The 144,179-nt window shown below is 40.3% G+C and overlaps 3 protein-coding genes across 3 annotated transcripts in view; 1 reads left to right on the forward strand and 2 right to left on the reverse strand.

The window, feature by feature from the left end:
- Window positions 1–9,524, forward strand: part of LOC306774466 (axin-2-like) — a 14,478-nt gene extending 4,954 nt beyond the window's left edge. The window contains exons 4-11 of the mRNA XM_079264506.1: window positions 2,181–2,283; window positions 4,096–4,236; window positions 4,805–5,223; window positions 5,310–5,459; window positions 5,544–5,777; window positions 5,909–6,013; window positions 6,459–6,584; window positions 9,043–9,524. Coding sequence (XP_079120632.1) covers window positions 2,181–2,283; window positions 4,096–4,236; window positions 4,805–5,223; window positions 5,310–5,459; window positions 5,544–5,777; window positions 5,909–6,013; window positions 6,459–6,584; window positions 9,043–9,169 — 1,405 coding nt within the window. The 3' untranslated portion in view covers window positions 9,170–9,524. The remainder of the gene's footprint in view (window positions 1–2,180; window positions 2,284–4,095; window positions 4,237–4,804; window positions 5,224–5,309; window positions 5,460–5,543; window positions 5,778–5,908; window positions 6,014–6,458; window positions 6,585–9,042) is intronic.
- Window positions 9,525–25,512: 15,988 nt separating this feature from the next.
- On the reverse strand, window positions 25,513–109,127 carry LOC306772668 (uncharacterized protein; the record flags this gene model as incomplete). Its single annotated transcript, XM_079262268.1, has 10 exons — window positions 25,513–25,601; window positions 31,183–31,428; window positions 31,550–31,709; window positions 32,930–33,105; window positions 92,118–92,259; window positions 93,621–93,812; window positions 97,488–98,583; window positions 98,716–99,251; window positions 107,301–108,450; window positions 108,601–109,127. The coding sequence occupies 10 exons, from the start codon at window positions 109,125–109,127 to the stop codon at window positions 25,513–25,515; spliced, it is 4,314 nt and encodes a 1,437-aa protein (XP_079118394.1).
- A 6,239-nt stretch (window positions 109,128–115,366) lies between these two features.
- LOC306772678 (perforin-1-like) lies at window positions 115,367–117,683 on the reverse strand (the record flags this gene model as incomplete). Its single annotated transcript, XM_079262280.1, has 2 exons — window positions 115,367–116,561; window positions 117,148–117,683. The coding sequence occupies 2 exons, from the start codon at window positions 117,681–117,683 to the stop codon at window positions 115,367–115,369; spliced, it is 1,731 nt and encodes a 576-aa protein (XP_079118406.1).
- Window positions 117,684–144,179: the final 26,496 nt, after the last annotated feature.

Here is a 144,179-nt window from a genome sequence, read left to right on the forward strand (position 1 = left end):
CAGAATAAGAACGTCTTGATGTGGGTGGGGGCGTTGCCTCATTTTCCTCAAAGTTGATATGTATCCATCCCACCCACCCTTCTGCCACAACAGACTTGTTTTTTTCATATTATCTAATCGCTTTTTCCCTTTGAAGAACTGGAGGAATGGTGATGGGGAAGGGGGGGGGGGTAGAGTTGGGGGAGGGAAATGGCCATTCGGGCCTCAAGACAAACTCATTGAAAAAATGTTGGCACTAAATGAAAGAAAGCTTACTCACATGGTGGGTCGGTTTCCTGCCACTGGCCTCTGCGGTGTGCTGAGATCATGTGTCTGCAAGGCTTTCACAGGGGTTACTCATTTCTAGACCCTGGGACAAGGCATAAGGAACACCTCCCTCCCAAAGCACTCACCAAACCAAAGAGAAGAAAAAAAAACCTAAAAATCACCTCCACAGCTTCTCTTCTTCACCTTCCAGAAGCAGAAGCAATGAGGCTCCAAGTGCAAGAGAGTGAGAAAATAAAGTGCATGGAGTATAAAGGGCTTAACTGAATCGCTTTCAGCCTATTGTTAGGTGAGGGGAGCTTAGCGGGATAAGAGGGTGGCTGGCTGCTTTGAAAATGACTTGCACTACTGAATAGGAGATCCCCATAAAGTAAGGGTCCATGAAACCATGAAAGAGTCCACGGCTGTTTTCTGTTCCCCAACCTGGACAAAGCGCCTAGCCTAGCCATCAGTCACGTGGTCCGCCTGGGCGGGGGGACAGTTCACATTGATAAAAACATGGTAAGTGAGGCGGAAGTTGGGGAGCTTTGTTTGAAGCTAAACTTTGGAGGTTCTTGTTAGAGCAGAAGTTCCTCTGGGCTGTGGAGTTTTACTTTTGAAGAGTTTCTTGTGTGTCTTCCTGTGCCTTAAGGGATGATGGCTTGTAGTCTCAAGGGTGCAGTTTGTGAAGCATTGATTTTTGGTAGTAGGCTCCTCTTACAAGAAGCTTACTACTACACAGGTGAGACTGTCTGGGCTCCATTATCGGATTTTTCCCGACAATGTGGTTCAGATGTGACTCGCTGAACACGTATAAAATAAGGCAGACTAATTGCTGAGCGGCATTGTATGTCAAAGTTATATTCTTTTCAACATTTCTAACAAGGTCTTTGACACTGAGAGCGTTCTTGTCCTTGTCCCTAGCTGCCGTCTGTCTCCAGCTCCTTTAACCCCCCCATTCGAGGGAACAATTTCATTAGTGTCTTTTTATCGTGGTTTAAAGAGACACTGCAAATTTGAATCTCATTTCCCAGATAAAGAACAAGAAGAGAAGGATTTGGGAAGGGGGATGTATTGAAGAAGGGTTGGGGGGGGGGGGATTTTTTTTCTCTTTTTGCTTATATCTTATTTATGGATTTACTTGGACGCTGGGGAATGCTGCTGCACCAACTTCAAACATTACCTTATCTTACAAACCAGCCTTTTGATGTAGCTGAGATCAGAGGCTCACTGCAGAGCGCTTGCCAAACGAAGATGGCAGCGGGTGCATATGTGCATGAGTGTGAGATTTCAAAGAGGCAGCAGAAAAAGTAGCGTTTGGGCTAGGTCAGACACTTCTGAGCAGCCAAAACGGCCATGATAATTGCGCAAGCTTAAGTGGCAACTGACTGGAAAAGCTAGCAGACAGAGAGAAAAAAACGGAAAACGAGATTCCCAGAATAAATGCATAATTGTCTGGAGACATTTTAGTGTTCTTTGCTATATCTCTCTTTTTATTAGCTTCAAAACCAGAAGGACCTTTCGCACCATTTGCTAGCTTCTTTTAGCCTTTGTGGGTTCTGACTCTTATTGAAGTTTGTGTTGATTCTTCTGTCTCTTAAATAAACACAGTCAAGAGTTGATGTAATCGTGATTGTAGGGCCCTTCTTTTGAAACCCAAATGTTTCGCGACTCTCTGCTGTTGTGTTTTGCCATGGGTTGTTTTATTGCTATTGTTGCCATTTAGCAGTAATGCAGCGAGTGTGATTACGCTAAACTGAGTCAGTCACTTCCATGATGAGCCGTCTCCTATAATACCTACAGTTGTTGCGGAGGTGCAGCAAATGACCCAAAACCATACACAATGATGGTACTTATGTGTCAATAAGGTCACTTTTTCATTGATGTCTTCTTGTTTTTAAATAAAATTAAATGTGTCATGTCCTCCTTTCTTGCAGAGATGGAATCCCTCCATACAAGCTAGGTACCAAGAAGCAGCTTCAGAGAGAGATGCATCGCAGTGTTAAGATCAATGGCCAGGTTACGCTACCCCACTTTCCCGTAAGTCCTCCTTCCTAAGTCCTCCTGCTTGCTGTTTCAGGGTTTCGTGACAAAATCCCATCTTTTGCACGCTGTCACAGTTGGGCTCTGATTCCCCTCAGGGAGGCATGCTTTACTTTTGCAAGAGTACTTAGTTTGACTCTTCCACTGGTTTCATACAGAAGTTTTAGTTCAGTGAAAGGGAGTATCTCCATAGTAGTGCTGCTTCTTTGTGTTTCAGTCCCTTGTGTAAGGCTGTAAATATGAAAATGAATTTCCTTCTTTCTTTTCCATCTCAGTAACTCTGTCATAAAGGTGTCAGAATATGGAGCAGTGATCCTCGTAGGATTCATAAAAGATATCACAACATTGCTAATAGTTGTTACTCTTACAGTTTGGTGAATAATTAAGTAATTACCAAAATTATTTTTTATTACAAGCAGATGCTTTGTTTCTTAGGTCGCTAAGCTTCGATTTTACTTTCCTCCTTTCCTCCAGTGCTTATGTCTGGACCTTTTGGCACAGGGATTATGTTCTTTGAACCAGGATTGTTTAAAACCTGCTGAAGTTGTTGTGAAAAGGTAAAAAAAATAAAAAGAACTAGGTGAGAACAGATTGACAAAGGTTAGACGTCAAAATCATAAATGTTAAATTCTTTTGTCTTCATATACAAACACAGGTATGTGTTTGTGGAGGGGATGCGTGTATGTGTGTGTTTGTACATTGTGTTTGGCAGTGTTGTCTATTCCCCCAGTTTTCTTCTTTTCTTTTTTTTCCCTCCCGATCTCCCTTTCTCTCTTTTCCTTTCCCACTTGCACTCCTTTAATGTCTCCCTCCTGATTTGGAGATGGCTCTGTCTCCCATGATGCACCAGCCCCAGGCAGCGGGGGCCCCGTGCAGGGCTGGCGCTCCTTTGCCAGCAGCTCTGCTTGCCTTTCTTCTTCTTCCCTTCATCGTGTCTACAAAGACATGAGAGGAACAACAACAGAAAAAAAGAGTCAAAATCAAGAAAGCCAGTGTGCCAAATAACAAAAAAAAAAAAAAAGTAAGAAAGGGAGACAGAGAAGCCAGCGCATATAGTTAAAGAAAAAGGAGGATAATGTGACTAGAGTACCTCTGAGCTGCCCTGCATGCAGCCTGGAAATAAATTACTACTTCCCTTCAGATCTTCCCAGTGTTTGACTCCTCTATCCTCTCCCTCCCTTTCCTCCTTCCTTCTCTGCCTCTGCTATCATCGCCACTCCACAAACACATCTCAATCCTCTTCCTCTTTTTTTTTTTTCATGCTGTTAATTTTGTCACCCTCTCCCTTTTTATTCCCCTCTCCTTTCCTGACTCTCTTTTCTCTGTCAATATCTAGCTTTTATTCAGAGATTTAAAGCTGCATGTCCCTCCCACCCCTAGTGTGCGTTTGATGTTTGACAAGGGCCCTTTGAAGTATGCTGACTTCAGAGGCTGCCTTGCTGATGGCTTGGTCGGGCTACAGAGGGTGCAGGCAGGGGGCCTCCCCTCCGAGCAAGACCAACTGCTACCCCGCTATTGCTACCCCCATCTCTTCCCCTCGCCCAGCAGCTTGGCACTGCCAAGGGCACTGGGCATGAGAAGATCTTTGGAGGGATGGGCGGCTATGACGGTTCAGGTTAGCTCGAGGACAAGGGCGTGTGGATTAGGCCATTTTTTTTTTTTTTTTTTGGGAATAGTAGCAGATAGGATTGATAGGATTAGGGCAAGGGCAGTGGATTAATTCACCATATTGCATCCATCAGAAACACTAAGTAGTTACACTTGCACACATATTAAAGTAGGCTTCTTTCTGTGTTGTTTGCCCTGCAGAGGACACACCGACTGCCTAAGGAGATGACCCCCGTTGAGCCCTCGGCTTTTGCTGCCCAGCTCATTGCCAAACTGGAGAAAGTGAAGCGAGAGCAGGACACGATGAGCTCGCTGGAGGAGAGGCTACAGCAGATCCAGGAGGTACTGATGTGCCACATCTACTCAGTTTAAGCACCACCAGTACTTGGGAATTTTCCCAAGTTAGTTCAAGACATCGGTTCTGTACATCTTTAAAAGCCTTGACAGGAGGTTTTGGCGTGTCCAGGAACGGGGTGAAGGGCTAGGGGTTGAAAGTGTCTGGGTTTTAGCTCCTTCCATACTCTTTTCTTTCTGTTCTCCCATGTCATATGGAGGAGGAACTTTCAAACTTATATTTCTAGACATACTTTTAGTTCCTTCAAATAGCACTTAGTTACTCTCCAGTGGCACGTTTGCTGAATATGTGTAGTGCCAGTCTCTTTGTGAAGCACAGGCATATTCTGCATTATAGATGAAGCCCACCCAAAGCCTGTTAGCGAAGATAACAGCACGGCAAAAAGGAAACTCACATCAAGTTATCCAGGCGTTTGCTCTCACTTACTTTAGAGAACGATAGATACAAGTTGGTGTAAGATGACAGGAATTCCTTTGCAGGCTGCGTTTTCCTCATGTGACTGTTCATGTTATTTTTTTCTATTTTACTTAACTTTTTTTTTCTTTGCCTGTGCAGGAGGATGAAAGAGAGGAGAGCAATGACCTTAGCAGCACCTCCCTCCATCACCCTCTGCTGCCATCTGCTAGCCACTGTGAGGAGGACCCCCAAGCTATCCTAGACGAGCACCTTTCACGTGTACTAAAGACTCCTGGCTGCCAGTCACCTGGCGTGGTTAGGCACTCGCCACGTGCACGCTCCCCCGATCGAACAGGTGCTTTGGTGTCCTCTGGCCACGGGCCCTTCTTTGGGGCTTATCACGGAGCCACCAAGGTTCTGATGACGGGCAGGCAATCCACCAAGCACATCCACCACCACTACATCCACCATCACCACGCTGGGCCAAAAACCAAGGAGCAGATCGAGGCTGAGGCGGCTCAGCGCATGCAGTGCCTCTGCCCTCAAGGGGGCGCCAGTTATTCCGACTTCACACCTGCGTGAGTGTAAACGCTGAACTTCAGGTTTGGCTGTGATTAAAAAAAGTTCTCCATTTCTGACATGCCTGTTCTGCTCTTTCTTCCAGTCGCTGCAGCACTTTGTCCAGACGGCCATTAAAGGCCTGCGATGAGGGTTTGTCTCCGCCATGCCTTCCTCTTGTGTCCACTGACCGCTCTCAGAATGTTTGGCAGTGGATCCTAGAGAGTGAGAGGCAGGGCAAGCACAAACTACACAGGTAAATGTGGTTCAGGAGTTCCCACATCACCGTCTGAAACAGACAAATTCCTTTACAAACCTTTTTTTTTTTTTTTTTAAACAGCTCTCAAGGCCTGAAGAAGTCCAGCCCGCTTGACTCCAAAATCCTGCCTACTCGGACCGGCACCCCTTGGGGCGGAGGTGGAATCGGGAATGGGGCTCACCTCCGTGGCCATCACCCAGGCCACCCTTTCATCCAGGATCCCGCCATGCCACCCTTACCTCCACCCAACACCCTGGCACAGCTAGAGGAGGCCTGCCGCCGACTAGAAGAGGTTTCCAAGCCACCAAAGCAAAGGTATGAAGAAGAGTGTGTTGGCCTGCGCACACCTAACCAACAAATAGCTGGCAGGATACTTTATGTAAATGATGTTTTTTTATATTTTGTTCGGAGTATTGATGGTGATTGATGGGCGTCTGATTTAACAGGCATTCAGCAGCAGCCAGCAGCCTTCAGAGGGACAGGAGCCATCCAGCTGCTGCCTTCCCCACTGGAGGCAGCTCTCTCGCCAACTCTGGTCTCCAAACAGACGAGTAAGAGTCCTCTCTCTTTTTTTACTTCTGCTTTTCAGTTTGTCTTCTTGGCTCAGCTTTTCCTATTTCCTCCTTGATTACTTTCTAGTTCCCCCAAACTTATGTCCTCACTTTAAATGCTTTCTTGAGAACTGTCTCATTCTCCAAGTTGTGTTTTCACCCATTTCCTCCCAGATTTTCTTTCTTCCCTTCAAACAGGGATTCAGTGAGTCAGCAGAGCTTTCTCTTTGAACTCCTCTTGCTTTTTAATCATTTAAGATTTAAACATGTTTTAATTTAGGATCTTCATTTTCCATCCATGTACTAACACACTGTTGCCACCAGAGCGATAGGAAGCAGTTTCTCAGTTTCAGTTGAACGTTTCTGATCTCTCTTCAAGCCTTTTTCTTACTGAACGGATTTTCAACGACTCCTCCTCTCAGCCATGCGTGTTTATATGTTTTAGGTCTAAGGAGCTGGTGGTCACCTACTTTTTCTGCGGTGAAGAAATTCCGTATCGCAGCATGATGAAGACCCACTGCCTCACCCTGGGTCACTTCAAAGAACAGCTTAGCAAGAAAGGCAACTACCGGTAAATATTTACCTCCCAACCAGCACAAGCATCACATAGAAATGATGTACATAGATGTTTAATGGTAGCTGATTGGCTGCAGTTGTGATCTTCAGTAAGCATTTATATTGTTGTCTGCTAAGTAGGAGTGTGAAGTACTGGATCCCGATAGCTGAGAAAAAGAGGAAAAAAAAGGGTATTCTGAGCTTTCAGAGGAGGGGCGGGGGGCTCTGGAGCAATTTCTTTTCTCACATCTGGTACTGATTTCCATGCTAAGGCAGCCTTAATAAATATGGCTTTGAAGCTTTGGCCATTTTACTTTGTGTGCAAAGACCATTGCAAGGCCTTAAAATTCCTCCTCCACACTATTGCATCAGATGCTGCAATCAAATGCTGCCAGCACCTTGTTCTGTTAATGGAAGTTGAAGCAGCAAAAAGTACCTCCTGTCAGACCCAGATGAAGATGGCAAATCCTTCTTGTAAAGACTTGTAAGCTAAAAAAAAAAAATTACATATTTAACATTTAAAGTAGCCACTAGTCAAAGATTAGATTTATAAAATAGTTCGTTCAGTTCCGAGTTGATTTCATGCCACTTGCAGCACAAAAAGCCCATGCATGCCTATGACATCAACATGAGGCTCCAGCCACATCTGCTTGTTAGGCAACAGAGGGAAGAGGGCCTGCAAACAAGTCAATGAGCCTGTGCTATCCCATAATTCTTCAGCCAGCAAGTGAGAAAGAAGGGGGGTGGGAATGAAGCGTCTGGCTTCAATGGCAGCAGAATGTGTGGAGTTGGTTCATTTGGACATGGCAGCGGTACAGCAGAGAACAGTACTCCAGCGCTCTGCCAGATGATATTGGTGCCAGATGTTGTGAAGAGCGAAAAAATCCTGCCACATAAAACATGTTCCAGTGGAAAGACTCCTTCTGTCTCTGCCTCACTCCCTGCAGCAAAGTGATGACTTTGAATTATTTGTGAGTTAAAATTTAGGAGAAAAAGTATGACAACAACAAAATAAAAGGACCAATTAGACTGAGGGATTGTATAGTATTCATTTAGAAAGGGTTTGGGACAAAATTAAACTACCAAGGCTTTTAATTACATCCAGCAGAGCTTGATTAAATAGAGAAATTAGCTGAAATGCTGCAGATGAAGCTGCTCGTTTCGTAGCTCTTGTAAAGCAAACTTCCTTCGCCTTTGTTTGTGATCACAATGAGCAGAAAATAAAGCTGGATGTGTGCATTTTTTACATCCCTCTGTACACGTGTTTGAATGACTCTAAGCTGAGCTCATAAAACATTGAGCTGTACCCACTCCTTTTTTTTTCCTTCCTTTTTATATTCTGAACGCCGGCACACATGGGCAGAATGAGGCATTTTTCCATTACAAAGCTTATCATTAAATCCCCTCCTGCTGATCTTTTGCTGGGTTTAAAGTAGAGAGTAGAAATCATTAGGAGCTCCTGGAGACTTCAGTCATCGGGACCAAGCTAACCCTGGGAGTTATCTCTGTAGAATAACAAAAGTGGGCTAGCGAGGTGACCTGTGACCTCCAGAAGGCTGTCTGATCAGTCGCCCCACTCGCTGCCAGGGTAAAGCCCCTTCAAACTCGGCCGACGTCCAACCTGTCGCACCCACAAGCCGGACAGCTTTGCCGTTCTCTCACTTTTTTTTTTTTTTTCGTCTTCTTCTGTTCTCTGCTGGTGATCGGAAAGCTGCCCTAAGTGTGTGTATGTGTGTAAGAGAGGCCACAGTTTGGGTATGTTTATGTGCAAGCAGCAGAGTGTGGTATCGTAGGCACAGGCAGACTTTCAGGCACCTGAAATGTCAACCTGTGTGACAGAAAGGCCCTTCATTTGACAGCCAGCTCAATTAGAAGCCATGGAGACGTAGAGAGGGGGGCGGGGGGGGCAGCAGAGGAGAAAAAAAAAAAGAAGAGGGGGGGGTGCTTAAAACAGCCTCTAATTAACCCTTCAACTTTAATAAGACCTTGCAGGATAGATAGGTATCCGCAGAAAGGCCGTGAACAAGTGGACGAGGAGACAGGCACACATGGATGAACACACACACACACTCGAACAGACTGTTTCTAGCGGCTTGAATTATCAGAGGGAGTGTTTAAACGTCGGGTTCAGCTCTGTTTGCGCAGCGGTGTGATGTGGAGTCAGGCTCTACCTTTGAAGTGTGCAGGGATGGCATTGAAGGCTATGACTAAGTTGTTTTGTACAGGATCCATTTCTGGCTCTCAGAGTGTGTGTGTCTGTGTTTGATTTGGACTAAAGGGAGTTGTGCACGAGCATGTATATGTAAGTAGTCGTGTAGGAGCCTCAAAGCTGTTTAGAACCCGATGAAATATATCAGATGCACTACTGCTGCCACCCTGTCATATCATTTCAGTTCAAGTTTTTTTTTTTCCTCCTTCACCTACGCTCAACGTTTTCTAATCACAGACCTCTCGCTTTGTGTTTTTCTCCTCAGGTACTACTTCAAGAAGGCAAGTGATGAGTTTGAGTGTGGCGCAGTGTTTGAGGAGGTGTGGGAGGATAGCGCTGTGTTGCCCATGTACGAGGGCAAGGTCTTGGGCAAAGTGGAGAGGATGGACTAAAAGCCACAAGCAACGGCCCATCCCCACCCAACCAAAAGCAGTCACTTAAAACCCGAGTGACAGACTCTGTAAAAACACTCTGGACTTCTTTTTTTTTTTTTCTATTTCTTAATATTAAGCTAAACAGAGTTAATATATCCAGCACAAGAGGAGCGATTGAAGGAAGACGAGCCAATGAAGTATGCCGAACTCAGAGGAGGTGCCACCCCCTCCCTGACTCTCTCAACCAATCAGCCTTAGAAACTCAAGGGAATGACACATGAGACTGAAGACCACAAGAGATGATGATGATGACTGGAGGCCAGTGGAGGGGAGGCCCCGCCTCCTTTTGAATATAACCACTGAAGATGTAGATGACTGTTGTGTTGTGATGTGATGATGGACTGATGGTGCGCTCATCCCAACGTTGGGGTCAAGCGCGGAGGAGACAGCGCCACCAACCTGCTCTTAACATTACACTCCAACATCCAAACAAAAACGTCCATACATGTGCATATACATACATGCATATATGTATATATACATGTATTATATATATATATAATATCTTTTGTCTTGAGTTGAAAGTTTTATTTAGTATTTATTGATAAATACCCATTCCCTCATTCTCCCCACATAGTCTTTTTAAACCTGTGACACCCCACTCCAACCCACCATCCCTTTTTCCAGCCAATGGGCAAGCTGCTTTGAATGTTGGGAGAATACTGTGGTGATACTGTTTTGTATTTTTTTGTTTGTTTTTGTTGGTTTTTTTTCACTAAGTTTGTGACACTAGCCACTTGTTGCCACGTCTGACTCAAACTAACAAACTTAGCATGGGTCTCGCTCGTCCAAGGTGCGTCCCTCCACTAATCTAATGGTCAGTCCCAGTCTTATATGCTGCTGATAGTTTGTATTAAGACGTTTGTCACACTAGCACTTCTGGCGCTCGTTGTCCAAGCCACCCCTTTTCCTCCCTCTCTTTTCCTGTTTGGCCACAGAGCTTCAAACTTTTTTGTTGTGCCTTTGTTTGTAAACCAGGCATTGCGCGGGGATTTGGGGGGGGGGGGGGGGGATACACACAGAGAAGAGACCTAATAATGGCAGTGTTTACTGCCCGCACACCAAAATAACTCGTGCTAACAAGAATCAGTTTGGGTCTACTTGAGGACACGGGCTAGCGTGTCGGGAAAAACAAAAAAAAAAACAAAAAAAAAACAAAAAAAAAGCAAAAACAGTGAAGAATATTGCCTCCGATATCTTTTGAATGTTGTTACAGTAACACCGTAGATAGCAGAGCTCCTGCGTACATTGTAATTATGCATTCTGAAGTATGGATACTGACTCATGTGATGCACACACACACACACACGCGCGCACACACACACACAATATGTATTGACATACTATTGCTGGTGTTTTATGAGTACAGCACCTGTGCCTACATGGATGCCATACCATGTGCTACCCTGTTTCAGGGTTTTAATATATATCCCTTGGTTTTCAGAAGGGTTTTATGTTTAAAAGATATTTTTATGCTTTTAATAATGTAATCATGTGTTTTTGTTTTTGGTTTTACACCATGGCCTGTTTTTTGTTTTGTTTTTTTTTGGTTGTTTTGTTTTGGTTCATTCTATCTAAACTGTAAATTATACATTATATACAGAGTTTCATTTAAAGATTTACTTGGACCTATAATTATTGTAATTATTGAGAGATGTAGCCTTTATTAAAGTTTTATATTTTTCAAATGAAAGATTGTGTGCTGGGGACTTTTTCATGACTGTATGATTCCATTCCTCCATCATAATGTGTTTTTAATCTGATCATTTATAATTTTCAGATCTAGAGTGCAGGAATTTAAAGATAGTAGACTTTTAGGAGGTTTTGAACTAATTCTGTACAAGAAAGCAGGGATCCCCAACCCTGGTCCTCGAGGACCGGCGTCCTGCTGGAACACATCTGACACTCAGACAGGCTCTGCACATGTCTGCTAAATACACACTGACTTGAATAAGGTGTGTTGTAGGGGACCAGGATTGGGGACCCCTGCAATCAGCAAACAACATCCAAAGATGCTTTTAGGTTTCTTTTTTTAGTTTTTTGTGGTCTCTGTTGGTTTAGGGTAAGAAGGCTTTCCACGTGGCTGCATTTTGCACATCTCTTAATGCTACTTGATACTACAAACTGAACCGTCTGAAGAAACATTAGATGCTAAAATGGAGTTGACACTCCTGGAAGTGCACAGGTAGATGATGAGTCGAGGTTTTTCAAGGTTTCAATAAAGGAAATAATTGGACTTTCTAATGACATTTGTATTTGTTTTTCATTTATTCATTACTCTGAGGCATAAGGTTCACAAATATTTTGATTTTGCTATTTCTTTTAAAAACTGAGACCACCTTCGAGGCCTTCATATCGGTTGTACTTCGCCACTTAGTGTGGCTGTTATGATTATTATTAACATTTACATCTGCTGCCTGATGTTGAGAAAGTTATAATGCCTCCAAAAGACTCCTGACTTGTCATAGTGTGTGGAACTGGTAGTTTAACAAAGCATCTGAGGACCGTTTGGGATGTGGAATCAGGTCTTAGTGGATGTGGATTCTTCAGTAGATGTCGTCAGACCTCATTGGGGGGAGTATAGGGAAAGTACATGTGCTGTGTGTGTGTGTGTATGTATCATTATCAGCTAAAGAAAGCTTTTTAATATGTATAAATAGTTTTTAATAATACGAAGCACTTTTTGTTGCCCTGTGCATGAAAAGCACTGTAAAAATGTCTTTTATTTGATTTGATTTATTCAGGGTGAAATCTTGAAATCTTTACAGTGTTTCTTCCAAAGCAATTCCCAGTTGCTTCTTGCTGTAGGGTAAATGCTGTTGCCATGCTTGGGGGTCAGTAGAGAGCAAAAATGTTTGTGCGTGGCAAGTGCCGTAGAATCATCCACGTGAGAGTGGGATGTGGATTTCTAGTCACATTTTTGCTCATATTTTATGTCTTTCATTAGGGGCTACATACAATCCCAAACCTAAAGGTTTTCTATTAGATATATTGTGCCAGAGGTAGCCTCAGGCTAATTTACATCCACAATCATTTTGTTTTTAAAGTGAGGAAGCTCTGAAAGCCTCAGGCATGTTGACATCAACCCTCAGGGTGTAAGATTCACATATCAGCTGGTGTTCCTGCAGCAGCTCTGGTCAGAGACCCTTGTTGTGAGTCATGCCCCTCTTTTCAGTTGTGTGTGCTTCAGCTATATTCCTTCTGATTCTTCCTCTTAAACTATTCATAGCTGTTTAAAATAGATAAAAAGATAAGATGACAAATTACACTCATGATTACAATTAACAAGTCAGCCTACAATAATTGATCATGAGTTCTCTGCCTTCTCTGCTGAATTTGAACTAAATAAAAGTAAAACATTAACTTAATAATTAACCTATCCTTTATTTGGTCATTACTGTCGGGGTTTAAATAAAACAAATATGTATTGACAGATTGATTTCAATCCAACAGTAAACAGAAATCCATGGATGCAGCTCTTTGGTTAGACGAGCAGCTTCATTCCCAGCACTTAAACTGAAGGCATTAAGCATGGAAATGAGGCCATGGCCTAATTGGTGCTATTAAAGAGCCATGAGGACCAGCATAGATCTCTGAAAGTTAAGGTAAATTGCTACCCCCTATCAGTGGGCTTTACCATGTTTGTTTCAATTATCTAGCTTTACATCGGCATTTGGGAAAATTAATTTAGCAGAGTGTTATGCTGTCTCCCCCGTTTGTACAATTCAGTTCAAACTGTTAACCTAAAAATAGTTACTGAAAAGCTTTCACCTCTCACTTATTTCTTTTTCCCCCAAGTAAGAAAAAAAGAAAAGCTGCCAATGCTCATTTCGTTTATTTTATGGTTTTCCTCCACATTTCTACATTTCTGCAGATGAACAGTTTGTATTTTTAACGCCACAAATATCAGATTAATTTTCCCGACTAGTGAAAGGCTCAGAGCAGCAACACTTTGGCACATCATCACTGTATTACACACTCCGCAAACCCGAAAATCAATTCCTCAGAGGATCTAACTTAACACTGGAGAGGGCTCAATCGCGCTGAACCAGCTAGTTTCTGCCAAAGTGTCTGGAAGAAGGCAGGTGTAACCCTCAACCCTACCACCTCCTCCACCCTCCCTGACTTCCCTAACTCTATTTTTACAGCCTCTTGGGGCTCCGGCTTTGAAGGGAAACCTATCCAAGAAAATTGCTTGCGTTTTTTCCCCTCGCTGAAACGTTGATAGATGGACATTGACTGTCACATTCCCTCTCTTGCCCATCAGCTCGGGCTTCTTCCTTTGCCTCCTCCCTCTGCTGTCTTCTCCCAGTCTTTCCATGGCATTCCAGTCTGTCCTAACAGAGGTTTTGTTGAGGAGGAGGTCACATCCAGGCTCTGAAGTTCCTCACTGTCACAGAAACTTGACTTCCATTTGATTCTTCTGACCCCTTGAACATATTCATTTCAAGCACGCATGTCTTTACCAGGGCCTAATCAGTGTTGGATATTTCTATGGTGTAACTTTGATTTCCTTTGTGGTACATAGTTTTCATTGTTGCCCCCGTCTACTTGGACCACTACCTTCATCACTCTTTTCTCTAAAAGGTGGCTTTTGCAAGAGGGATCTCTTGCAATGTAATAATTGGCATAGCATGGTTGGGGCTATTGTAAACATGGCTGTGTGTGACTGGTATAAAAAGACACCAGTCGCTCCCCAGGCTAAGCTAGTGTGCGAAGCAGGCAGGGGCTGCAGCCTATTGTGGCATCAGAGCCTTTGTAGATTTGCAGTACCCCCCCCTTTAATCGCCTTTTCGTACGCCGCCTGTCGCTTCACTTTGCATATTTAATTGCCAGGTAAAATCATTTTGTCGACAATCCGTTTAATTATTTGATTGTACAGTAACCGTAAAGAGTGAGCGGAGGGAAGTAGAAGGGATAAAGGGGGATAGAAGGAGAGCGGCTGAGAGAGAGCAGCAGGCAGCAGAAAAAGAAAGGAGTCTGTTGCCAGAATAGACATCAAAGCTGTGCCTTGATGTTGATGTTGAATGGGCATTAATGGTTTCTGAAGGCAAGAGATTGCACAGGAAAAAAAAGAGAGAGAGAGAGAGAGAAGAAAAAAATAAACCCTCCTTTTACTCTGACAATCCCGCCAGCCATCTCAGTAAATGTATAAACATTGGAAGTCGGTGCCAGATAGAGCAGCGAACACAGAGAAAGAAAGTGAGCCTGAGCGAGGCAGCTTAGATTGCTCACTTTCATTTCCCGTAATGACCGAAGGGTGAGTAATGGAGCGGAGATGGGTCAAATGGACAGATTGGCGGTACTTAGCAGGCGATCGTGATGCTAAATCTTCAGGTTAAAAGACTGCTGAATTTAAATAAGTGTGTGTCTGCTGATCAAAAGCCAAACAGGGGCTCAAAGGCCATAGAAGGAAAGGCCAAGCTTGTTTTTCGTCCATGTGGAGCGAATCTGTCAACATTTTGAACCTCATTAAACATTCAAAATGTTAAGAAGCATCCAAATAAATGCTATTCCCTTTCTAGAAAACTTCTCATGTGTATAATTTCAGTGTTTCTTAGCCAAAAATCCCACTGTTACAAATCCACATAGTGAGCACTTTGTGAGGAGAGTGAATTTCCTGCCAAACCACAATCTTTCCTTCAAGTCTCACCAAAAAGATTTGGTGCTCAAACTTCGCCAACGTGTATTTGTGTTTCACTGATGTCTTTTGTGCACATTTTAAAGCTGTGCATTTTAAAAGTTTGATGGAAATGGTTAGGTTTGAGGGGAGAGAGAAACAGCTTTTGTGCATTAGTATAATCCTCTGCTACTCTGGACTGATTCTTGGTTTATATGTTCATTTCTTGGCCTCTACAAAAACATAATGAAAAAAGCAAATATCTTCTCTAGCACCTCAGTTGTAGATGCTTGATAAGATCGGTGGAACTCCTGGGGGAATTCATTCTGCTCTCCATCAAGATAGTTGCAGATTGTTCTTGTTTTAATATGACTGTTCATCAAATCTGCAGGAACTATAAAATAAAGTTGTAAAAAGTAGCCATATTTACAGATTGTGAAGTGTGAAACCAAAACATTGCACTTTATAAGAGGCTAAAAAAAATTCCAACTGAGCTCAGGGAGCTGTAGGATCCACATCAACCTCAGTATTTCAACAAGGAGAGATCAAATTAAAGGTATGAAAAAAAATATTGGCTTAAAATATTGAGAATAAGGTTGGCAGTTTGACTGATGCTGCATTTCTGATGAGGCTCCATCTTGGGAAAATACAAATGGTGGAATTGGGGAGGAAGTGGGACACTTTCCAGTCTGGAAAGAGAGTGACAGTAGAACTGAGATTTTGGGTGGCTGTACCTAAGGTGGAAGAGCAGAAATCTACCAACCAGAAGGTCGGTGCATCCTAAATTGTATTGGCCAAGACACTGAATCCCATGTTCCCAGCAATGTGTCTCTCAGGGTATAAATGTATGTGCTAGTGAAAAAGCCTTTAGTATAATAACAATAGAAGTGCTGAATGAAGGTGTGTGTGTGTGTGAATGTGCGTCTCAGTAGTATGATTTAATTTGAAAAGCATGTAAAATGTATGTAAAATACCTTATTCACCATTTGAAAAGTATACAAAACAGACTGACTGGATGAGTAAGGGAGGAAGTAGGAGCAGTGATGTTATCAATAATGTGGAAGGTTTGAAAACATGAAAGCAGAGGGAAAATGCCCAAAAACAAGAGAGACAAGGGAGTAAATCAGGGGTCCTGTCGAGGGCCACAATCCTGCAGGTTTTCCATGCATCCCAGCTCCACACACCTGATTCAAATTAATCAGCCATTGTGTGGAAATTCATGGGCTTTTGGATCCATTTAATGTAAGCCAGGTGTGTAGGAACAGGGATACATAAAACACTTACAGGACACCAGATTTCAAGGACCAAGTTTGGAGACCCCTGGAGTAAATGCTTGAGCCTTATCAAACCAAAGACAAACATTTGGGTCTTTGTTGGTTTGCTAAGTTTGGTTTAAAAATGTAGCTGCTTAGAATAAGCATGTTTTCAATGTTACGAGGAGAAATGCCGTTCAGGTCTTACTGATGCTGATGTGGATTCTTTGGATTCTGTGGACCTAATGGCCTTTTTCCATTTGTATAAGCTTGTCCCAACTTAACTCCCAACTTAATTCGGCTCGGCTCGGTTTGTAGGGTTTTCCATTCCGCTTTTGTACCCATTTACCGGTACTTATTTTGTTTGGTCAGGGATGTGGCCAATAAGAGGTCAGGGAGTGATATCACTGGAAGAACGACTCCAACTCGCAAGTTGTTTACATTACGTGACAAGCAATGGCGCAACAAAAGTCTGTTCCGTGGTCCAACATTGCGGTGGAGATATTTCTTTGTTGTTGCTGAGGAAAGGATACAGAAGGGAACTAGATGGAGCAACACGAAATGAAAAAAATCTATCAAGAGCTTTCCGACTGAATGGCTACGGCTAGCAGCGGAGTTTTCAGCAGTGTCTGCCAACGGTCACTCAAAAGTGACCATTGGCAGGTCAAGGACCACAATAGTTGGAGTGGATCAAACAGATGAGACTGGAAGTGGTTCCAACGAATGGATACAATTTATGGTCAGAAACCAGCGAGCCGCAGACCAAGTAGCAGATTGCCTCTAAGTCATGTGTTGTTATATAGCTTGTCATGCACAACACTGATGTCACAGTGATTTCACACAAACCCCGCCCATTTTAGACATGGTACTAAATTGTAATGGAAAAGAAACTGGACCAAGCTGAGACGAGTTAAGTTGAGACAAGCTGATACTAATGGAAAAGTGTCACAAGAGAGGATTGCAACATTCTGTAAACTTTATGCAGATTGTGTAGCGCACTCTGCTGAATTCTCTCTGCAGTGCAATGGATGAAGGAACTTGTATATCTGAAATAACTAGCTTGGGCATCAGTTATTATGACTGGTAGATTTCCCAAAGTTACCAGAAAATCATAATTTCCAAAGTCCTTTTGTTGTTTTAGGGAGAACCCAGGTCAGATTACCAGATACTGAATGTAATTAACTGTTCATGTTTCTTTTTTTTAAAGCTGATGTTTACTAACATCACTTAGATGTTTTAAATGGTCTCACCTCATCTTCTGTCATCAGCATTCTGCCCTGCCTTCTGGGTTTTATTGAAACCAGTCTTGTTTTTTCCATCTTGTATTCTGTCTCTTCTCTGAGATCTATTAAGTCACAAAAAGACAGTTTAGTCTCATCTCTTCATCTGTCAAATAATTTCCTCTTGGGTATCCTTGCTGAACTAGCTATGGTGAAAGTTCAAACTAGCCAGTGTTTTGACATCCACTTGCTGATTGGTGAAGCAGTGTCATGAAACAGAAGTCAGCTGTAACATGATGCAGCAGACTGGAAAAAAGTTAAGAGTTGATTTTAAGCCTCAAAATGCTGCAGGGAAAATACTAAGGTTTCCAACATTGAAAACTTAGTGTTCCTGTAATGCATAATGTCCTACATATATATAATCATTTTAAGGTGCAGGATGCATCATGCATTTTTGTGAAGACTTTACATTTATAGTCAAAATACTGTATTTATCTCTGAGGAGAGATGAGGAAGCCACAGACAACCATGCACTAAAGGAAATCAGAACATCACACAATCAGTTAAAGGGCAGAAAAAGTTTATAGTTAGGTACCATGGTTTTGATTAATATTCACATTTTGACATCTAAAACATCACATAAGGAATTATGCAGTCATTGATATGGTTCTCATATGGTTGTTACACCTGGTTGCTGTTTAAGACATCTACTGTATTTCCCCATGCTGACAGGGAAGTCCTAACAAAATGCCTGCATGAGCAAATCGGCTGCTTCAGGCAGGATAATCGCTGAGGTTGGGTTTAAAAAAATCTGGCCAAAGAAGCTGATGGCATTCAAACATCTGGGATTAACAAATGGGTGGTTTTCATGATGAGGCTGATCTGTGCATTTCACATTGCAGACTGATGTTTTCTCTTCTCTGAGTTAATATGCTAAGAATTATTGTTTTTATATTATTCATAAATTATCCACTTAAAAATATGAAGATGCTTTGAAGTCTCAGATTTGGGATCTGGTCCAGAAGGTGTCCTGTGCTGAAACCTTTCAGTGGAGTTGTCTATAAGTTTAGTAAGGACTCAGAAAATGTTCAGTATTCTCAGAAATGATTTGGAGCCATCCTAATAGGGTTTTAAGTAAAATAAAAAATTTAAAATCAGTTATGTTTTTTTTTTCAGTTTTCTAATTCAAAAGCAACAAAACAAGCAGGAATTCCTTCCGTACATAGTAAAGGAAAAAAGTATGAGAACATTTCCTCTGCAGGATGTCGTGATACTACATTTGTATTCTTGAAACACCCACACAACAGCGTATGCTGTTCTCTCTCCTGTCACCGAACACCTGAGTGTGTTGTGGTGGCTTTTGCGTGTGAACGGTCCAAGCTGGAAGCTTAAACTGCAGCTTACCTCTGAAATTCATCCAAAACCACCTTGATCCTCTTTCGGTTGGCACTGTTGGAGATGTCTCCCTCTCTCTGTCTCTCTCTTCCAGTCTGGCCGTCTGTCTATCTCCTTCTCCTGTGTTGTCAGCTTACTTATCTTTCCCTGAACTATCTTGTTTCTCTGTCACTCTCTTCTGACAGCGGTGTGTATGTGGGTGTGAGGGTGTATCTGCTATCTGGAGGGAATATCTAGAATTAACATAACCTTGGCTACCACTCGTGTCTGTTGCAAGCACATAACTCTGATCTCTGACTTTACCTGGAAAAAGAAACAACACTGGTATTCTTTAGATGATGCTAAAAACAGAGATAGAAATCAGCTTTTTTTTCCCACTGATGATAAAAATCTGTATTTTTCATGGAAACCTGCTTATTTGGGATGACATATGCATGGTGAAATGAAAGCCAGGATGCTGAGTTACTATCCATCACGCTCCCACATTTCCAGGGAAATATGAGGTTTTAAAGCAATCTGTCAGCAAGGAGGAGATGTCAGATCCCAGTATCCCCGCGCCGATCTGCTGCATCACTGCAACCATCTCTGAATTATAGGTCTGAGGAGACAAAACTTTAACAGCCGCATGTTGTTCACAAAATACAAATTGTGTAACCCCAAATCAGAAAAAGTGGAGATACAGTAATTTTCCATTTTCTTTGACTTTCACAGATTTTAAAATATCTTATGTCATATGTTATCATCTTAGTTTAGTTAGATAAGAATGAGTTAGTATAAAAGACTATATATATATATATATATATATATATATATATATATATATATATATATATATATATATATATATATATATATATATATCCTGCGATGGTCCTGCGATGGACTGGCGAGCTGTCCAGGGTGTACCCTGCCTGTCGCCCAAAGCCAGCTGGGATAGGCTCCAGCTTCCCCGCGATCCTGAATTGGATTAAGCGGTTTAGAAAATGATTGAATGAATGAATATATATATATATATATATATATATATATATATATATATATATATATATATATATGTATATATATATATATATATATACATATATATATATATATATATATATATATATATATATATATATTCATTCATTCAATCATTTTCTAAACCGCTTAATCCAATTCAGGATCGCGGGGAAGCTGGAGCCTATCCCAGCCGGCTTTGGGCGACAGACAGGGTATATATATATATATATATATATATATATATATATATATATATATATATATATATATATATATATATATATATATATATATATATATATATATATATATGTGTGTACTCCAGGAGCTGCGTGCTGATCGCTCTTATTGGTGGACGCCCTGCGTCAAAATTTCCGATTTTCCATCTCCGCCTTTTGACGTGCGTTCCGCGCATAACGCATATCAACCTTAAAAATATTTTTACATTTTCGGCGCGGAACGCTGATGTTCAAAACGCAACTATTTTAGCTCGACGCCTCCTTGACGCGCCTCCACATGGACTTTACATGTAAGCCTGCCACTTTTGACGCTCGCATTTGGTCTCAACACACTTTTACACTCTTGTGGCGTCTGCGTCTGGTTGGTTACGCTGTAAACTCTGTTTGTTCTGTGTGGGTCCGCAGACGCTCGATGCACACCTCTTCAAACCTGACATGCATCCAGACAGCGCAAACGCAGCTATGTGGAAGTACACCCTTGTAACTGGTCAGAGAGTGATAGTGTTTCCAGATGTTTTGGTTTTGTAGCTGAATTCATAACATATATATGTATATATGTACGTATGTAGGCTTATATGAGTCTCTGGCTGAATGAATGGCATTAGTCTCTGTTTGTTGCTATAAAACATGAAATACTTGTTAAAACTGAAGTGAACCATGAAACAACTTTTCCCAGTGGAGTTTACCGGCCAATACTACTGCCATCTGCAGGCCCTATGCTCGAGTATAAAGACACACTCCATCTGTCAGCTACGCGGGTCTGGTCTCACTCAGAGACTATGAATCCAGCTTTAGGCTCAGGACTGCAGTCCTTGCAGGCCGGAGTTGCCCACCCTTTACCTAACATTTAGAAGGCTTCAGTGCAAATCTTTGAACGTATTTACTCAGACATTATCGTATATACGATATGCATGCCCACCACTGTCCTAAGGTGTATTAAAGCATCAAGACATCCTCAATAAGGTTTTTATGCAACAAAGATCTATCATGAGTATTTTCTACTGGCTGAAGGTCAGGATAGCACAAGGTCTCCTTTTTGAAGAGCAAAATTTCTTACAGTCATCTTTTATCCACGTTGTCATGGTTTGTGGGATTTATCTCAGTTTTATATACAGTCCTCCGTTTCTGCTGTCTTTGAGTCTTGTGCTTTGGTTTCTTGTCATATTAGACTTATGCTCTTGTATGATCTGTTCTCTTTACTTCCTGTTTAGTGTACACATGGTTTTAATTTACTGTTTGTTCCCCCTGCTCCTCATTTAGTTACTTTTCCTCCTCAGTGTACATGACATTTCTGATGCCATCATCTGACTTCCTCCTGTCTGATCCTGCATTTGGGTTCCATATTCAAAGCCACATCTCATGTGGTTCTATCTTTTCTTAATGAATGGTCTTGATGTAGTCCAGATTAGGAATGTAACCTTGCTGTTCATGTGCTTTTATTTCTCCCAGTTCCTGGAATCATTTAATGACATTTTTCCCCGCAAAGGCCAAAATATTCATTGCTTTGAAACCCCTATTTTCTCACAAGTTGATTGTCAATCTGAAGATTATCTGCCTTTAATGTTTGAAATAATGTTTTGTTGTTGTTTTAATGCGATTTCTGACCCTAAATTGATCAGTTCCTAACTTCTCTGGACATGCATTGCAGGCCAGGAACTGCAGGATTTAATGCACATGCAGGAATGAATGTAAAATAAAATAAAGTTGACCAGTAAAGCCATTAAAACCATGGTTTATGTTGTCTGCCAATAAACAAAAGAAACCTAAATATAGGACTAATTGTGTTTAACATTGTAGTTGTAACATGATTCCCATTTATTTATGTATTAGCTGGTCAAAGTACTGACTTTAAGGTCAGCGACTGACTTGGCCACTGGAATTTTGTGCAGATAACTTGAGAGATGGTAGATGACATAGTTTATCCCAGAAATACTTGCTCTGTGTTTCCAGGAATCACAAACTCAGAGGAGCATGGAGCAGCTTTCTGGCCATCTCAGCTCTCATTTAAAAGCATTCTTTTTGGACATTTGCTCATTTATTTTGGGTGCATCCATCCGTCTCTTTCCTGTCCTCTCTACTTCTGCCAACTCTGTGTCAGCTGTGGATAAGCATTGTCCATTTTGTCTAACTACCCCCTGTTGGGTTGCAAACCACCCCCAAGGGAAGCTTGTGTTCTTTGTGCAAGACGCAACTTTGGGCTAAAACCACTGTCAACAAGAGGAACAATTTGGCTGGCAACAGCCATATTTACAGATTGGTGAACCACAGCTCCATTTAGAAGTGTTCTTTCGTCAGTAAACACCGCAGGTCGGTGAGTTTCTCAGATCTCAAAAGGAGAAACAGAGATAGAATTATGCCATGTGGTCCACAGTCGGTCTGTACAGACCGCGGCTCGGACCACCATTGTTCAGAAGTTCAGTACAGCAAAATGATTTGATAATACAAGTTTGTCATGGCACAAAGCTTTGTCAACATTCCTCTGTAACCAACTGGAATGTAGTCCCTTGATAGGCTTCGCCTGTGGCCTCAGTCTGGAGAGAGTGGTGTATTTTCAATCTGGCCTTTTCTTGTACAATCTTAAAAATTGGGAGGGTCACTTCGAAAAATACAGTAATTTAGACATTGTGTTTGTTTGTTTTTTTTGTTTTGTTTTTTTACATGGACGATTGAATTAAACTATCTTTAGACCATTTTACACACGCAAAGTATGCTGATGTGTCAAGATATGGCAACTTTGAGTGTTGTTGATACACTGGCCCACATCATTGTGGACAGCTTGGTATGCAAACTGAGAACTGGTTTAGAGTTCGGGATCAGAAAAGACTTTGAACCTAAACATACTCCTGGCATAAAGTTATATCAGGGGCAGATGAGACCAATAAACCATCAGCTTTTGTTTTAAATATCTGTTCATGGCATAGACATGCAATGAAATCGCTAATAAATCTTCTGAAATTCTGATTGCATTTCTGCAACCAAGTGGCTGCTTTTAACAAGATTCTTTGCTGTATGTGGTGCAGAAGCTAGTAATGATACATATACGCTGCATACCCTTGCTCAATGGCAGGGGCTTCTAGCTGGGGTCTTTGTGCAGGTTTTTGATGCGTCCTTTCTCCAACACACTTGACTTAAATAAATGCGTCATTGTGCAGAACTTCAGATGGCAAACCGGGCTGTTCGATCCGTTACATTTGAGTCAGGTGTGCTGAAACAGGAAACGCTGAAAACCTGCAGGACAGCAGCCCTCAAGGACCGACTTGGATACCCCGCAATATGGTCAACAGCACAGGCTCCAACAGTCTATACAGGCTTCTCCTCTTTGGGAGGTTCACCATAAAGAAACCCTGAGTTTCTTCCTGTCTGGGTTGTCATGGGTTGTTTGCACCAACACAGTTCCATAGATTTTTAAGATTAATTAATGCAGAATGATTTAGTAGGGAGACATGTTATCATTTCTAGATCAATATTTCATAAAGCGGTCTCGAGACGAGACGAGAGGTATCATTTTGTAGTCCCTCAAATTCTCCGATCGTACGAATTTATCGTGACACTCTAGAAATACAAGAAAATATTACATTTTACCATACATTTCAGAAAGACAACATTATGCTGAGTCACAAGGACAGTTGTCACATCTATCTATCTATCTATCTATCTATCTATCTATCTATCTATCTATCTATCTATCTATCTATCTATCTATCTATCTATCTATCTATCTATCTATCTATCTATCTGTCTGTCTATTAAGCTTCTACCAAACATGTCAAATTGGGAAACGAGCAGTGATAAACACACTTTTCTATTCCCAGCCATTGATTTAATGGTTCGTGTCTTCAGGGAATAAAAAGAAAGAAGCTGGGGCAGTGACCTAACATTGTTGTCTGTACATGTGTCTTGCTTGGGTGGGGCTGCTACAGACAGTATTGAACCAAGCTTGTTTTTAGGAGCTGGGGAATTTCTCTGTTCTTTTATCCTGCGACAACCATAGTTCTTCTGTGTTTTGCCTCACACATACCTTCAGGTCCGCAGTCCATTCCCCAGACAGCTGTGGGAAATGTGGTGAGGCCACTCTGGCTTTGGAGGGCCTCCCGGGAACCACAGGGATAAAATCTTGCCTCTGTCATGTGACACCATCATGTGACTCCAGTGGAACTTGAGCCTTGTTTTCAAAATCAGAATCATAAACAAGGTATTTTATCACACTTGTGTTAAACTTAACATAACACTTCCATTACATTTCTGCCTCAGTTATTGGTGATTTATATCATCTAAAACAAGTTCAGACCTCGCTAAGAGGTGAACATACCTAAATGAGCCTCTGAAAACCACGTGGGTTGCAAGGCTCTCAAGCCTGACTGTTTCCCATCTGAGACGCTCTGCCTGGCAAAGCTTGGGGCTTAGCCACCATTGTTTACTCTTCACGCACAGAGCCCCGCACCTGTTAGAGATTGAGCTGCACATAATCCAGCTGCAAGCCATTTTCATCTAACACCCAAGAAGATAACTACCCCTCAAGCACTAACGATTAGGTTAATTGGTCTTGATGATGGGATGGGACCAAGAAGGATGAGAAGGTAGAAAGTTGTGTGGACAAAAGGCTGGTTTGAATAAAGTCGACTGGAAACAAGGTAATGGACAAAAGCATGAGGTAGTTACATGTTAATGAGGACTGCAATGCCACTGCCCCTCCTCAGGGCAAACATTCCCCCCACCAATCTGGGCACAACAGGAAGCTGCCTTATTGAGAAGGGTTGTGTCTTTTACGTTTTTCATTGTCGCCAGATTGTCCCTCTCTCTTCTCCTTTTGCATTTCACACACAGGAAGTTAAGTCCATTCCCCAAAACCGTGACCCCCCCGCCCCCCGCCAACATCTGTGTTCTTGTTTTTTTTTTTCTGTTCTTCAGCTTTTTTCACCCTCTCTCCCCCTTTCTTGTGGGTTTGTAACTTGGGTGAGGAGGTCGAAGCGCGCGCAGATGGGGGGTGTGCTCATTTCCAGCTTTATGACTAACCACATGTGTTTCTGGATCTTAGTATTTACATGTTTCTCATGGAAAAGAGGGTGGTGGAAGAGGATGCTGGGAAAAGAAAGACAGACATATGGTTCCTGTTTGTTGAATTAAATTCTGAGCCGGACTGTTTCTTTCCTGCAATGAGCAGAAGGAAAAGCGCTCTCCTAATCATCTTCAAACCTGGCTCCTCCCCAGGCACTGTTTAGACTTTTCATTGAAATCAAGAATTTACATAAATATATAAACAAAATGCATTTTGTTTTCGTCTTGATTTTTTTTTTTTTTTTTTTGTTTAAAAGCAGACAGAAACAGGTTTATGCCCCTGAAGGGCATTTACATCATTTCAATTTTATAGTAAATATGTTTGCTAATTAAAAAGTAAAACACATTATCCTTGTTCCACATCTTTAGCTGTTTCTCTTTCTGGCTGGAAGTCAGGGGATCACACTTCCCAGTTGGAACTCTTTCACTTGCCTTGGGCACCTCAAATGCTGGCACTGGTCTTGGCATTTAAAGCTTTCATGAGAACCTGAACCTGGTACTTTGCGCCCCCCACAAATCAGCGGTGGTCGAATAGCCTTGTAGGGATGGGAGGGGGAGTGAGAGTGGAGGCATTCCATTCTACTTCGCACACCTTTGGCTTGTGATCTGCGCAGGATCACACTTTACGTACTGTACACTGTGGAAATATGCACATCTAACTGAAGCAAAAGCTTTGTACCGCAACTTTTATGTAAAGCACTTTAAAAACAACAAAACTGACGATTAAGGGCTACAACATGCTCATGCACTCTAACACACAATTAGTTTAATGTGGAACTCCACCCCTTGAATTAATAAGAAAGGTGTAAGTTTGACAGCAAATTTCCTGTCTTTCATTTTCAGGCTGTAAAATTAAGCTTCAACCTTTCAGTTCACATTTCCTTATTAAACTCCAACCTGTTTTCTGGCCATTTTCCTCGTTCCTTGTCTGGTTTAATATCTCTGTCATCTTAAACTAATTTCAAAACGTGCCATCGTTAAACATCACTAATGCCGGTCACAGCTGTTGTGGCACTTCGTTTCTCTTCTTTACCACCACTTTGGAGTCAGTCTAGCAACTTTGTATTTGAAATGTGAGTAAACCAGTTCTTCTTCTTTCTTTTAGTTTTTAATAAGAACAAAACAAGATTACACGGTCAACTAACTATGTCGCTTCTAACGTCTCTGGCTTCAGTCTGACAAATCAGCAACTTCCCAGTGACGTATGATAACTTAAGAAACAGAAAATTATGCATTTTAGCAAATATAAACTTTCAGAGCTCAAAATCCTTTTGGATATTTTTATCTTTCCTTTACATTAAATTATAATATGTGAAATAATGAATTTGATTCCAACAACGGCCCCTCATAGTATGAGGGGCCGTTTAGGACATTATTCAGAATTAGCCTCCCACAGACACATGTGAAATTTAAATTATTCACACACTATGGTGAAACCTCTCATACACTATACTGAAATATCCTCTCATACACTATACTGAAATATCCTCTCACACATTATACTGAAATATCCTCTCATACACTATACTGAAATATCCTCTCACACATTATACTGAAATATCCTCTCACACACTATACTGAACTATCCTCTCATACACTATACTGAAATATCCTCTCACACACTATACTGAACTATCCTCTCATACACTATACTGAAATATCCTCTCACACATTATACTGAAATATCCTCTCACACATTATACTGAAATATCCTCTCATACACTATACTGAAATATCCTCTCATATACTATACTGAAATATCCTCTCACACAGTATACTGAAATATCCTCTCATACACTATACTGAAATATCCTCTCACACACTATACTGAAATATCCTCTCATACACTATACTGAAATATCCTCTCATACATTATACTGAAATATCCTCTCAAATGATAAACTAAATTCACTGTGTTAATTCTTAAATCAAATTTCAGTACAATGTGTGAGAGGCATTTTACTAGTGTGTGTGAGAGGTAAATTTCACTTGAAAAGGAAGTAACTTCAATTAAAACGGAAGTCACGTAGTAGAAAAAATGAGCGCAATTTCAAAACAAACGCTTTCAGGACATGCTAAATAGCCATCTTGTGTAGCTACTTCCATCCTACCAGCGAGAGAGTTTTATTGCGGCCTCTTGAAATCCAACACAAACCATAAGTGTCTGATTGCACTGGTCACAATGTCCATTTATTTGATTCTTCTTCTTCTCCAAGTTCAGACTCCATGTTTTAAGGTGAGAGGAAATGAAGAAGATATTACAAGTTTTTTTTCTTGTGCTTTACGGTGTATCGAGTCTTTGCAAAATGAAGACATTTTTGGGCAAGAAAGGCTGTATAGATTGCTGGACGACCACACACGGACTCTGTCTACGTTTATTGCAGCCGTGTCCATGTATGACCAGGACCATGGAAATACCAGTAACCTACTAGAATCACTGTATGGATGTTTTAGAAATTTATTGCAAGAATATGATGCCAGGCAGAGATCCACTGATGTAGGTGTCAGTTTGACACCACCAACAACTCAGACTGGAGGTCCTGGTCGACCTCGTTATAGCATCACCGCGGAGCAGATACATCACTGCGTGTCTGTTGGGATGACGTGGCAGGGAATCGCAACATGCTTTGGAATAAATCGGAGAACCCTATACCGGCACAGACAAACTCTGGGACTCCGGCCTTTAACATATGCGGTACTGTCAAATGAAGACCTAGACAGTACTGTGAGTATTATCCTGGAGAACACCCCAAACGCAGGTGAAGCGTACGTTATTGGCAGCCTGAGATCATGTGGATTAAGGGTTCAACGCTGGAGGGTCAGACAGAGTCTGCAAAGAGTGGATCCGATTGGGCGATCATTCAGACGGCGACATGCTATACACAGAAGAGTGTACAGTGTTCAAGCCCCCAACCACTTATAGTAAGCGATGATATTCGAATGACTTCAAATATACATTGTTCATTAACACTAGAAGCGCCAGTGGTTCTCTTTGCATTTAAATTCTATGCGTCTAATATTTCCTGATTCTTATATATATATATATATATATAAGAATCAGGAAATATTAGACGCATAGAATTTAAATTACCATATTCTTAATCATCTAAATTTAGAGATGGTTTTTTATATAACTTAAATTAGTATTACTAATAACTAGATCTGCTGAGAAAATTTTATTGCTTCCAAGGAAAACTAACGTGCTGCTATCAGCTGTGATGTCGCAACGTCAGTGTTGCTAGGCAACCGTATTGCGGTCCTGTCCAGACCATAGACCGTACACGAAGGTTTTCCTTTTATATACAGTCTAGGTCCAGAGAAATGATACTGACAGATGCAACTTAGTGGATTTGATTCAGCTAGTGATTTTACATTGAGAAAAATCAGGAAATTGAAAAATTTAACCAAACTGATTTCGACTTCAATTTATAATGTGCTTGTGTTTGAATGTTTTTGTTTTTGTTTTTTTGTTTTTTTTTTAGCAATTTAGTGACTCATTTTGTGCAAAAATAATTTTTTGAAATATTAGCCCGAAATAATTTCAAAGTCTCAGGACTTAATTGGTGGGTTTTGGCTTTTGTATATGCCTGAGTCATAAAATGGCTGGAAAGGCAACATTTACTATTTAAATATAATTTTTATTTGTTATGCTGTATTCATGGAGTGAAAATTATTCTCTGGCAGTTAAAATGTTAGTAAAGTAAAGAAAAGCATATTAATATTATGCGCAAATTCTCAGTTTCAACAGTATTGTTAAAATGATAAATTATGAGATACATGATAATACAAACTGATTTTGATTTCTTTCTTCCAACAGGCACTTTGATGGGAACCACAAGCTCGTCAGATGGAGGATAGTTTTTCACGGTTGCATCGATGGCTTCAGTCGTACAATAATATATCTGAGGTGCCTTTCAAACAACAGAGCCACAAGTGTCTTGACATTATTTTTACAGGGAGTACAGACATTTGGTTTACCCTTAAGAGTCAGATGTGACCATGGTATGGAGAATATTCAAGTTGCTCATTTTATGTTGCAAAGAAGGGGACTGAACAGTGTTATTACCGGTGTTTCGGTACACAATCAAAGAATAGAAAGACTATGGTCAGAACTCAATAGAGTTGTGTCTAGACAATTTATAAACATTTTTAACTTCATGGAGGAAGAAGGCATTTTAGATTCCTTGAATGAACTACACCTTTTTTGTTTGCATTATGTTTATTTACCCAGAATTGAGCGTGCAGTAACAGAATTTGTAAACTCGTGGAACAACCATGGCCTGTCCACACAAGGTTGGCAGACTCCTCTGCAGCTGTGGCATACAGGTGTCATTAACAGGATCGGAATTCATCCAATCATAAACGATGTTCTTCAAGATAATAACTATGGTATTGATGAAGAAGGCCCATTACCACAACTACAAACCAATAACAATGTCATAATTCCTGACATTGACATAAACATTAATGAAACCACAATGAACATTATCCAGCAAGTTAATCCACTTGAAAATGATGGTAACTGTGGAATAGATGTATTTTTGTCACTTTTGCACTTTTGCAGTAGATAACGGATCTATGGGAAATTTCTTTCAAAGTGTGGTTTTCTCTTTTTTAACATTTAAATAAACTTATTTCTTTTCTTGTTTTTTAAAAGTAATTTTTCTTTTCAAAGAAAAGTCAAAAGTACACAAAGGATGAACAATGAAAATCACTGAGGAATGACTGGGAAATGCAGACAGTCTAATAAAAAAAAACAAAACAAAGTATACCATTGAGATTCATGACAGGGCCCCATCTTCCTAATATGTCTTAAGTATTATAGTTATAATAGTATAACTATTCAAATAACTGTAACCTTAGACAAGTAAATGCATGAAACAAAACCATAGAAGTTTTAAGTTTATGTTCCATGAACAACCAAATATGTTCATGCTCTGCCAAAGCCATATGTGTTTCCTAATGCAAAGTCAAACTTTTCCTTGAACAGCTGGTATGACACATGTAGTGGCAACTTAATGCAGTTAACACACGTGTTTGCAATCGGGAACATTGGTGTGTAGAAGAAGTCATCATCGCCACAATGAATGAACTGAACAGAAGGTGTTGGTGAAAAGCCAATAGGTGGTACCATTGATGCACCAGTTGCAAAGGCCAGTATCTTCTCCAGTTTTGACTGTCCTTCTTCATCTTGTACAAAAACAGAAAATAAACATGATTAACAGTTTGTCTACAAACTCATTTCAGTATTTCTTAAAACAAAGCTTTAAACATTCAGTGATTTGGGGTGATAAAGATATAATTTTGTGTTTAAAAATCCAACGGTGACAAGGTGACATTGTGGCAGGAGTACAGTGACAAGTTTGCCAGCAGTAGTACATTATTAATAGTAATCCACAAAAGTGTATGATATTGGCTTAATACAACATTTATTATCTTTCACATATTTTTTAACAGTTCTTTGCTAATGAAGGGGCAAAGCCAATACTTTAAGCCACTGGAATGTTTAAGATCCAGAAGTTTTTCCTGATATGCTTATACCTGGTATAGATACTGTAATAAACTGTCCAGACGCTGCCAGTTGCAGTTAAAAGCCAATTTTTTTCCAGTTTGTTTTCCTACATATCAGTAAACAAACTGCATTCTGCGTGTTGACAGCATGTACCAAGCAAAGCAGTCAAAATGGAATGTTTCTTCTGGCCTAACCCACACCTGTGATCCCACACACAATTTCCTGTTATACATAGACTTGCATCACATGACCCTTACAGCTAAATTAATCAGCCTGTAAAATACAACTCACACTCCATACTTTTAAAATTAGATTATAATTAAAAATGTAATACTTGTTTTCAGCACCAAGAGGATTTTATAATACAGCCTGCATTTCACTTGTTGATGTCAAGACAGTCAATTAAAAAAAATGTGAGCATTCTCACAATAAAAAAGTGCAAAGTTAGATTTAAAGATTGTATTTAGGGAGTGACTCTAAAAGGAAACCTAACAAGCCCCAAATGAATACTTTAATTTAATGCCTGGTTATTAGATGGCCAACCCAATAGGATATTTTAAGGTATTTAACATTGCTGATTGGTTGTCCAATGGTTATATTTTCCAACATACCAAATTCAGGACCAACAAAGTAAAAGAAACACATTAAGTCATTTATTACAGAACTGTTTAATACCTTGTGCATCCTGGAGATAGTCTCTCCAGAATGTAACAACTAGCTCCTCAGCAGCTCTCTTGTTGCTACCTTCTGGAGACAGAAGAATGCTGAAAAGGTCATCAATCTGGTCAGCAGTCAGAGTGTTGGGTTCATAGCAGAACAAGGGGCGAAAGCTGTCTGGATGGCTTCGGAGTTTCTCCAATATCCCAAGTGTTTTCAGTCCTTCACAGAATCCGTTGCAATAATGTGTAATTAGAGGTATTACTGCGGCAATAAGGAAAAAAAGGTTATATGTCTTTAAGATAATGTAAATAACCATGAACCAGGTACAATTCTGATCACTATTCTGAGTAACCTGACAGTACTGAATACCTCAGAAATGGACCTTGAACCCTGTGGATGACCTGAAACATGACTATGTCATGTACCAGCAGATCCCTGTCTCTTATTGAATGCATAGGTCTTAGGCATCCTGCATTGGCCAAGTAGTCAAACAGAGGTGCCCTTGACTTCTCAAGTTCTTCAAGAGTTGCACTTTCAGACACCTGGCATCACAAGGAGTAGGGACTTGTTATATAGGCTATTTGTTAGTGAGATGCCATGTACTGCAGCCACATACAAAATCTGTTATACACAAATTAACCCCAAACATATAAATATTTTTAACGTTTAAAAATGCAATTTAAAAAATGGAAAAATGTGTTTTTCTGACACCACTACAACACAATGGCATCGAAGAACTGCAAGAAACAATTTTTAATTCCCACTTAATAAGTTACGCCTGTAGAATAAAATGTTAGGATACTGAATGAAATCAGAATCAGAATCTGATTTAATGTCATTAAGCCAGCTTCCCAGCACAACAAAATTGTTCCTGTACAGCAGACTGAGGTAGCAGCCCCAGAATGGTGGACCTTTTTCCAGGGAGCATTGTACCATTTTTATATTACTCAGTTGCATTTTTGTTGTTGTTGTCTTAGTCTCACCTAGGGAGGATATACATGACAAGGACAGCATGCACAGTAACCATCACTGGGAGACTGTATTGTGTTTATAAAATTTGTTTAAAGAATATGTGTACAATTCAAATGTTTCTACAATTAAAATAGCATCATCTTTATTTAAATATTCAGTATTTTTCTGATTTTATATGAATAAAATGACTATGCAATTCAATTTCTAAATCGTGTCGGAAAAAAACAAATAAAAAAGTCGTTCTACAGCAACATAATTAACTAAACAGAGTACACTGGGTATCCTTAATGTAATGTCCATTTCAAAAATGTAGTTCTGCCAAGAATTTTGCTTTCACCGTGTTATATCTGCAAATTTTAATAAAGGTAACAATATTGTGTTTTCATTGCAGATGCTACAGTACGTGGCTGGGACAATCTAAAGAGCTGTGTAAAGAGGTGGCTCTACTGCTGTTGATGCTCCATTTAAAATGAATGGGCAAAACAGCATCTAAATGTTGCATATATTATACATCTCCCAGTATTGTATATCTACTCACATATGGTAGAATTATTATCCTTATGATAATTTTTCAAGAAACTTTAACATTGTAAAATATAAATTACAGCACAGCAATTACAAAAAAAGATATGAGGTAGCCAATTAATGTAAGTCATTTTTCAATAGTAATTCTGGATTCAACTAATAGTCCATTTAAATAAAGAGAGAGAGGGAGAAAATGGTAGCATGCCTTGCAGTGTATTAACCAATAATCAATGTAATTTAACAGAAGAAAGCAACCAAAACTGACCTTTTGAACTTTTTCCAAGAGTTCATTGTCAGCTATATCTTCTAGGACAGGCTTTGCAGTGCCATTAGCCAGAAGAGAAAACATCACTGGTGAGAGGAAGTTGGGTGCTGGACCGCCATGTACCAAGCTCACTGAAATGGCTCTGCCAGCAATATAGTACCAATCCTCTCTGAGAGCTGCAAAACAATGTAATAATATTGATAAAGACACAACAACTGACAACTATATTAATACTGCAATTTCAATGTGTTATCAAATGTTAGTAAAATCTTTTCAACAGTCAAGAACAGTAAAAACAAAAACAAAAACAAAAAAAAACCCAACAAAAACCATACATTACCTGTGCTACAAAGAGCCAAATTTTTGCTGGTTTCCTTTCCCTCAAACATGGGTGATTTTGAAATGGTCTCCATCAGTAGTCTCAAGAATTCTCTCCTTGGCCCTCCTAAATCAACTCCCTCCTCACTTTTTCCCATGTCATCTGAGAATTTTACATAGATCATCGATTGAGGGTCATAAGATACCCGGCGGAAGCCCCGTACAGCTTCTTCCCAGACAGCAGAACGATTTATATTAAACCTGCACTGCTGATTTGGCTTTATGTTGCTGGAAAGTTCCATAAGTATCTCTTGAACTGGAATCTTTTCTGCACTGCATTTGTTTAAAAAGAATTGAAGAGGGAAAAAAAAGAACAAAATAAGAAAGAGGATTCAGAAAAATGGCGCAAAAAAATACTTTTAAAAAAACCAAAAAAAAACTCTTGAATTTTTGCAATGATTATTATCTGTTAACCCAAATTGTGTCATGTTAACAAAAAGATCAGGAGTCAGTATAGTGATGAAAGTTAGACAAATTCTGGCTCTTTTAGGATTACCTGCTTGAATCAGCATCCAAGTCATGAAATTACCCTGTGAAACATGAGCCTTCTTATCTTTCTATCAGCAGTTTGTTAAGGGAGTTGTGGAGTTTAATATGAAAAGCAACATAAGTAAACTTTGAACAACAAATATAACAGAATGATATGAAGCAGTCAGGTATTAAGGTAAATCTGGTTTGAGTGCAAAACAATAACCAATTAAGTAAAGAACATATGTGACATAACCACGAAAATTATACCAAGCAAAAAGATGCAGAGATGAATAGGTAATACTTTTTGGTTGACCAATTGGAAATGTGAAACAGTAAAACAACTGAACGGCTATCAATAATAAATTTAAAATAAAAATATATGTCTGTGGTCATATCCTGTATGACAAATTACACAGTATAATTGGTAATCTTATTAGTCATTATTTGCCTGGAAAAATATTGTCATTTGATCCTCTAAGCATGACCACTGTTGAGCAGGTTACATCTGTGTGCCACCATAATGATCATTCTCAGCTGAAAAAATACTAGTCTGGTAATACTGGGAAACTTCAGCTAGATTCAGTCTGTTTTTACAGAGCAATAATAGCAATGTGATTACACAGAGAAAAAAAATTGTCATCAAGAATTTTCTATTCATGTACCTTACATTTTATGAAAGGGTTACTCACTTTTGACTCTCCAAACTGGTGATAATAGCTAGATTGAGGTCTTCATCCTCAGAAAAGTCATCGGAAAGAGTAGCTGTAAGTGTTAAATATGAAGAATAGTCTACATCAGCTCTCTGAGTGCCTGGGACTGCACCGCCATTAGTTTTTGCATGGTTCCTTTCACTGTGGCTACTTGTGCTGGCAATGTCATCTTTACTTGCATGGTTACCTCCATCATCAGGAACACTTGTGCCTGCACTGTGGCCATGGTTGTTTATGTCATTGCCACAACTGTCAGAGTTTTCATCATTTAACTCCATTACTTTTTGTCTTTTAACAGCAGTGGGGTCAGTTCCATACTCATCATTATAGCTGTTTGTGATGCCAGGATTACCATCTTCACTTTGACTTCTTAACCGTGCAACAGCTCTTGTGGTTATGCGGCTCGTTGTGCCCGTGTGGTTCTGTGGAGCATCCACTTCAAAAAGGTCATCATTACTATCATTAGCAGTTGTGCCAAAACTTGAGTTTGAATCAGGAGGAATATGAGAAGACTCTTCTTCTTCAGTTGTAGTCTTTTAAAGAGAAATAAAGAATATAAAAAATGTATAACAACCAAAATTACTCTAAACAAACATGTGAAAAGAAATACTTATTGATGAAAGGAGTAAATTGTCAATCATCTTTGCTCTGACTGCAATGAAAACTTCAATTCAAAATCATTCCTATTACTTAATTTTTGCGTTGTACTGCTACATCACTGTACAAGAATTCTTACTGTGTAATAGGTGTGTTGTACTGTCACATAGCAGTACAAAACACATATTAAAAAACAGGAATGATCTTTGTCTTCCGAATTGTCCTATAGTCATTAAAAGTATGTTAATATGCTCATCAAATGTACACTGGATACACAATATGAAGATAATTTCTAGAAAGTACAATGTTTTAAGCATAATTATTTAGTAAAGAGAATAAAGTTGCTTACTAGAAGTGTTTTTGATGGTCTCACATACAGGGCTTTTGTTTTATAAACTTTATGTAATAAAGTTCAGTTCCTGGTTCTCCTGGATCTTAGGGGACACCAGTTTATTTCCACAAGCCATAAGAAACTGGAGGCTACAAAGAATGGATATGAATCAGCAATGTTGTTATGAATTGTAAAGAAGCCAACATGCTTCGATTTCTTTAAAGTGGTTTTCGGGGTGAACTGTACATTTGATCAAAAAATACACCAGTATGTTGCAGTACGTTTGATTTTGTCAGAGAAAAATAGACCATTAGCCTACCTAACATCTTCTGGAATGTGGTCTCCAAAGCCTTCCCTGATGCATTTTAATACAGTTTGGTGGTCCCAAGCTTTACTGAATTCAAAAGCACTAAGAATGTGCCCGTGTGTGTGCAACCATTGTTTTGGACCTTGTTTGCAAACAATGTCCCATGTTGGATTTGGCAGTAGTATGATGTCCTTGTTATAGTGATTATGCTGCTGATCCCTGGCTCTGAAACACATGAAAACAACCCATTCATGTTAAGTCAAGGACAACATTAACAGAATGTCAAACAAAACTCACAACATTTAGGGTGCAACCCGATAGTTAAAAACTTTTACTGCATGGCCATGAACAAAGCTTAGACACAAGGCAAGTTACTGAAAAAACTGTACGGTTTTACATATGTAATTATATATATTTTGGGTAACAATACTATTCCTAATATTATAATGTGTCTAAGTACTAACAATAACGCACCAAAAGCAACACCACAGTTCTATTTAAATGGGGTGGTTTATAGTTTCCCTGTCTAGATGTTAAAATTAATATTTACCTTTTTCTCCTCATGCCTGATGACCATTTAGTGAAGCACTGCTGAGCTTGATACCGAGGTGCACATTCTCTCCTCAATGGAACTGGACCTGAAGAGGCGGCTATTAAACTGCTTTGTTGGCGGGATGGAAACAGCGACGTTAGATGGCTAGTTAGCGTGTCCTCATTCCGAGTTGCTGTCGGTTGTCCGGCTGCTGTGGCGTTAGACAGAGTTCTGATACTCTCTGCTGAAGCCAGTAAAGTATTCAGTAAGGCCGCTGCCTCACTAAGATTGTTGGCAGGTTGCTGAACAGACATCTGACGAGCATTTGCGTTTTCTCTACTTACTCGCTTACCACTTCTTCTTCGACGGTTTGTTTTGAAATTGCGCTAATTTTTCTACTACGTGACTTCCGTTTCAACTGAAATAACTTCCTTTTCAAGTGAAATTTACCTCTCACACACACTAGTAAAATGCCTCTCACACATTGTACTGAAATTTGATTTAAGAATTAACACAGTGAATTTAGTTTATCATATGAGAGGATATTTCAGTATAGTGTGTGAGAGGATTATTCAGTATAGTGTGTGTGAGAGGATATTTCAGTATAATGTGTATGAGAGGATATTTCAGTATAATGTGTGTGAGAGGATATTTCAGTATAGTGTATGAGAGGATATTTCAGTATAGTGTGTGTGAGAGGATATTTCAGTATAATGTGTGTGAGAGGATATTTCAGTATAATGTGTGTGAGAGGATATTTCAGTATAGTGTATGAGAGGATATTTCAGTATAATGTGTGTGAGAGGATATTTCAGTATAGTGTATGAGAGGTTTCACCATAGTGTGTGAATGATTTAAATTTCACATGTGTCTGTGGGAGGCTAATTCTGAATAATGTCCTAAACGGCCCCTCATACATTTTTGACAACCAACTTAACTTGTGAGTCAAAACCTGTTGAAAACGTTGAAAACGGCATCCTCCAAACTTTTCTTTTCCTGAAGTTCTGGCTGAGGACACAAATATTGTTAGCGCTGCTCTCTGCCATTTCCTATTACAATCTAAGCCCCAGCACTTGGAGCACGACTGGTCCGGTGTCTTCACGATCTCGTTGAAGCAAATTAAAAAAAACTTTGAGTGGCAGTGACTGCTTTGTAAACTCCTCCATCGTCCAGAAGAACAGACTAGAAGCTTGGTCCTAACGCAGCATTCAGCTTTAAGCTGCAGTCAGAGCAGGAGGTGATCACTCCTGTCCCATGGCCAGTCTGGTCCTGCACTGGTTTACTCCGAATGAAGACTGTGGACGAAAGCATGTGAAAAGTTATAAGTACTGTAACATGTTGTAATTGGAGAACAGCTGGAGCTGTTAGTTTATAAAATAACATTTAGGTCTGTTCAGTTTTAAATATTTTCTATTTCTTTTTTTTTTTAACTGTTTTAAATTAAATGCATTTTTCCAGATATTCATTGATATTCATTGATACAATATTACTGCCTATGTCAATTGTTTTAGTCATCCATTAATATTCATTAAAAAACAAATAATTGCCTCATGGGGCAAATTTTGTCATGCAATGAAAATGCGATGAATCATGATTAATTAAATAGAAAACCTGTAATTATTTATCTTATTTTTAATCGAGTCACAACCTGGTTTAGACAGATTATTATTTACTCCCGAACTCAGAAAGCAGCCTGCTGTCTGGTCACATGATCATGTTTGGCTGCACATGCAAAGTAGTGTATAGGCTAAAGAGGAAAGTGGAACACCATGAATTTTAATCTCTTCTTTAATATTATACCTTCTAGTTATTAAACCAAACTGCCATCTGCAGTGTCATTTTTTAAGATGGTGTGCACTGAAAGATAAAGTGGTTTATATGATGAAATAAAGCCTTCAGGTGTCTCAGTTAGATCTTATTAACTAGGAGGTCAGGTCATATCTTCCATCTCCTGATAAAACTTAATCATTATAATAAAAACCAATCTTGATTATTAAATTTCACATTCAACATGTGGATCTGGAGTTACAGGTGACTTGGACATGTATGGAGTGATGCTCTTGCAGTTGAGGAAAGGGCTCTGGCGTGATGGTTTTCTATCCTACCTGAACTGCAACTTGGTTTGTTTTTATACACCTTTGTAAACATAAATTGTGCTCCCATGTTTTTTCTACAGAGAAGAGCCTTTTTCCTGCAACACTTTAGTATTTTTCTAAATGTACTGTCATGAACTTTAACATTCAATTTGCTAAGTGAGGTCTCCAGATTCTGAAGTGTAGCTCTTGGGTTTTTTCCAGTTTTTCTGAATATTGCACGGTCTGACCTTGGGCTGAACCTGCTAGGACATCCACTCCTGGGAGTTTGGCAGCTGTTTTGAATGTTTTCCTCTTTGTGAATAATTTTTCTCTCAGCAGAATGATGGATGACCTTATAACCCTTCTCCGTTTGATGAGCAGTTTTAGTACCATCTCTAAGATGGGTGCTGATGTCTTTCCTCCTCGACGTTATGCCGACACAAATCTGAAAACAGCACACTGATAAATTGACACAAATTCCGCTTTTATCAAAGTTAACAGTCTTGACAATAAATCAGGGCATTTGATCAGCTGCACCTGGCTGCTGCTTTTCTTCATTCCTACCAAAGCAGTTTTTCACAGCAGTTTTTAGTTTTTCACACTATGCTTTCGCAAGTGTAGTCTTGTTTTGTTTCGTAATAACACAAAGTAACTTTTCAACTCCCTTGTGATGTAAAGAATCTGCAAAATGTCACACAAACTAATTATTACAATATGCGTTATTTAGGTTGCTCAAGATGTTGCCTGATTTAAGTCTTTAGAAAATGACTGTATTAAACAATAGGGCTATAAAGGCATGTCAAAACTCAACCAAACATCAAAGAGACGTGTTCATTCAAAACAGTTGAGCACCAAATGAGTCACAGACATCTTACAGGAGGGAAAGCCTGTCATTTGTTGAAATAGGGCACTGAAAAGGCAAACAGATTATTTATTCATGTGTTGATTTGATGGTTGTTTTCGTCCCTCTTGTCACACTTCCTTTGCAAATGTCAAAGGATCTCATTTGGGCTGTGCTATAATGTGACACATGGAGACACAGTAATCTGCTGTTCACATGAAAAAAAAAGGCATTTTCAGAAAATCCGAGTTCAGCCTTGGCTGTAAACTCTCCCTAAAGCTGAGGACGTAGGTGGAGGATCAGGTCTCCTGATCACATCTCCCATTCGGAAGAGTTTCCTCAATCAGAGCAAGTGCAGCGAGTGGAGGTGCAAGGTCATGTGTGACAAAAGATGAGTGCAACCAGGAATGTAAAAGAGGAGGATATTTAGTATTGCTTTATTTGCCAGGGTGTAGGCTGATGTAAACAAACACAGAGCTTATGCAAGCTTTTGATCTTCTGAACCGTGAAATCTTCTCGGAAAAAATGGGAAAATTAGGCCTCACTGTAGGGAAGAAGGAGGGGCACAGTAGGCAAAGGCTCATGGGGAAAGATATTTAGTGTGAGATCTGGAATTGGAAGCCATTAAACGAACGTCCCTCTTCTGACTTAATTTGATACAGCTTAACGCTGTTTTCCCCAAATGTTTAACCCTGAGGATCTCATAAGGATTGGTATTGGTGGAATTATTGTTCCCTCATCAAAGCGCTAGAGTTGTAATCGAGCCCTTTGTAGTTTAATTGTCTTTATTCAATGGTGGCTCCTGATGGCAAAAGACCATTCAGCATGGGTATACTGAGGATAACAAGGCACCGATAACTAGACGATTCGTTCAGTTTTGCTATAGATGGAGTTCACAATGATAGGCGCAGAAATCTGAGCTGAGGCATGCTTTCTTTTTATATGTGGATCTCATTGAGCAAAGCTGATTTTCATCAGACGGCCACATTCTCAGACTCAATTTTGTTGACACTGCAACAGCGGCTGAAGGGGATGGGGGTGGTGATGGGTGATAAAAGGGATGGGGGGCTACTTGAAAGACAGAAAACAGGGAATCAGTTTCTTTGCCCAAGAGCTGCACTTTAAAAAAATTTTCCCCTCTCGTAGCTCCCTGGTAGGATGTGTGAGCTTGGTACAGAGGTGAACCCCCCCATCCCCCTCCCCTACCTCCAACCCTCACCCCTGGAACGCTTGTGCCCAAGAGCTATCCATTTGAACTTCAGTGAGAGGCAGCCTTCTTGTGAGGACTTGAAACAGGCATCTTTGGGAGGCTGTTAGAAGTGCCCAGGCATGCCTTCTTTATCTAATGCGATGTGAAGCTCACTTTTGTTTGATGAATCCATACATAGATACAAACTAGTATCCTTGGCTGGAAAAGAGTAAGATCAGGAGCAGAGAGGGGAAGGGATGATGGAAAGATGACAGGGCTGACATTACACCTGAACCACACCTGTTACAGAGCGTCACTGAGCCAAGAGACAAAGGCAAACAAGGCTGAAAGAAAAGATTCTTCCTTAAAAACAAAACGTGGTTTCACTGTAGTCACATCTCATCTCTACAGCCTTTTATTTGGATTGAGTATCTTCATTATCACTCACGTTATTACAGTAAAGAAACTATCAGAAGGTAGCCTTCAACACTAGTAAGCATGAAAACAACCTATCAGACATCTGTTACGCATTAGAAATAGTCAGACACCGTTTAGACACAAACCAGTTCAGATATGAGTGGAAGCTTGGGAAGGGCGATGCTGCAAATTTTGGTATCAATCTAAAACCGAGCGAATCCAAGGCAAGTATCGCTGATACCGATACAGATACTTGTACTTATACTTTAGCTTGAAATTCATGTAATGATTTTGCCTTTAATTATTAACCATAATTATGGTCATAATTTTTGTTAAATAAAACTTTTCTTATTGACAAATTAAATGGTAGAACTGATTAATTCAAAGTAAATTTCTTAAAATCATATAACAATATAAAATAAACATAAACAATGTAAAAAAAATGAACTGTTATTTGCTTTCATCACACAGACTTGTTTTAGAAGAATAAAGGCAATGTTGAAAATTAGCTAAACTAAAGCAAAAGTGACTGCTGGTTAGCTCTTATTCATGTATGTTTTACAGGTAAACTTACCTCATTAATCCTGAAATAAATTAAATGGTTTGTCAGCCGACTTGCAAAGAGCTTGATGAGGAAGTTTATTAATCTGAACGAGGTGTTTTTGGAAAAGGAACATGTTGCATCTTATTACAACTTTTGGGCACTTTTGATGTCGGCTACTCTGGCATTTGTTGGTGCTACTGTGGCTTATCTAACTTGGCTCTACCTCACAAACTTTGTCATGACATAAATATAAAACATTGTATTTCGAGTTTTACTTCGATCTTTCATTTATTCAGTCATTTTCAATATTTTTAATATTAAATGAGGTGTGGTTGTTTAGAGTGTAAAATGTAATTATATTTAGTGTCTAAAATGAGATACATTTTTATAACTTACTTATAATAACAAGGTTTAACAGTGTGACTTAATTGTAGTCATACACCGCGCAGGTTTTTGATAGTTTTCTCTTCAAATTCAACAAAGACATTGTGTTTGTTAGAAGAAAAATAAATATATAATGTATTCTTCCTTAAAGGTGTGCAGCATAATGCTGTGGGTCTACATACAGTGCAGGTGACATATTTGTTCCAACATTTTTACTAGAGTGTTCCTGTGTTAAGTTAGAAACATCTGAGCTTTAAAACTGAAGTACCTGCTTTGTTTAATCTGCTCTCACCTTTTGGGATAAGTATCACCTTGCAAAGCAGAAAGACACTGCTGTACACATGGACACAATTTTAAAGCACCACACACACCACAAGTGCCTGTTCATTCCCATCTGTATTTAACATTTAATGAATTTTCCATGCATATCTTTACAAATACTATAATAAAACAAAAACAAAAAAAAACATTTATACAACACTATTCCAAACAGGTATTACAGCAGCAACTGAACAAAATAAATAAAATAAAATAAAATAAAATAAAATAAAATAAAATAAAATAAAATAAAATAAAATAAAATAAAATAAAATAACAACTGAAATGAAAAGTTGAAAAATAACAAGTAGAAATAAATTGTTGAATATTAATTCACTCAAAATATAATCACTGGTGTCAAATAAAATCAAGAAACGCTCTCTGATGAAAACATCCCTGACAAAGAAATTTAAAATGTGACAAAAACCCTGCTGAGCATATTTCCTGAGGTCATTCCAGAGTTGCGTGCCTTTGACTGTAAATACTATCTCACCTCTGGTCTTCAATTGCGTCTCTAGGATCATTAAAATTCCTCTGCTGGAGGATCTCAAACTTCTAACAGACTCATAAGGTCATAAAAAGTCTGATAAATAGGAGGGTGAAAGGCAACAAAGAGCTTCAAAGGTCAACAATAAAATCTTAAAATCAATTCTAAAACACATAGTGAGCCAGTGGGAAGAGGCAAAATCAGGTGTAATGTTTTCTCTTTTCTTGGTTTCAATTTAAGGATATTGGTATTTATTACAAGCAAGTCCTACAAATTATTACTCTGTCAATTTTTGCTCCAAATTTTAAATTGGAATCTATGCTATCAGATCATTAACACTGTGACCATTTCAATCTCTGCAATCACAAGGCCTATTTGAATCCTTTTATTACAAAGCTAAATTTGTTATGATGTGTGTTATCCGTATATGTGTTACCAGGGAAGAATAAATGAAAATGACACAGATTAGCTTTATTTTCTTGTAGAGAAGTTTGTCTCAGATATTAGTGCTATGCAGGAATGATGCAGTTTTAGCATTAAATCCCGAATCACTGACAAAATAATCTCTGCAAACTGAAAAGTACAGTTTAAAGGGTCATTTTGCAACACTTTGGCCCTGTTTCCAAGGTCTTCCAAATGAATGACTTCTTAATAATAATTCAGAATATTAATTGGTGTATCAACGTAGAATGCTGTATTGTTACACCCCTAGTATTAAAGCAAAAAGATGGAAATGTACGTGCTGCTACAGATTGCACATTAGAGATAGATATGATGCAGGTACGGTTCAGTTTTCAGAACGTTTAAAGCTCAATGTGCTCTTCCCACTTGTGGTATTCATGTTCATACTAAGACAGATTTTCTAGCAAATCTCTAGCAGATGCCTCAGCACTCAAACATGAATTCTCTAAGTTTCACTGCACTTTTGGAGTTTTTATGCTCTTTTTCTGCATTGGTTGCTATTCAGCTTTGTGTGATAATATATCAAAGGTCTCCCAATCTAAGTTTGTTTTCCTCTTGAAATGCCTTTTGTGTTTGTTCACTTTGAAAACTTTCTTTTTTTGTGCACAGACAAAAGGAGCCCTGGGATGACAGGCATCGTGTTAAAATGGCCAAGTAGCAAATATGTCACCAAAAAGCAGATTCTGCATTACTTTTGATGGAGATCCGCCTTTTAACAAGTTCTTCTTTTAAGATCTTTTCATATCGTAAAGAAAAAGAAAGGGCAGAAGACAGCAAACAAAGGAACCCAAATGCAGAGACTTCACTTCTCCCTTGAAGATGTTAAAATTAGTGTCTTAAAAAAAATCAAAGGTTCAACATTAAACGGTGAAAAGATGCTTGAAATGTCGACACTGCAGTGTTTTAGAAAAAAGGACATCAGATGAGAGATACTTGCAACAGACTTTGGTGTCACTTCAAAGCCTTGACTTTAAGAAAGTGGGCTAATATAATACTGATGGGAGAATCTTTACCTGGCTCCGTTGACCTTGTCTGAAGCTTCTGACGGTCCAGCCACACATCTCAGGACAATGCTTTCCCACCAGGAGGTGAGGTGTGGGCTGCCGGGTCTGTGGGTCGAGAGGGGCTAGGTTTGACGTGTAACCCTGGAGGTCGTCTTTGGTCTCCGGCTCTCTGATGGCTTCTTTCTTTTCTTGTTATGCTTCTAAAAAGATGGCCGTCTTTGAAGTCCACAGCAGCCATCGAAACGGCTGGAGTTCCTCCACTTTAGTGCTTTGCTGTCAGTGCCTGACTGGGCTGTCGTGATGGGCCAGCATCATTAGAGGCTGCCGAACGCAGGGCACATCGACAAATTTGCTAACATAGAGTATACAAACAAGGCCCAGTGCAAGTATGTTTGTTTTTTTTGGGGTAGGGGGGTCATTTTAATTGGCTTGGCCTATGAACTTCGGAGCATCAAAAAACCTACGAGCAATAGAGGCCTAATGTTTGGACTTGTTAAGGCTCACTTTCTCAAGTTGTAAATTTTAGTCTTTGCCAACAAAACAAAACTTTCACATATCTTGTTAGGGTCGAATCGCACCGAATCAGAGGCTCAACTCATGGCAGTGAAGCAAAAAACCTCAAACGGTTCACCAGAATGTCGATGCCGCCACAGGTAAAAGATTAAAGGTAGCCATCTATTTTGTAACGCAATTATAACAACAAGATAAAGAAATTAATTTCCACAAAAACAGCTTTCGTACTTGACATTTTCATCCTTGTGTTCTCTTGCAAGCCCAGTGAGTCATAAAACCTTTCTCATCCTCTAATTTTCTGTAAAGACTTTAATTTTCCAGTTTCTGGAACTTCAAAGAACTGACGATTCACAAGTGCACATCCCTGCAAGCGCTCCGTGAATCTCCATTCTTTCATTTCGACGGCCCCTTCAGTAAATATGTGCAATCGCCCCGCTTCTCAAACAGATTCGTTTCTCATGTATTTATTTTAAATGAATATTATTAGCTGGCCAGGCAAGAAAAGGTTCTTATGCTAATCCGCAGGAATCGCAGGCATTTCCATTTAATGCCTACTTATAGGCCATTCTTTAACGACTATTTGCCTCACAGTCTTAGCAAATGAGCTCTGCACCCCAGACTCCTCTGTGCTCATAATTTCATTGGAAAGAAGACGAACACTCCTCATCCCCCCACCCCCCCCCCATTCCCTTTTCACTTTGATCCCAGAATGTGTTTTTGAATCTGCTGGTTGTGTATTCGAACATCAATGGAGCCACAGTTGCAAGTGCTTGCTTTCATTATTTTTCAAAGAGATAAAACGAAACAACAGAGGGATGGGAGGAGACTGGGTGAGGGGTGGAGGGGGCTTACAGGGCATGATGGGAGGAAATGAAGGAGAGTAGGTGACTGTCCAGGATGAGTCTTGCATTGCTGGAGAGACAATGTGTGTCAATGGGGAGTCATGCACTTTTTAGGTTTTGTGTGTCCTTCTTATTAAAAGTGCTGACCTCCTGCTTACCAAGCCATCCCTGTGACTTCCTGCGTTACCTTATCTCTCTGTGTAAGGGCATAAGACATTTGCGTCCCAGTCTGAATATGAGTGGCATGTCCTACAACAGCCTCACCACCGCCACCAGTCTGATTAGGTTTTTAGTTTCAGCCACTTTTGGAAAATACTGTTTTTTTGTTTTGTTTTGGTTTTTTTTGCATCCAAGCAGCCATAATTCTTTTTTTTTTTTTTTTTTTTTTTTTTTTTAAATAATCTTTTAAAATGGTCCTGAGCAAAAGTTTACCTGACTTTCTATAAGTCTTTCAAAATATTTCTTTATTTCAGATCTTACATCTGACTTTCGACACAAAAATGTGCAAGGGAGAAATAAGTCAGACAATTGTGCACGAGTGCACCGTGCTTACCATAAGAAGTCATTTCATGGAAAATCATTTAATTTTTTAAGTTATACTTCACATCTTGAACTCTAAAAGAATAAAAATGTAAGCACAAAAACAAATGTAGAATTTAATGCATCAACAGAATGCCAAAATGGTAGTGAAACCTTTGGGTTTATTTTTCTTTTAAAATAAACTTTGTTGTGTTGTTTCTCATGTCTGTTTTGATGACTGAGCAGTCTCAGACAGGTTTGATAATTAGTTTCCTATGTGGGTTTGATTAAAGCCTTTCCACATTGTCAAGCAAGTCCCAGTTTACACCAAAGTGGAAAAAAGAAGAATTTTCTGCAAATTAAAACCATCAAATAGTGCAATAGTGAAAGGAATAAAAACATTGGAGATTTCATCCACAGTTAAGTCAGACTATCAAACTTAAAAAAAAGTATCATTATTAAGTCTGTCAGACAAATGTGCATAATAAGAAAAAAAGCTGTTAAAAAGGCACTGAAGAGCAGCAAGGAGGTATTGAAATTTGCTGGTAGTATCTGCAGAATCTCAAGAACCCCTCATGCAGGACTCCCCAAAGGCTGCAGTCATGCATAAAACTGGATTGTAAATAAAGCTAATTGTAAACAATGCTCACGGAGAGAAATGTGCAATGAGCTCAGAGCTACATCAATACTAATTTGTGGTGTTATTCATTGAGTATATAAATGACCGCTCATCTATTGATTTTATTTGCGAACCGCTGACGTCACTGACGTTACGCGCCCCGGAAGTGATAGACATGCATATTTTTCCGTCCGTTGGTCTCGGCGGCAGAAAAGTCTTCATCTACTTTCCATTATCGTGAGTTAATCAGAAATAGTTACAATCTGATCGTACATGCACGTTGAAACTATGAGGTTAAATTAAGTCGTTCCTTAATCTGCTGTTGTTTTCATTCGTTTCAAAGCTGTCTACCTTCCATTATATCCGACGTGTGTATGTGCTAAACACGTTAGCAGCGCCTTGTGTGAAGGTGGGCTAAAGCAAATGGCTATGATTCAACTTGCGCCCCTTGGCAAGCGGAGCGAGGTATGCTGTTGATGTGTATGTAATGTAAATTGTGTATTGAAGTATTAAGCCTTTGAATATAATTTTCCTGAAATATTTTGTTTGGATGTTGTACATGAAGACACCAGATTACTGATTTATGATTTAACTTGTAATAATGAAGTTCATACATTTCATTTTCTGTGTCAGGAACTGAATTTCATATCTCCGTTTGTTTATTATTTTAATTTACAAACAATAAGCAAATGTATTTTCCCTTGTTTTATTGTGCCATATAGTTTTCATGGTGCTTGTGATGCAATGCTGGCGGTGTCCGGAAAGTCCCAGAATCCTCAGATGTGAACAATAAAACGCTGCACCCGTCAGAAACTCTCTTCTTCCTTTATTGATGTCAAGGGCTGCAACAGAGTATATCATTCATCTGGACTACGACTCTGCGTCGTCCAGATGGATGGAGTTGGTTGATGGAGCGCCACTATGCTCCAACAAGGCTATAACACCAACAAGGTTGTGTTATAGAAACCTTTCAAGATGGAAATCACAAAATGTTTTTCAAAAGAGGTCACTGAATCCATGGGTGTCAGGCTCAGAGAAAGGTCATGGAGTGTTGTTTGGGCAGGAATAATGGAGACTGAGATATGCTGGTGTCAAAATGACCTAAATGTGTGCATACATATATGTGCAGTAAATAACTATTTTGTATCCTGGTATAAAAGATAGTACCCTGCCTACTGCCTTCTACTAAAAATACCATTGAATCTTTGGCTTCTATTTGAATAAAAGGAGAAAAATCCATTGTGTTGCCATCATCATCCCCTGACCTTAATACTACTGAGAACCTGTGGAGAATCATTCAAAAGAAGATATGATGGTGGGAGCAGTATCCCTTACAACAAGCAACTTTAGGAAGTAATTCTCATCTCTTCACATGAAATCCAGCAAGATTTCAACATGGAGACCCAAGTTCAAAATGAATGAGATAACGGTTTATGTAACATCAATAAAGTGCTTCTATGTCAACATGTAACTGGATCCTTAAACGTATTTTCTTTTCTTTGTTCTTTTGTTTTAAATTATCTACGTAATGCAGAAAATTATGACAAGTGTTCATTTTCATTTCTTTCATATTTTGAAACTGTTATGCAGATAACAAGGTAACACTAGATTTTGAGTGATTGGGGGGAAATGACTTTATAAGTAGTTTTGTTAAATGAAATCCTGATTATTATACACCCTGGTATCATTTTGACAATAAAAATAATCAAATTCAATGTTATTCACAATGATTATTGAGGAAAATTTTACATAAACCAGGTGTGAATGACCTTTCCCTGAGCTGCTACCTGCATGGTGGAGGGGTTTGTGCACCCCGAAGATCCTAAGATCTGTGTTTTAGGGTCACCCATGCCAGCAGGTCTCTAGGGTAGGTCCCAGCCCAAGCACAGTAAAGTGACCCTAATAATGCAGAACAACATTGGTCCGAAGTTTCCCTTGCCTGGATGCGTGTCATCAGGTATGTAAACTATACCACTAACATGGTCAGTGTCTGTTGCAGCAGGAATCTCCAAACTTAGTGGTTGACAATAGCGGTGAGGGTTGCTGTCCGGATCAAGACGATGTTTTTTGGGGCATTTTTGGCATGTGGGACTCTGGAGATAGCCCAAAGGTATCAACAGGTTAAGTGGAAGAAGACTTTGGTGGTCACAGAGGGAAAACCTTGTTCAGGGAAAATTTGAAGGCCATGGAGAATGACTTTCCGACTGCTCTGAGCAGGTTCTGGTCCAGCCTCCAGTGGTTCAGGAAAGGGAAGCAGCGCACCATCAGCGCTGTTTACAGTGGGGATTCAGCATTGGACATTGAAGCCAGTGCCTCTGGACTGGCAGACTGGGGTGGCAGTCCCCCTCCTTCAGAATGGAGACCAAAGCGTGAGCCCCAATTTCAAGGGGGTTGCACTCGTCATCATCGCTGGTTCAGTTGATCGATTGCACCTGGGTCATGGGGAGGTGGGGCTGTCTCATGTCAAACATGAGACTGAGGAAGAGCAGTGTGGTTTTTGTCCAGGTCGTGAAACAATGGACCTCTTCAGGGTCTTGGAGAGGGCATGGTAATTCACCCAACCAGTCTATATGTGCTTTGTTAAGGCTGCCCTGTGTCACCGATTCTATTCATGAATTTTGTGGAAATAAGGTACTGCTGAGGTGTTGAGGCATCTGGTTTGGCAGCCTCAAGATTTACATTGGTGCAATTTAAAACCTTTAATTGAGAGAAAAAAGCATATTCAAGCAAAGACAATTTACCTAATGGAAATAAGTTCCTTGCATGATTATAGGGAATTTTGTAATATTGTGTCTATGAAACATTTTATATTTGAAAATATGGCATAATCTTGATAATATTATAGAAAAATGTGAACGGAGTTGTTTTATTTAGAAGATTCAGAATGAAAACAAATTACTAAAGTGAACTTTTTTTTTCTTTTACACACAAGCTCCACCTAAAATCCACCTTATGGGATTGTTAAAATCTCTATTTTCAGAATAAAAAACTTATCAGATTTGGGTCTAAAATTTTGAAATACCTAAAATAGGAACAATCCTGCACCAAAGGAAAGAGGAAATAAATTTACAAATTTGGTTTTAAATCTTCATAATTAAATCTTGTTAGAAATATCTAATTCCTGATTTGATTGTGACAAAATCCAATCCATCACATTATTCCTGGTGGTATACTGGGCCAGGGATATAGTGTTTCAAGAAAATTGAATTGTCTACTTTGTAGAAATCTCACAGTTCTTTGCCGCTTGTATATTACATTTCTTCTGTCTTTCTTTGTAATTTTTACACATCATTGACTGGTGTGTGGCAAAAACGGGTAAATCATGGTACATGTCTGGATGGAAAGACTGTGAGGAAGCGAGACAGGTGGCCAGGGTGGCCGTGGAGGAGGAGGACAGTTTTGTCCTTCATTTATACAGCACATTTCACAACAAAACATTACCAAAGCGTTGCAAACAAAAACAGTATATCACAGGTTAAACAAAATCATGTCATAAAATTAAATTAAATTAAATTAAATTAAATTAAATTAAATTAAATTAAATTAAATTAAATTAAATTAAAATGCACAGCTGTCTATCTCCACACAGTGTTATAAGCCATGAAAAAAGTGCATTTTAAAATGAGCGCATTAAGTGCTAAGTACTGTACCCCAAAATGATCATCAAGACCCATTTTACTTTTCAATGGATTTCTTTAAATTTGTCACTAAAATTTGGGGATGCAGATTATTAATGTAAAGATGTTTTTATGTTTGGTATCTTTTGAATGTGATTGCAGTTGTCGCAGCAGTGTAGATGAGTGTGTCTTAGAGAGAAGAAGAAAATCATTTCTTTTCTTACTAAATGTAAAATGTATATATGTAAAATGTGGCAATTCCTCTGGCCATCCTAAAAGCACGCCATTCCACTGGAAAGACTGACCCTTTGCTGGGTCCCCACTCTGACAGGTCACCAGTTGCTGATTGTAGAATTGCAAGAGAAGAAAGATGGTCAGTGAACGCCCTTACAATCACTTATTATTTTCGTAAATGATAGATTTGGGTTTTTTGTTTTTTTTTTAGGTGAATTTTAGAAAAAGTTTTAGAAAAATTCTGGAAAATGGCTTGAAATGTTATTGACTAGGACAAAATGCTGAAACTACAGTTTTCTGTTCTTTATTTGGCCGAAACTCTGATAAATGGAAACAAAAGTTCTGAAGTCAAATTCTGAAGTTAATTATTGTATGGAAAGACAGAAAAAGGGGGCCGTTTGGATTATGTGTGCTAATGTGAGTGCATGCACTTCAAACTTGAGCAATATTTAAAGCAAATTGCCTGATCCATTAAGACTGCTGTTTACAGAAAGCGGTGTGATGTTCATTCCGACATTACACGGCGCGTTCAGCTGCTGTCAGATTGACTGAAAGCAGAGCATGTTTGGATGTGAGATGAAACATGGAGAAGGGAAAACTCCATTAAATTTAAGTTTAGACCCAAAGTGCTTTCTTTCTTTTGGGCTGACTGCACTCTCCTGGTGTCCTCTTAGTTTCCATTTTAGACCATTTCTGTTCCAGTGAGGGATGAATTCTTTATATCCTTAAAAGACATACTATTTAAAATGTGCTAGCTATATGTGGCGATAAGACTGCAGTGAATCTGACCTTCACCTTGAAGCCTCTGTCCACCCATTGTGGCATCCTGTGTCTTGACTGTGGTGAATAAGGATTGAGGCTTCCCACCAAGGTATAATGAGTGACGGGGTTTCTTTGATTCTTTCAAGCTTTCATCTTCAGTCAAGACCCCCACTGGTAGACTGCACTTTCTCTTTTCCTGTTCTTCTTTGTCTCTTGCCTTGATGTCTGATGGCGAAGATGAAGAAGAAGATCTTTAATATGTTCCCCACTCGATTAGCACTCTGCTGTCTGTGATGCTTATATCGTGCGTCCCTTCTCCCTATGTTCATGGTTTCATAATTGGGATGCTATGACTGAACCACAGGACCTAATTTTGCCTGTTGTCACTGAGCGTTACAAAGATAGCAAGACAACTTTTAGATTGTGGAACAGCTCAAAATCATTACTGCCAGGGCTCATAAAAACCCTCCGAGAGAAGGTCTTTTGGAGGGCTTTAAGAACAAGTCTCTTGGAGGCAAAATACATTTTTGTGCAAGATTTGTGGTGCAAATGAAGGAAACTTGAAAGGAAAACCACAAAGAAAGCATTTGTTCTTTCTCTGCGCTTGCACCCTCGGTCTAAGGTTCTAATCTCTTATTGTTTCAGACCCAAACAGAGACAAAGGAGTCGCAGATCAAAACAAATGACTATCAAGCTATCAAACAAGCACCACCCTGCTATGATTCCAAACGCTGACTGCGGGAGAGTGAGAAGAGAGTCAGAGTCAGACGGGTCGCATATTGTTTCCAGTCACTTTGATGCAGAACTTAAAAAGCTAAGAAAAAAAAATCAAACATCTACTATGAAAGAAGGAGAAGAGGGAGAGGAGAAAGAGGGCGTGATGTGAGGCATGCATACACCGTTTGCATATGTGCACTCGCCTTTGTTTCATTAGTGGTCCGGCTGATAACCTTTATTAGGCCTGATCTGGAATTAAACTCGTGGACCAGCGACGCTTTTGAAGCTACAACTGGCTCTTTTCCTGTTTGTGCTGTAAATGCAGGTTGTGGTGTGAAGATAAAGCACTTCTGAAGGATATTAAGACTTGAAAGTCCCTTGGCTATTCTCTGGTACATATTTGATGTTGTTCTTTTGCTCTTTGGCTGAATTAGCATATCTCTTTTCAAAGCCCCCTCCCCAGCCCCCCTGCTGATAAATGTAATCGTCTACCATCATGTGTTCACTAAAAGTCATAAATGATAGAAGTACATTGTGTTCACCACTGACACATCAAAGTATGATAACACGATTAGCAATGATGACTCGGGTTTGTTTTTTTCCCCTCCCCTCTCCTCTCTTTCCTCCTCATCATTGTAATCAGCAGCCATTTGCTCCCTCCTGTTTTTTTTTTTTTTTTGTCTCTTTCATTTTAGCGCACATCATAGTTCCCCGTTTCAAAGTCACCGTACCCGATGCGTTCGGGTGAGGCAACCTTCGTCTCAGCTTCCTCACTTTCATTCAGTCTCTCAGAAAAAAAAAAAAAATCTCAGCCATCTAATTTTAGTACAGATCACATCGTCTGTGTGTGTGACAGCTCCTTCTCATCCCTCGCTTTCCTCTTCCTGAGTCGAGTCATGTGCAGCGGGTGATGGGGGCAACTGTGCCACACTACTGTAAATGAGTGGTAGTGTGTAAGTTAAACTGCAAGGCGCATTCTCCGGCTCATCACAGTACACACATCAAAACACGAGACAGTGACAGCCCCATTGTGATCTATTATTTAGCCCCTTCTGTATTTGATCACTGGCGTGTGCCGTAGTGATGATCATGCAGATTAACCCTGTTTTTTCCAGCTGCTCTGCTAAATGCCTGTGTGCTTCCTTTTTTCTTTTTTTTTTTGGCCTCTGTTGCAATTTTCATTTGCAGCCATGAAAATAAAAAATATGTACTTTTTTTGGTACAAATGAAACAAAAAAAAAAAGTTTTCTAGATACAGTGAATCAAGCAAAACATCTTCATTCATTCTCCCAACTGCTTAGTTTAAAGAAAGGGGCGCGGGAAAGCTGGAGCCTATCCCTGCAGTGTTTGGGTACTGGACAGGTCACTAGTCCATCCCAGGGCCACACAGAGACAAAGAAGTGTTCACACTCTACGAGGAACCAATTAACCTAGCATGCATGTCTTTGGACAGTGGGAGGAAGCCGGAGTACCCGGAGAGAACCCACGCATACACGGGGAGAACATGCAAACTCCACACAGAAAGGCCACTGACCAAACCTCACCCCAGCCAAGGATCAAACCATCAACCTTCTTGCTGTGAGGCCACAGTGCTAACCACTCTTCCACCGTGCAGCCCACAACACATAGACTGTATCTAAAGAGATGGACGGAGTCTCCGTGACGTCACCCGCAGGTTTCTGAAGAGCTGAATTGAAGCTCAGTGAGCGGTTGCTACCGTCGCCATCTTGGCAACGTCATGCGAGTCGTCTCGCCCGGAAAATACAAATATGGGCAAGGAGGTGGAGCTGAGAGGTATCCGTGAGCATCATGGTGGATGATTGACATCAAGCGAACTCCGAGCTTACTGAAGCTAAAAGCTAACCCCAAGATAACAGGAGCTAACCGGCTAACAGAAGTAAGCGGGCTAAAGTTAAGTCACGTTGTTAACCGGCGAAAAACCGTGGTTGTTCCACTTTCTTCTTACTTGAAGTGGGAGATTGATACCTGTCAATCAAAAGGACACGCCCCTAAATTTGCCAAACTTCAAGATTGAATTACTTTAAAATGGGCGAGTTAGAAAAAAAAATTCACTCCCCCAACAGTTGTCAAGAGGTAAACCTGACCTATTAAACCTAAAATGGATTTTTGAACCAGGCTGTAAACATGTTTATTTCTGCCGTGAAGTTGGTCTTTTTAACATGGGAGTTTATGGGGATTTGCTCTGTTTTGGAGCCCCTAGTGGATGAAGGGAGAACTGCAGTTTTATGCACTTCTGCATAGGCTTCACTTTTAAGCCCGGGGGTTGCCGCTTGCCACAAAACATTGTAAAACTGTGAAATGTGTGTCTTTGCTTACAGGACTTTCACATTGATTTTCTCAGATGATAATTATAAATGACTGATAATAAACACTGATAAATACATGAAATTCACCCCCCTTCGTGTGTGTGTGTGTGTGTGTGTGTGTGTGTGTGTGTGTGCGTGCGTGCGTATGTGCGTGCGTGCGTGTGTGTGTGGGAAAGAGGGAGTGCATGTGTGTGTGTGTTCTACATTGAAACCACAAGAGGATCTAAAGAGGTGATGTTCTGCATCCCTGGAGTCTAGAAATGATCTTAAGTGTTTTTTATATTTTTCACTCTGGGATTATTCCACTAGTTACATTTAATGTGACAATGCTTCATTTGTGTCTCTGAAATGACACATTAAAATATTAGAAGAGACTTTTATTTGCTTTATAGACAAGGATATCATTTTATGAGAACTCTCAGATCCTGATTTACTCATGAAACGAATGATGAATATGGACTGTATTTCTGTCACCTCATTTGTTCTAAAGTCTGTTTCAGACAAGATTTATGATTTATGTTCTAATGAAGCAATCGTGATGGAAATTAAATATTTTTTCTTGTTTTTATCTGAACTTGACAATAAATTTCTGAATGCACTTTTCACAACACTTTTATAGAAAATGCAAATATAGGAGCAGGCGTTGCAGAATATAATAAGCTTCTTTAAGTAGAGTATGCCCTGTTTACTTTCTGCTGGTGACTTCTGTGTCGCGGTTTAAATCTACTTTTGTTGTCCGGCTGAACTCCAAGGTACTAAACAACAATGGGATAATCTTCTCCTGCGGGTGCATCAACAATGCTTCTGCAGAAGCGTTTAATTCTGCACAAGCTGGTACACTTCTTTCCTCCTCTGTGGAAGAAATTCGTTTGGAAATCATGTCATTGTATTATATACAACCTGAATTATACCATGCAAGTAACTTTAGCTAACAGTTGATACTTATACTCCTATTTTTTAGCTCAGATCAGATTCACACACACACTACATATAAAAAAAGACCCTGTATCTTCACATGGTGATGACGAGCAGCTGATCCTGTTCATGTTGAGGTGAAAAGATAAAATGTGAATTTGTCGACAAAGCCTGACTGTTTTTTAATATCCTCAGATAGAAAAAGAAGTCCATCACGGAGCACAGCATTCCTTCACTTCTTGATATATTTTAGCAAAAGTGATTGTTGCATCACTAATAAAATAATAAAAGTGTGCTGCAGTTTGGGTGTTACAGTTACACAAACCACTCGTGAAATGACTTTAACTCCTGTCCTCACCACCAAACCTTTGTAAAGTAAACATTTCCCAGCAGTTATCAGGTGTGAAGCAGGGTACAGGCTGGACAAGTCCCCCTCCCTCCTGTAACATTTTGATAAATAAAATAAATAAATCGGATCGGATCAAGTTGACTGAAGACAGTCGGCATCTCTGGCACGTGAACGAAGCATCCAGCTGAAATTATTACTTTATAAGTCATAAATAAAGTCTGTTTCCAGTGTGTGGTTGTGGCGTCTTCATCAAGTCTTTGAAGACTACAACTTACAGGTCCAGTGTGGGTTATCTCTACCTCCAAGAGCACTGGTTCCCAACCTGGGGACCCTGCCTCCCCAATGAGCACAAGGGGTCCGGAAGCGCTGACTAATCAGAACCAGTTTGGTTAAAAAGAAGGTAATGTCCACTTTGACAGACTGAGGTGTATCCACCAAACGTTTTTTCTTTTTTTTTTTTTTTTTATATCTGGAAGTTTTATTGACATGTTATTGTTGTTTAGGGAGTCTGAAAACAGTTACTCACTTATTTCCCAAAGTGATTACATGTGTGTGTGTGTGTGTGTGGGGGGGGGGGGGGGGGGGGGGTGGCATGAAACATGTCTGAGAAATGTTGTTGCCTAAAATAAGTAGGAAGCCACCATCTTACAGGACTTACAATGTGACAATATGAAGAAACTGCTTCACAGTAAAACCATCCAGCTACATGTTTATGACAACTGCAGCATTCTGGCACAAACACGCTTATTTGCTACGTCTAAGAAAAAGAAAGTTTCCAGCAGTTTTATCACATTGACACAGTTTTTATCCTTTTATCCCCCATTTAAAACAGTTGATATGTTTTATTCATTATCCTAACCACTTAGTCTGATGAAGGGTCGCGGGGAAGCTGGAGCTTATCCCAGCAGTCGTTGGGCGAAGGGCAGGGTACACCCTGGACAGCTCGCCAGTCCATCGCAGGGCCACACAAAGACAAACAACCACTCACACTCACTCCTACGGGCAATTTAGAGTAACCAATTAAACTAACATGCATGTCTTTGGACGGTGGGAGGAAGCCGGAGTACCCGGAGAGAACCCATGCATACACAGGGAGAACATGCAAACTGCTGAGGATCAAACCAGCGATCTTCTTCCTGTGAGGCCACAGTGCTAACCACTTTACCACCGCGCAGCCTTGATATGTTTGTATTTATGTTAAAAAAAAAAATGAAAAAGTGAGCTTTGCCCATTTTTGTCATGGCAACTCAGCGTCTTCAGTGAGAATTTGAATTGATAATATTTAAAATGTTTCCACTGACGCCGAGCGAAGCTAAAGGTGATCCGAACCCACATCTACCACTGAGTCTGACTTTGGGTTCAAATTTTAGGACCAGACCATAGTTTAGTTTGTTAGCTGGAATATTTTGACCAGTGTAGAAAAAAAGGCATAGAAGATTAAATGCTTTTTGTTATAAGACATTAATGAAGCAGTTAATTAAGTCTGAACGGAGTGTTAAAAGACTTCTAAGTATGACTTGGATTAAATTTGCTGCTATGATTTCATTTCTTTTCAGCTCATTGGATCAGCTTCAAGCTGGGACTCTTTTTTTTTTTTTTTTTTTACTTCCTAATGTATATCAAAACCTTTAATCATAAGATTTGAGAGTCTGTTGCCAAACTACAACTAACATGATTAAATTAAAGTGATCATGTAACTTCCATGTCCTCTCATTTCTTGACTTTGATTTTGTGACAGCATCAGTCATGAATACTACAGTGCATCAGATAATTTGTGATTACTTGATTAAACATGTAAAACTTGTGCTCTGCTCTTCAGAAAAGAAACAGGGTTTTTCTTAAAGGCCCTTAGAACATTTCTCTGCTCACTTCTTTTGTTTCCAGTTTCTCTTTTGCCATGTTTCTCTCTTTCATTCTCACCACAGTTAACGATTTCACTCATTAATTGTACCAAACAACGACATAGGAATGAATGTGAGCCACTTAATTTGCACCAAAATGAAAATAAACCCTTTGCTTAAATGTGGGACAGAACACAAAAGATATTGTGCCTCAACATCTTAATTCTTAGCTCAAAAGTTCCCTTAATTTATTTCCCCCTTTTTCACAATGACTCCAGAACGAGACAGAGGCAGTTCAGGTACTTTATTAGCTAAAATATTCCTGAGAGGTCTGAAGGTACACACCAATCAGAGCTAATCTCGTTTGATTCCAAACATGAATGCTGCTCCCTTTAACCTTAACCACTCAGCTGTGCAATTGTTCACCCAGTAGAGAGAGCAACTCTGTGTGTAATTAGCAGAAGACCCCTTCATGAATTGAATTAGCATCATCTTTGTCCTCTCACCAGGAGTGCAGCCCTAATTATCTGTCAGCATGTTCCAAAGGAGGCCATACACAAGGAAGAGGAGGACAAATGCATTGTGGCCCTTCTGGTGGCTCCTGCTTTCTGAGTTGGAAAAAAAAAATTCAGAAAAGAAACACAGACTTTTGTCCAGCAAAACGAGGACAGATTCTCAAATGCAAATTGAAATCTGAATGCAGATGGGTTGCCTTAATTTTCCACCACCGGGTCAGACACTAACGCCTGAGCGTGGCCTCTAATGCACGTGCGCTTGTCTGTAGCCAGTTTTGAATGAGATTCATTTTAAAAGGAGAGGAGGGAGCACCGATAGATTAACAATCCAGCGCTAGGTGCGTGAACAGCGTCCAGTTTCACCACTGATTAAAAATGCTAATGCCTTTCCTTTGTGCTTTGATGTGGGTACAAACAATCGCGGCAGCGTTTGGGGGTTGTGTGTCTGAGCTGGGGCGGGGGGGAGGAATGTTACCGTGAGACAATGTAATCCTTTATTTGTCACCATGCAATGACGCCCAGCTGAGCGCTGTGACAGTCCGAATCAATCTTGTCACACGAATCCACCATGAGTCCGCTAGCTAACAATCCCCCCTACTTCTCAACTTCTAAGGCTGCGCAACTCTAATTAGCTTCCTCCTCTCAACATGGTACAGAAGGGAAGAAACCAAGAAAAACATGAAGGAAAAAAGTTCTGCACACAATGAAACACTCAGGCAAAAGACACATGAAACAAACTCCAAGTAGCGCATCAGACTATCAGAAAATTAGAAAATTCAGAACAAAAGGGAGGATCTGTAAAGCTTTGATGTGTCTGGATGTGCCAGGTCAGGCTTTTCACATGGAAAATGGCTACCTGGCATTTCTTTGTTAATTAGGTCTATTATTTTATTTTATTTTATTTTATTTTATTTTATTTTATTTTATTTTATTTTATTTTATTTTATTTTATTTTATTCAATTTCATTTTATTTAGTTTTATTTTTCTTTTAGCACATTCTCAGGAATTTAGGCTACAACTAAGTTGCAGTATGGGTGTGATGAGGGAAGTCAGCATGGGGACAAATGTCTGAAACCTGATGCCTTTGATTTTAGAATTAGTGCTGCTGCAGATTTCTCTGCTGTGATTTAAAGCTATGGTAGGTAATCTTGCTCAAAGACATTTTTTTTTCTTAAACTCTGGGTGAAGCCGTTCCTCGTCCTGATAGTAGTCTGTACATTTTGTAATCATGAACAATAAGAAATATAGTTCGACCCCTCAGTTTACTGTAAATCTGTAAAAACTCTGACCAATCCAAACATTCGGACTGACATGGAGTCATTTATTTCTTATATTTCATAAGCTTCTTCTCCTGGCTCCCCTCCTCCCCCTCCAGCACGACATACCTGAAAGCCACACCCTGCATATAAATAGCGTGTTAGGATGAAAATACAAAGTAGTGAAGAGAAACTCGGAAGGCAGACATGGCTGAGAAAACACAGGAAGGATTTCCCGACCTGTCTCGGTTTATTTACCTCCTCCTGCTAAACAGCAGAGAAAGAGAAAATCGTTGGTGGAAAAAGCTGCAAAATAAAAAAGCCTTGAATCACGCAAGGAGCACAACCAGAAGGGGAGGAGCCAAGACATGTTTCCACTTTCACATCTTGCTAGCTCCCCAACATCACCTACCCCTGCTTTAAAAATAAACCTAAAATTCCTGTTAGTTGCTCAAGTCCTGCAAGTTCAGAAGTACAGTCCAGAGTGAATTAATCTGTGGTGTCCTTTCAAACTATCGATGAACCTGTTCTTGTTCTAGCTTCTGTCAGAATCCCTCCCTTCTTTTCAATACTGAGAAGAGGCATAATAATTACAAATGATGCCGGACATTATTATCGGAAATTTTATGTAGTTAAATGTATATACACATCATGTGGTGTGTTATTCTAGCAATGTAAAAGGATGTGGAACAAAGTTTAATCGTGGAGAGTATAATGTTTGCATTACATTCAGTTATATATGACTTGTCAAGAAGGAATATCAAAAGAAGATTTAATCAAAGAAATTATTTTTTAAAAAAAACATCAAACAGTTCATCAAACAAAGAAAAGATAAAACAAAACAGAGAATAAAAATCAAACAAGCTGACTAAATAATATGAAGAATTTATGCCTTAAATGATCACAGAGTGGTTTTAGCCAACACCAATACTGATACTGAATATTTTTACCTTTGTTTTGCTTTCCATCAGTGTTTTGATTTGTAAATATCCAAACAGAAACCATCATCTGTACATGGTAGCTAGATACATCTATAACTCATCACACGGCCGTCTTCAGATCTTCTTATGTAAAAACAGATGTTTTAAAACCACAAACGGGTTTATTATAAATGGTTCCAGGTTAATATTCTGTCCTGTAATGTTTCTGTGAACTGTGGAAAATGTTAAAGTCATACTATTGAGTTAGATGAAGGAAGTCGGTCTGAAGTCCTCGAGGAGCGCTGTCCTGCAGGTTTTCCATGTATCCCTGTTCGCACACACACCTGGCTTCCATTAAATGGATCCAACAGCCAATGAAGTTCTGCACAATGATTGATTAGTTTTAGTCAGGTGTGTTGGAGCAGGGATACATGGAAAATGTGCAGGATTGTGGCCCAATTGTGCATTTCTGGAGCCGTTGCTGCCCCAGCAGCATCCCGATAAACCAAACTTTTGCTTTTGTTAAACCGAGTTTAGCTTTTGCCATGTGTCACCCTAGCAAACGGATACAAACAATGTTTTGAATGCACCTCATGGCTGATCCAGTGAAGAAACATTATGGCCCTTTTCCGACTTACAAAGCCTCGCCCAGTTCTGCCAACTTACTTAGGTTCAATTGCAAATATGAAATCAGGATTTAAAGCAAAATACAATCCGGTGGGTTGCTTTTCGGTAAAAGTATCTGATGTGTTTCCCTATTTGCAGAAAGGAAACAGAAAATTGTGTAAATGAGAGCAGATTTAATGGCAAATGAACACAATTAGTCTAAAATATTTTACTTTTTTTTTTTTTTACAATAAGATGTTAAAACTTGCAGACATCCCGGACCATTTCAGTTTTAAGCACTTTGATTTTGTATGAATTTCTGTTTGACAAACAAGCATTTTATAAATTCAGCTTTGGTCTGTTTAAAACAATAATTTTGATTTAGTGTAATGAAAACAGGGTTAAAAATCTTTTGTTTACCTACATATTGATCCCAGTGCTCTGTATGTATACATTTTCTAACTGGCATTTCTAGCACATATTCAGCCTTCTGCTCCTCAAAGACCTCGCCGCTGACAGCCGAACCATCAGACGCTTGCGACCTGCTATTGTATCGCTCACTTTCAGATTTTTTACCAAAATTTCCTGGCATGTTTACCATGTTTACTCTGCTTTCATCTCGCCGCGATCAGGATGTGACACTGCCGTGACTCTGTTTCAAGACGTCTCCTCAGCTTGAAACCATCATGGTTGTCACAACCTGGCGATCTGTCGCTCAGCTGCACGCACACAAAGCTTAAAGATATTCTCTTCAGAGAGATCTCTGCGTATGTGTGTGTGTGAGAGTGTGTGTCTGAGAGACAGAAAAGGGGGTGCTGGGATATGAAGTAGAAGAGCTTTTATCAGCTTCTGAGTTGGAAGTCTTTGAGGGCCTCCTCAGAAGCTCGGCATTTCTTCCATTGTTCTATTTCCATCCCTCGCTTCGCTCCTGTCACATGTAAAATTACAAAAGGGCTCCTATACCCCCTCCACCCATACCCCTCCCCTTCACTCATATCCCACCCATTTCCCCATGTTCCAACGTCAGAGGCATATAACCCACTTAGATTATTCTCAAAATACCTCACAACTTTACAGTGCTCCCAGCACAAATGGGAGTTTAGGCAAAGAGGTGGAAAGCTGAGGTTGTGAACTTTGTTTTGGTGTGAAGCCCTGAAATTAACCCCAGCCATCCCCTCAAACAGAAGACGCCACACTGTACTGTAGTTAAACTGTGCGTCGGTCTGTGTCTGCAGACATTACAGGATGTTTTCTCACGTCCCAACCTCGGCTTATTGTAACTACACGCCGTTATACCATGACAGATGCTCCTCCAAAACTCAGCATGTAACCTGAGGAAGGGGGTGGAGGAAGTCTACTGGGTGTCAGCACGTTTGTCCTTGGGCAAGATGGTGCATTCACTCCACACGATACGGTGAAATCCAGTCACAATTAGAGCACAAACATGCACAGACTCACACACACGGATATCTGAGACCTCAGAGAACCTGCCTGCAGGCCTGCACCCGTTACCAGATGATGCTGGAACGGCATCTCAACTACACCGACTTCCTCCTGTGCTTCTCATTGGGATTTGATCCCTTATTTTCCTCCTTTTTCCCCCCTTATTTCAGCCACATTCTTTTCTTTTGCATGTCCCCTTATTACCTTATTTTCTTTCCCTTCTGCACCTGCTGTCATCGTCCCATCCTCACCTTTCTGCCCTAAGTTGCACGCTGACTTCAGGTTTCAGTGGAAGGTGCAGGGAAAAAATAATTAGTTACCTATTTCCTTAACATTGTCTCACTGCCTCTTGTATAATATGATACATTAAAAATGTCATAGCTACAAGCGCTGAATCAATATGGTTCTAAACAATAGCTTCTGTCTGACATTACATTCAAAGGCAACTTCATTAAATCTGCCAAACTACAACCAAGTTGGACTTTTGTTTTCTGCAGAACTTTCTTAAATCTTGGTGTCATAGATTCAACAAGATGTTGGAAACGTTCCTCAGAGATTTTTCTCCATTTTGACACAAAACAGTTGAGGCTGCACATCCATCCAAAGGCTTTATGTGTCAGTTCTGTCGTAAAAGAAAGCTGAAGCATGAGGTTACCACAGAAGTTCAGAGCAAACAGAGCTGGAACACAGTAGAAACAATAAATGCTTATCTCCTTCTAAAAGAAAACAACATTGTTTTCGGTACAAAAAATCCGATGACGGCGGCCGTATTCATCTAGGAATAAGTTATGTCTGATGATGAACTGCAAAAGCAAAAGCTAAAAAGGTGAATCTGGGTAGTTTTATAGATCTTTTAATAGAGATGTTGCACAGAAAACACTGTATATCCGCGAGTCATCAGCTGATTTTGATTATGAGCATCTCTATCGATGGTCAGAGTCAGAAGAATGGAGGGATAGCCCCTGAATTCCCCTGAGGATCCAGAAAAACGTGAATCCCAGGATCGTATCGCAGAGGAAGAGTAAATACTTCACTGCAAACCCCCTCATCGCCATGGAAACTACCAGGATCTTCATGATTTACTTCAAATAAAGACAGAGTCATAGGAGAACACATTAGCAGCACATTTTGGGATATTTCTTTTTCTTTGCCAGCCTTAAGCTTTTTAAGGGCTGCATGTCATGACTGCTGCTTCCTAGATTGTGCAGAGAGGTTCGACATAAATTGCAGCAGGTGTATCAGGAAATCCCCGGCAGCAGCCATTCTGTGCAGCAGAGATCACCTTTGATTTCTGAGACAACCACCTGAGACCAGGTTGCTGCATTTCTGCTGCTGCGGCGCGCTCAACATTAACATTGCCATGGGTGGAATTCCTCCAGAGTTCAGCACACCGACACAGCTGATCCTCGGCCTGATGTAATCAAATAATACAGCAGTTTGTACAAATAGCTACTTGATCATACCCCCACTCCAACACCCCCCCCCACAAAGGTCCCTTTTCCTCCTCATTCCTTCACGTAGATCATGAGAGATGATTTCAAACCATCCGCATTCAGATGCTGCAGGAGAGCTCGTTCCTCTGCATCGTGTGTGTACGTGCGATTATGTGTGTGTGTAAGGTGAATAAAGGTATCATTGTTGGTTGCAGGTGTGTACTTGTGCCAGGCAGGCTTCAGCAGAGGCTCCCAAGAACAATAGGTCTCTGTTGGAGAACACACCTGAGTCAGAGAGGGGAGGTGAGAGGGCCCGATCGCAGGGAGATTACACAAGAGCAGACTTCATTAAACCAGAGGGGGGGGTGGGGGGGGGGGGGGGGGGGGTGCAATGGAGGGATGGAGAGGGGGATGAGAGGGTGAGATAAAAGTGTGGAGGAACGCGGAAGGAGAGGTAAAATATGGAAGAAGAGAGGAGGGGAAAGACAGAAACTGGAAATTGGAAAGAAGCTTGAAGTGAGCTGAACGCTGAAAGAAAAGTGGTGCAGGAGAAAGAGGACAGGCGAGTCAAGGTTACAGCGGGTGCACAGCAGGTGCAGGTTCACATGACAAGCATTTTGCCTCTGTTTGCTACACGGAGAAAGTTGCCTTGTGTGCCCTGTGTGCAGAGCTCAGCAGATACAGCCACGGCGACATAAAAGCTGCTCCTGAAGGCAAACCAGCACTTCCACACCAGTAACCTCATCTCACAGAGTCACAAACTAACAAAATAATAAGATGATATCATAAATAAACTTGTCCATAGTAAATGTGTTAAAGTTCAATACTCGTTCAGAATTTAAACCAATTCTCTTCAAATGGTTTATTTAATGTAATATTTTACTAGAAGCTGAAGTTAACTTTTCTGTAGATTCTTTCACATTATTTTCTGTGGAATTGCTGGAGAACACAAATATCTTACCAACCATTGCATGGCAACAATTCAGTGGATTTAGTCATGGTCAAGATGACTTGTTGAAGTTTAGACTGAGCATCAGCATGAGGAAGTAAGCGAATGATTGTCTTAGTTCATGGCATGGTTGTTGGTCAGAGTGTCTCAGAAAGTGCTGATGCGGGCTGTTACTCTGCTAGGGCACCTGAGCTGAACAAAAGAAAGATCTGTGGCGAGGTGTTCACACATGGACCAATATAGATTTATTGTTCAAAGGAGGAGATGAGATAAGAACAGACCAGAAATGGCAACATGGTAATGAATGAGTTGGGGTTAAGGATGCAACTTAAAACCACAAAAGGCCTCAAAACACTCAAACCAAAAGAAAAACAGGCATATAAAGTTTTTGGGGTTTTTTTTTCCAAACAGAAGCAGCACCTGTTTAACCTTAACAAAAAGCCTAATAGTAGTAACACTACTGGTATCACACCCACCAACGACAAAATTTCACAACTACAAATAAAGAAGCTAAACAAGGGAAAACAAAGCTGATCTACCAATATCTACTGGAAATAACAAAAGGTCAAAGTCCAAACAGCACAGCAAGCTTAGGGCAGACCACTACTGAGCCTGTGGTTTCCGCTAAGTGGAGGACTCCAGGTGTCTTTTAAGTCCCGGCCATTAGTGGAAGCAATTATCTAATGAGAAGGGAGGGGATGAGGGTGTGAGCGGTGGGACCAATCCCAGCCAGGAGGCAGCAAACAGAGAGTTGCAGGAGCGACTGATCACAGGTGAAGTCTAAATTAGCAGGCAGCCTTTCACACACAACCATCTCCAGGGTTTACAGAGAATATCCTAAAAAAAAAGAAAGAAATGAAAAAATCCAGTAAGCCACAGTTGTCCGACCAAAACATCCAGTTGATGTCAGAGGTCAGAGGAGAATGGGAAAACTGGTGGGGGATGATAGAAACAGGAGCTCAGATGATGGTTCAGCTTCACATTCAGATGGTTGCAGCGGAAATGGAGACTGCTAGTTGTGCTACATGCTCACCTCATACCAGCGTGGTTTAAACACCACAGCTTACCTTGTTTCTGACCATGTCCGTTACTTTCTGACCACAGTGTAGCATCTTCTAATGGATACTTCCAGCAGGATGATCCATCATGTCAGAGAGGTAAAATAATCGTGAACATGACAGTAACAACTGTACGCCAACGGCCTCCAGTCAGCAGATCTCAGTCCAACAGAGCAGCTTTGGAATGTGCTGGATGTGTGCAGCAACTGTGTGATGATTCATGTCAATATAAAGCAAAATCTCTGAGGAATGTTTCCAACACCGTGTTGAATCTATGACACCAGTTCTGAAGTGAACTGGGTCTAACCTGGTTCCAGTTAGGTAGACTTAATAAAGTAGCCGGTGAATGTAGCGTCACATAAAAGTTCTTGTTTAATAATCAGGTGACAGATAATCAGAACTAGATAGTTCATACTCAGGTTAATGGTTTTTTTTTTATAAACTTCAGAGGGGAATTTTGTATTTTCTGATCCATGTCTTCAATGTAACTTGACAACATGAACTATATGAAGCTTTATCAATAATAAAATAAACCTTGTTTTAATCCAAGACTGTTGAATCAGTAGTTTCTATGTTGTCCAGGTCCTGATATCATAGCTGTCAAGTCTTCCGTTTTGGCCATGAAACTACCTGTTTCCCAAAGTCCTCCCATATTTTGAAATCCAGAACTTGACATGAATGAAATAATATAAAATCTAATTATACATAAAAAGAAACTTTTTGTACGAGACATGAAACTTTTTTTAGGGCCAAGAAAATAAATTTTTTGCCCCTAAATCATAAAAACAGTGTCTAGTTGTGTCACATTTCAGATATCTGTGAGTTGTTAGTGGATTCATAACTAAATGTTTATTTTCCTTTTGAGTTTTTGTTTTCTAATCATCATTAAACTTCTCATGTTCAATAAGTGGAAATAATTTCTTCTTGCTTTCAGTAATTATGTCCTGACAGCTCAGATGTATTTTTTTGTTCTTGTGTTTTAAATGGTATAAAATGAGTTCAGCCTCTGGCCGGTTCAACACTAACAAACTGATGCTGCTTTGTTAATAAGCCTTTAATGTTACATGAAATAATGTTTTAGAAAACGGCCAAACCAGTAGTTTCGCTCGAATTTTTTTTTTCTTTTTTTGTGAAAATAATTAAAAAAAAAAAAAAAAAAAAGGTTCCCTTTGTTTGGATTAAAGGTAAATATTCTTCATTTTCCCCTGACCTGCTCTCCATCATGAAAAAGAGGAATTTAGCCATCATGACTTCATCCATGTGTTTTTTGACTTTTTAAAACTAAATGTGACTAAATAATCTGATTGAAGGCTTAAAGTCTCCACACACCTAAAGATGGCAGTTGTCTGTCAGGCACACAACTCTGCCTTAAAACACACTCAAACAAGAACCATCATTTAGATCATAAACGTAGCAGTAAGGTAACAGATCAAATGGGAATTATGGTTATTTTCTGACACTTCTTTGCTGTTGAAATGCTTTTAAAAGCAGGACTGTCCCTCGTCTCCTGTATGATCGGATTCATGTGAAATCTCATGGTGACACCTCACTCTTTCAAGACTAGCGTAATGATCGTGAACTTTATTGTATTCAAAGCTTTTATCTTCTTGTTTTAACCATTAATCTTTAGCGTAACGAGGACACTGAATTTTACAGCCTAAACAAAGATGGATGTGTAAACAGTTTCTTATGGACTTTCCAAAGTCCATCTATGGATGTTGGCTGACTTCTCTACGGTGATCCCACACTGCTTCAGTGATGTTGGGGTCTGGGATCTGGGGGGGATTCATCCTTCCACCAGACCTGTTATCACTGATTTTCAGTCTAGTTCTTGTTTCATGTGGCATACGTCAGCCTTTTCTCCCCGTTTCCTTTCCTGAAGAATGACTTTCTGACAGACGTCCTACTATGGAAACCATTTCTGGTGAAGCTTCAGCCAACAACTGAAGGCCCAGATACATCTCTCAGTACCTGTGTCAGGTTTGTGTCAGACATCATTTCCAAATCCTGTCAATCTACTATAGTTTCTTTAGGCCTAACACTTCTTTTGTCCTCCACTAGTCCAGTTCCCTCAAATAGTTTAAGGACACATTGTGACTGTACTGAGATGTGCCAATTTGCAGCCAATACCTACTTGGGAGCAAAAAAAGGGCTTTCTGTCAAACTGTGTTGATTTTTTTGTTGTTGTTTTTTTTTTTTTTTTACAAACAAGTAGTTTAAAACGTGGCATTTTTCATTTATGCAACCAAAGAAAAGGGGATAAATTATGCCTCCTTGTTCCAGGCTGCTGGCAACAAAGAGCCTGAAATTCATTGGTAATTTCTGTGTTATATAACATAACGTAGCTAAGCTATGTGTTTAACACGGGTCCATTTCCTGAGTTTGGCGACTTTTTATGCTGATATTTTACAAAATTGGCTTTATAAAGGTTTTGTAATGGTATGTGTCTCCAAAGCTTCTGTTTGAGGCCCAAAAATGGGGAAATCCTGTCACATCTCCCACTTGCTTGCTCTAATTCTTAGTGATTGTGAGCTCACACGGGTGAGTCTGCGATCTTTTTCTTTGTGACATCACGAAGGGAAATAGTCAATCCACCCAGTTTTGTGTGCAGCTTTCGACCTTCCACCCAGCTAGCTGACCCTGCCCTGTAAAATGATGAACAAGCACCAGAAAAAGCTGCATCTTCTCCCTGTGAGGATCTAGATGGGCGTAGCCTGTATATAAAAAGATGGACGTAGCCTCCGTGACATCATCCGTAGGTTTCTGAAGAGCTGAATTGAAGCTCGGTGGACGGTTCCTACCATTGCCATCTTGGCAACGTCATGCGCGTCGTCTCGCCCGGTAAATACAAATATTGGCAAAGAGGTGGAGCTGAGAGGGGACTATGAGCATCATGGTGGATGACTGACATCGAGCGAACTCTGAGCTTTCTGTAGCTAAAAGCTAACCGAGCTAACCCCGAGATAACGGGAGCTAACCAGCTAACGGAGGTAAGTGGGCTAAAGCTAAGTCACGTTGTTAACCGGCTAAAAACCACGGTTGTTCTACGTTCTTCTGATTTGAAGCAAGAGATCTGGTACCTGTCAATCAAAAGGACACGCTCCTAAATATGCCGAACTTTGAGATTAAATTACTTTAAAACAGGCGAGTTAGAAAAAAATTCACTCCCCCCACAGTTGTCATGAAGGTAAACCTGACCTATTAAACTGAAAATGGATTTTTGAACCAGGCTGTAAACATGTTTATTTCTGTTGTGAAGTTGGCCTTTTTAACATGGGAGTCTATGGGGATTCGGTCTGTTTTGGAGCCCCTAGTGGATGAAGGGAGAACTGCAGCTTTATGCACTTCCGCATCGGCTTCACTTTTAACTGCTGGAGGTTGCCGCTTGGCGTAGAAAGACGCAACTAATGAACATTTAAATGTTCAGACACAGTAGAGATCTGCAGAGACACTTTTGGAATGACTAAAACTAATGACCAAGGTTGAATTTGAAGTAATACACTTTGAAAACAATATGTGGGACCTCTGAAACTTGTATAAAATAACACTGACCTTTAAATATTTAGGTTAAGTTACCCAAAAATCAAACAAACAAAAACAATTCCTTTAAAAGGGGCTGAGTGCAAGCACTGGTCTGGAAGTCAGATAAAAACTTCCAGCATGTCTGAAGAAATATTGCTAACGGCAACATGAAAAGATAACATAAAACAGCTTGAAAGCAAAATAAAAATCAGTGTGAGGTGGTTCAAAGAGGGAGCAGTTTCACCACCTCATCTATCAAGCGAAAGCTTTCGAGACGCCGCAGCACACCCAGTCAGACGTTCGTAAGTGGGCAGACTCAGAGCTGAAGAAAACTCCTGTGCAACTGCCTGATGTCATAATCCCATCCACAAACAACCAGTTTGACAACAGAGCGCTCCGTACGGAGAACATACAACACAAGTCTCTAAGAAACAACCTTTATAGCAAAGTCATTAAATGCCAGGTTGTCGGGTACATGAAGTGTTGCTGAAGTTGACAAATAACGAACATTTTTCTCATATGAAAGAGAAACGGAGGAGATGTAGAGGTTCATAAGGAAAGAAAAAAAAGAGCTTAATTCTGCATGTTGATCTCATTTAGCAGGAATCTGGTTCTCCCTAATGTTATCTCTTACATTAGTCAGATAAAGATAACAGCTAATGTGTCTTTTGGCTTGTCAACTGAACTATGAAGCAATAGACATGAAGAATAGTCAGCTCTGTTGGAGTACAAGCAGCCATTACAGAGGAAAGACAGAAACTTCATTCAAAGGTTTTTTGTTACTTTTTTGTGACATGCTTATTCCAAAGTTTGATAAGGAGGAGTGTGACAAGATGACACGAGAAAATTACATTGAAAAACTTTGTCTCCCTCCATCCTTCATCCTTCAATCATCCTTCCCTCCTGTCCTTCTCTGCGAAAGTTCATGCAAGTCAAAACATCCCTACTTTCACGCAGGATGAACGCTGTTTCTGTCTCAACTCCTCAAACATGAAACGCAAATGGTATGTAAATGTCGTCTTTGATTCTGTTTAATGTAACCGGGGTACAAGGTGCAGCGAATGAAAGAGCCTTCTGTTCTCTGCCTATAAAGCATTACGGTACACCTTTACAGGACAGAGGACTCCCTGCTGGGAGGATAATAGGAAGAAATTGTTTTGCAATGAGATGAAGTGATAGAGAGAAAAGTATGATTTTTCAAAGACTTTTCACAAACCCTCCCTGTGCTACTTCTGGAGTGCACAAGAAGAAAAACGGTTGAGAGCTAATTGAGTGATAGCTGATTGCTGAAGTGTTCATCTTTGATGTTTCTCTCTTTTTTTTCTGTCCATGTAAATGAAACATCAAAAAGCTGCAGATGTTTTGCAAAGAATTAAGAGGAAGTTGGAGTTTGAAGGGGGATAGTTTCCATTAGTGTGTAGTGTGTTTATGTGTGTGTGTTTGAGTGCAAGTAGGGGCACACAAACACAACTGTGTTAACCCTATGAGTCCTACATGTGTTTTGGCCAGTTTTGCCTAATTCATACCCAGTTGCCACCACAACATGAAGTGTTCCCACAGTGCCATGTGTGAGCTCTTCACCACACACGGTGGCACAGATCTATGCACATAGATCACTGTGCAGCAGTTCAAACAAGTCAAATGCAAGTAGTTTAAAAGGTCATGCAGTTTACATGTTTGTTTCTGCTGCTAAAAATAAAGATGCATCTGTTTTTCTTTGACTTTATACTTTGACTTCATGTCCGAACAAAGCGGAGGGTGGTTTGCGCATTTTGAAGTATTTCCCTGCACAGCAACAAATTTTACATGTTGCCGTTATGGTTTGGATCCATGTTGTTCTAGTTCTAAGCATGAAAGATGAAGTACTGTACTGCTGATGCATTTCATTCAAACATCTCCACTGGAAAGAAACGTATTACGCATTAGTATGAATTGTTTATAGTAAACATACACATTTATTCTCACTTTAAGGCTCCCACATTCAGGTCTTTATACTATGAAGGGGAGTTCAACATGTTGGAGTACCTGAAGACGACTCACACCTGGCTTAAACCAATCCCCCTCGGCAGAAGCTCAGACTGCGGCTGTGCAGCCCAAAATTGTGTGTCTGTTCTTTAGTTTAGCTTTTATAGGTCAGGTTGGGTTTTTAATCAATAACCATTACCTGTTTGGTTTATGCAGTGAAGTGAAAAATATAAAAACTGAAGCAAGCTCAAGTACAAATAATTACTCTATCCCACAACACTGCAGAGACAATCTGCTGTATTGATACAACTGTTGGTTGTCACCTCAAAACCAGCATGTTGCAAACATCGTCCGAACACCTCAGCTACCTCAATTTGAAATAAAACTTTCAAGTGGTGTCTGTATACCTAATATTTGTATGAATGTGTTGTAAAAGTTAAGCAGTTTATTGGTGGTAAGCAGTGATGATACTTTGGTGGTACTGTGGTGGTACTGTGGTGGTACAGTGGTGGTACAGTGGTGGTACTGTGGTGGTACAGTGGTGGTACAGTGGTGGTACTGTGGTGGTACAGTGGTGGTACAGTGGTGGTACAGTGGAAGTACAGTGGTGGTACAGTGGTGGTACTGTGGTGGTACAGTGGTGGTACTGTGGTGGTACTGTGGTGGTACAGTGGTGGTACTGTGGTGGTACAGTGGTGGTACTGTGGTGGTACTGTGTTTGTACAATGTTGGTACAGTGGTGGTACTGTGGTGGTACTGTGGTGGTACAGTGGTGGTACTGTGGTGGTACTGTGGTGGTACAGTGGTGGTACTGAGGTGGTACAGTGGTGGTACTGTGGTGGTACTGTGGTGGTACAGTGGTGGTACTGTGGTGGTACTGTGGTGGTACAGTGGTGGTACTGTGGTGGTACTGTGGTGGTACTGTGTTTGTACAATGTTGGTACAGTGGTGGTACTGTGGTGGTACAGTGGTGGTACAGTGGTGGTACTGTGGTGGTACAGTGGTGGTACTGTGGTGGTACTGTGGTGGTACAGTGGTGGTACAGTGGTGGTACTGTGGTGGTACTGTGGTGGTACAGTGGTGGTACTGTGGTGGTACTGTTGTGGTACTGTGGAGGTACAGTGGAAGTACTGTGGTGGTACTGTGGAAGTACAGTGGTGGTACAGTGGTGGTACTGTGGTGGTACAGTGGTGGTACTGTGGTGGTACAGTGGTGGTACAGTGGTGGTACTGTGGTGGTACTGTGGTGGTACTGTGTTTGTACAATGTTGGTACAGTGGTGGTACTGTGGAGGTACAGTTGTGGTACTGTGGAGGTACAGTGGAAGTACCGTGGTGGTACTGTGTTTGTACAATGTTGGTACAGTGGTGGTACTGTGGAGGTACAGTGGTGGTACTGTGGAGGTACAGTGGAAGTACCGTGGTGGTACTGTGTTTGTACAATGTTGGTACAGTGGTGGTACTGTGGTGGTACTGTGGTGGTACAGTGGTGGTACTGTGGTGGTACAGTGGTGGTACTGTGGTGGTACTGTGTTTGTACAGTGGTGGTACTGTGGTGGTACAGTGGTGGTACTGTGGTGGTACTGTGTTTGTACAATGTTGGTACAGTGGTGGTACTGTGGTGGTACAGTGGTGGTACTGTGGTGGTACAGTTGTGGTACTGTGGAGGTACAGTGGAAGTACTGTGGTGGTACTGTGTTTGTACAATGTTGGTACAGTGGTGGTACTGTGGTGGTACTGTGGTGGTACAGTGGTGGTACTGTGGTGGTACTGTTGTGGTACTGTGGAGGTACAGTGGAAGTACTGTGGTGGTACTGTGGTGGTACTGTTGTGGTACTGTGGAGGTACAGTGGAAGTACTGTGGTGGTACTGTGGTGGTACTGTGATGGTACTGTTGTGGTACTGTTGTGGTACTGTGGTGGTACTGTTGTGGTACTGTGGAGGTACAGTGGTGGTACTGTGGAGGTACAGTGGAAGTACTGTGGTGGTACTGTGTTTGTACAATGTTGGTACAGTGGTGGTACTGTGGTGGTTCAGTGGTGGTACTGTGGTGGTACTGTGGAGGTACAGTGGTAGTACTGTGGTGGTACTGTGTTTGTACAATGTTGGTACAGTGGTGGTACTGTGGTGGTTCAGTGGTGGTACTGTGGTGGTACAGTGGTGGTACTGTGGTGGTTCAGTGGTGGTACTGTGGTGGTACTGTGGTGGTACAGTGGTGGTACTGTGGAGGTACAGTGGAAGTACTGTGGTGGTACTGTGTTTGTACAATGTTGGTACAGTGGTGGTACTGTGGTGGTACTGTGGTGGTTCAGTGGTGGTACTGTGGTGGTACTGTGGTGGTACTGTGGTGGTTCAGTGGTGGTACTGTGGTGGTACTGTGGTGGTACAGTGGTGGTACTGTGGAGGTACAGTGGAAGTACTGTGGTGGTACTGTGTTTGTACAATGTTGGTACAGTGGTGGTACTGTGGTGGTACTGTTGTGGTACTGTGGAGGTACAGTGGAAGTACTGTGGTGGTTCAGTGGTGGTACTGTGGTGGTACAGTGGTGGTACTGTGATGGTACTGTTGTGGTACTGTTGTGGTACTGTGGTGGTACTGTTGTGGTACTGTGGAGGTACAGTGGTGGTACTGTGGAGGTACAGTGGAAGTACTGTGGTGGTACTGTGTTTGTACAATGTTGATACAGTGGTGGTACAGTGGTGGTACTGTGGTGGTACTGTTGTGGTACTGTGGAGGTACAGTGGAAGTACTGTGGTGGTACTGTGGTGGTACAGTGGTGGTACTGTTGTGGTACTGTTGTGGTACTGTGGAGGTACAGTGGAAGTACTGTGGTGGTACTGTGGTGGTACTGTGGAGGTACAGTGGAAGTACTGTGGTGGTACTGTGGTGGTACTGTTGTGGTACTGTGGAGGTACAGTGGAAGTACTGTGGTGGTTCAGTGGTGGTACTGTGGTGGTACAGTGGTGGTACTGTGATGGTACTGTTGTGGTACTGTTGTGGTACTGTGGTGGTACTGTTGTGGTACTGTGGAGGTACAGTGGTGGTACTGTGGAGGTACAGTGGAAGTACTGTGGTGGTACTGTGTTTGTACAATGTTGGTACAGTGGTGGTACTGTGGTGGTTCAGTGGTGGTACTGTGGTGGTACTGTGGAGGTACAGTGGTAGTACTGTGGTGGTACTGTGTTTGTACAATGTTGGTACAGTGGTGGTACTGTGGTGGTTCAGTGGTGGTACTGTGGTGGTACAGTGGTGGTACTGTGGTGGTACTGTGGTGGTACTGTGGAGGTACAGTGGAAGTACTGTGGTGGTACTGTGTTTGTACAATGTTGGTACAGTGGTGGTACTGTGGTGGTTCAGTGGTGGTACTGTGGTGGTACTGTGGAGGTACAGTGGTAGTACTGTGGTGGTACTGTGTTTGTACAATGTTGGTACAGTGGTGGTACTGTGGTGGTTCAGTGGTGGTACTGTGGTGGTACAGTGGTGGTACTGTGGTGGTACTGTGGTGGTACAGTGGTGGTACTGTGGTGGTTCAGTGGTGGTACTGTGGTGGTACTGTGGTGGTTCAGTGGTGGTACTGTGGTGGTACTGTGGTGGTACTGTGGTGGTTCAGTGGTGGTACTGTGGTGGTACTGTGGTGGTACAGTGGTGGTACTGTGGTGGTACAGTGGAAGTACTGTGGTGGTACTGTGTTTGTACAATGTTGGTACAGTGGTGGTACTGTGGTGGTACTGTGGTGGTACTGTTGTGGTACTGTGGAGGTACAGTGGAAGTACTGTGGTGGTTCAGTGGTGGTACTGTGGTGGTACAGTGGTGGTACTGTGATGGTACTGTTGTGGTACTGTGGAGGTACAGTGGTGGTACTGTGGTGGTACTGTGGTGGTATTGTGGAGGTACAGTGGTGGTACTGTGGTGGTACAGTGGTGGTACTGTGGTGGTACTGTGGTGGTTCAGTGGTGGTACTGTGGTGGTACTGTGGTGGTACAGTGGTGGTACTGTGGAGGTACAGTGGAAGTACTGTGGTGGTACTGTGTTTGTACAATGTTGGTACTGTGGTGGTACTGTTGTGGTACTGTTGTGGTACTGTGGTGGTACTGTTGTGGTACTGTGGAGGTACAGTGGTGGTACTGTGGAGGTACAGTGGAAGTACTGTGGTGGTACTGTGTTTGTACAATGTTGGTACAGTGGTGGTACTGTGGTGGTACTGTTGTGGTACTGTGGAGGTACAGTGGAAGTACTGTGGTGGTTCAGTGGTGGTACTGTGGTGGTACAGTGGTGGTACTGTGATGGTACTGTTGTGGTACTGTTGTGGTACTGTGGTGGTACTGTTGTGGTACTGTGGAGGTACAGTGGTGGTACTGTGGAGGTACAGTGGAAGTACTGTGGTGGTACTGTGTTTGTACAATGTTGGTACAGTGGTGGTACTGTGGTGGTTCAGTGGTGGTACTGTGGTGGTACAGTGGTGGTACAGTGGTGGTACAGTGGTGGTAATGTGGTGGTACTGTGGTGGTACAGTGGTGGTACTGTGGTGGTTCAGTGGTGGTACTGTGGTGGTACTGTGGTGGTACTGTGGTGGTTCAGTGGTGGTACTGTGGTGGTACTGTGGTGGTACTGTGGTGGTTCAGTGGTGGTACTGTGGTGGTACTGTGGTGGTACAGTGGTGGTACAGTGGTGGTACTGTGGTGGTACAGTGGAAGTACTGTGGTGGTACTGTGTTTGTACAATGTTGGTACAGTGGTGGTACAGTGGTGGTTCAGTGGTGGTACTGTGGTGGTACAGTGGTGGTTCAGTGGTGGTACTGTGGTGGTACAGTGGTGGTACTGTGGTGGTACAGTGGTGGTACTGTGGTGGTACTGTGATGGTACTGTGGTGGTACTGTGGTGGTACTGTGGTGGTACAGTGGTGGTACTGTGGTGGTACTGTGTTTGTACAGTGGTGGTACTGTGGTGGTACAGTGGTGGTACTGTGGTGGTACTGTGTTTGTACAATGTTGGTACAGTGGTGGTACTGTGGTGGTACAGTGGTGGTACTGTGGTGGTACAGTTGTGGTACTGTGGAGGTACAGTGGAAGTACTGTGGTGGTACTGTGTTTGTACAATGTTGGTACAGTGGTGGTACTGTGGTGGTACTGTGGTGGTACAGTGGTGGTACTGTGGTGGTACAGTGGTGGTACTGTGGTGGTACTGTTGTGGTACTGTGGAGGTACAGTGGAAGTACTGTGGTGGTACTGTGGTGGTACAGTGGTGGTACTGTTGTGGTACTGTTGTGGTACTGTGGAGGTACAGAGGAAGTACTGTGGTGGTACTGTGGTGGTACTGTGGAGGTACAGTGGAAGTACTGTGGTGGTACTGTGGTGGTACTGTTGTGGTACTGTGGAGGTACAGTGGAAGTACTGTGGTGGTACTGTGGTGGTACTGTGATGGTACTGTTGTGGTACTGTTGTGGTACTGTGGTGGTACTGTTGTGGTACTGTGGAGGTACAGTGGTGGTACTGTGGAGGTACAGTGGAAGTACTGTGGTGGTACTGTGTTTGTACAATGTTGGTACAGTGGTGGTACTGTGGTGGTACTGTGGTGGTACAGTGGTGGTACTGTGGTGGTACAGTGGTGGTACTGTGGTGGTACTGTGTTTGTACAGTGGTGGTACTGTGGTGGTACAGTGGTGGTACTGTGGTGGTACTGTGTTTGTACAATGTTGGTACAGTGGTGGTACTGTGGTGGTACAGTGGTGGTACTGTGGTGGTACAGTTGTGGTACTGTGGAGGTACAGTGGAAGTACTGTGGTGGTACTGTGTTTGTACAATGTTGGTACAGTGGTGGTACTGTGGTGGTACTGTGGTGGTACAGTGGTGGTACTGTGGTGGTACAGTGGTGGTACTGTGGTGGTACTGTTGTGGTACTGTGGAGGTACAGTGGAAGTACTGTGGTGGTACTGTGGTGGTACAGTGGTGGTACTGTTGTGGTACTGTTGTGGTACTGTGGAGGTACAGAGGAAGTACTGTGGTGGTACTGTGGTGGTACTGTGGTGGTACTGTGGAGGTACAGTGGAAGTACTGTGGTGGTACTGTGGTGGTACTGTTGTGGTACTGTGGAGGTACAGTGGAAGTACTGTGGTGGTACTGTGGTGGTACTGTGATGGTACTGTTGTGGTACTGTTGTGGTACTGTGGTGGTACTGTTGTGGTACTGTGGAGGTACAGTGGTGGTACTGTGGAGGTACAGTGGAAGTACTGTGGTGGTACTGTGTTTGTACAATGTTGGTACAGTGGTGGTACTGTGGTGGTTCAGTGGTGGTACTGTGGTGGTACTGTGGAGGTACAGTGGTAGTACTGTGGTGGTACTGTGTTTGTACAATGTTGGTACAGTGGTGGTACTGTGGTGGTTCAGTGGTGGTACTGTGGTGGTACAGTGGTGGTACTGTGGTGGTTCAGTGGTGGTACTGTGGTGGTACTGTGGTGGTACAGTGGTGGTACTGTGGAGGTACAGTGGAAGTACTGTGGTGGTACTGTGTTTGTACAATGTTGGTACAGTGGTGGTACTGTGGTGGTACTGTGGTGGTTCAGTGGTGGTACTGTGGTGGTACTGTGGTGGTACTGTGGTGGTTCAGTGGTGGTACTGTGGTGGTACTGTGGTGGTACAGTGGTGGTACTGTGGAGGTACAGTGGAAGTACTGTGGTGGTACTGTGTTTGTACAATGTTGGTACAGTGGTGGTACTGTGGTGGTACTGTTGTGGTACTGTGGAGGTACAGTGGAAGTACTGTGGTGGTTCAGTGGTGGTACTGTGGTGGTACAGTGGTGGTACTGTGATGGTACTGTTGTGGTACTGTTGTGGTACTGTGGTGGTACTGTTGTGGTACTGTGGAGGTACAGTGGTGGTACTGTGGAGGTACAGTGGAAGTACTGTGGTGGTACTGTGTTTGTACAATGTTGATACAGTGGTGGTACAGTGGTGGTACTGTGGTGGTACTGTTGTGGTACTGTGGAGGTACAGTGGAAGTACTGTGGTGGTACTGTGGTGGTACAGTGGTGGTACTGTTGTGGTACTGTTGTGGTACTGTGGAGGTACAGTGGAAGTACTGTGGTGGTACTGTGGTGGTACTGTGGAGGTACAGTGGAAGTACTGTGGTGGTACTGTGGTGGTACTGTTGTGGTACTGTGGAGGTACAGTGGAAGTACTGTGGTGGTTCAGTGGTGGTACTGTGGTGGTACAGTGGTGGTACTGTGATGGTACTGTTGTGGTACTGTTGTGGTACTGTGGTGGTACTGTTGTGGTACTGTGGAGGTACAGTGGTGGTACTGTGGAGGTACAGTGGAAGTACTGTGGTGGTACTGTGTTTGTACAATGTTGGTACAGTGGTGGTACTGTGGTGGTTCAGTGGTGGTACTGTGGTGGTACTGTGGAGGTACAGTGGTAGTACTGTGGTGGTACTGTGTTTGTACAATGTTGGTACAGTGGTGGTACTGTGGTGGTTCAGTGGTGGTACTGTGGTGGTACAGTGGTGGTACTGTGGTGGTACTGTGGTGGTACTGTGGAGGTACAGTGGAAGTACTGTGGTGGTACTGTGTTTGTACAATGTTGGTACAGTGGTGGTACTGTGGTGGTTCAGTGGTGGTACTGTGGTGGTACTGTGGAGGTACAGTGGTAGTACTGTGGTGGTACTGTGTTTGTACAATGTTGGTACAGTGGTGGTACTGTGGTGGTTCAGTGGTGGTACTGTGGTGGTACAGTGGTGGTACTGTGGTGGTACTGTGGTGGTACAGTGGTGGTACTGTGGTGGTTCAGTGGTGGTACTGTGGTGGTACTGTGGTGGTTCAGTGGTGGTACTGTGGTGGTACTGTGGTGGTACTGTGGTGGTTCAGTGGTGGTACTGTGGTGGTACTGTGGTGGTACAGTGGTGGTACTGTGGTGGTACAGTGGAAGTACTGTGGTGGTACTGTGTTTGTACAATGTTGGTACAGTGGTGGTACTGTGGTGGTACTGTGGTGGTACTGTTGTGGTACTGTGGAGGTACAGTGGAAGTACTGTGGTGGTTCAGTGGTGGTACTGTGGTGGTACAGTGGTGGTACTGTGATGGTACTGTTGTGGTACTGTGGAGGTACAGTGGTGGTACTGTGGTGGTACTGTGGTGGTATTGTGGAGGTACAGTGGTGGTACTGTGGTGGTACAGTGGTGGTACTGTGGTGGTACTGTGGTGGTTCAGTGGTGGTACTGTGGTGGTACTGTGGTGGTACAGTGGTGGTACTGTGGAGGTACAGTGGAAGTACTGTGGTGGTACTGTGTTTGTACAATGTTGGTACTGTGGTGGTACTGTTGTGGTACTGTTGTGGTACTGTGGTGGTACTGTTGTGGTACTGTGGAGGTACAGTGGTGGTACTGTGGAGGTACAGTGGAAGTACTGTGGTGGTACTGTGTTTGTACAATGTTGGTACAGTGGTGGTACTGTGGTGGTACTGTTGTGGTACTGTGGAGGTACAGTGGAAGTACTGTGGTGGTTCAGTGGTGGTACTGTGGTGGTACAGTGGTGGTACTGTGATGGTACTGTTGTGGTACTGTTGTGGTACTGTGGTGGTACTGTTGTGGTACTGTGGAGGTACAGTGGTGGTACTGTGGAGGTACAGTGGAAGTACTGTGGTGGTACTGTGTTTGTACAATGTTGGTACAGTGGTGGTACTGTGGTGGTTCAGTGGTGGTACTGTGGTGGTACAGTGGTGGTACTGTGGTGGTACAGTGGTGGTAATGTGGTGGTACTGTGGTGGTACAGTGGTGGTACTGTGGTGGTTCAGTGGTGGTACTGTGGTGGTACTGTGGTGGTACTGTGGTGGTTCAGTGGTGGTACTGTGGTGGTACTGTGGTGGTACTGTGGTGGTTCAGTGGTGGTACTGTGGTGGTACTGTGGTGGTACAGTGGTGGTACAGTGGTGGTACTGTGGTGGTACAGTGGAAGTACTGTGGTGGTACTGTGTTTGTACAATGTTGGTACAGTGGTGGTACAGTGGTGGTTCAGTGGTGGTACTGTGGTGGTACAGTGGTGGTTCAGTGGTGGTACTGTGGTGGTACAGTGGTGGTACTGTGGTGGTACAGTGGTGGTACTGTGGTGGTACTGTGATGGTACTGTGGTGGTACTGTGGTGGTACAGTGGTGGTACTGTGGTGGTACTGTGGTGGTACTGTGATGGTACAGTGGTGGTACAGTGGTGGTACTGTGGTGGTACAGTGGTGGTACAGTGGTGGTACTGTGGTGGTACTGTGATGGTACTGTGGTGGTACTGTGATGGTACAGTGGTGGTACTGTGGTGGTACAGTGGTGGTACTGTGGTGGTACTGTGGTGGTACTGTGGTGGTACTGTGGTGGCACAGTTGGTACACTGACCACAGTTTTCCTGACCAGGTTTTACGGATGAAGGAACGGCATTGATAATGTGTCCATACTTACAGCAAATGTTAGTGAACTTGACGTTTGCGTCAAACAGAAGGATTCTGTGTCTGGAAGTGTAACAAAGTTTCAGATCAACTCCACAGGCAAGATTTGTGGAGGATGAAAAGCACACTTGGTTATCTTTACATAACAATTAGCAGCAGAAATCTAGCATGTCAGTATAATCCAACAATCTATAGTCATTTGGGAGATACTTTTATCCAAGGCGACTTACATTTAATAGGTTATCAATTAACCATAAAAATGAACCTCAGGCACGTCTTGTGGGTGGGAGGAACCCAGAGTACCAGCAGAGAACCCACACATACACAGGGCAAACTTATAGACTCCACACAGAAAGGCCACTGGTCAAACTCCCATCAGACGAGGCTCAAACCAAGGCCTTCCTTGCTGTGAGGCCGCAGCGCTACCCACTTCACTGCCATGATGCCGACTTCTATTTGAAAAGTTTTGGGGTGGAGATATCCCCTTTTTACAAATGTAAAACAATGGAAAAATAGGTCATTAACAGAGCACAAAGCTGCTTCTCAAAGTGTTGGAGAATTCAGACAGGTGTTATTATCGCTGCCACTTACATATTTCCAGATCATTTCACTCAGTTTGGAAACAAATTCAGATCATTTTTCCTTCCAAAGAGACAACACAGACACCTACTGCCTGTCAATGCAAGTGATGCCATACAGGCTGTGCTTGGTTTGAAAAGTAAGGATATAACTGCAGCTGCACCCTGTTGGTGTTGTTTTAGTATAATGTCTTACACAGATGTAAAACGGCTTGTAAGAGACGTGATTTTTGTGGGTTTGCCTTCACTGCCTGCTTCAGCACCAACAAAGACTGCATGTGACCAGACTGGCAGGCCTGATCCAGCTGGGCTTGACAGCAGAGCACACATGAAAGAAAGGGATGGAGGGATGGAGCTGTGAGTGCAGGGAGGAAAGCGAGGGATGAACAGAATCACACACTGGGATCCTGCTGTTCACAGCGGCAGGTGCAAGGGGAGAGGATGGAGGGGGGGTGGAGGAGTGATAGGGTGGGGGTGTACAAGTGGTTTTTTTTTGTAGAAAGGAGAGAAGAAAGAGAGGGGGGGTGACATATGGTTAGCATTCAGTGACTCACTCGTAAGCCGCTGAGATGGCGTGCCTGCATGGGTTTTAATAAATAGAATTTGGGTTTGATTTTACAGCCTGTGAGGCTTTTCATTACAATCCATTGAACTTCTGATGATGCTCTGGACTGAGCTGCAGTCAGAGCTGACACTGACAACAGCAGGAAGGCACACACTTAACAATCCACTGCCTACTGGTAAGATAGCGCAGAGAGCAGCGAGAGTCTGACAGCTGCAAAGACAAATCGATAAACACCTTTTGAGCAGGTCGAAGATTGTAGATTTTTATATAGAATGTCATCATTTATTGATATATCCAGAAAAATGTGAGCTATGCAGCAACTCAAAGCATCAAATTTGCGACTAAAACCTTTGCAATTGTGTTACAAACATGATATTCAGTCGTTAAATCGCATGGCTTTGTTTGTTTTTAATGAAAACAGTAAATACTTGTTTAAGTATTGGCTGTAAACCACCGGGCACTTTTTTTTTTCTTTTTTTCATTGTAGTGATATAAAAAAGCATAAGCAAGTGACTGAACTTGTGCTACTATGTTGTTCCCTTGAGCTAGCTTGTGCCCAAACAAAGATTTAGAAAGAAAAGAAATGAAAATAAAAGCAAAAAGTAGAAGAGAAGTTTCAGGAGGTGCTGATGGTGTGTGTGTGTGTGTGTGTGTGTGTGTGTGTGTAGGGGGGTGGTTGTACATCAGATTACAGTATATCAGTCTTGAGGAGAAGCATCTATCTTGAAGACTGGGCGTTGACAAACAGCAAGAGAACTTGCATGGAGCGGGGAGGGAGGGTGGGTAGCTGAAGATCTGTGCCTTTGATGAGACATAACAATATCCAAATCCCAGACCTCCTCTTATTTAAGTTACTGAGGACGCTAAAAAAAAAGGGGGAAGTTCTTCCAAAGTCGCTCAGAAGCTGGTGCGTTCTAGGTGAAGGGGAGGGAACGAAGAGAGCATGAAGAAAAAGGGTGTGTGTGTGTGTGTGTGTGTGTGTGTGTGTGTGTGTGTGGTGGAGGGGTGGGGGTAATGTTTATGCATTAGATTTTCAAAGCACTTCTTTTTGCAAGGAAATTCAGATTCAAAGGTGTACTTCTTGCAAGAAGATCTAAAGGATTCTTTCTCTCTCTCCCTGTTATTGCTTGAGTGACAAAGTCTGTATGTAGCTTAGCCAAGACTGTATGCGCGCACGGTACCGGAGCGCGAGCGGCAATACAGTGTGTCTGGTGGAGGGAATGAGTGATGTCACTATACTTTTCATATATATAATATTCTCTACGCTTAAACTTCACATTTGACATCAAAGAGAATGGTAACACTAAGCTAACACCTCGGCGAGGCAGCCATGTACTCTGCCGCCCACAAGCGATGCTTCTGTGATCACAATGGTGTGTGTGTGTGTGTGTGTGTGTCTGTGTGTGTGTGTGTGTGTCTGTGTGTGTGTGCCCACACTTAAATGCTCCAAATTCCAACTCAGAGCAACATTAACTGAGACTCTTTTTGAGACGGAAGTTTAAACTCTGAAAAAACTTCAGAGGCGAAGCATTAAGAGCTGAAGGATGGGAGTGTGTGTGTGTGTGTGTGTGTGTGTGTGTGTGTGTGTGTGTGTGTGTGTGTGTGTGTGTGTGCTTGCGTCGGATTGTTGCTGAGCACAGCACTCGTACGTACGTGTGATTAAAAATTCAAATGAGTGCCTTTAGAATCGATGGGAGGCTTTGAGCCTCCGTAATGAGGCTGATATGTGAAGTTTAAACAGTGGAAGCTGCAGCTGGAAGTGGCGCCGTGGAATCAGACACGCAGGGAAAAAAAGAGGGAGGAAGGCGAAGAAAAAAGGGAAACATTTGTGGCTTTGATGCAGCAATATCACCGTGGGGCATGGTGGGCTGGATGGGGCTGGATGGTACTGAGGATCCGGAGCGCCTTCAGAATGTTTGCAGCGTCCCCCAAGATAGCATTTCCAGCAAACCCTCGCCAGTCCAGGACAAACTGGGAGGAAAAAAATCACAGGGTGAAAATGGATGAAAGGAAAACAGAGAAAAGTGGATAAGCAGAGTGGCGGTCACAGAGGTGGAGGTGAGGAACGATGTGGGGCACAAAGAACTGTTTGCAATCATCTGTCAGTCCTTTCGCACACACACACACACACACACACACACACACAATACAGCGAGAAGCAAGAGGGGATTTGGTGTGGGGAACTGGGACAGACAGGGAGAGGTATTAGTTCACGTGTGTGTGTGTGTGTGTGTGAGACCACATACGGATGCAGTGTCACACACACACACACACACTGTTCTACTTCTATCTGTGGAAGCAGTGGGAGTCTAGTGCCACTTTGAACTTGCCTACCATTAAAAGCCTGACAGAGTTTTGAAGAGGCCTATTGAAAGAGAACCTGTGCATTTATGATGTAAATGTATTTTTTTTCCGCGACCCTTTCTTCTTCTCCCCCTCTCCATTTTTTTCTTTTCTTTTTTTTTTTTATTTTGACTGCCTTTGAAATTTTTGTCATGTGCACTTCCAATTTAGCAGGCAGCAAAGACTTCTTCTTCGGCCCCCATTTTTGCTTTTTCGCAACCATCCATCTCCACGTCAACCTGAAAGGAATTGACAGAATATTTTTTTGCTTGATTTTTTTTTCTTTAATGTGATCATCGCTGTTTCCGTTGCTTAGCTTGTCAGAGTTATATTGTCTCATTCAGATCATTTCCTGACAGATTTAATTCTTCAGAGGGGGATGAAATAAGCACTTTTTCAGGATAGTTTCTTTAAACTTTCTGCTGTTACCTTTTCTTTTGTTAACAGCAGAAATCCTGTAAAAATATGTTGGAGTTTCTTTCAAACGTGTAGTTCTGTAATGTCTGCGTTGTGTTTAACCTACATGCTGAACAGCGTGAACATGTAAGCACCTTCCTGTATGAACATTTAGGGTGAAAAATGCAGTTTGCAGGCATGAGGTTTTTAGAAACTTTGTCACAAAATGAACATTTTGGCTGTTGATAGATTACATTTGAGTGAATGATGAAGTAGCTCTTAAAAGACTTTTTCGTGGTTTAAAAAATCCCATTAAATTTTGTGCTGATGATGTATTTTCCTTCTTTTGGAAATCTCTGGTTGCGTGTTCCTGTTCTCCTTTGATAGCAACAAACATGGAGATCATGTTAGTTTAAATTGTCTAAATGCTTTGGAGAAGTTTTCTTTCAGTTCGAAACAACACCATGTGTAACCAAGCTGCACCAGACAGAAGTTACGGCTGCTTCAGTTGGTGATTGTGGATCGACCTGATTACATTTTACATCAATGAAAAATCTAATATTACACTGGTAAATTTCATATCCCAACTCTATTGCTGAAAAGAAGCGGTGCGATGTCTCTATGTGTGTATTTATTAGTTTCTTTTTGCAGGGAAAAGGGACATAAATTGCATGACCTGATACATGTTGAGTTTAAGATGTTCGTGCACAGGCAAATCTAAGTGCATATACATCCTTTGATACATATAATTTTGTTCTCTGGGAAGTTACCAGAGATAAACACTGATGACAGCTCATATTTATGCACAAATAAAAATTTACCACCCTCTTTTTGTGGCAATGAAATATATGTCTTGAAATGATTCGAAACCATCAAAATCTACAAAAGTCTGCTGGATGTGTACAAATCAGGGAGACTGCCGCTGGCATGCATTGTGCAGGCTTCCTCCATGTGTGGCGTGAGGATTTCTGTCTGTACTGTAACTGTTCGGCGTGACAACAGTCTCCAAACAAGAGCAGCAACACTTTTAGACATGAGATACCTATTAGAGCTGATGTGAATCATACTTCACTGGGAGACCACCTGTAGGCTTGGAGAGATACTTTGGGCTGTATCCTTCACTTATTCACTAGCACACACCTGCATGTTGGGTTGTTGTGCCAATGCCTGGTGGCTGAGTCTTAATAAAGCCTAATCCCTGCCGCGCATCCTTTCTCTGTTCCAAAACTCCCGCTGCTCGTCTGCCTCAAGAGTCCCGTAATTTACTGTCACAGAACTCCTCAAACCGGCCACCACACAGTGTGCGGAGGGGGGGAGGAAGAGGGGATGGGAGGGAGACGAGCTAACGCAGATCAACATCAGAAAAGAAAAGAAAAACTAGACCAACTTCCCCTTCTGGAAAATAAAAAAGAATAAAGTCTTAGAAAAATAATGGGGGGAGGCAAGGAACTGGTTTCTCCCAGACTCAAACACACACAGCGCTTCAGCAGCTTTGTTTAGGTTTTCTCTCTGTTTTCAGAGAGGAGGAAAGGAAGGGGGAGAAATTGCTAGGTGGTTGTCAACAGTTGAAGCTACAGCCACACCTGGCATCGTGCTACTGGTCTTTGATCACTTGTCGAGTGAAATTCCGCCACTGGATTAAAGGGAAGGAGGGGGCAACCAAGGGTGGGAGGACTAGAAAGAGTGACAACGAAGGAAAAAAGAGAGAGGACGTCTTGCCTGAAACGTAGCCCTGCGTGTTTTGTGCCTTTAATGTTTCGTGCGCGGCCCTGTTGGCTGTAATTAAAATCAGCATGAATTGTTGAATTTGTCTCAAACCAGCCAGTTCTGTTCCTGCCGCACACAAGATGCAGGCTCGCTGTCTGGATTTGCAGAGTTGGTTAAGAATGTCGTTTCTACGCATGCAGAAAAGGAACATGAGATTATTTTAGAAGACTGTAAAGTTTTAGCGAGTTCTCAGTGTAAATCTTGATAAGCATGAAAATCACAGGCAGAATGGGACATCCCGCCTGACTTTTAATGAATTGTAGACTCAAGAGAAATGAACACGGATGCCACATGGCAGTAACCAAATGCATTTAGACCAAGCGGCAACCTCTGGCGGTTAAAAGTGAAGCCTATGCGGAAGTGCATAAAGCTACAGTTCACTCTTTATCCACTAGGGGCTGGTTCCAAAACAGAGCAAATCCCCATCGACTCCCATGTTAAAAAGACCAACTTCACGGCAGAAATAAACATGTTTACAGCCTGGTTCAAAAATCCATTTACAGTTTAATAGGTCAGGTTGACCTTCATGACAACTGTGGGAGGAGTGAATTTTTTTCTAACTCGCCCGTTTTAAAGTAATTTAATCTCGAAGTTTGGCATATTTAGGGGCGTGTCCTTTTGATTGACAGGTATCAGATCTCCCGCTTCAAGTCAGAAGAGCGTAGAACAACCGTAGTTTTTAGCCGGTTAACAACGTGACTTAGCTTTAGCCCACTTACCTCCGTTAGCTGGTTAGCTCCCGTTACCACAGGGTTTGCTCGGTTAGCTTATAGTTACAGAAAGCTCAGAGTTCGCTCCATGTCAATCATCCGCCATGACGCTCACAGCCCCCCTCTCAGCTCCACCTCCTTGCCCATATTTGTATTTTCCGGGCGAGACGACACGCATGACTTTGCCAACATGGCGACGGTAGGAACCGCCCACCGAGCTTCAATTCAGCTCTTCAGAAACCTATGTGTGACGTCACGGAGGCTCCGTCCATCTCTTTATATACAGTCTATGATTTAGACATACAGGGTCAGCACAAGTTCAGGTTCAGGTTCAGTTGACTTTATTTGTACCCGTAGGTAGATTTATTAGATTTGCTGTACGGTAATTTCAGGTTTGGCATCAAAAAAAGACAGTAACAAAATAGACACATAAACAGACATTCTGACATTCACAATGACTCGCAAAGTCAAAAATCAATAAATAGTTACATCAATAGATAAAAATTATTTAAAATCCTATAATTTATTAAGGAGGACTTCTGCAGATGGAACAAAACTGTTCCTGCACAAGTTGCTGAAGTTAAAACTGAGCATCAGAAAGAGACGGAAAAGAGACTGAAAGGACTTTAAATGTGGCGTGTTAGTTTGTGCCAGATGGGCTGGTCTGAGTATTTCAGAAACTGCTGATCTACTGGAATTTTCTCACACAGACATGTCTAGGGTTCACAGAGAATGGTCTGAAAAAATAGAAAATTATAACGGAGCAGCACAATGTTGGAAGAAAATGCCAACAATGGGCAAACTGGTGTGTGAGACATTTTCTTGGCATCAGTGCAGCATGGTTTAAAACCACCACAGCCTACCTGACGATCGTTGCTGACCATCTACAGTGTAGCATCTTCTGATGGATACTTCCAGCTCACAAAGCTCACATCATCTCCAACTGCTTTCTTAAACACAACGATGAGTTCACTGTACTCCAGTGTCCTTTTATTCACCAGATCTAAGTCCAACAGAGCAGCTTTGGGATGAGTTGGAATGGAAGATTCTCATCGTGATGTGCAGCAACTGTGTGATGTTTCACGTCACTGTGGAGCAAAATCTCTGAGGAATGTTTCCAAAAGCTTGTTGAATCCACAACACCAAGAATTAAGGCAGTTGTAAAGGCCAAACAGGCTACTCAGTCGGCCTTCACAATGTGAAGTGCAGGAACTGTATGTGTGTTTTCTGTCATGCCTGTAAAAGGCTGATGCTTTTAAAGACAGGGTGATGAGCTTAGTTTAAAAGGCTTGTAAATTGGTTTTCTTACAAATAACAGTCATTGTAACAGTAAAACTTAAACAGGAAGATGTCAAGACATAAAATGGCAAAAGCAACTAACTGTATTTAACCCTTTAAAAACTGCAATAGAAATGGTCTGTAGAGCTCAAGCTAGAAGCTCATGAAAGTTTGCAAAATATAGGCTACATATATCCATTCATTCATTTCCCAAACTGCTTAATCCAATTCATGGTCGTGGGGAAGCTGGAGCCTATCCCAGGAGCCTTTGGGCAAGAGGCAGGGTACACCCTGGACACCTTGCCAGTCCATTGCAGGGCCACACAGGGACAAACAACCACTTATGCTCACACTCACTCCTAGAGGCAATTTAGAGTAACCAATTTACCTAACATGCATGTCTTTGGATGGTGGGAGGAAGCTGGAGTACCTGGAGAGAACCCATGCATACATGGGAAGAACTTACAAACTCCACACAGAAAGGCCACTGACCAAACCCTGCCCCAGCCAAGGATGGAACCAGTGACCTTCTTGCTGTGAGGCCACAGTGCTAACCACTATCCCACCATGCAGCCCATATATGGCTTTAAAAAAAATAAAAAATCTGAAACGAAAATCTGAAATAATACAATTTCATATTCTGCAGATTTTCTTTTACGGAAATCGTACCAAATAAATGCAGATAAACATGAACAGTTAATAACTTATTTGAACAAAATTCACATAGTTTTTGAAGCAGGTATTTTTTATGTACCAAGTGCAGGTTTACTTGTGTGAGTACTGTGTACTGTCTACTGTAAGTTCACCACAGCTCACTCACCTGCTGAAGTGTGCAAAGAGACAAGAAACGTCTGAGTTTATAACACCCAGATCTACTGTAAGTGCTGAACAAGAAGAGTCTTTATCTGTTTCTGCATTTGCTGTTTCAACTCAAAGTTGCAGCTTTGGGAGCATCCAGCCAAATGCTGGTTAAAAACTGGAAAAATGTGTTTATTTCAAGAAAGAATTCATTTGAATCAGGATTTTAATTATCTAATACCAATGCTATGAATATGATAGTGTTTAAAATAAATGTAATCCTTTACGTATTGTAATCCCTTGGGACAATAATGAGGAGAAGCAATAGTTATTTTATAATAAAGGGTTGAGATAACAGTTAAATGGTGAAAACGTGAAACAGTGATGTGATAACAAACACTTTTAGTAGTTGTCAATAAGATGACAACTACCTAAAAAATTTGCTCTGCTAAACAATAAAACAGGCTGTTAAAGGGTTAAAGGGCACATAAATAACAGCGCCAATGTTTGCTGTATTTTCTGAGTATTTGCAGTGACTCCCTTGTGATTTGTTGGTGGCGTTCATCACTTCCACTGAAGCCCTGCTGTAAAAACAACAGTCAAACATGCCGGGACATCCAAGCTAAACTATTAGCGTTACCGAGTTAACACCTTCTGTGGGAGTCATGACGCTGCACCATTGCTTCAAATGATGGGAGCGACCTTGAGCGAAGCCCCAGGAATTCCCACCGCTTGACAGCTGGTTCTCACGTATGCCCTTGACTTAGTATGTGCTAATGCTGTCTGAGATCTTTGAGAAGAGAACTACTGGCATGCTAATCTCTGCTATGTTTGCCATGATTCTAAGAGGTCTGTGGCATGCAGAGAGAGGCGTTGACAGCAGAGATACCAGTTGTTCAGTCCTGCATACTGGGGCTGCACTGGCAGATGAAAGGGAGAAGAGATTCTCCAGGTTGCTTTGGACACTACAGCAACTGTTTGAGGCCGATGGTGGGAGGGGCAGTCATGGCAGCTGCTTTGAGTGTGATATCAGCATGGACGTCCCCCAGTAAAGAGCATGCAAACTACACTAATTCAGTCACATACCCACATATAGTGCATATCAGAACATGAGGGCTGGTATGTAACACAAGCTCTTGTCTTGAGAGCACTTAAATAAAGTTCTCCCACATATCAGGCGTCTCTGAGATGTATAGGTTTCTTTCAACAAGTGACAGACTATGGCTTCATCTCTGAGCGACACGTTGAGTGACACATGTGTCTGAATCATGAAAAGCAAGACATCTGCTATGAATGAAGCAGGTTTGAGTAAACACACACATCATCTGTCCAATGAAAGCTTTTTTAATATTATTATTATCAATATAATAAATAATTTAATAATAATCCAAATGGAACGTAGAATCTCAGCCCACATTAGATACAAAGTAGATATTTGTCTGTCAGGTTGGTTTTAAAAGGGAAACCCTGATGTATAAAAGTGTCTGAAAGTGACAACGTCAGTGTAAAATGAATCCTCATTACATCCAATGGCTCCATATACAGTCAATAGAGTTAAAACATTAAAGAACCGGAAGTCGAAAAGCAGGGAGACTCAGTTTGGTCCTACGAGGGTCGTGGTCCTGCAGGTTTGATTCAGGTGTGTTACAGCAGGGAAACATTGAAAACCTACAGGACTACGACCAGGATCGAACTGAGTAGTCCTGTTCTACAATACTTCTTTTATGGACTTATAGAGGTGTGTATGTTTCATACGTCATGCCCCTCTTACCTCCGCCTGTCTACAGACTAAGTTCTCAGCCGAGTCTCCCGACAGCTTCCAGTCATATGATGCCAGTCCGTTTAGCCATTACTGTCAACAGGCAGTTTGGAAAGGAAAATCCCATCTTTGGGATCCAAAGGCACATTTATTTATTTATTTATCTATTTATTCATGTGAAAATCTGTCTGTAGCAGCTAGCGCGATAGCAGGACACCTGCTGTGTTTATATTTTTACCACCTATGAACGTCACCAACATGCGAGTCACGTGATGAAAGCTGAGAACAGTCTTTTCTTCACAACACCGTACCTGTGATTTCTAGTTGTCCTGCTACATTTGCTGAATTACATCTGAAAAAGCTGTGAAAAAGACCAAATTACTCACCTAAAGGTTGCAACAGGAGTGGTTGCATCAGTCTGTAATTGGGGATAAGTAGGCCTGCATTAACTACTAATAATCAAACTGAGTTAGTTACAGTGAGGTCAGATCATCTCTTCCTAAGTCCTAATAATGATGATTCTGCAGTCATTTAGCAGACGCTTTTATCCAAAGCAACATAAATATGATAAATTAGCCATAGCAGCTAACCCAGTGCATGCCCTGTTAATGGGAGGAAGGTGGAGGACCCAGAGAGACCCCATGCTTACATGTGGAGAACATACAAACTCCACACCTCCACTCAAACCTTCTCCCCGACCAGGCTCAAACCTGCGACCTTGCTGTGCGGCCGCAGTGCTAACCACAACGCCACCCTGCTGCCTGTGACAAACATCCAGATGCATTTTTCACTCTGGTTCAACAGGAAAATGCTTCTGCTTGGTAACTTAACGTTGGCAGTTTCCTTTTTTTTCTTTTTTTTTTTTTTCTCAGTACAAAGTGAAATTCTGGCATCTATTTCAGCCCAAAGCTGCTGTGTGTAGATGTTTTTAATCATCAGAAGATCTGTGTAATTTATGTCTGGTCCACTCGACAGAATCCAACCAGAAACACCAGCATCATTAAATGTTAGGGATGTCCAGCTGTTAGGGGAAAGTGTGAAAAATATTTGATATTTGAAGTATTTTATAGAAACGGTTGAGGCAACATTTTCTCCTCAAACGAGAAATAAGATATAAGAAGTTTATAAAATGAGACCAACAGTGAATCCAGGAACTGGATCTCTCATGAGGAGAGATGTTTTCCTGTCTGGCCACCAGATGGCAGCAGCTATAGGTTGTGAATTATCCTTTCAGTCTGTTGTTTTAGACAAGAAGACCACGAGGAAGACTGATTCAGTGGACGTCATGTAACATTCAGGACAATGTGACATCATATTAGTTCATGCAAAGTTTACAAAACATGTTAAATTCTTGGAATAAAGCAATGAAATTGTCACTGAGACATAAAAAAGAGAGATTTTCCACATCTTCAGTTTGTTGTCGTTCCCGTTTGGAACAGTTAAGAAAGAAAAGGAGCGTTATTTGGAGTTTAATCTGTGTATGTAATCCCAAAGGATTGCAGCAATCTGCTCACATTTTTCCATAAAACAAGTCTTTAGTGTCTTTCAGGCTGCTGGTTTAAGCCTGGATGGTTGTGGCCGTTCCACTAAGTGGGAGTAATGTTGTTGTACCTTTGAGCTGGAAGTTGAGGTAGTCTGAGAGCCGAATGGACACCTGCACCTGCATGAATGGCAGAACTGGTATGAAGAAAGACATCCCACACAGGAGAGTGATGCTGTTGTGTTGCAGGTCCTGCCTGTGATTCTGCAGTGTCTGCATGCCGAGAGGAAACACTGATCTGGCTCCGCTTGTGTCTGTGAGTAGAGGTAGTCTAAGTGAAATTGAAACACTTTTTTCCACTCTAATATGGTATAGATCTATACAAGATACAACAATAAGATCTATACAACATATTGATATTGTATAGGTGTATATTGTATCCTATTCTAGCACATTATATATTAATGCCGGCCACTTTTTCAGCTCCACTTTGGTTGGGGGCACTTCTTCCGTCAGAACTGCCTTTACATGAACAGCTTTAGATAAGTCTCCCAAAGATCAGCAGAGGACTTTACAGAACCTGACGAACATGCTTTATGATGTTAGTTAAAAACTTTGTTTAGAGATAGCGGCAGTCTGTGCAGCACCAGGTCCCAGTCAGTTTGCACGCTGCCCAGAGAAGGGGTGTCCAGTTCCGGTCCTCGAGTGCTACAGTCCTGCAGGTTTTCCATGTATCCCTGCTCCAACACGCCTGACTCAAACTAATCTGTCATTGTGCAGAACTTCATTGGCTGTTGGATCCATTTAATGGAAGCCAGGTGGGTGTGATCAGGGATACATGGAAAACCTGCAGGACAGCGGCCCTCGAGGACCGACTTCAGACACCCTTGATCTAACTCAATAGTATGATTTTAACATTTTCCACACAGAAACATCACAGAACAGAATACTGACCTGGAACCATTTATAATAAACCTGTTTGTGGTTTTAAAACATCTGTTTTTACATGAGAAAATCTGAGGAAGGCCTGGTGATGAGATATATATGGATCTACTTACCATGTACGCACAGACGATGGTTTTTGTTTGGATATCTACAAACCAAAACACTGATGGAAAGCAAAACAAAAGTAGATATATCCAGCATCAGTATCGACCCTCGGGGACTGACTTTGGGCACCCCTGGCTTACAGACATTAAAACAGCAGATGGCATTAAAAATGACAGAAATCTTTACAACTCCTACTATAATGGTCACACACTCTAGTTCTTCTGGTTGGTTTCTCAGTCCTCAGCACAAGTAATTATGTCCTTGTTGAACTTTTAACCTCCACAGAGCTTGTCATACACAGGCTACAACAGGATCTCCACAGGAACATCCCTACTTCTTGTCTGGTTTATTAAAGTGCAGACATTTGTTAAATTCTCCTCTGGGAGATGAGAAAGACCAGAAGTTCCTTTGGTTTTGTGTTCTGTATGATGGACACACACTTCCGTGTCTTTATTGTATCTTAAAAGTTTAGATTAAGAGCAGATTTCTGAAAGCATGAACTACTGTAGTCTCATTGTTTGTGTTCCAGTGGGAGTTTACTTGATGGATGGGCGCAAATACTTCGACGTTCTCGTTTGTGATACTTGCATATGTTTGTGCTTGCAGGCATCTGTGGTCATGTGGGCATGCAGCAACCTCTCGCAAGCCTTTCCCCTTTGCCTCAGTTCCATGGGAACCTGTGAGCAGCTAATCCTCCTCTCTTTTTTGGAGAAGGCTCCTCCAAACAAATCATCCAGTTCTAAGACCCGCTGCTCCTCAAGTGGGCTCCTGGCTCTCTTTGCCAAGTCCCACCATAAAAAACAAAAAGAGAAAACCTCTTTTTTCATATGCTACACATAAAACAGCTACCTACCGTGAGGCAAATCCCTCAACTCTTTCTCTTTTCTTTTAAGAGGAATGGCAGGAGAAAGGAATGGGGTGTGGATAAGCCTGACCAGCAGGAGACTGTCAAGTTGAAGGACTAAGATGACCTGGTTTAGAAGCAGGGGTGAGTCTGAATAATGGCTGCTCGTGAAGGGGGTCATTGTGTGATAGGAGACTGAAGGAAAGTGAGGATAAAGGCGTGGATCTCAATACTTTGATGTGGCTCTGTCTGCTTTCCTTCATTATGCATCACAGTGTGTATGTAGTACAGTATAAAAACCTCCTTTGTGTCTGTTTACGGCACAGACCTGAGCCAGACTTCTTTCCTCTGCTGCGCCCATTATTTTTATAGAAAGGACACCTTGGGAAGAATCTGTGTGTTGCCGTATTAATCAATATGCATTTACAGCTATAAAGACAAACACTCTAAGGTCAAATCGACACATATAAGTCCATTTCTCCATAGTTTTACAAATTATTCACTTTGAATTTTAGCAGATAATTTGGCCTCCTTTGTACAAACAAAAAGACCCAAAGATTGGGCTGGGAAAAATTTCCCTTTTGGGAAATTTGAATTGACCAGCAGCTCCCCAATTTACCCGTATGCTCGTATTTATAATAAGATAAGTAGACAAAATGAATCAAATATGCATATTAGTAAAGGATTTAGGAAATATAAAAGAAGTATCCTATTGCAGGTTACGAACAACAAGCTAGTAGTCACTGGTATGCAGTCTAACGGCCCTGGTGACAAAGAATCTCTTAGACCAGCGTTTTTTAACCACTGTACCGTGACATGCTAGTGTGCCGTGAGAGATCATCAGGTGTGCCGTAATAAATTATCCAATTTCAGATAATCGGTCTAAAAAGCAGCTCTGTGTTTATCCCAACAGGCCCAGGTGAAAGATCATAAAATTCCTTTTACTTATCTTAATCTGATTTCTATTCGAGGCCCTTTGACAAGATGGACTTTATGTCACTACAATAGACTTAAACATAAAACATTTTTGGTTTCTGGTGAGCCTTGGGATTTTTTTCAGGGAAAAAAAAGTGAACCTTGGCTCAGAAAAGGTTGAAAAACCCTGTCCTAGACCTTTCTCTCCTCTCACCGGAGCTGCTTCTCTGTCTGGTCATGGTGTAATGAAGGTGGTGTTTCTTACTGTTGAAAATGTCCCGTAGTTTCCTCATCGTCTGCTGTGTCGCCACACTTCTATGGCTGTGTCTGTTTATGATTGTTTTAATTATGTCATCCATGATCATTTAGGAACCGTGTGCCGTGTCTGTGGTTCCTATTCATGTGGCAACAACTTTATGACCTCTGTAAATATAAAAGCTTGATCAGCTTGTCTGTGGACATAATAAAAGTAATATTAATGAACCTCGGCACTCTTATAATGTTTAGGACTCACACACAGAGCTCCTGGTCCTCTATCAGTGCAGTTTGTTGCAATTTGAAAATACACGACCTATCTAAAAGAAAAAGTAACCACCAAAGTTTAACTTAGCAATTAGATAAGAACATCCCATTGAATGATTACTGCATGGATTATTATGTTCCAGCTGGTATGAAGTAATATAACTCGAACTAAAACTAAGAAGAAACATCCTGTGGTCATGGAAGAAATGATATCTGATATCTGACATATCAAACATATGTCTGTTGATATGAGAGATCATATCTTTTTAAGAAGGGTCAGATTATTAAATTAATTAAACTACCAAACCTTGACAACAGTCCAAAACATTATTAAAATGTTTTAATGATGGTGGAGAATCTTCATCTTCCAGGAAGAAATGTGTTTGGAGAGACACCTTGAATGATGGTGATCAGCTGAAATGTTTGGTAAAATCGAAAAACCAATGTCAAAAGTTATGACTGTGTTTAATCATGAAAGTAAGAGCATTTCCACCTGCACACTAAAGCCTCAGGAAAACCCCTAATCAGTGAGGATAATAAAGCAAAACTTATATTTGTAAGGAAACATAAAGATTGGACTGGATTGGATTGGTTTCAGGAGCATGAGACGTCATGTGCTTGTTTACATATTTATATGAACATACATACTAATCGACCTGCAAGATCCTTTTGATCCTTCAGCTGATCCGTCTCATATGTATCTATATGCTATTTTATGTCTGACAAATTGGTGATTTTCATCAGTGCATCTGCAGAAAAAGGAAACGATGGTCTCAAGATCCAGTTAAATATATGTATATATATATAAATATATATATATATGTATGTATATGTACATATATATATACATATATATGTATATATATATATACATACATATATATATACATACATATATATATATATATATATATATATATATATGTATGTATATGTACATATATATATACATATATATGTATATATATATACATACATATATATATATATATATATATATATATATATGTATGTATATATATATATATATATATATATATATATATATATATATATATATATATATATATATATATATATATATATATATATATATACATACATAGTAGCAACATTGTCACCTGTTGCTACTATGTTTTATCTTAACATGCTTGCTGCCTGATGAGAAGGCGGTGGCTGCTTGTTCTTGTGTTAATGTCTTCACAGATTTTACATTAAACGAACTGCAATCACACATTTTTCATTACTCCAAGCTAATGCATTCTAAGACGAGTATTTTTAAAGAAGTAGAAAAAAAAACAAACAGAAGAAAGTTTTTAAAGAAAAAAACCCTTTATTTTCTCTGAAGTAATACTTTAATATTAAATAAAAAATGAACGGTGTACAATAAATTGTTATAGCTATACTGTTGTGTTTTTCTCAAATCTCTTAAACCCCTTAAGCCATTATATATTTTTTTAAATGTACTGTGTAAAAATACATGCACACAGTAAATGAAAATCTGCTCCACAATATTTAGGGCTCACATGTTGTTGGTGTCTTTTAAGCACCTCAAAGAAAGAGTGCAAAAATGGTTTGTTACAATGCCTGAATGAACTGAAACAAAACACTTTTTTTTTTTTTTACCTTTGCTTGGTTCCTTTTCCTTATTTGACAGAGGTGTCATGCTAGTAAAGATGCCATGCTATTTTTCATAGTATGTGATTTTTTTTTTTTTTTTTTTAACCTTTATTTGGGCATATGTGGTTTAAGAGGTTCAAACCACACTGGTTTTGAAACTGTTTATACAGATGGTCCGATGCAAACAGTGATTAGTAATGTTCTGTGTTTTACACTTATGTGCATATTTGTATATAAACTAAACTGAACTGGTTTAAAAATGATCACAAAGGCAGCCATGTCTTTGTTGGCCATTTATTGGTATAATTTGAAGCATACATGTTGCGAAAGAGCAGCACAAAAATTCAAACATCATTACAAATATCTGAGGATAAATTTGAGGATTTACAGAGATCCAAAAATCACATTGCAGAAAAACTTAAAAGCACTTTTTTCAAAGCAAAGAAAAACACAGAAATGATTCTGACAAGATGTTTTAAAATGTTTCTTTAGTTTTGAACATATCTTGTCTCTGACTTTTCAAAACAGCCCAGTTTTTTTCTTGGATCACCTCAGAAAAAAACGGACTAACAGGTGAGGGAACATAATCCTGACAACGACCACCACCGAGGTGTGGTGCACACACCATGTTGTATGAAAAGAAGAAGGTGCCATGAGTTAACATGCAGCTGTCAGTCACATTTCCACTACGCAGATCAAATGAACACTGTCCAAGCAGATCACTGTTCCAGTACGTGTCTTCGTCATAAATAGTAAAAGAAAGTTTGTTCTTTGCTGTCATATTGATGGGTCCAAATTCAAATGACTCTGGCCATTTAGGATTGTCGTTATTGGTTATAATGGCAGTGCGTCTCACCTTGTTACCATACTTAACCACCACAGAACCATCAGTTTGCGTCCACTTATCACCATACAGATGTTTTGCATGAAGTCCAAACACCTTTAACGTTGCAAGACCCTTCCCGACAGGGCAGCAGTTTGAATGGACATGTGGGTTGTTGTTGCAGACACAAGCACATGGATCTCTGGGATTGGACTGGTGCCCAATCTGACAGCTTCCTGAACATTTTTTCCACAATGCATTTTTCATAATATACTTCTCCACCTCTTGTTTTAGCCCTGCTGTTGCATGATGACCAGGTGGCAGTATGGTGTGTAGGGGTTTCAAGTTGTATTGGACCCCATCTGGTATGGTTCTCAGAGAATTGATCCACTTGAGGTAAACTGAAGGGTCTGATTGCCCTTGGAAGAGGATATCAGGTTGGTGTATATGTCCGCCTGTGACGACTGTGCTGCGCTCATTAAACAAGCTGCTGAAACTTGGAATAGAAAGGCTCTTTTTCTTTTTATTACAGTATATCATCATTGACTTAATACTGTCCGGATGCACAAAGCTGGCTGAGGCTTCCACTGTCAAGCAGTCGCAGATGTCTGTCACCGATTGTCCGTTTATGTTTGCCTCACAGGTCCTGATGGCAGTGATGGCCTTCATCACCCCTCCCAGAGTCACTAATGTGGTGTAGTGAGTACCGTACGTGTCAATCAAATCCTGATATTGTACCGCAGTTTTATTTGAATACGAAGGAAGGGACTTCACAGCCGATTGGAATTCATGACTGAGTGGAGGCTTTGCCTTCAGTCGGTAGCTGCAGAAAAACAAAAGTAAAAACAAGATAGTGTTGCTTTAAAATCTAAAATTTAAAACTGTATCAGTCTTTATTTAACTAAAGCTCTGGAAAATTAATCTAGTGAAGATAAATGTGTGTCCATACACTCACCGATAGAAGTTACAGGACACGGAATGGCGCAGGAAGGTGAAGCGGTCTTTTTTGGCTCTCTGCATAGCAAAGTTACACTCTTTGGATTGGGAACCTGCATAAATTGGTCCATTTTTGGTACTTACGTCTACTGTTAAATTAAGACCACTTTTCCAGTTGTTGGACACGGCTGACATGCACTCTCGGGTTAAAGCTTCAGCAGAGTTATACGCTACACTGTTGACCTTTAGGCTGCACTTGCGGAAGATTCGCCAATCGCAAACAGCAACTGGGACCTTTTGAATGGTGTTGTTCAAGTGGCTATTTCTAACCAGCAGACAAGTGCCGTTTTTATTCTTCCATGCTTCGGTGTTGATGACAGAGGCGCCTTTTCTCTCCATTTTGACGATGTCGAAGCCTTCTCCTCCCAGGTTGTAACCAGGGATGAAGTCATACTTCTCACATTCCTTCGATGAACCAACGAAGCTCACAGTGGACTCAAGACGCAGGCGACCCCACGTCAAGCACAGGAGGATGAGTTGCCACAGCTTGACCATCTGTGGAGGGAATAATAGACAACATAGAGAAAGTTCTTATTCATAAAATCAGACCGCAAAATGTAATCAAATGTTTTCAGGCTCCATAAGATAAAACTCATTCTTTGGACAAACTTAAAGTATCTTACCTTGACTGCTGACAGCTGGCTCAGCCGTCTGTCGTCTGACTTGTAGAATAATGTTATAGTCCAAGAGGTGGAGTCCTCACTGCCAATCAATATTCATTTATTCTACCCAGTTTTGTGGGTTTAACACATTTTTACTGACCTCCCACCATGTGAGGAATGTTTCATGTTACACATGCTCACATTTCTTCAAAGAATTTATTCATAATATTATGTGTAATCCATCCAAAAAAGCCTTAAAAAAAAAAACAACATGAAGAAGTACAAGTGACCTGAAAACATTTTTATTCACCATATCAGCAGTAATACAACTTAAACTTGTTTCATGTACAAGTTACTGTAAAACCACCGAAAGAACAAGTAATTACTTCATGTAAGTAACGTGAACTTGAAAGCATCATACACATTGAAAAGGAAAAGATTTTGTGAAAAAAGTGAACTTACAGCATAGGGCTGGGCGAAATGACGATATGTGACGTTTGGACGATAAAAAATGTCCATCGAGGCTTTATTGTTTACGCCACGATAAGGTGCTTTACTGCAGTGTTTTACGTCAAGATGCACGCTGCAAGAAATAAACAAACAGAGAAATATGGTAGCAGACGCGTTTCAGAGCAGGGTAATTCACTAAAAGATGATTAGCCAATGAAAACTAATGAGCTTGTTCATTAAAGAGGGGAAATTTCTGATGCATGGATGCAGTTTGGATATAAAAAGACCGATATGGAACCAACGACAGACGTTGCATAAGCAGCGTCAAGTGGTGGTGAAAGCGCTCATAATAAACTCCAGACGCAGACGCTGCAACAATCATTTACCCGTAAAACATTGTACGGCCATAGTTACCGCAGATGGACGGAGATCACTGCTGCTGTTGCCAAGCACATCTGACAAACAACTGATGACTGACACAAGATTACACAAGCAATTTTATATCATTATTTATATTGTTATGGGGATATAAAATGAGCTATATCGGGATATGAGATTTTGGTTACATCGCCCAACCCTATTACAGCATGTCCAGATTTATTGAGCTCATTTATGCTTTACAAACTGAAATCATTCCAGTTATCCTTAGTTTGTTAAATGGAGGTTTTTGAGTTTGCAACAAGCGGACTTGTTAGATCTTTGAAACCTGGGTGTTGTTGCAATATTAGCTTTTTATTTGCAGTGAAATATTCCAGTATTAAGGACAAGATTAAAGTAAAATAGGAGGATTATTTTAATCTGATTAGCAACCAGGACATGTTTGAATGTCAAAAAGGTGTTTATAGTCATAAGTGGATGGGTTTTGAGTTGTAGGTTATAATAAAAAAAAATGCATGTTGATTTAAAACTAGGTAACTTTCTGACATAAAAACATGTATTTTTTTTTTACTTATTTTGATGGCACAGTGATATTAATCATGCATTTTCCTGAAGCTGTTGTTGCCCTGCAGCATCCTGAAGCTGAAAGCACAACTCTCCAGTTTGTGTTTCAGCCTGGAGCTGCATGTTAAGACTTCCTCAACGCGCTCCATAAACCAGCAACTGGAAATCAACATACTGGTCATTTTGATTGTGAGATGTGACTGTTTTTTTTTTTTTTTTAAACTCAAAACGAAACAGATCTAAAATGAAAATGTTATTTTAAGTCATTTAACTAACGGCTCCAGTCTTCAACATTTTACAGCAATTTGAACTTTTTCATTGTTTAAGTCCACACTCTTCATTAACATATGACAGTAAACCAGACTGCATATAGTCTGACCATGCAGCAGAGGTGATGACCTCCTGCTCTGACTGCAGCTTGAAGCTGGAAGCTGTGTGAGGACCAAACTTCTTCTGTGTTCTTTTAAACGGCAGATGTGCGCAAACCGAGAAGAGTAAACATTACATGATTTCACGTTACTCATCAAAAGTCTCCAATAGCACCAGAAAGTCACTGAACTTGTGATTGCTTTTTCTTTACTTAGAGCTGCTAGAAGGATAAATAATAAAAAATAATAAAAATAGCACCAAAGTGCTGAGATTATAGCAGAAGTCTACATCGTACATCAGTGTAATCCATGAACTGAGAAACTGAGCTCTGACTAACATTCTGCGATTGATTAATTCAATTTTTTTAGGGCGTTAATTTTCCTGTAATAAATTAATCATAATGAATGCGTTAAAGTCCCACCCTTTGTCAATATTTAAGCAATATAATGCTGGTAATGGCATGGAAGATTTGAAAAACCTCTCAAATATTGCAGAAAAGTTTTTATGCTCTCATGAGATGGATCTTCAGACATCAGACAGGAAATAGTTAGAGATGAATTCAGCTACCATCCTTAAACAACAATGAAATGCTTTTACAAGAAATTAACGAGCGGGGCTTCAAAAAGCTGTGGGAACCCACTCTGAAATAACACTTGTGCATTTGTGTGCGATACATACAGTGTGATGTACTTTGACCTTTTCTAAGGTTGAGTGTAAAACTTCCTATGAAGAAGGTTGGGTGACGACGACCATCTTCAGCGGTTAAATAGACATTTAAGTGTCAGTTTCTAAAATCGTTGGATAAAAACACTGTTTTTGTTGGGAGGTGGCTTTACACATGAGTATGAGATGGGAGGGAGTGTTCACACCACTGTTTCTCGCTACTCCTTCATCAACACCACCGTTGTTGAGTACAGGGTGAGGTGAATTATATAAAATGTGATGCGGAGGCCTCACAAGCTGTTGAAACATGCCGTGAAAATATAAATTTATATATTTATTGATTCTGAGAACGCTCATGTGAGGTTTTGCAGATGTGAGGACTAAAGGTTTCTCAAGGCCGATGAAAGTAATGCATGCTAGCCTTATGTTAGCCTGTTTTCACATGTGACCTTAAACCAGGACCAGTAATGGAGTTGTGACTGTGGACCTAGAAACACTAACTAAATATTCAAAAACTGAAATCAGGAACCTTGGTTTTAAAATGGACAGTGACTTTAAGCTGGACAGTCAGATTCGCTCTGTGGTCAAGTCCAGTTTCTACCACCTAAGGCAGCTAGCCAAAGTAAAGCACTTTTTATCACGACAGCACCTTGAAACAGTGATCCACGCCTTTGTCACCACACGGCTGGATTACTGCAATGCACTTTACTTTGGTGTAAGCCAGTCCGCACTTACTCGCCTGCAGCTTGTACAAAATGCTGCTGCACGTCTTTTAACTGGCACTCGTAAATATGAGCACATCACCCCTGTTTTATCGTCTCTTCACTGGCTGCCCGTGCATTTTAGGATCCATTTTAAACTTCTTTTATTTGTTTTTAAATGTTTGAATGATGTTGCCCCCCCCTCTACCTCTCTGAGTTGTTGCGCCCTTACTCTCCGACGCGGTCACTCAGGTCGGCTGACCAGCACCTCCTGAGTGTACCAAAAACCCACCGTAAACTCAGAGGGGACAGAGCCTTTTCAGTTGCAGCTCCAAAACTATGGAACAAGTTGCCTTTGCACATCCGACAGGCCTCTTCTGTACCTGTTTTTAAATCACGTCTTAAAACCCACCTGTTTTCACTGGCTTTTAACACCACCTGAGATGTGGACATTATTAATCTGACTGTTTTTATCATGATTCTACCAGTTTTAGAAATTTTTATATGTTTTTGCACTCTGTATTTGTATTATGATCATTATCTCTGTTTTATTCTGTACAGCACTTTGGTCGACTGTGGTTTGGTTGTATTAAAAGTGCTATATAAATAAAGTTGCAGTTGCAGTTGCAGGAGCTTCTCTCTTCCTCCTGGATGTTTTCTTCTCAATTATGTTATTTATTCAAACAGTTTTTTATACTGGGCGATAGAGCATTTTCATTTGGCTGATTATAAACTGGAATATTTGCAGAGACATATTTAATATACGCTACTTTATCAGGTCCACCTTGCTAGTACCAGGTCGGACCACTTTTACATTCTTCATTCTTGGTGTCACATAGTCAACAAAGTGTTGGGAACTTTCCTCAGAGATTCTTTTCCATGGACATGATGGCATCACATAGTTGCTGCAGATCCACACACATCCAAGATGAGAATCTCCCTCTCCACCACATCCCAAAACGCTCGGTTGGACTGAGATCTGGTGCCTCCTGCTGCTGGAAGCAGCCATTGGAAGATGGTACACAGTGGTCATAAGGAGATGGACATGGTCAGCAACAATACTCAGGCAGTATGTGGTGTTTAAACCATGCTCAGTTGGTACTAAAGGACTCAAAGTATGCCAAGAAAATATTTAGCATATCATTAAACCAAACTGCAGGTACAAGTCAGAATGAATCCATGCCTCATGCTTGTGCCAAATTCCAATTTTATTTTCAGAAAATAAAGTATGTAATTTTCCCATTACACCTGTCACTGAACTGGTTCCCTAAAAGGTTCTGCTTTTGTACCCCAAATGTACAATTTGGGCCACATAAAGACAAAAACTGCACTTTTTGAGTGCTGTCTGGAATCTACAGGGTACAAACTATGGAGGGCTAATAATACGGTGAAATACTAAGAATCATTTCTCTGAAACAAGTCTACTGTCAGGCCAGGCATCCCAGCTCCAGTCCTCCGGTGGTGTCCTGCAGGTAGCCGATGTTTCCCTGCAGCAACTACTGATTCAAATGAGTGGGTCATTCACAGACTTGTGCAGAACTAGAGAAAAGCTTTTGGAGAGGCATTTTATTTGAATCAGGTGTTGCAGTAGGAAAGGATTCATTACCTTCAGGACACCAGCCCTCGGCTTTAATAACTGGATCATAAGAAATCGTCACTCTGCTTTTTTACTCTCACCTGTCACTCCGTCTGGAGCTGCACCTGCTGGTCATGCTTTTCTGTAATTATCTTTGATATATGGGAACATTTTTTTATATGTATTTATTTATTTATTCATGTTAATATCAAAGTAAGTATGCTAATAGTGAATTAACCTCAAACATGTGATTATTAGTGATGAAATGGGCACAACCTGTTCTACAGATGTAAATCAGTTTTGTTGTGGATAGACCCAGAAATGGGACGGGGAGAGAGAGGCGGCCGTATGTGCTGAGGACAGTAGTCTGAACGATTTGTCTGGATGGTTGACAGTTTCTGACTGTTTAACTGTGTTTATTTAGAAACAGAAGGCAACATTGCAATGGAATAAACACCAATGGATGTAAAGAAGCCAAATCAGTCTGATCCTGAAAAATATGGGATTCTATCTATATTTTTGTTATATATATATTGTTATATAACTTAATCATCTGTAATGATGTTAAACTGAAATCCAGAGGTAACGAAATTGGATCAAACTTATTGAAAAAGAGGCGGAACAGGTCTAACAATGCCACAAGACAGACATATCACCATCCCATCGTTTAGAACCGGCCGGTTAAAATGATGGGATTGTTTCAGTCCTGTCCGTTCCACTTGAGAATAAATATTTCTATTTTTGTGTTACAACATTTATTTATTTGCCTGCAATCAGTGTGTGAAAGGAATTTTAAGCAATGTAGAAAAATTTGTCCTTGAAAACATCTCCTACCCTACCACTGTCCAAAGAAAGTGCTTCTTGATCATTGGTTCCATATTAACACTCAGAGTGTACGAGTGACTGCATGCAGGATTAAGCTGGTATAGAGAGTAACAGACGAATAGACCTAAAGGTCATGTAATAGAAGGTGAAATCAGGTATAGTATGTAGCTGTTTAATTCAGACATTTAGCATTTATATTAACATATGCAGGAGAAGTCAGCAGGAGCGCCGTGTGGTCATGGCAGCTTCCCATATGTCTCACAGCTTTGTGCTCAAAATAACATGATTGTAACTGAAAATCAGTCCTAAACCTGCTTTTAACTCATAATTCCTACTTTAAAAGAAACCTTTGCTGTTTCTCTTTGCAGAAAAACTCGTCCCATTAATAATGCTCGTGTTTTAAAGAGAAGTTTTTTCAGAACTTGATTACATTTCTGGGTAAAATAGTAACTTGTTTCATATTATAATGCAGACAGGGTTACGCTTTAGTCTTTATAGAGCTGTTAACAATTCAAATAAACAAGATATTGTTTATGAGTTATTGTTTATCTTTGTGCTGAGTGTCTTTCCTCCTCTGTCAGCTGAAGTTTTTGAACTTGAGGGGTTTGACACGGGGGAATAGATGTAGCTATCCATCATCTATTTATAACACAGACAGCAGGTGTGCGTTACAGAGAGGCAAAGTGATTGGTCGGGATCCTCAGAGGACTCTTTGTGCTTGTGTAAATGTGTACCACACACACATGGAACATACAGTACTTGCATCTGCCTCATGAGAATATGCATACACACATACACGCAAACACTGAAGTGTAAAAATGAAACTTTTGGTGAGCGGGGAGACCGAGCACATGCTCACGTTTAAAAAAAGGTTATTTACCACACGTGTACTTCACTGCTGGTGTTTTGACTGCGGTACAGTTGCAGTTTTCTGCTGGACGATACCAAAAACAAGTGAAAACAAATTCTTTTTATGAGTTTTATTGGATGTAGAAATATGGTTGTGTTTGCATTTCTGTTTTATTCTGGTCATGTGATCCTCCAATATCACGATTAGTTCACACATATGTGGCACATGTTACTGTACTTTTAACTCTTTATTTCCTCATTTGTAGACTAACATGTTTGTATTTCATTTCAACCTTTGCTGTAAAAAAGAAAAAAAAAAACTTCCCAACATTTGATCAATCAATTAAACCATTAAAACTAAATTTAATTCTTTCATGATACTTTACACTAATTTTGTTGACTAAAATTAATTTTGTGTAAAAATACTACTTGAACCACCAAAATAAATGCAGAATCATCTTGCTATTAGATGTGGTGGTTAATTAAATACATACATCACATTTAATGGTGAATGATTTAGAAAGCAAATAGAAAGTTATATTCTTCATATTTACCATGTAATTATTAGACGTGAAAGCACTGTAAAATGCATTTTCTGTTGTGTTGTGGTAACATAGGTCTTAAAGATCTGGCACACAGACTGGATTGTGTTTTGATCACTGAGCCAGATAATGTGCATATTTTATAGCACAAAATATGCTTCTGCAAATGCAAAACATAGTTTCCCTACAAAAAACTAAAACATTACTCTGTTTTACTCCTGTTGCCCAGCTTCCATTTTGCTGTTATATAAAGCGTGAAGCTGACATCATGTATGGTTGTTTTAAAGACCACGTCGTGTTGTCAGTTATTCTAAAAGCTTGTTTCTGACCTGTCATGTTGTTACGGTAAGTTTTCACCACCTGTTATCCAAAAACACAAGCCAGGTTAGTTGAAGCGGGGAAAGATCTAACACCTGCAGAGCGGGAGTCCTATGAACAGCATGTGCTGGATAAACTCCGTAATAAACTCTCTCTCACACACCTTTACAAGATGTTTGTTAGTGGTTTATTCTGCACATAATTCTGCACGTACAGCCATTGTTTGCTAAGAGCTCTAAAAAGGCCACAAATCACACATTTGAACAAAGTTCAACTTATGCACAACTCATTCAAGATTTAATGCTGTTTATTACTTCAGCAAATGCATGCCCCACCCACACCCCCAACACATACACACATCTTGCATATTTATTCCTGTACAATGTAACATTTTCAACTTGTTTGCTTATAATAGCATGAAATCGCTGAATTTATTGGTGTAATGATGAACACACAAAGGACCACTTGAAAACACTTCAGGCACTATACTCTTTCACAAAATACAGACATACGTTTTAAGTTTCACACTGAAACATTGAAACACGAAAGTTTTACATAGTTAAGAGTGATCATATTTTTAAAAGTTCTCACAGAAATAAATGCTGCCTTCAATTAAAGGTTAAACGAAAACTGCAATATTGCAAAAGCCAAAGAAGCATTATCAGCAACAGGAAGTTGAATAACTGCAGGATTTTACCCTAACTGACTGACTTGGTACACTGCTGACCAGTATCTCCAACCAGGATCCCATTCCTGGTGTAGAAGATCTTGGCCAGAGACGTGCCCATTGGGGAGGGCTTGTAGTCTTGACATTTATCACCAGTAAGACCTGGTGCACAAATGACCTCGTAGGAAAAGAAGAGGGTGCCATAATCTAACGTACAGGTTACTCTCCACCCTCCTCTACGCAGCTTGGTCCAACACAAGCCAAGCAGATCACTGTTCCAGTAGTTGTCCCTATCATAAGCTGTAACTGTGAGTTTCCTGTTCACCTTCAGATTAATAGATCCAAAGTCAAATGTCTCTGACCACCTAGGATTGTCATTGTCCTGTATAACGGCAGTGCGCTCCGTCTGGGAGCCAAACTTAACCTCCAGTGAACCGTCTGTCTCTGTCCACTGGTCACCATAAAGATTATTTGCATAAAGATTATAAACCTTCAAAGTAGCGAGACCTTTCCTCGCCGGGCAGCAGTTTGACCTGAGATTCTGATTACTGTTACAGACACAAGCACACGGATCTCTTTTGCTGGATCTGTGTCCAACCTGACAGGACTCGGAACATTTTTTCAACACTGCATTTTTCTTGATGTACTTCTCCACCTCTTGCTTCAGTCCAAACTTGGCACGGTGACCGACAGGCAGTATGGTGTGCAGCGGTTTTAAGTTGTATCGGACCACATCAGGTACAGTTTTCAAAGAATTTATCCACATTCCATAGTTTGCTTGCCCTTGGAAGAGGATATCAGTCCCACCAATGTCTCCACCAACGACTTCTGTTCTGCGCTCATCAAACATGTGGCTGAAACTTTGACCAGAATTCAATCTTTTGCGTTTTTCTTTGCAGTGTTCATACATGGCTTTTATTTCAGATGTCCTCCCAAAGCTTTTGGAGGCCTCGACAGAAAGACAGTCTTTGACCTCTGTCGCAGAGAAACCGTTCAGAGACGCCAAACAGGTCTTGACAGCTGTGACTGCCTTCATTTCTCCCCCGAGAAACACTTGTGTGATGTAATGTGTACCGTATGTTTCAATAACAGAACTATACAGGTGTCTAGTATTACACGAATAGGAAGGAAGCGAGTTCACATTTGTTTCAAACTCTTTACTCAGTGGAGGTTCTGCTGCCAGTCGGTATCTGTGAAGAACAGAGGTACCTCATCAGGAAATTGCAGATGATCATATTTGATTTAGATGTTACATTAGTTCTAATAAATAATACAGCTGTTGTTGGAAATACATAGAAATCTGGCGTTAAAGAGAGAACAAATATCTGTCACATACTCACCTGTAGAAGCTGCAGTGAACAGAATGGCGAAAAAAGGTGTAGCGGTCTTCTTTGGACTTTTGCATGCCAAATTCAGAAGCCCTGGCGTGGGACCCTCCGAGGCTCAACCCGACACTGGTCACTGGGATATCCAGACCAATTTTCCAGTTGTTGGTCACGGCCGATGTGGAGTCGTTGACAAGACTTTCCACAGAGTCGTACAGAGTACTGGCGATCGACAAGCTGCACTTTGGGATGCCTCTCCAGTCCACCACAGCAACTGGGACCTTCTGCACCTTGTTGTTCATGTGAATGTTTCTGTACATCCTACATGAGCCATCTTTAAGCTTCCATGTTTCTGTGTCGATGACATAGGCGCCTTTCCTGGCCATTCTGACAATGTCAAAACCTTCTCCTCCGAGGTTGTAACCTGGGACAAAGTGAGCATTCTGACACTCCTGGGGGGAACCAATGAAGCTCACATTCGATGAAAGACTCGGGGGACTCCACACCCAGCACAGGAACATGAGTTTCCAGAGCTTTGCCATCTGTAAGGAGAAAACACAAGACAGTCATGAATTCATCTGTGAAAGGCCGAAGCTTTAACCCTTTATAGGGCACTCAATGAAATACCTTGAAATTAGACATTTTAACCTAAAATTGTCCTTCTGGTATGTACCAAGACCTCCATTATGTTGTTGCTTTAACTAAAGAAAAAGTTTCATGCTGAATATGAAAGAAAACAAAGTGATCAAAAATAGTCACTTGCCCCATAAAGGGTTAATAAAAGAGGTTTAGATGTGATAAATTACTTATTGGTACATATCACACACTAATTACCTTGAATGTGGACAGCAAGCTCTACTCAGTTGCTCAGAAAGTTCGACCTGAAATAGTAACGTACAGAAGGAGGAGTTTCTGTTGGTCATCTGATAATTGTAATATTTACCATTTAAGCTATTTTAATCGCACATTTCTATTCAGTCCACACCCTGCATGTGTCACCTTAAACAGGGTGTTCCCTGTAATGCAGAGACTGAAGGACAGACTACAAGATGAAGTGTTATGTGTGAGTTATTTTTCATAGATACTTAAAATCTTTTTTGTCAATCATTTTAACTACAATGAGACTGTTAGATTGAGACAAAACGGCTGCAGATACTCCTCATTTTTATTTTTATAGCACCAGGAAGACATGACAAAGGTGCGGGTATTTATTAAAACATGTAAACACATGTATGTTTTAGGGCTATGGGCACTCACATCAATCCTACGGGGGTCTGCAATCCTGCAGGCTTTCCATGTTTCTTCACTAAAACACAGCTGACTCAAACGAACGAGTATTGGTGCAGAACCTGATAGGCTGTTTGATCCATTTAATCTGATTCAGGTGCATTGGAGCAGGACTGCATGGAAAACCTGCCGGATTGCGGCTCTTGTAGGATCGAATTCATTACCACTGTTAAAGGCACGCTGGCTACCTTTTTATTTCAAGATGATCCAACAAATGTTGAGGATCTGGAGAGGATAAGAAATTGATCTTTATCCAGATAAACTGAATTTTCAGCTGAAAATAAATGCTATTCACAGATTTGTGCCCAATAGGAAATGTTTTGCTTATGCTCGGGATTAAAAACAATGTAACTGTGTAATAGAGTGTATTTAATGTCATTTTATATGAGAAAGAATCAGCTGCAGTGAGGGTAAATTCACAGAGACTCTTCGCCCTGATGAACAACTCCACCAGCACCCTGCTTGTGTTCATCGAGTGCTGTTGTTCCGACTTGATCAACTTGTTGCTTCACACCAATGCTCCAGCTAAACATTCAGAAACAAGAAGTCATATTTTAGTTGTGGGACTTAAAACTTTTCCTTTTCTATGGTAGAAGTTTAAATCTTCTGTTTTTTTCCTTCCATGTGGATGCCACCAGCATCCAGACAAGTCAGGACTTATTCCAGTCTGGAAAATTTAGCCATACAAGGAAACTAAGGAAATATGATTGGATGGTGGTCAGGTTGTTCCAAAAAATCTTAAAAGTGAGAGTTTGAAGTATTATCCATTAGAATTTAACAGTCACTGAATAAAATAAAAACATTAAAGCTTTGGGTGATGTTCAAAAGAACACGTCTTGGGCCTGGAAAATGTTGTTTCCCTTTTGGCATGTCCCTCTGAAGGAGTCACCACAGCAAATCATCTCACAGTTGAACGTTTGGCACATGTTTTACGCCAGATGCCCCTCCTGACACAACCCTCTGCATATATCCAGGCTTGTCGGCCTTCGGTGAACAATCGTGTCCTCCTCAGGGCCACAGCTGTGTAGAGGAGCAGGACTCCAACCGCTGACTGCAGGCAGAAGACAAGCAGCTCTACCACCTACGCCACTGCCACACATGACATGGAACATAATAATAATAATTAAACTCTTCACATCCAATCCAGTTAAAGCATCTAAGCCAAAGTGTCAGGTCTTCTAGCCAATGATCTTACAGAATTTTCTCACTTTTTCTGTACAAATTTTTGCCATTCGTCTTGGTAGAAACCTTCAGGTTGAACCATCTTGGACTGCATCCATCTCTGCCTTCCAGGCGCTACAATGTGAAAACACTGTGACAGAATAATGTTGTATCACTGTGTTTAACTATGGGCTTGGTATTTGTGGTGTAAAACTGTTTAGTCTTTAGTACAGGGGTAGGCAAGTCCAGTCCTCAAGTGCCACAATCCTGCACAGTCCACAGTCCTGCAAATGTGTTGCTGGAGTTGCCTACCCCGGCTCTAGTGGAATAATTTCCTTACTGCACTGGATGCCCACTGGGTGGTGGTGTTGACTTGTGCAAGGATTTGTACTTTAAAATGATGTTTTCAGATTTTTGCAAAACTTCTTGATATCTTACTTGTTTTCCTAATTGTGCTGCCAGGAAATGAAAAAGGCATGTAAAACATTACTTGTACACTCTTTCTATTTTAAGTTTTGACAAATCAGAACATGGAAATGAAAGAAGATCATGTGGCTCTAACCAGGATTTAAACTGGTACACACACCTCAGGAAATTAGTAACACATGACAAGAACTACGTACCATATCAGTGTTTAAACAAAGCCAAAGTACAGAAGCAGAAAACTAAATGCAACCTCACTGTTTCCATGGGAACTGAAAACAGAAAGAAGCAATTCAACTTTATTTATAAAGCCTGGTTAAACAACCAGAGCCGGAACAAAGCGCTGTCCACAACAATCCAAAACAACAAGAGAATAAAACAGTTTAAAGGGATAAATAACACAATAAAACAAATAATCATACCAGAAATGAGAAATTGAGAAACTAAAACAAAATGAATAAACAGTAAATAAAACCCAATAATCAAAACCAAACTGACCAGAAGCAGCTACATGCTGCAGATTAAATGCTTTTGATGAACCGATCACCGTCAGTTAAAGCAGAAGTTTCAGCACTTGATGATCTGCAGTGTTCAGGTGTGTGTTTACACAGAAAAAGGAAGAAAACCAGGAAAAGAAAAAGTGTTATGGCATACGCAGAAGAGCTGATGAGGAGAAGGCGCCTAAATGCAGGACGAGAAGGTGGGACATCGGAAGATAGATTTATCAAAATGAACAAAAAAACAAGATGAACAAGGTCTTGAACAATAATTTAAATAACAAAACTCAACTCAACTTTATTTATAAAGCCCTTTAAAACATGAGTTGAAACAAAGTGCTGTACACAATCAGCCAAAATAAAAACTGAAGAAAACAGTTAAAATGCAAATAAATAATACAATAAAACAGGTCATACAAGGAAAAAGGAATTGAAACAATAAATTTAAATGAATAAATAGTAAATAAAACCAATAAATAAAAATAAGCCATGACACACTGACCAGAAGCAGATTCATGCTGAGTTAAAGGGCAAAGCATAAAAATGGGTTTTAAAATGAGTTTTAAAAGTGGACAGTGAGGAAGCTTGTCTAATATGGAGGGGGAACTCGTTCCACGGAAAAGCTCTGTCCCCTCTGAGCTTCTATTTGGACCTCAGTACATCCAGGTGCAGCAGGTCAGCTGACCTGAGGCCCCGAGCAGTAGTGTGAGGGTGGAGGAGCTCAGAGAGGTTAGGAGGGGCCAGACCATTTAAATATTTAAAAACAAATAAAAGAATCTTAAAATAGATCCTGGAGGTCACTGGCAGCCAGTGAAAGAAGGCCAGAATAGGTTTCATGTGTGCTCCCTCTTACGTGCTCCAGTTAGGAGGCGTGCGAGGGAGGACTGGCTCAGCCCAAACTAAAGGGCATTACAGCAACCCGGCCGAGATGTATTGAAGGCATAGATCACTGTTTCAAAGTGCTGTTTTGTAAGAAAAGGTTTGGCTTTAGTCAGCAGTTTGATGTGGAAAAAACTTGACTTTACCACAGAACTGATTTGCTGATCCATTTTAAAATCATTGTCCATCTTAAAACCCAAGTTTGATATTGTGGCTTTAAAAAGCGTATCAAAGGGCCCAAATCAACAGGCTCCACTAGGATCAATTACCATCACTTCAGTTTTTCTCTGGTTAAGATGCAGAAAGTTTAGCGCCAACCAGGCTCTAATGTCTTTTTCAGAGGCATATATCTGACTATCAATAGCATTAAAGTGAAATGAGATACTATGCCTTCTCAGGATTGATCCCAGGGGCAGTAAATACAGAGAGAAAAGCAGGGGTCCTAACACAGACCCCTGTGGAATCCCATAAGAAAATGGAGCACAGCTGAATTCAACATTTCCAAAACTCACACTCATGCTTCTGTCAGACAGAGAGGACTTGAACCATTCCAATACAGTACCACAGATGCCCAGAAGGTGGCATAACGGAGTCACTAAAATGTTGTGATCTACAGCGTCAAATGCTGTTGTCAAGTCCAATAAAATAAGAATAGTACACTGCTCAAAAATATAAATGGAACACTAAAGTAACACGTTGTAGATCTGAATGAACAAATTATTTTAATTAAATACTTTGTTCTTTCCATAGTTTAATGTGCTGACAACAAAATCACACAAAAATGAAAATACAATGTATCAACCCATGGAAGTCTGAATTTGGAGTTATACTCAAAATTAAAGTGAAAAAAAACACTACAGGCTGATCCAACTTTGATGCAATGTCCTTTAAACAAGTCAAAATGAGGCTCAGTTGTGTGTGTGGCCTCCGTGTGCCTGTATGACCTCCCTACAACGCCTGGGCATGCTCCTGATGGGCGGATGTTCTACTGAGGGATCTCCTCCCAGAACTGGACTAAAGCATCCGCCAACTCCTGGACAGTCTGTGGTGCAACTTGGCGTTGGTGGATGGATCGAGACATGATGTCCCAGATGTGCTCAACTGGATTCTGGTCTGGAGAATGGGCAGGCCAGTCCATAACATCAATGCCTTTGTGTTGCAGGAACTGCTGACACACTCCAGCCACATGAGGTCTAGCATTGTCTTGCATTAGGAGGAACTCAGGGCCAACAGCACCAGCATATGGTCTCACAAGGGATCTGAGGATCTCATCTCGGTACCTAATGGCAGTCAGGCTCTGGTGAGCACATGGAGGGCTGTGCAGTCCTCCAAAGAAATGCCACCCCACACCATTACTGACCCACTGCCAAACTGGTCATGCTGGAGGATGTTGCAGGCAGCAGAACGTTCTCCACGGCATCTCCAGACTCTGTCACGTCTGTCACATGATCTCAGTGTGAACCTGCTTTCATCTGTGAAGAGCACAGGGCGCCAGTGGCAAATTTGCCAATCTTGGTTTTCCAAGAACTTAAGTACAACCTCAATTGCAAACCCCACGAACAGACTGAAGAAATTACTCCAGAAATGTGAACTTTTAATTAAAAACAGAAGTAAAACAAAGTTTTTAAAGCATATACATAAATGCCTTCCCTCGTTACTTTTTATGATAAACAAAAAAAAAAAACACTGTGAATGCATGCAGTGTTGTATCCAAATTGGATGACGAGTCCAATTAATAGCCCATACTCACACACACACACACACACACACACACACACACACACACACACACACACACACACACACACACACACACACACACACACACATCTTCCTAACAAAGTATTCTATCAATATGTTATAAACACAGAAGGATAAGCTTTATAGTTAGAAATATCTGATGCATTTATATGGATGTGCAAAGCTGTCAAGTCTTGATTTATTTCCTCTTTTTACCAGTTTCCTCATTCTGTTAAACTTGTCATCTTTCAGACAGCTTGGTTCCTCTGATGTACTGATGGCTTAATTTCCACATTACTGGTTGTCATGTTGATTCACAGTCCCATTATTTTTATATAAAACATGTAAAGATGCAAAATGTATGAAATGAAAGATGGATACATCTTAAATGGATGGTTAAGAAACTCAAATGATTCTTGTTAAATGTTGGAAAGAAGGTTTACGAAATTAAAACTTTGATGTAAAGAAATTCACTGTAATACAATACAGAAACACCGATACATATATTGTAATGTATAACATTTATTTTACAGTGAATTTACTATAATTTATACCCTGAAACAAAATTCTGTTACCATCATTCCTTCTACAGAAATCAGACAGACACTCATGTTGCCTTTGTTGATGCTTTAATGCAGGATTTTGCAAATAAAAGTAAAGAAACATGGTGGGATGATCTTCACTTTACAGATATATTTTTAGATTTCAGTCTAAATCAGATGTTTTCTCTTAGCTGAGCATAAAAATCATTGTCACAAATCTATAAGCTGCAAGCAAACTGAAAATTTAGGTCTTTATTTTCTCATCATATTTGCCGAAAAGTGGTTTGATTCTGTGTCTGACTTAAAAATCTTCAGCCCAGATTGTCCAAGCAGGACACCATTTCTGGTGTAGAAGACTTCAGCCAAAGAGGGATTCATGGGTGTGGGAATGTACTCCTGACACTGATCTCCCCCAAGACTTGGAGCACACTCCACTACGTAGGAAAAGAAGAAGGTACCATGTTTAAACATGCAGCTGTCTGTCACTTTCCCACTACGCAAGTCAAATGAGCATTTACCAAGCAGATCACTGTTCCAGTAGGTGTCCTCATCATAAACAGCAAATTTAAGCTGAGTAGCCATGTTGATGACTATGGGACCAAATTCAAAAGTTTCTGGCCATTTGGGGTTGTCATTGTCACTGATGATAATTGTGCGTTTTATCTGGTTGCCGTATTTAACCTCCACTGAACCGTCTGTCTTTGTCCACCTGTCACCATACAGATTCTCTGCATAAAGACTGAACACCTTTAATGTTGCAAGACCTTTCCCAGCAGGGCAGCAGTTTGACCTGAGATTCTGATTACTGTTACAGACACAAGCACACGGATCTCTTTTGCTGGATCTGTGTCCAACCTGACAGGACTCTGAACATTTTTTCAACACTGCATTTTTCTTGATGTACTTCTCCACCTCTTGCTTCAGTCCGATCTTGGCACGGTGATCATCAGGCAGTATGGTGTGCAGCGGTTTTAAGTTGTATCGGACCACATCAGGTGTTCTTTTCAGTGAGTCAAGCCAGTTGTTGGAAGTGTCTGCCGATCCTTGAAAGAGTATATCTCCACCAATGTCTCCTCCAATGACTTCCATTTCACGCTCACTAAATTCAGAGCTGAAACTTTGTCCTGATTCCAGTTTCCTTTTCTTTGCCTGACAGTGTTTCATCATGGCATCAGTACTGGCAGTATTTACAAAGTTAACAGAGGCTTCAACTGATAAACAATCACTAACATCTGTTGCTGTCAGTCCATTCATGGAGGCCATGCAGGTCTTGAAAGAAGTCAGTGCTTTTATTTCTCCACCCAGAGACACCTGTGTTATGTAATGTGTGCCATAGGTGTCAATTAGACTGCGATATGGTAACACACTCGCACTGGAATAAGGAGGAAGAGAATTCACAGATGACCGGAATTCCTGGCTTAAGGGAGGACTTGTTGTCAGTCTGTACCTGTTCAACATGGAAAACATAAAAAGTAAATTCCACTTTTATCAAAACACTTGTTACTAAGTAAAACTTCTTTCTACTTTTGTATTCACTATCAAGAACTCTATGACTGAGGCATTTCTCATTGAACTCAACACATAGTCTAAAAACTTTAGAACATCAACCCTTTCATGCATGAATTAATGAAAAAACATTGCAACATTTTTTAAATACAGTATTTTACCTCTACAGACATATGCAATGATACTTTTTTGTTTATTAGTGATATTTAGAATTAAATATGATTTATGACCTATTTTATTGTTTTCTATAAAACATTTATAAAATATGTAATCACAATTATGTTGCGTAACTCTTCCATGAAATATAGCTCTTTCATTTTTACTTTTCCTTTTTATCGCAATGGCAAACTTGCATGATTACATTATGTTCAATTATATCATATATTTATTTATTTTCACTGAGGGGATACGTATTGGATTATTCACTAACATCCACTGAAGTGGTTTATACACAAAAATACAAAAGAAAAAAGCTAGTAAATGTGTCCGCTATGCTGGAAAGGGTTAAGTTCTATCTGCGTACTCACCCATAGTTGACGCACTTAATAGAATGCTGAACAAAGTTGTAGCGGTCTTGTTTGGACTTTTTCATGCCAAATTCAGAAGCCCTGGAGTGGGAACCTCCAAGGCCAACACCAACAGTGACTGAAGGGTCAACAGGGACATCAAGACCTACTTTCCAGTCATTGGAGACGGACGATGTGGAATCATTGACGAGAGTTTCAACGGAATCATAGAGAGTACTGGAGACCTTCAAGCTGCACTTTGGGAGGATTCTCCAGTCCACCACGGAAACTGGGACCTTCTGGATGTCTCCATTCATGTATGTGTTTCTGTACATTCTGCATGTGCCGTTTCCAAGATCCCATGTTTCAGTGTCGATGACATAGGCGCCTTTCCTCTCCATGGTGACAATGTCAAAGCCTTCTCCTCCGAGGTTGTAACCTGGGATGAAGTGAGCCGTCTTGCACTTCTGGGGGGAACCAATGAAGCTCAGTGTGGATGAGACACTCAGGGGACTCCACACCCAGCACATTAACAGGAGTTCCCAGAATCTCGCCATCTGCATTAAGAGCATTAAACAATTGGAAAAGATAAGATGGAAATAAATGACAAATATTTAGAGCTGATTAAAAAAGATGTCTTACCTTGAGTGTAGACAGCAAGTTCTACTCAGTTATTCATGACGTTTGATCTGTCTTGTAGGATCGATGTGGAGGCGGAGCCTAAAATGTTGAATCAGCTCTCACAGCTTTTGATCATTTCACCATTAGCTTTTTACCACACACACTAAAAATATGTGCTTTCTTAAGCTCAATTCACACATGTGTGCATGACAAACTGGATAAATTAAAAACACTGTTCACTACTTACAATCATGCAGGGTTTTTTATTCTTATCATTATTATTATTATTATTAGGAAAGTAAAGACATTAAAAGCATAATTTCCTGTAGTGAGGCACCATATTACAAAAACATTTACTAAAGTTTGCCTCCTTGCTTTCATATCTTGTTTTATAAAAGGACTTGCAGCATCTAAAACTCAACCACACAAAGCAACGAGATGCTTTTATTACTCACACCTCTAGAAACCAAAATGAAAACCAAAATTGGCCTCAATGAACTCAGTTGTTCCTCCTCTGCCTTTTTAAAAACACATGCAAGCAAGCATGTTTTAACCAAGAGTACTGGTATGTTTTACCATGCCCGTACCCTAAAATCCAGTGCGCCTTATGTATGTGTTAAATACAGAAATACCCTTAACTGAGACTGCGCCATTTAATATCGTGTGCTTTATGGTCGTGAAAAAACAGTGTATATATATATATATATATATATATATATATATATATATATATATATATATATATATATATATATATAATAACATGCACACACACACACACATATATATATATATATATATATATATATATATATATATATATATATATATATGTGTGTGTGTGTGTGTGTGTGTGTGTGTGTGTGTGTGTGCGTGTGTGGGTGGGTGGGTCCTACATGCAAATTAGTGTATTTAGTCCTATCTAAGGTATTTGGAGACACGAACGTGTTGCATTTTTGCATTTTTGCATTTTTGGCGAGCCAGCCAGGAGGTGGAGGATTTATTTGCAATATTTTTCAGTCAGTTTTTCTGCAGAAGTTTATAGTAACTGTTTTATTCCCAGTACTGACTAGTTTAATAGCACCTGGTCAAAGTTCTGATTTACGCTGCAGGTAATTGTACCTGGCTAGATCTAGGCCTGCTCTAACTGAGATGACGTGAACCCAGGGACAGTTTAGTCCAAACTGAACGCATGTACTGTAATTATTCATGGTGACATTTACATATTTCATTACTTATTTCATAACCATAATATTTATGATTGATGTTGGAATAAAACAAGAAGCCTCAGTTTTAAGACTTAAGAGAACTTCTGTTGTTTAAATATCAGCACAAACATTTAAACCAGCAAAGAGAGGCATAAATCACTTTCCCCAAATTCCAGTGATATTACTACACATCTTCAAGAGTTCCACATTTTCTCCCTCTGGACTGGACTGTACCTGCCTGCAGAACTAAATGAGTCGGAGTAACATTGGCGCTGCCCTGCTGGAGCTGTCCTCCTCTCCTCTTTGGGTTGCCTCATCATAGCTCATCACTTCTTTTTCAGTTCTGATTTCTGATTTTTTTTTTTTCTTCACATACATCAATGTGTGCATCTTTGCTGTTGAAGGAGCTGAAACATCTATATTGTGACTGTGTGTCAGACTGATCGCTGAGTTAACCACCCTGCTGCAATATATACTACGCCAGGTTTTACACGCCTTTGCCATGTGGAAGATGTAGGCTAGTAGTTGCTACCTATCCTGAAAGTTTAATTTTATTTATTTAGTTTATAGAACAGGGACAGCGACATTAATCAAAGAGGAAAATTTGCTTTGTACCAGATGTAGTTTTCTGAACTAATTTCCACCTGCAGTCCCTAAAACACACAGAGATACAATACACACAAAGCATGTATAAAGACATTGTAAAACAGTAAAAAGTTCAGTTATGTGATGGCAAAGGAGGAATAAAAAATTTGGTTCCTCTGACAACTAGTTAGATAAAACTGGAACTGCCTTTTCTTACAGCTTTTTTTTGTGCACCGGCAGTCTGGCCTAAAAGTTGCCCACCAAGAAACCTCCCAAACCTCCAGATTGCCTCCTCCAGCCCTGGGACATATTACCATAAAAATATATAACTAGTTTTCATTCCCCCTCAACCTTTTTATCTATGAAGATACATATAAATGTCCAAATTTGCTAAATCAATTGATGCAATATTTTGTCACTTGCTGATGAAGATTCTCAGAAAATCTTCATCAGCAAGTACAGGGCGACGGCTTGCTACCCTGGAGGCTTCCACTGCTCTGGGCTCGGCGGACGGAGGCTCTCTCTGCTTTGCCTGCCCGGGCTCTGTGTGCGGTGGGCTTGCCGGGCCCTGGGGGCCTTGGCTTCCTCCCCTACGCCTCGGGTCGTGGTCGTGCTCCCCTACAAGCACTCAGCTGATCTTTGATTGCATGATCACAGGTTGAACACTCACACGTGCACGCCCACAAAGCGCTCATCTTCCCATCTGCTTCCTAAATGTTGCTGATGACTCTCTGTAGGTATGTTTAATAACGGTTGGTATTGTAATTGTTATTTTATTAATTCATTTACTTTTATTACTTTTATTTTTCATTCTTTTTGTCTGTTTTTGAATATTGTCACTATCCTACTTTTGTCTTGTTGTATTTTTTCAGTACTTTATATTGTTTTGTAAATACTGTAACTTTAGCAGCTTAGACACGCCTTTCTTTTCTCTCTCTCTTTTTCCTCCTTTCATTTCCTCTTTTTTTCCTCTTTCCCTGCCAGGTCCAGCTCGGCCATATCAAGACTGACGATGATTGCAAAATAATAAAAGGAAAAAAAATCAAATAAAATAAAATAACTATCATAATAATAAAAATATTCAGATTATCAAGGGCAGCTATATACATGAGATGTCTCCCTTGACAGAGCAAATCTGTCTGGCAAAAATATGGCACGCAGATTGCTGTTCTGTATGCTGAGATGCTGGAAAGGACAGGTTTAAAAAAAAAAAAAAGGAAATTCAGGTATCTGAAGAATATCATAACACTCAAGGCACTGGTTCAAGTCATTGTCGGTTCAAGTCATTGTCACACATGAGTTATTTCCCTGCATGATTAGAACTGACAAGGTAACACTTGGCAACACACACTGGGCAAACCCTCCCTGGAATCCAGAGATATCTTTGCCTTGAAACCCTCAGATATGCTAATGCAGGGTGACATCTGTACTCGATACTCTATGACCATGACAGTTTCAGAGCTTATGTCAGGAGCACATCAACTCCTGGTATGGGACCACTTTAATAGTTATAGAATCTGCAGTTCAGATTTTCCCCAGATATGAGATACTAGTTTAATTAATGACAAATGACAAAAAGCACTTTTTTAACTGGTAGGCAAAAATTTAAGAAGGGTCTTTGTCATTAATTAAACTTGTAATTTATTAACACATCAAATATGGACAGACTGGAACCTACATGTTTAAACAAAAACTATCTAATTATGATTTTAGTTATTTTTTAGTTAATTTATTTTGAAAATATTGAAAATCTTACATACTCCACCTTTAAGCAAGAAAGAAAGAAAGAAAATACAAAAACAAACAAAAACAGAAAAAAACACAAAACTATTTTCTATGTTGGATGAATCTGAGAACCTGAAAAGGATTTTTTCCAAACATAATATTCCAGTATGGTATAAACTAGAAAGCACCCTGAGACAGACTTAGTGATAAGATGATGGACACAAACAGTAATAATGGGCAGTATCACCCATGGAGAAGAAAGTAAGAAGCATGATCATTGCAATACAGAGAGGTTATCAAACTGTCTGAACATCAGAAAGATGTAGTCAAGAAAGCTCTTCCAAAAACAAGCTGTCCCAACTTGAGGTTCTGAAAACAGCCAAATATAGACTTTGGCTCTGGCCAAACATTTGAAGAAATTAACAAGAAACTGAGACCAGGAGGATGAATTATATATTCTCCACTGAACCATTCAAAGTACAGTGTTGTGCACAAGAATGTGTTCATTGAGCACATTAATTTCTCTGTGAAACTTTAACAGAATAAAACATATTTGCAAATACATTACATGAACATGAATTCATTCAGATTAGGGGAGGTTTTGAATACTTGCTTTAAACCTAAAGCTATTTTAGATTATATCAGTTTTAAACTAGATTAAAAGAGAAACTGTTAATTTGAACCTGTAAGAACTAACATTGCAAAAGTTGCAGGATAGTAAGACCCACCCAAAGTAAATAAATTAACATCAATCGTGTTATCTACCAAGTAGATGCAATGCAGTGTACTAGCCTGAAAACTCCTTGGTGAGGAATTCACTGGGTGGTTATGGATGCTAATTCATGCTAATTCCATAGCTGTATGCTTGAACTTTGCAACTGACTCACTGACCCCTTTTACGCAGATGCACAGCAAAAACATCAGAATATCATTTAAACTGAATGAATGTGTCCAAATGGTTTCCATGAGAGACTAGATTAAAGCCACTGTGGGGGTTAAAGCTGGGTTAGGTAATGTTGGGGAGCTAGCAAGATGTGAAAGTAGCATCTTGTCTTGGCTCCTCCCCCTTTGGTTTTGCTCCTTGCTTGATCCATGATTTTTTCATTTTCAGCTTTTCCACCAACCATTTTCTCTTTCTCTGCTGTTTAGTGGGAGGAGGTAAAAAAAAAAAACCGAAGCGGGTCGGGGAAATCCTTCCCACCTTTTCACAGCCATGTTTACTTTCCAAGTTTTTCTTCACTACTTTGTATTTTCATCCTAACACATATTTTATATGCAGGGTGTGGCTATCAGGTATGCACTGCGGGAGGGGGAGGAGGGGAGCCGGGAGAAGAAGCAGGAAACATACAGTGGTGCATTCCTTCAGGTAGCAAATTAAATTAACAAATCAAATAAAATTTTATTTAACACGTTTTGTACAAAAAGTAGCACAAAGTGCTCTACATAAAAACAATTTTGACAAACTGAAAAGTCTTCACACACCCAAGTATGCATTCATACACACACACACACACACACACACACACACACACACACACACAATATGCAAACACCAACCTTACCACCACCGGCCCAACCACAAACCCCACACCACACTCCTCTACTGTATAGGGAAATAAACAACTGGCTTGACACTGTTGTCACAAAACAATGTCTAGGGTGTGTGTTCATACCAACAGCCCACTCATGACCACAGAGGCCATGCAACTCGAAACCACATCAGGGAAGGGCAGGGTCCACACCACAGCCAGGGTTATCATGGCACACTCAAAGTCTTCAGCCACGCTGCTAGCTGTGGCTTTTAAATATGACATTCTTGTTTTATATAGCAAAGTACATGACCTAGAGCAGGGATCCTCAATCCTGGCCTTGACGGCCGGTATCCTGCAGGTGCCGGCTGGAACACAGCTGACTGAGACTCACAACAAGCTCTGCACATGTCAGCTAAATACACATTGACTTGAATCAGGTGTGTTGCAGTGGGGACACTTTGAAAGCCTGCAGGACACCGGTCCTTGCGTACCAGCATTGTGGATCCCTGACCTGGAGTAAGAGCACAATCAAAGTCCGCTTCATTTTGGGAGGTGTGAATGCGCCAAATGAATTCAGATTCAGACCAGGATGCGGGAGGGCAACAATCCAGCAGCAGGACCGCTAGCTCCTTCTTTCTGCAAGGAGGAACCGGAAGAGCACTGCCAGAGCCCTGCAAAATGAGCTCCAGCAGGCCACAAATGTGCATGTGTCTGCTCAAACAGTCAGAAACAGACTCCATGAGGGTGGTATGAGGGCCTGACGTCCACAGTTGGGGGTTGTGCTTACAGCCCAACACCGTGCAGGACATGCAGAACACCAAAATTGGCAATTCGCCACTGGAAGCACATGGAAGCAGGTTCACACTGAGAACATATGACAGACATGACAGAGTCTGGAGCCCTGCACAGCCCTCCATGTGCTCGGCAGAGGTAGCCTGACTTCCATTAGGTAGCAAGATGAGATCTTCAGATCACTTGTGGGACCATATGCTGGTGCGGTTGGCCTTCCTAATGCAAGACAATGCTAGACCTCATGTGGCTGGAGTGTGTCAGCAGTTCCTGCAACACAAAGGCATTGATGTTATGGACTGGCCCACCCGTTTCCCAGACCTGAATCCAACTGAGCACATCTGGGACATCATGTCTCGATCCATCCACCAACGCCAAGTTGCGCCACAGACTGTCCAGGAGTTGGTGGATGCTTTAGTCCAGGTCTGGAGAGATCCCTCAGGAGAACATCCGCCGCCTCATCAGGAGCATGCCCAGGCATTGTAGGAAGGTCATACAGGCACACGGAGGCCACACACACTACTGAGCCTCGTTTTGACTTGTTTAAAGGACAATACATCAAAGTTGCATCAGCCTGTAGTGTGTTTTTCCACTTTAATTTTGATTATGACTCCAAATCCAGACATCCATGGGTTGATATATTTGATTTTCATTGATAATTTTTTCATTGATAACTATGAAAAGAACAAAGTATTTAATAAAAATGTTTCATTCATTCAGATCTACAACGTATTACTTTAGTATTCCATTTATTTTTTTGAGCAGTGTAAAATGCACATTTATTTTTCTCCAATTAAAATGACTTTATTGATAAAAGTGCACCAGATTCTGTTTGCTATAGTATAATCACAACAGTGATTGCACAGTGAAGTCTAACATAAATGGCTTTAACATAGTCAAGATAAACATGTAAAATAATTGTGCGAACTCACAAAAATCTGTGATAAGATTAAACTTCCTCTTTCTAGTAAATGAGACGGCACATATGCATAGTAAGATAAGTGTGAAGTTAAAAGTAAAATAGGGATGTTCCTATACATTAGAAATGTCAACTCAAGACTTCTTATTCTAACTTATTATGGTGAGCAGGAGAGCCCCAAGTCAGTCTTCAAGATCTATCCTGAAACTTAGTGCAATTAGGGGCGAGGGGAGACATTATCCCAGAATTCATTGACCAGGGTGAACATGGAGAGACAAACAACCATTCATGTTCATACTCACACTTAGGGACAATGCAACCAATGAAACTAGCATGCATGTCTTTAGACAGTGGAAGGAAGCCAGAGTTGATTTTAATTTTGTTCAGCTCTTTGGTCAACAGAGGTTGTGTTAAATGTCCTGTATAAATAAAATTTGAATTGAATTGAACTGAGTACTGAGAAAGACACATAAACAGGAAGAACATGCAAACTCCACACAGAAAGGCCAGAGTTTAAAGCTCCCCCAGGTTTAAATAGCAATGCTACAGTGCTAACCACTACGCCACCGATCCTGCAACTTAAGAACACCATTCCTCCAGCACACCAAAGGGATGAAATGAATGGCTTGTTGCAGGCCTCTGCAGAGCTGCATGACCTGCAGATGAAGGAATACAGCCATTTGATTCAGGTGTGTTGGAGAAGGGATGCAACTAAAGGGTGCAGGATATTAGATCTGGAGGACCGGACTTGTTCACCACTGTGGGAGCTCTTTTTGCTACTTTAAAGACTTTTGAACTGAAAAATTCATGCATTAAATAATCTTTTTTCTGCTTTACAATATAAGCTAAATATTCAGCAACCACATGAAGATGTCAGGCTTATAATTAATTTCATCCTTCCATTCTGCAAAAGGCTGCAGGTTGATGAGATTCCTCAGAGGCATCTGCATTTCTAAGATTTTCCACAGGAGTTCAATGATGGTGAGGTCAAAGGGCACCTCTGGCCATGAAGATTCTTCACTCTGTACTTCCAAAAAGTGGAACACTGTTCTGTTTCTCACAACAAAGTCTGAACCACAATATAACCTGATATCAGCTTCCTCAGTTCACAAATGATTGAATTAGTATCATTAAAGCACCTATAAATGAAGCATAAATTGTTACTATTAATGACAGTTAAACCTACCAGGATACATGAATACTTCCTTAGTGTAGCTTATCAACACTCTGTAATACACTGTATGGTTTAGAGACCAAATTATCTAACCTAAAACTATTATTGTGATGAAATTGTCATCTGAGGTGGGAGCCTCACAGGACTAATAATTTTCAATGACATTGGGGGGAGGGGGCTGTCTCGGCCAGGACCCTCTTGGAACAGAGACATTAATCTCAGTAGGCTTTTCCCATTTAAATAAAGATTGAAATAAAATAAGATAAAAGATAAGATAAAAAAAAAAAAACAGAACAAAGCATAATATACCGTCCAATTGTCAACATGTTTATTAGGTTTATCTTATTCTGTGGTGTTTACATAGAACAAGTAGTCTGCATTGACAGTTTTACTGTCCAGGATCTTTGCTGCTGCATGTCTTTGACACATCTTTTAACACATATGTCTCTGCGTCAGTGCGGTTTAACTCATTTCCTAGAATAAGGAAGTTTTATTTTTACCACAGATTTTTGTGAGTTCTCACAGATAATTATTTTATAGTTTGATCTTAACTATGTTAAAGTCATTTATGTTAGATTTGAATGTACAATCACTGCTAAAAAAAAATATATATATTCATCAAAAATCCTGCAAAGAAGCAGTGCACATTTAAGAGTCAACTTCAGGAGCATTTTCACCCACAAGGCCACTTTAGCTGAAGCAAAACAGTTTACCTGGGCATATAGATACCTACATTTTGTTTAAGTATTTCAGAACATATTTTCGGTTTACAAACACAAATGGGGCAGAGACAATCATTTTGTAATTTTGTTATTAGTTGTGCCTTGTCAAGATGCAGGTGGACTTCATTCAGGTAATAACTGCTTTCATAATCAGAAAAATCCTCATCAGTATAAGTTTTACATATTCATTGTACTTTTTGTTCTTTTTCTATGTTCATTCAAATACCACCTACATTTTACTTGCATGTTAAACAGAATGTTAAAGAGGATGTCCATGCATAAAAATAAAAGACATACAAACATAAGGTAAATACAGATTATCGTCTTAATTGACTGGATTAATATTTATTGTACCCATCAGACTCTATGTATCATGAAAATGTCCAATGTGTGTTCCTGTCTGATGTTTAAAGATGAGACCTGATAAAAATAAAAAAAAAAGATCCCATATGCTTTCTTATATGCTTAATACCTCGCATCACAAACAAACAACAAACTGCTTTAACAAATATGGACATGTCAGACCAATACACACTAAACATATTCAAGATCCGCTGTTGTTATATACCATGTGCACATTTATTTGCAATTACAGAATATTTACCTTTCATTAATGTTTTTTTGTTAATGAATGGTAAGTTTTATTATTAGCAGTGTGTAATTTTTAACGCTTCTGGAAGGCTGTTAATGCCGAGATGCACCAAAGATGCAGTATTTATTCATTTCTTTGATATTTCCTGTTTAAACTTAGTTTCTTTGCTACCTTTGAACCCCTCTCTTTCACACAACGCCGTTCCTCTGCCATCATCGATAGTTTTATTCATATGTCCAAGATTTTCACATTTCTCTGGTAGTCATGTTCATTTCATTCTAACTTCACGACAGATTGTTGCCATAAGTGTTTATCATCCTGTTTCACACCTCTAAGAGTTTCAGTTCCCCCTTTATACCCCTCCTACATCATTTACTGAAATAAATACTGAAAATACTGAAAAAAAGTAGATGTGTTTCTGCTCAGACGGACGAAAACAGTTTCGTGAGTGGATGCCAATTAGTTTTTTCAAGAAAATGTAATATTAGTTAAGTAACTGCATTGCAAAGTGATAAAGACTGGGTTAAAAACTTTAGGATATAAATAGGATTTATCAGTGACTATACAGTAATTATAACAATAATCTTTTATCTGACCCAGCTGCTTATTTAAAGGGCATTTATATTTTTGCATCTTATGCAATAATATTGAAATAAATTAATATAGTTTTACTCTTCCTTATACTCAAAAAGTAATACAGAAGTATGTTGCCTTTATCGATGCTTTAATGCAAGATTTGCAAACAAAAGGAATGAAACAAAGATACTCATCATTTTCACTTCTCATATACATGCACTTAAGTCACATTTGAAACAAAATGATGCTTAATAATCTTTGAACACAAACTTCAAATAAAGAATCACCGACAGAAAAGACAGAAAAATCAATAAAAGTAAAACAATAAGCTGCAAGTAAACTGAAATTTTAGGTCTTTATTTTCTCATCATATTTGCCGAAAAGTGGTTTGATTCTGTGTCTGACTTAAAAACTTTCAGCCCAGATTGTCCAAGCAGGACACCATTTCTGGTGTAGAAGACTTCAGCCAAAGAGGGATTCATGGGTGTGGGAATGTACTCCTGACACTGGTCTCCCCCAAGACTTGGAGCACACTCCACTACGTAGGAAAAGAAGAAGGTACCATGTTTAAACATGCAGCTGTCTGTCACTTTCCCACTACGCAAGTCAAATGAGCATTTACCAAGCAGATCACTGTTCCAGTAGGTGTCCTCATCATAGGAAGAGAGGAAGAGAATTCACAGATGATAGAAATTCCTGGCTTAAGGGAGGACTTGTTGTCAGTCTGTACCTGTTCAACATGGAAAGCATGTTAGAATTCAACATGATTTATTATTTATTTCAATGTATTTTATAAAACATTTATAAAATAATATATAATCATAATTATATTGTGTAAATCTTCTATGAAATATAGTTCTTTCATTTTCTTTTCCTCTTTATCGCAATGGCAAACTTGTATAATTACATTACGTTCAAATATATCATATATTTATTCATTTTTAGTGAGGGGATATGCATTGACATACTCACTAACATCCACTGAAGTGGTTTATATACAAAAATGCCATTTTCATTCATGAAAATGCAAGAAAAAAAAGCCATTAAAGGTGTCGACTATATGGCCGCTATGGATGAAAGGGTTAAGTTCTATCTGCGTACTCACCGGTAGTAGACACAGTTAATAGAATGCTGAACAAAGTTGTAGCGGTCTTGTTTGGACTTTTTCATGCCAAATTCAGAAGCCCTGGAGTGGGAACCTCCAAGGCCAACACCAACAGTGACTGAAGGGTCAACAGGGACATCAAGACCTACTTTCCAGTCATTGGAGACGGACGATGTGGAATCATTGACGAGAGTTTCAACGGAATCATAGAGAGTACTGGAGACCTTCAAGCTGCACTTTGGGAGGATTCTCCAGTCCACCACGGAAACTGGGACCTTCTGGATGTCTCCATTCATGTATGTGTTTCTGTACATTCTGCATGTGCCGTTTCCAAGATCCCATGTTTCAGTGTCGATGACATAGGCGCCTTTCCTCTCCATGGTGACAATGTCAAAGCCTTCTCCTCCGAGGTTGTAACCTGGGATGAAGTGAGCCGTCTTGCACTTCTGGGGGGAACCAATGAAGCTCAGTGTGGATGAGACACTCAGGGGACTCCACACCCAGCACATTAACAGGAGTTCCCAGAATCTCGCCATCTGCATTAAGAGCATTAAACAAATCCAAGTCACATCAGATATTTACAGAAAACATTTTGTACATTTAACAGACCAACAACACAAAAAGGCTCAATGCAAAAACTTTTTGCATTTTAAAAGCACTAGTCTTCACACGATTACTATGAAATTCTCCAGCTTCCCCATGACCACTAATTGGACCATTAACTAAGAAAATTTATGAATGAAAGCAGTTTTCCCACATACAAGTTATTTAGAAACATATTTAATCACGTTATCTTAAATTAAAGATTTAAATGATTTTGTTGAGTATATATTCTAAATTAATTTAATTATATTTATATTAAATAACATATTTGCACAAGGAAATGATGGTTTTACCTTGACTGTAGACACAAGTTCTACTAGGTTGTTTCCAATGTTTGATATTTATAAAAAGGATTGATAAGTAGGTGGAGTTTTCACATTTTTTTCAGCACAAGCAACAACAGCCACCTTAACACATATAAAAATGTGTGCCCTTTGTAGCGAGTTCACACCTCAGTGTATGAAACTGTTGTTAAAAGCGATTGGTATGTGGTGACCAACTTGGCAAGTCAGACAAAAATATCTAAAACAATGTTTTACAGCACATATGAATACACTTCTTAGTTTTCTTGTTTGTTGTTTTCAGTTTATTTCTATTTTAACATGCAATGTCTAAGTTTATTAAATCAAATTTTGTTTATAAAGTGCAATAGAAGTGCTTGTACACATATTTATGCATGCAAATGAAAAGAAAAAAATCATTCACACTCAAAGTATTTGACATTTGATAACACATAGACATGCAAGTATGCTCACACTTGCATACAAACCAAGTGCATGTACCTTCTGAGTGACTGTAAAAGCAATAAATAAACACTTTTAGAGTATTCAATACAAAATACTGAAATAAAAACTATATACTAATAAAAACTATTTATGAAATAAAATGGTAGCTACAAGGATCAATTAGCAGGAGCTAGCAGCCACTAGCATGCCTGTGCCACAACTAGAGGCACACAAGCTAGTTCCTGGCTACTATCAACAGCACATTCACTCGGTCATGAATGAATGTGCCAGCTTTCTCAGCAGTAACCAGTCCTTGTGGTTAACCAACAACATGTTCAGCCAGGGTAATGTAGCAACCTCTGGCCTCATTGTCTCTTGCAAACATTTTGTTATGGCTAGTGCTAGCTTTCATCCACTTCTGGCAGAATATGGTAAATAACCCTAACATTTTACTGTCACTGTGTATTGCTCTTGTTGGATATTTCAATGAAAAACCAGAGAGACCAGAACTGTTACAAACATGAAGCTGACAAATGGGGAAATGACGACAATCTGGCAGCAAAGCCAAACCGAACAGTATATCGAGGTGAAATAACAAGAAGCAGGTGAAGCAAATTAGCAGATGAAACCAGGTGTGGGGATTAGCAGGGAGTGAAAAGAGCACAGAAGGGGCTAAACCTACTAAATAAAGCAGGGAACTCGACACGAAGCAGAAGAACAACACAAACTAAATCAAACACCCAGAGATAATGACCTCCACTTTGTAATGTCATGTTATAGTTATCAAAGACATACTGCAAGAGGCCTGTATTACAAAGCATGGTTAACAAATTCTATCATTCCATTACCTGGGTTAATTTACTCAGACATTCAGGATTTGGACAAGCAGTACTCTGAAGCTGCTTATCAACTTGATAATTCAATCCAGGGTTTCCCCCCATCAAGATCAGTGTGCACTCACATAAAAAATACAATTTTCCAGCTTTGGGTGATATTTAAGCAAATAAGTTAAAAATAAGGAAAAACATGGCTTGAGCACTGGGAAATTTCCAAAAAAATAATTTTTTCATGTCACCTTGTTTTTCCAGACCCTTTACATTATATATGGATGACCCTAAACCTATATATCACGGTTTCAACTTCTCTATATAAGTTTCTCACATTGTTCCTAATAAAAATATCTCTTACTGAAGAAAACTTCAATAAAAGCTGTTGTTGAAAAAAGTACAACCTTAAAATGTTAAACTTGCTATAATTACTTTTATCAAGCAAAAATAAACAGCTTTATCAGTTTTACCCCCACAAAGAAATATTTCTTTTCCACATAAAATTGACACATACATTCAAGTAGAATAATTTTCTTACTGCACTATATGTCCACTATGTGGTGGTGTTGACTTGTGCAAGAATTTTTACCTTCTGCTGACATTTTAAGCTTCAGTGTGCACACTGCAAAACTTCTGGATATCTTACCTGTTTTCTAGGGCAAAATAGAAAGTTGCTTTAAAAAATCTGTATCAATCAATCAATAAATAAAAAAAAAAAGTGATTTACAAAATAAAAAGAATTAATGCAATTTATGTATGTTAAAATAAAACAAGTCACTCAGGCACCAAAATATATAACAAAGCAATTTAAAAACATACCTGATTCTAGCTTTTCTTACACGCAGGCAGACTTGTAAGGCAGATATCTACCTTGATGCTGCTGTGTTGGAAAAATATCTTATCGGTATTGATCCACACAAGGAGCCAGCCCACGCACAGAGGGCGCCACCACAGAAACCACCCAAATCATGGTGAGGCCTGAGACCACACCACAGCCAGAGCTGCAGCTCAGGACCTCTTTAGGTCAACTTTACTGTGGCAACAAACCTGCAGACCAAGCTGACAGCAAAAAATCTCTGTAAGGAAAGCACTGAAGTTAAAAATATAAAATAATCACAAAGGCTAAAAATAACCTAAACACTTCAAGAAAAGAACAACAACAAAACATGATTACACATAAACAAGTTAATAGAATATTGTATTAAAGTGGGAAAAAGTAATTAAAGAAAGTGAAAGAATATAACACTAATGAATTAATAATCAGTTATAGATATAAAAGCAGGGCTTATACCTCTTTTTAAAAACATCAACCCTTCTTGCAACCCTGAGGTTCTTTGTCAGGTTATCAGATGAAGGCTGTAATGATGGAACAAGTTTTACTCCTTACTTATGGAACACAACCAAACACCATTTATTCAGTATAGTCTATGTTTGTCAGATAGTGTTGTTTCCAAATTTAAGTATTCAATTTTAAGTATTTTCTACAATGCTGTGTGTCAATATGACAGTGAACATCCATGTTGACATAATAATTTGTATAACTTGACAATGTAGCTTCCTTAAAAAATAGCTAATCAGTCAGAAGCAGTGGACTTCTTGATTTAATTCACTGCTTTGAGCCTTCAAACTGTAGACTGTATATAAAAGGGGATGAAGCTTTTGTGATGTCATCCATAGGTTTATGAAGACCTGAATTGAAGCCCATTGGGCAGTTCCACTATCGCCATCTTGTCAGCATCATGTGCCCTGGATAATACGATATTGGGCTGAGAGGTTGACTGTGAATGTGAAGGTGGATAATTGACATCGATCGAACTCTGACCTGCCTGTAGCTAAGAGCTAACCAAGCTAACCTAGAGCTAATGGATGCTAACCTTCTAATGGACGTAAGTGGGCTAAAGCTAAATCACGCTGTTAACCAGCTAAAAACCGTGTTTGTGCTACATTCTGCCTTCTTGCGGCGAGATATCGGTCCCTGTAATTCAAAAGTACATGTCCCTAATTATTCTGAATTTCATGATTAAATTGATTATAAATTAATAAGTTATAAAAAAAAAAAAAAGAAACCTCACTCCCCCCCAAAGTAGTCACAAAGGTAAACCTGACCTATTAGACCTAAAAGATTTTTTTGTACCAGGCTGGAAACATGTTTATTTTTGTTGGTTCCATTTGGTCTTTTCAACATTTTGAACATTTCAGTCCTCATTCCAAGCAGACTATATTCCTTAGTTAATAAAACTGTACTGGACCTGATAAACATATCCCTCTTAACAGGAAATATACCTCAATCTTTTAAGACAGATGTAATCAAACCTTTATTAAAATGACTCTTGACCCAGGAGTTTTAGCTAATTATAAACCAATATCCAACCACTGCTTAATGTCTAAAAATCTTTTTAAAAGATCTTCAGTACAGTTTCAAGTTTTACTGTGTTCATTTGAGCAGAAATAATCTGAAGACTTTCAGACAGGATTTATAGCTCATCATAGCACAGAGACAGCACTGGTGAAAGTTACTAAAGATCTTCTTATGGCCTCTGACAAAGGACTCTTTTTCTGTACTAGATCTCAGTGAGATCTATGAGATCAGTGAGTTCCCCTTGCTCATTGTTCCTGCGTTTTCAGCTGTGGTGAATAAACACAGGGTTGAGCATTACATCACCACATTCATAGCATGTGAAATTGATTGTCAATCAGTGTTGCTTTCTAAGTGGACAGTTCGATTTCACAGAAGTGTGGTTGACTTGGAGTTACGTTGTGTTGCTTAAGAGTTCCCTTTATTTTTTTGAGCAGTGTATATATCTTTATTGATCCCATTTGGGAATTAGTTATCTGCATTTAACCTACTCTTGCCTTTTAAACATGTTTTACAAGAAGATTGTTACATTGGGTTTTGGGCTTACACAGGAACACAGAAAGGAATTCTGATTAAATAATCAATATCACCACAATAGACTCTTCACCAGGCATCTTTCTTCTCTGTCCACCTACATGATTAGGCATACCAGGCAACTGGTATAATTGCAGGTTAGAGTGAGAGCAAATGAGTTTGACTGTGATACCTACACACAGGAAGGAGCTAAAATATTAGCTATCACCTTTAATCTGAATGTAAAGGCAAACTGAACTGAAAACCTGAGGACTAACTGAGAAAATCACATGGGAGAGTGAACCAAAGCTCACAGTTGTCCTTTGACACATACAGATATTTACTCAACCTTGCATGATAAATAGAAAAACAACAGTATGAAAACACTTATGCATGCTTCTGCTGTACTGAATGTGAATGAGTAGCCTGACTGATAGTAGACACTCCTTCATACCCTCCTAATATAGTTTTCTATCAGCATGTTATATGAAACACATTGAACACATATTGACATGCTTCATATTAAACAGTCTGAAATGCTAAATGTTTTGATGCCAACTGCTGTGTGCAAGAAAAAAAAATGCATTAAAGTTTCTATGAGGGGTAGTGCAACAGCCCACTCACTAAGGTGAACATATTCCATATGTTGTGACATTGTCTATTATTTTTTGCTTAAGTTTTGTTTTTTATTATTTCTTCTACCAAGGAAGTTGTGTTTTCCCAGCGTTTATCTGTTTGCTAGTCTGTTTGTCTGTTTATGTTTGTTCAAGATAACTCAAAGAGTTATGGGCGGATTATAATGAAATATTCAGGACTTGTTGGGAATGTGAAAAGGAAGAACTGATTTTATTTTGGTGGTGATCCGGATCACTGTTTGAATCCAGGAACTTTTTAGAACTGTGGCGCTTGGCAGAGGTTTGTGCTCTCCGAGTGCTTTTCTAGTTTAGTTTTTAGGAGAAAGATCGCTAACATCTCTTTCTCTCTCTCTCTGTGTGTTATTGCTGCACATGGCTTCATGGCACACATGGGGCAGCCTAGTGTTTGATATGAGGCACACAGTGGTGACTGCAGTTGCAACAACAGTTAGAGACACAAGGGGGCAGTGTGTTGCAAAAGATAAGTGTGTAATCTTGAAATAAAGTGGTGCAGTTTAGAACTGTCTGAGTCTGTGTTTCTGGATATAACAGTAAGGGTCTTTCTCAATTCAGGTTCTGCACACTTCCCAGTGCAGATTTGTCGGCTGCATGCGTCATAGTTGGCGCGCCAAGTGCTGTCTCAATTCAAAGGCTCCTTCTATTCCACCCTTCAAATTTGTACTGCGTTTGGCTCCAGATTGGGTTAAACTTAGGCTACACATGATGTATCCTATGCGCCCTCTTCTATCCCAGAATTCATTGCACGCCTAATAGCAAAGAATGAGCAGCAGAACGCCGGTGTAGGTACCACACCAGGCTGACCGTTTAGTTATTTATTTTTATGTATATATACACACACATATTTATCTCAGCAGACAAGTTGGAAGGACAGCAATATTCAGCAATAGAACCACAAATGAATTTCATAACAGTAGTCCTCAGATGTCTTCGTTCCCTTTCATTAAAGAAAAGGCTGAATTTATTACAGTCACTCAATTAACTGGAGACTGAAATAAGCGACAATAATTAAAAATGTGCTAAATTATAATCCAGCGATATAAGACACTGTCATTTAATTAAGTTTAAAAAACAAACAAACAAACAAATTGGTCCTGGACAAATTAGAGCACTTTTCTGATGAACAGTGGGACAAAATACCTGTCAACAGGTGCAGAAGTCTGACTGAGAGGAACAGAAAACATCTGACTGGAGTGGAAACATCAAAGGATTTAAAAAAAAAAAAAAAATTAGTTTATGAGTGATGTAACATAATATTTGTCATATTTGTTTGCTTTTGTAACAAGAGTGATATGTCTCTCATTCTTTTATGTTTGGAATTTCACCAAATCCTGATCTAAACCAGGAAATCTCCACTTTATTAATGTTCGGATTGTGTTCAACAAATTGTTTATCCTCCAGTTTTAATACTGATACTGCCCCTTTAAGAAGTCGCTGTCTGATGACGTCAGCACCGCATTGTTCTCGGCCCGCGCTGTGGAGCTCTCAGTTCGCGCTTTGCAGTCTGAAAGGAGGTATGGGCCATTTTTCTGCTCGTAATTAACAAAGTGTTTGATTAATTTGACTGTACAAATTGAATTTTTATGATTGTTAATTTATAGGAGCTGTAGACACGAAGTTTTGTGCTGTTTATTTTGTGCATTTACTCGAGTTTGTAGTATTCACATATATCATGCAGCTACAAGGTCTTCCTATGTGTCTGCTAACAGGAGGCTGATGACCAACCTGTGTGAAGCAAGCTGCATGTTACAGCACTTTTCTTTTTGTTTGTACAGGTATGTTTATCTGTGTTTGTTGTTCACATGAGCAATTAATTCTGGTTGCATTTGATGTGCATTAATACATAATTGCTGTCAGTTGTAAATTAAGTTTATTTCTTTTCTTTATATTAAACAAGTGGGTTATTGCTGTGATACAAAGAATTGTATTAAACAGTTATCCAACGGAGTTCGCGCTTTGCAGTCTGAGAGGAGGAGGCTGATGACCAACCTGTGTGAAGCAAGCTGCATGTTACAGCACTTTTCTTTTTGTTTGTACAGAACGTTATTAAAGAGCAACTAGCAGCTGCCGTGGTCCAGATGTTTCATTCAATGTCACGTGCAAGAACACAACGCAGAAAGAACAAGTAATTCACGGGTGTGGACAAGGTCAGGAAGACCCAGGAAGGACAGCAGACACACTCACCCGTTACACTTTTTTTTTTTTTTTTTTTAATTTTTTTTTCTGTTGAACCATAATTAGAAAATAATGTAATGATTTTCATAAAACTTTTATTTATAATTACTTTGGTCAGTTTCAGCTTTTTTCCGAGGCAGCAGTTTGTCTCCTTCTAGAGGGTATGAATACATATGAGGACGAAAGTAAATGTGTCTAACAAGGATTATTTTTCACTGAAGTTAACGTCGGCTTGACAGGATGAGCTGTCACCCAGCGGAGAGCTCGTCTAAACCGCCTCCTCCCTGTTTGTAATTTAATCACAAAGGAAAATGAAAACAAATCTAATTTATATTACTGGAACCATTTTCTGTCATTTAAAATATATTTCCGTGTTTTTTTGTGTAAGTATGGGTTCAGTAATTAGATAAATTTGGCAAATGTAATTGCTAGGCAACAGAGGACTGGAGCACTATGGGTAATTCTCATCCACTAGATAGGCCGTCTCATTTTCCTAATAGTAAGCGCACTTAGCTGTGTGCAGACGACGTAAAACACTTCATTACCTACGCAGTCTGTGCACTTGGAGGTGTACAGACCCTGAATTGAGAAACACCCTAAGGACCCGAGCAGCAGAGAATTACTTAAAATGGCTCTATTATGCACATTTTAGGTTAATTTATTTTAATATGCAAGTTCAGAAGGGAAGCAATAATCAAGCATTGTTCACAAACCCCTATATTCATCTCATATTGATGACGTCAAGTCTGTCATTTTTCTGATTGGTTTACTCCACGCTTGTTTGTCCAGCCCTAGAAATCCATTGATGCGAGTGAGTGCCCAGACTTATGCTGAGAGTCATGGAGGGTCAAGGTGTGCTTGCTGTTATCCACCCTGCCATTGGTCAGCAGTCTGTAAAAAGAAAAACTTGATAAGTAAACAAAAATTCAGCGCTCTAAAAACCAACTGTGGAGACTGGTGTTGTCAATCATGTATGATTCACCCTGCCGTCGACCGCTGACGGTTTCCCTGTTTTAAGGGATTTTTTTTAACAACAAAACCCCAACAGTTACATTATTAGTTAAGTTCTTATTTACTATTTTGACTCAGTTTCCTAATCACTTTCAACTCTACCTCTTTCACACAACTTTGTTTCTCTACCATTATCGATGGTTTCGTTTCCCACATGTTCTGACATATCTGGTCGACACGTTCACTTCATTCTGTTGACATGCTGCTATTCATAAAGACATTTGTGTGTCGTAATAAACCTCCAGCTATGATTAGATTTTTGTCCCTTTTTTCCTCTATCAAATATTTTAGTATAAAATCCATTAGGACTAATAATTAAAATTTAGTTTCTTATAATGTCTTACATTTACACATATAATATATGTAAATGTATATGTAAATATAGTCAGTTCATTTACAGACTGTAAATGAACTAAAAAAACCACATCAGGTGTTCTTTTCAGTGAGTTAAGCCATTAGTTGGAAGTGTCTGCCGATCCTTGAAAGAGTATATCTCCACCAATGTCTCCTCCAATGACTTCCGTTTCACGCTCACTAAATTCAGAGCTGAAACAGATTCCAGTTTCTTTTTCTTTGCCTGACAGTGTTTGGTCATGGCCCTAATGCTGGTACTATTTACAAAGTTAATAGAGGCTTCAACTGACAAACAATAACAAACATCTGTTGCTGTCATATGGGCAAAGAGGTGGAGCTGAGAGGGGGGCTGTGAGCATGGGGGTGGATGACTGACATCGAGCGAACTCCAAGCTGCCTCTAGCTAAGAGCTAACTAAGCTAATGCAGAGATAATAGGAGCTAACCAGCTAACAGAGGGAAGCGGACTAAAGCTAAGTCACGCAGTTAACTGGCTAAAACAGCGGTTGTTCTACATTCTCCTTACTTAAAGCGAGAGATCGGGTACCTGTCAATCAAAAGGACACGCCCCTTAAATAGTCGAGATTAAATTACTTTTAAACAGGCGAGTTAGAAAAAAAATCACTCCTCCCACAGTTGTCATGAAGGTAAACCTGAGCTATTGAATCCAAAATGGATTTTTGGACCAGGCTTTAAACATGTGTATTTCTGCTGTGAATTTGGTGATTTTCCCCTAGTGGATGAGGAGGGAACTGCAGTTTTATGCACTTCCCCCATCACTTTAAACTGCTGGAGGTTGCTGCTTAGTTTCTGTACATTCTGCATGTGCCATTTCCAAGATCCCATGTTTCAGTGTCGATGACATAGGTGCCTTTCCTCTCCATGGTGACAATGTCAAACCCTTCTCCTCCAAGGTTGTAACCTGGGATGAAGTGAGCCCAGAGCCGGATTAACGCAAAGGCAAACTAGGCATTTGCCTAGGGCAGACTGGCAGTGTGGGTCCCAGACGGAGGGACAAAAAATAGGATAAAAATATATAAAATAAAAAATATGGAAATGTTCTATCTCTAATTTATTCCACAGTTGATTTTCCAATATTTATTTATTAACTAAAATAGTGATGCTGTTTATCTTAATGTAACATTACGTAACATCTGGGACATCAGCAGCAAACAGAGGTCGGGACATTGAGCGGGACAATAAAGGTAGCAGGAAGGTCGTCTTGTAAGTTCAATTCAAGATGCTTTCAGGTGCAGCAAAACGTAAAAAGAAAAAAAAAAGACGAGGAACAAAAGAAGAGACTGCGGGGGGCTTTACGAAAGTTTCTGTCGCGCAGCCGTCCGACAGCTGTGAATCTGCTGGAGTCACCAGAGGCCGAGCCAGGCCGGCAGACACGGCCTGAAGATGCGGCGGAGGATGAAAATAATTTTTCTGTACTTTCAGATCAGAGCTTTTATTATAAAAAATCTTCACTTCTTGCTGAAATGCAGATTACACAGATGGAAAAACAAGCGATTCATTCTCAGGGGGATTCTCCCATTGGTGCCTTTTAAGCCGGGTTGTTCTAGAGTGTAATCTGGGAAAAACAGGCTAGGGATGATAACTGAGGAGATTTTGGAAGATATTTTTGTTTGGCCAAGAGCAATGGAACTTAAGATCTTGAATAGAGCACATTGCTCCAAACGATCTCCCAAAATATAGAAAGGATGTGTCTCCATTCTGTCTTTAATGTAGACCAGGATAGATGACCTTACTCGCGCCTTCTGGTCTTGTGGTGAAATAGAAAAATATTGGAAGGATTGCATGTTTGAAATGCAAAAAGTTCTTAAGGAGGATCTTGAATGAGCTTCCCTCGTTCTTGGTCTTCCAAGTGGCCGAATAATGTTCTGGGTTTTGTTGTGCCAGAAAAAATATTCTTCGGCGCTGGATTTCAGACAAAATCCTCTAAGTTATGGGATGGCACTGGACAATAATAGAACACATACTTCTGGATGTTCTGACCTGTCTTTTACACTCCAAAACGAATACTCTTGTTAGAATATGGAAACCACTTACTGACTTTATCAATGTAAACATCTAATGTAAACAATATAATGTGGGTTTTCACTTCTCAAACTTTTATTTTTCATGTGTTTCTTTTCTCTTTTTTGTTTCTTTTGGGTCCCATTGTATCTAACTTTGTAATTTACCTGCCACATTTTTACCTGTAACTCATTATTCTGTGATCGCTGATAAACTTTTTTTTTAATCATTATTTTATTTTATTCTTTGTTTGTTTGTTTTTTTATTTATTCATTTGTTGTTGTTTTTTTCTGGTTTTGGTATTGTCCAGTTTTATTTATGTCTCTGTGTATGTATGTGTGATATTTTGTGAAAAGAGAGGTTAAAAGATGGTAGTTAAGTAGAGGTCCAACAAAATGAATATTTACTGGACAATGACGCATTTTGTAACAAAACAAATGAAAAATCACAAAGTGGAAAAATAAAACTTACAACCTTAAGATTTTACCAACTAAACATAACGAAAATCAAATCAAATATACCTTAAATTATCTATCACACAGATTGTTACAACAATCTGGGCCTTAGACAGACAAAAGGCCAGCCTTACCCTCATCCAACCCACAGCACCTACCACTTTCCAGGAAAACACATCCTCGACACATTACTCCAAAAGCTTATATGAAGTCACTCTCCCCAGTAACCTTAGATAATCCTTTAAACAGTTTCCCCTTCCATCCTAATAAAAAAATCAAACAATTCCTGTAACATACACAACTTTCCTCTCCATGCTTAGTTTAATCCAGTGACATCACAAAGTGGGTTAAACCCTGTAAATGCCAGAACTTCACAGCTTTTCCTCCCCTTGGTCCTGAAACACAAGGTAAGTACTGTGAGCAACCCAATAAAGCCAAATGTTTAATAAACAAAGCAGTAGACGGAAAATTAAACAGAATTTAATCATTAAAGTTGCTGTGTCTTTATTACAATAGGTGGTTGGTATTTTAACTTTCTTCAAACAGAAAGCAAAAAACAAACAAACAAACCCGAGATAGTTGGTGTCTGCTAAATGAAAGAAAGATAAGGAACTGTTTATGTGATGTGGAAATGCCAGTACATTACCCACTTTGTCACAGGATACTTACTGAAATAAAAATGTGGTTAATCTCTGAACCATATCGCAGAAGAACATGAGAAGAACTGCGACTATATCACTGCAAACCAAAGATCATGTAGGAAACACAAAACCACACATTTAAACTTTGGGCCATTCTGCACACTGTCTCATGTACTTAAAATTTAATTTAGAATGATGAATTTAAGTTTCTTTTCAGTAATATTTAGTTTCCATGGGTCAGTGTCAGATATTTTGTAAAGTCTTTGGAGGTGATTTTGAGTAAAGTCATCTCCAACATGTATTTTGGGCTGGGACTAGCTCCAGGTGTTTGTTTGTTTTTTGTTTTTTTTTAAATATATGTGGAGTTAAATAAAATGCAACAAACTCCTGAGAATCAAGGCTCATAACCAGTCCCATATTCACTCTGGCAAAACTAGTGCACTTCATTTTCATTTCTGCATGGTGTTGATATTGTTGGATGTACTTTTTTATTTCAGCTGTTTCTGTACTTCATTGCTTTACTTGCATCTTTCCTATGCTCATCAGGTAATAATTCAACACGATCATAACTTCTTTGTGTCTGCTTAGAGTTCTCAATGTTTTTTTGTCAACTTAAACAAAATTATAAAAGAACAAAGGCTTAAAAAAGTTTTTTAAAAAAATTTTTAAAAAGTATTTCTCTGTTGTTTTGAAATTTTCCAATATAATTTGTCCTAGATTTAGAAAAGTCTGATTATTTATAAATTAAAGATTGAAGAAATAAAAAGAAAACCTCTACTTGAGAAACATTGTTCGTTTTTATTTTCATATCGCTTCATTATATAACATTTTGCACAGTTTAAACAAGCAGCAAGTCTGATCAGCAGACATGATAAGAGCTTTTCAATCGCAAAGGAAAAGAGCCTTATTTCTTTTTCTATTTCATTTTTTGGCACAGGACCATGCTTTATATTGGGAAAAGAGAAAATATGTGTATGTGAAATACATGGTTTATAAACAGTATCTGTCTAAAGCCAGATGTCACCAACATCAACCACAAAGTGGTTTTCTCCACCTCCAAGACACAGACCATAGACTGGCAGGAGTGTAGGACTGTGGAAGGCTTTGTTCAGAGATAGGAGCAGGTGTAAAAACCATCAGTCTCTCAAATAGGTTGGTTGTGGACCAAGGAGTGGTGGTTTTAGGTAAGAAATCCTCTGGCCATCACCAGCTCTGCCGGTGACATGACCCACTGTCAGCCTAGCTACTCTCCTTCAGGCCGTCGCAGAGAAAAGCCTTCATTTACCAATGAAAACATTTTTAAAAAGACATTTTCTTGTGTGTGATAAGAAGTGGTATGATGGAGCTTCACCCCCAGGCTGTTTTGCAACAGCATCCCAAAGCTGAGGCACACTGGGAGTCCCGGCCTACAGCAGGTTTCAGTGAGGTGCTAAACTGGGCCACCGCTGTCTTGTGCCATCTCAGCAGTCGTCACAGCTGTAAGTGGAACAGTAGTCCTATCCACCATGGTAAGGAGGTAAATGAAACCAAGAGAAGACGGGAGGGGGCCAAAAAGGGGTAAATTTTCACATGGTTCAAAGTCTTCTCTGATACTGGGAAATGCGCCAACGGTGCTTTGGTGTGATGGTCAAGTTTGGACCACTGACATCCCACCACGGTCCTGTGTCCAAATGTCTTTAGTCCATGCTACACAAACTTGGACGTCACCAATCTTTGGGGTCAGAATCAGAATCAGACGTACTTGATTGATCCCACGCTGTGACAGTTTGTACGAGCCACTTGCTGTCTCCAGTGGAAACATGACACGGCAGCGTGAAGATGCCCATGATGAAGATGACGTCCTTTAGCTGCATTTGCGTTTTATTGTGGTTGTTTGCACTTATCTCTTGTAAAACCAAAAGTACACAGCAAGAACCAAAAAGGAAGTAAGCGAGATCTAGTTGCACAGCAGCAGTCCATCGCAAATATTTCAGCAAATTATATTTTGAATTGCTATTTAGTATGTAATTTCATCTTTATTTGAAGACTTATCTTGTTTTAATGAAGCTTTACATCACAAGAATCTTAAAGAATAAATAATGAGAAAAGCTGAGTTCATCCTTCATCACTAACATTCCACGCTAAAGCGTGTGTGTGATTGTACTTGAGGCCTGTGATTTCACCAGCCCACTTTATAGTGCAAATAGAGGAAGTCCTCTCCAATTGCACAACCTTTAGATTTAAGCACTTCTGATCATTCCATAGACACATTCAATACCTTCTGCATGTTTACGGTGCATCTCCTTTGTGCTAAACCCTCCTCATCCACATTCTCAGTCCTATCCAGTTCCACAACCTATCCTGGAAGAACCTGGCAATGACGGTGGTGGTGCTGACGATTCTCAGCACATCTGTGTTGTTATCAGATAGTCATGAATCATCACACAGTGTCACAGTTGTTGTTTCAGTTGACATTGGTGTGCATAAGCTGCTGTTTCCAGTTGTGGCAGCATGAAACATCTACAGATTTAAAATAATCTCATAACCTGCACTTTTAGTGCATCTGCTGTAAAACATGTGCCAGTTCCCATGTGGGGCGGCTGTAGCTCCGGAGGAAGAGCAGTCATCCTTCAACTGGAAAGCTGGGGGATCGATTCCAGGCTTCCCCTGACTAAAATGCCAAAGACACTGAGGGCAAGACACTGAACCCCCCCCAATGTGCCAGAATGGGTGAGTGTGACAAGTAGTGTAAAGCTTTGAGTGGTCTGCATGACTAGAAAAGCGCTATATAAGTACAAGTCCATTTACCATACCCTGTATGACAATTCACAGTGGCAACCACCTTCAGATGGGTCAAAATGGAAACAACATCTTTGTTCGGCACAACTTCTTCAAATAACTGAAATAAAATTCAAGGTTTTACATGCAAAGTTTTCCAAGGGGTCCAAAATATTACTGAAAATCTTGAACTTCCTCATTCAAAATGAGCTTTTGAGTTCATCCGACACAGTGCAAATGTGTGGTTTTATGGTTGCTATATGAGTGTCTGTTTGCTGTGATCTAGAGTTACTTTATTTTGCAACATGACCCAAAGATTAACAAATCTTTTTTTTTTTAATGAAAACTTGCAAAGTGCGGATTTTGAAAAGACAAACAAATAAAACTGTTTTAGGAGCTTGTCTAAAAGAGTGA

Source organism: Telmatherina bonti (genome assembly GCF_933228915.1).
Source record: "Telmatherina bonti genome assembly, chromosome: 3".
NCBI lineage: Eukaryota > Metazoa > Chordata > Actinopteri > Atheriniformes > Telmatherinidae > Telmatherina > Telmatherina bonti.